The sequence below is a fragment of the Porites lutea genome, chromosome 6 (genome assembly GCF_958299795.1).
Source record: "Porites lutea chromosome 6, jaPorLute2.1, whole genome shotgun sequence".
Lineage (NCBI taxonomy): Eukaryota > Metazoa > Cnidaria > Anthozoa > Scleractinia > Poritidae > Porites > Porites lutea.
Genome location: NC_133206.1, coordinates 4,993,829 through 5,107,267, shown reverse-complemented (window position 1 = coordinate 5,107,267; position 113,439 = coordinate 4,993,829). Strand labels below are relative to the sequence as shown.

The following is a 113,439-nucleotide window of genomic DNA, read 5'->3' as shown; positions in this document are numbered from 1 at the left end:
TCATTGGTCTTGTGAATTTTCAGTTCGGCTGTTCGCACTTTCGCTATGTTGACTTTGCTAAACCTTCCGAGTGAGTTCAAAACCGAGTTTAGGACGGGTGTCTGTAAAACGCGGACCGGATACCTGCGGATGGCGGATGCGGATGGGAAAATGCGGATGGAAAAAAAATGCGGATAACAAAAAAAGTAAGAAAGAAAAAAACGAGAAATGCGGATGGCAAAAAAAAATTTAAACAAACAAACAAACGATTAAGGAAAGAAAGATTTCTTTCGAGTCGCTGTCACATGGTTGAACCCTTCACTTACATACAGAACGTGATGCCAATAGTTGACACAGTTATTTTGTACCCTGTAATTCCTTTCATTAATGTCACAGAAATAAGGACGCTCCGTACCTCCTCCTTAAATGCACACATACTTGGTGCACTTCTCCTTTGAGTGTTCAGCTTAAGGCTTGTAGGCAAGGTAAACAGCTCAAAAAATCGGCTAGCAAAGGAGGTGTCTGCAAAACGAGGACTGGATACGTGGCGGATGCGGATGGGAAAATGAGGATAGAAAAAACTGTGAACAATAACAAAAACAAAAAAAAACACAAATTTGGATATATAAATTGTGTCACTAAAACATTCTTAACGAAACAAAACGTGTATAACTTTGTTCGGACAACAAGAACAAAAAAGGACTAACTTTCCTCAAATTAAAAGAAAATTTGAGAAAACAAACTAAATCAAAAAATAGGGTGAACTACGCGAAAAAATCGGCGTGCTTTGCGTCGCCTATTTCACGCTTGCCTCTGCTACATCGCCATGTTTCCTCACAAAGGAGCCTGATTTTCAAAAGGGCTCATAATACAAATCAACTTTCGCTCTGCCTTGACTCTGGTTGACTCTGCCATAGAAGACAGTTCAGAGGGTGATTGCAGACACCTGCAGAAGCCCGTTTTGAGATCAAAAGCTAAGCTACTGTTACACTAGTGGTCTTCTGTTACACAATTTCCTCTCAGTTTTGTGTGAATCGGTCTTGTTTCATGAAGGTTTTTCTACAGAAATTCATTTTCAAGCAATATGCCGCACCCTCAACGGAATCATTTTTCTAGCCTTCGTTCCATTTTCACAGTTTTACGAAAAGCTTCCATCAACATATGAAGAATGCTGATCTGGTGTAGACATAGCTAAAACATTTATATAGTCTTCTTAAGAAGCAGCTTGGTTTTTTTCTGATTTGTGATAATTAAACATCTTTCCATGTAGAAAAAATATGTTTGGTTGCTGCTTCGCAGATAGTCGGGAGCGGGCCAAATAATTCGAATATTATATAAATTATTTTCGATTCCGAATTCTGCCCTTCACGCTTTTAAAAACGAGTTTTAAGTTGCTCGATACAGACGTTCTAAAAACTCACTAAGGATATGTGTTCAAAACTATTTTGCTAGCAGAAAAATTCGAAACAAAAACAAATGAAACAGAAAGTAGCCTTTATTAATGCGTTTCCAAGCGACACTTCTTTGCGGGAGTTTAATTTTGCAGATTATTTTTACACCTTTTCGGGAAATAATTTTTGCGATTTATCAAGAAGTCTGTTTTTTTCTTTTCAATCTGCAGTATATTTTGCAATTTTAAAAATTCGAACTCATTATTCGAGCACTTATAAATTCCCAAAGGGTAGAACTTGTAAAAAATAAATCCACATGATAGGCGGATCAGGCGGAGTTGATTGGCATCTGCCAAATCGGAACGTTCGGCATTTTTCTAATTGATACTGCAATTTTTTCTGTCTTGAGCCGCTCAAACAAATAAGGGCCTCTTCATATGAGCCCGGTTGACCGGGCTGGCCCGGTTTCCGAGATCTCGCCTCACCTCTAAATCCTTTGTAAAATTTTCGATGTGTTCATATGAGAGGGCGGGCTGGCTCGGTTCGCGAGATCTCGGTTTTTCCAACCGAGATCTCGGTAAGCGGGCTGGAAATTTTGCCATATGAACACTTCATCCCGGTTACCGGGATGAACGGCGGGATGAATTCTGGCGGTCCGGATGGCATCGTCTTGCATTGCCTGCTGTATTTTCCACATCATAAGCATCCCATTTAACTGCAGTGATACAGCTTTAAGAGTTACCGATTCTAAGATAGGCCCAAAAGTTAAAATTTTTGTGTTTCGCTATGTTTGCTTTGTTTCCTAAATTTGGCGCCAGAACTCGTACCCAGGATCTTTGACCTTTTCTCATCTCGGAAACCGGGCTGAAATTTCTCATATCAACCCAAAGCAAAATTCATCCCGGTAACCGAGCCAGCCCGGTCAACCGGGCTCATATGAAGAGGCCCTAAGTCTTGATTTGAATGCCCTGAGAATATTCTTTCTGTAAGTTGAGTACACTATATCCAGTGAGAGCAAAGAAATCATGCCTCCCCCTTCTTTTCTTGATAATAATGAAATTCCTAATGAACTAAATGTTAAAAAAAAATAGCGATCACTCCCGAAAGTAAAGACAGACTGCTTCGTGAATTACACCGCTTTAGGATGCTGGTATGGTAATATTCTGCATTCTGACCCGTGATTGCAGGGACCACTGGCTACTTTATTTGGTAAAGAGAAGAATATTAAACGGAGCCAGTGCAAAATAAGCGAACCTTTGCTAGCCGATTTTTTGAGCTGTTTACCTTGCCTACAAGCCTTAAGCTAAACACTCAAAGGAGAAGTGCACCAAGTATGTGTGCATTTAAGGAGGAGGAACGGAGCGTCCTTATTTCTGTGACATTAATGAAAGGAATTACAGGGTACAAAATAACTGTGTCAACTATTGGCATCACGTTCTGTATGTAAGTGAAGGGTTCAACCATGTGACAGCGACTTGAAAGAAAGATTTGTTTCCTTAATTGTTTGTTTTTTTATTTTCTTTTTGCCATCCACATTTCTTGTTTTTTTTCCTTCTTACCTTTTTTGCTATCCGCATTTTTTTTTTTCCATCCGCATTTTTCTATCCGCATGTTCCCATCCGCATCCGCCATCCGCAGGTATCCGGTCCGCGTTTTACAGACACCCGTTTAGGACTTACCAGTTGAAATCTTATCAGGAAACGAGAAAATTAAATCAACAGGAAACCCGATCTTTTAGAAGTAAAAAAGGATTTTCAAGGTCGCAACGGTACGTCATCACTATGGAATTTCTGTTGCTGAGTCACAGACGTTTCCTCCTGGCGAAACGTCCCCAGCGACGAGGAGAAAGGAGAAACGACTTTATTCGCAGGCTAAGTTACAGGTGGCCATCTTGGATTCAAATTGATACTGCTCTCCCAGGTTAAATTCGGAACAAGTACATGCAACGGTAAGCGCTCGATCTCGTAGCTGTTGCGGAAAAATAGGGGATCGTGAATGGTCTCAAGGTGGCAAAAATTTGTCAGTTTAATCTCTGCTTACAGTTATAATAGCCTTCTGCACAGATAACCCTTTGGGCTTCACTGAAAAAACAATGGCCCTTATGTGTGATTACGTCAGACGAGCAAATCTCACCACCAAGCCTCGTTTGTAAGCAAAATTCTTCGCGTTTGCACTCTTTGAGCATGGGTATTCTTTTCAACTGTAGTTCCTTGCGAAATGATATGTAAAACTTCGCACTTTTATATTTTGTAAACGTGACTTGATGGTGAAATTTACTCGTACGACGTAAACATGCATAAGGGCTATTACAGTTAACGCTTGAGGAATGCAGACGGGAAGACCGAAATAAAAGGCGAAAGACAAAGTGAAAGGGGAAGTTGTAGCCTACGAAGCAGGAGCTTGCCAAAAAAAATGGACGCAAGAAAGAACGGGGCGCGCAAAGGGGGTCACGCTCCTTCCCTTCGTGTAATCCGTTCTTTGTTGTACCTATAACTTCCAAGCGCGTCCTTAAACTAGGGAAGTCTCTTGTCCTCCTCGTACTTCTCATATTTGGATTAAGATGCCTACGGAGAAGACTAGTGTAGTCTTCGCTATACTCGGTCGGTTGTCTTGTTAAAATATGCGCAACACAATCCAAATATGAGACACCACAAGAACTTCAGAAACGATTTTTTTATTTGTAGTGATCGCTTTTTTTTTTTTTTTTTTTTCACCATAAAGCATCTTTGTAAGTTGGCCGTAGGGCTTAATCCCACGGTTTGTTTGCTCGACCCTTCTCCTCCAGCTGGAGTTTAGTCCGGTTTTTTAAGAGGCATACACTCCGTGATCTTGCGTCTTTGCCTTACGTACTTTCTTCGACGCAGTTTGAAGCAATGAGGACGGCTCACACGCGCAAAGAAATTCCACTGGCCTCAATGTAAAGTGCGGCAAATTGTTCCGGAAGAAAAGCGTGCCAAATCGGATCTGGTTGCCAAAACGAAGAAAAGTCCCCCTGGAATGTAAAGTTGCGATGCCTCACCCTCGGTATCCGCAGTTTATTCTTGTTAAATAAGTAATGTTGTTATGGTGGTTTAGCGCTGAGGCAGTCCGCACATGTCACAGTTCTCGTGCCCATGTTGATTAATAAAAGTACAATGTTTGCATGTCCAACTCGCACCGCTAGGGGACTGGGACGCATCCATCATGTCCACGTCATGTGAACCATGAGGCTCCGGCGAAGGCGCTAAAAAGCAAACAATCAACAAGAATGATTGAGGGCCAGGTTTCACGTGACTATTGGAGCCGGGCTAAGCTAAAATAGAGGACAATGTTGCTTTCTTGAGCTGTGCCAGCAATCAAGATGTCTATCTTGGGGTTCATAAAACAACCAGTCCTTAAAGCGACTGAAATTTTCCGCGTACGAAACTCACTCACAATGTGAGTGTGAATCCCTTTACGCCTGCGAGAAAACACCACGATACACGTTTCCAGAGAGAAATGCGGCGAGAATTCTCTAGTGTGTGTGATCAAGACGACATCTGAATCGGAAACGAAGTGTGCGGTCGACTACTAATATGTTAATTTTTTCAACAACGAGTTTTGCGTCCAGAAACCTCAGTTCCAGTGTATGGAGCTATAATAACTGACAAAAGTGGTTGACACACTTGTCTAAAAACGAGCGCTTTTATCAACAATTTCAAACAATTCTGTTTCAAAGCCGTATATCCCCCACCCCCGGAATCAATATTGTTTGCAGATGAAGTCAGATTTGAGGGTTTAAAACACAACAATGATTTGTGGGAGGGGTGGGGTGGGGGTACACAGGGGCAGGGGAAAGATATGTCAACTATGCAAAAAAGGGGCCATTCAATGGAAGTGTCTCAACCCTTTGTCCCTCATTGTAGGGCCTATGTTTAGCATAGAAGTCCACTAGTTGTTGCTTACCGTTTGCCGCTTGCATAAGCTGTATCACTGTAGACCACTGCTCACCCTTGCTCCATCGGCGTGCCGCAAAGGAATCCTTATTTTTCACCGCTTCACACAACTCTTCCAGGTGACCCTAGCAAATGGCATAAAGTAACGTTAACTCACACTTTGCAGCGTCGGGTAGACAAGAGGGGCCAAGGTGCAAGGGCATGGCCTAGTGTTGAACTCGAGGGATCCACACCTGCTTTCTTATTTTATTTAATGGGATTGCATGTAACACTAAGTGGAAACAAGGGCGAGGATGTATATAATAATTAGTTATATGAAGCTACTTCTTTTCGTAGAAAACGCTTCGTGTCTAATTAAAATTGTTGCGTGGCAAACCATCCAACTTTTGCATTTCTTGAATGCGCGTACATTGTGGTTTTGTCCCTGCAACATCCTCTCAGTGGTATACGTCCCTGTTACATCTGCGTACTACACGTGATTCTTTCCCGGTACGCGTCCTTATGGGTATACTGGACGTCATTTTGTCGCGGTTACAAGTTTAACTGAAGGTGACTATATGCCCGCTACACGTTCCTGTTAGAAGTGTGTGTGTGTGTGTGTGTGTGTGTGTGTGTGTGTGTTGCACGTGACTTGGCCTCCGCTGCACGTTCTTAACATATGTCCGTGCGCGTACTGTCGTGATTTTGTCCTCGCTTCACGTCCCTGTTACCTATATTAGTCAGGTCTCTTAGTGCAAAATATAGGCCGGATCGTTACAGACGTGACAAAAGTGTCAAATTTGGCACAGAGCTTCCTTAGCACCTACCGATTAATACTGGAGGGGGTGCCCGTTACAAATGGTCCTAATTACAGTTAAAAGGGGGGGTTAACTTTCACCTATAATAGCAGATTGGGTGTCCTGTGGTGAGTACTCTTCTTGTTTGATTTGGCTAAAAAACATTTGTTGCAAATTTTTAAGTTTTTAATTTGGTAATGTTTAGTTGTTGTTACACTATTCAAAATAGTTTTACATGTACATAATACTGACTAGTGCCCAGTCTCCACACAGTAAGTGTGGCCATGTTCATTGTGCGGACTGTGCGGCTATCAGTGTCACTGCTAAGACTTACCAGTGATAATATCATTACATATCAATTTAAACAGATCACAAAGCCAGCTTTCAAAGATGTCATACAATAACATAAGACTCAAATGTATCACATCCTAAACGACAGAATCGTAAAGTTTGACATGCCACATGAACGACCTCATGAACCGTAACTGACAACGCGCCCACTTTGTAATTGTGCAGCTAAGATTAGATTATAATTTGCTTCGTTGGTAACCCTGTCCTTGAGATAATGATTAAAACACGTCAACCTCGTCCTCAGGGGGAAAAGGAGGAGCAAGGGTGGCACAGTTGGTTAGTGCGCAGCCTTCGGGGCGAGAGGTCCCGAGTTCGAGCCCGGTGTCAACACCTCCTTATTTCAACTTCTCTTTTTTCTGTGTAGCTTTGGCTAGCTTTAAATACCTTTAAAACGGAGAATTAATGGAGAGAGGGGGGTAAAAGGAGCGCACCGTCGACCTCAAGTTTATCACTTATTATTACTGTCACGAGTTATTGACGTAAAATATGGTCGCTTTACCTCTTTCTACCTTTTTATTAAGCCCTGGGGACGAGGTTGTAAAACATGCCTCTCCAGGAATTTTCAACACTCTTTATTTTTTGCACATTTACATTTAAAAAGAAGTGTATGAAGTCCCTGCATGCCTATACACCTGTAAGCGGCTCATTCACTTCAGAGCCCTTGGACCAGAGTGTTATAGGTACGTCTACACGATCTTTCAAAAAAAAGGAAGGTCGTCGCGTGCGTTACAATTTACAAACAAACTAACTTCAGAAGAGCTGAAATTTACAGGAACAAGGCCTCTTTTAGCCAACCAATGATGCATCATTTATGAAAATGAATGTAATTTGTTTGATGCAATTAGGCGAATACCCCGTGGTTACGAAATCTTACGATCATGGATTCCTCAAGAGCAATTCAGTTACCAGCTTTTCACAAAATGATGCTTTGGAAAATTACCTAAAATACTAAAGAGGAAGGGTCAACAATAATTATGGCCTGGTCCCGTATAATAATGGAGTGGTCATGATAAAGAAGCCCACAGCCCCAACTCTGACCACTCAAACAGATTTTTGACAGATTACATACTGCAAAACTTTGCATTGCCACACCAGGAGCCTAGAAATCGGCTCCTGGTCACACCTTGTTTTTATTGCTGAATATCATTCTAAAGAGCTTTACGAAATATTTTGTTAGTAGGGGTGTTTTGAACATGATTGATATTTAGAGATGGTGACAAAAACGAACACAGAAATAGTCACAAAACAAGACGCATGAGACAACCGCAATCTAATATTCGTTTTACACCGATATAATGGCTTCTTTGGCTGCTATGCTGACGTTCTTGAAGATGGCCGGTAGTATCACAACTAGTCCCGGGTTAGGTATACCGTTTATTACCAGTTTCACGGTTCCTGAGACTTAGGGCCTGTTAACATAAAGGTGGGGGACCCCAGGTAGGTGAGGTAACCTGCTTAGGTGGGGTAAAAAAATAACCCTCCTTTACATGCAATCTTGCAACCCCGCCATCCTGGGGTGCAGTTTCTCAAGATTATATGAATGGTCGCTAACCATGTAAACAAGAAAAATGCTGGCAAACCACGTCTACGCTCAATTGCTGCTCTTGCTGCAACCTTCAGTGTTGTGGCTTTCTATTGTTACCTTTAATAATTATGTGAAGCCACCCAGCGCCAAAGTGAATTTTGCGCGATTTTGATGTATCTCGAATCCGACCCCGACTAGCCTGGGTTTCCTCACCTTGAAACGTTGACATGGCAAAATTTGACCTCAGCTGAGAGGGTTACCTGGTGTGACAAACCGGGCTACCCATCTTGAAGGGTGACCCCACCTATCATGTAAACGTGATCAAATTAAAATGAGAGATTATATGGACAGGCGGGTTACCCCACCTAAGTGGGTTACCATTCCTACCTGGGGTCCCCTTCCTTCATGTAAACAGGCCCTAAAAGTTAGCCCGGCCCCCTTTCTACAGCTTCAGTAGTTCAACTATTCACTATTTATCATTTGAGTCAATCTTGTACCACTTGAGTCTCACTTTTACGACTTGATAAGCTATTATTATTTTTGGACATGAGTGCTTCAGTGCCAAATGTAGAGGCTTCATGATAAACTGTGCTGTTTTTCTACAGCTTCAGCAGTTTAACTATTCACTATTTATCATTTGAGTCAATCTTGTACCACTTGAGTCTCACTTTTACGACTTGATAAGCTATTATTATTTTTGGACATGAGTGCTTCAGTGCCAAATGTAGAGGCTTCATGATAAACTGTGCTGTTTTTTGAAGCTTGGGCTAACTTGTTTCTTTTTTTCGTTTATGAGACCAGATTCTTTTTTGTTTGTTTTTGCTTTGTAAAGCTAAGACAAACTGCGGAAATTGTAAATGATATGACTTGTGCCACGGTGCTTGCTTCTCTGTCAAAACATGCACTTGCGTCCAGCAGATAACTGGATAAAGAGAGACTGAAAGGCATCCAGGCCTATGTTAAGCTGAAAAATTAATTACCTCCCTAGGAAAGAACTATTTTGGGTTCTGTCATTTCGTTATTTGCTCTTCATGAATAGCTGTCATAAATCCCTGATAATATGTGATACAACAGACTCTTTGACAATTTCTTTTTTCTGAAATTTTGTTTGCTTTCTTCAGCTTAAAGTGACATGTAACGACAAGTAATACTTGATAAATGAGGCTTAAGCCACACAATAAGGCCTCCTCTAATTGAAATACATTAGAAAAGGAGAAGAGACCCCAGAAGCTGAGTACTTGCAAGTTATGAAGCAAAGACGCGGCCATCTTAGAAATGACTTATGAAAATGTGGGCGGACTGTGGACTTGCTTTAAGGGCACAGTAATAATCAACTTAATTACACAATCAATAAGCAAAAATGGATGGGAATGCCAGATGTTCGAGTGAAATTGTTGTTTACGACCTGAGAATAGAATTCAGAGTGATTTAAGGTATTAAATAACAATTTTCAATGAAAACACCACAGGGACCCCAGCAGGTGAAATTCGCAATAATTAAAATCTGTTTAGCACGCTTCCGTGGCATATTTGCATTGGGCACCCCCTCTAATATTCATGGTACTGCAATAAGCTATCGCTGTGCAAAGTTTGGTGCTTTTGTCAACTCTGTAACGATCCTGACCCTAAGAGACCTGACTATATCCCTGAATGCACTGCAGACGACTTAGTCAATTATTTTGTTCCTACAACAATTCTCCGCAACATGACCCCCGCGTCTCTCTCGACATTAAAGGCGTGAATTTTTCTCCAGTCACAAACGTGCACAAAACAATACGCCCTACGGGCTAGCTGTACTTACTTTTAAAGGAAGCATATCACAAGTTGCCAAGAAAACCAAAAGATGAAAATTAGACATGGCTGTAAGGAACTGATCTGGAGAAAACTGGTTTAAGTATCTCACTAATGCGTTAAAATCCTGTACAGGAAAAAAATCTTTAAATCAATAGTCGTTAATCAAACAACCACAACACCGAAAAACATAGACCATAGTGAGATTCCCCGTGTGAAAGATATTGGCAGGAATAATAAATAGGGACTGGATTTAAAATGTCAAATTTGCATAAAATATAAACCATTCAACCAGAAATAACAAAGAACTGCCTTACCTGAAGTTCTCCCATACTTGAACGGTTTTCTAAGGGAAACGGTTCTCCTTCACTTTGGTTGGTGAACGTGAACTGTGATTCGACAGGAAAAGCGGCTGGAACCTGTCCCAAACAAGGTGAATCATTACAGTCATAACAAATACTTAGTCCAATCAACTTAGTTGCTAAAACTACACTCGAGTATTTCACTACCCACACAGCATCAGATTTCTTTTGAAAGTAATCTCATTTACTATCGCCAACACTGTGGTCACTCCGTCAGTCACCACGGATGCACGCAATAATCCAAACAAACGATCAAAATTTTAAGTAACTGTGTTCGACAAAGAAGAACGCACTACTATTGCAGATTAGAGTGAGAATTGTGTATGAGACAACCGCCGTTGATTGAACGGACATTATGACATCATCAGCGACTTACCACAGGACCAAACAACAGGACAGTGAGCCCGGAATCGAGATCGATTCAATGCACTACGTAATCTTTGATTATTACTACTATAAAGATTGTAGCCGGCTGCCAATTGCAGGCCAAACGCGAGCGAGATCACGACTAATTGACTTGTAATTACGATGAAGAGTAATGCTAGATTTCACAGCCAATTACAATGCGTGGAAGTACGAAACCTTGGCAACCACGAAATAAGTTTCGGTGCCTAATAGTGAGCTCCTTCGGATTTACTAACGAATCAAACAACCTATACCACTATAAAGATTATACTTAAGCTCTAGTTTTATTTCAAAATTAAATAACCAGACACCTGTAGTATGCAAGTGTCCACCATAGGGTGTTGGAAGCAAGTGTCTCAACAACGCCAGCTTTTGAAGTTAGAAAATTTAACTAAAACATGGCTATGTTCAAAACGACATGTATACCCAACAGCACCCACCTGAACTAACACATACTCGATCGGCATAGGTCGCGCAAGTAGTGTTACTTCATTACCGTAAGAATCAGCAGTCTGGAAACACAAATAAAGAATTATTAGCGTAGAAAGCAGCACTCTCCTAGGAGATTCTACCAACCGATATATCTAACCTTGTAGAAAACATCCGGGACATACTGATCACTTGAGGATTCCCGTATGTAGCCTAAGCCTGGTTCATCAATTGTAGGTACGAGGCACTCATCACGCACTAATGCCATACACTGGTTAGAAACTTGAAACCCGTCAAATCCAACTTGATTGTCCATGTTACCTGGATAGGAAGATAGTAGTACCATTTATACGAGAGAAAAATAGCAGCTGTCTTTCTACGCCATTCATACGGAATGGTGTTCGCGTCCTATGTAAGGGTAGATTTCCACTGTCGCTTAACGTTTTTTACGTGCGATCCTTCCATACATTGCCTCTATTTTACTTACGCGCGTAAAATTCACCTGCTTACGCAAGTAAAAATTATGCGACGCTGGAATGATGATCAAAGCTTTAGCTAAAACGCAATGGAAAGTTAGTAAAAGGAAAAAAATAATATAAAAGCAGCTATTTTGTGCCGTCGCTAACGTTTCCGTATTCCAGACGAATTATCAGAAATAACGACGTAAACTGCAAACGGCAACCATCTTGAAAAACTGATTAAATTTATGATATTGTAGTGAAACTCTAGTGACGTAAGGTTCCTTAACCGCTAACAGAATAAAGTACAACATACTGCAAGAATAGCAACCCTTTGGACTCTAAGAAGAGAACAACTACGAAGAAGAGATTTTCTCAATACTAAGTAGTGCGCGCGCAAGAACCAGCGTCATTTTGGCGGGAAAACGTGATAGTCGTCGTCATTCTATCACGAGCAGTTTAGCGAGAATGTCGCAGTGGCGGATATAGAGAATACTTCATGGAAAGTGCTGGCGTACGGTATTTACGCACGAGTTGTTGACGTATCAGAAATCGAACGAGTGAGCGCAGCGAACGAGTAAGATTTCTGATACAAAAACGAGTGCGTAAATATCGTACAAAGCACTTTCCATGTGGTATTGTGTTTATTATATACATACCGAGACATTCATCATTTTGGCGGCCTTTTTATTTTAAATCTTTCAAAAATGCTTATTTGCCGCTACACACTTGCCGAAAAATGACAAAGAAAACGAAGTATCAGCTTTTTAGTACAAACGTTTGTTAAAAACATAAATGACGGTAAGGATATGAGGTAATCCAAGAACTATAAGTAATCTTAACTGTTTGTTGTCAATGCACAATTGAAAATGAGTAAATTTAAGTAAAATGGCCGGTTTCAATATAAGCTTAAGCTTAAATGAAAGGCAAAGTAGCTCCGACAAAAAGCACAACAAAAGCTTACGTCTCGTTCTGTTTTTCCCTTTCCGCTGTTGTTTCGCCGGCTCTCTACCGTTTTCTTTATCGACAGTGAAACAAACGAAACTATTCCACTCCATTTCCGAAATGTTTTTCACTTTTTTAGCGAAAAACTCTTTGAGTAAAATTTTTCTCGTTGAATGTGTGCGAAGCGGCGCTGCAAACTGCAATAAGAGGCGGGAATTTTGGCGCGAAACTCACACACCTCTGTGGCCTCTGATTGGACGTATCATTTTTCTCACACGTGAAAAAACATCGTTCGCGATTCTGATTGGACGTATCATTTTTTTCACGTGTGAAAACCATCGTTCGCTCCTCTGATTGGCTAGAACTAATTTGCGTACGAAAATTTACGACATAGCTTTTTGGTGAGTATTTCTCAGTATGTATATAATAAAAAAGGTTTCAAATGTCAGAAGTTTTATTATTTTGTGATCGTGAGGGGGCTTAACCCCCTCCAGTAAAAATAACCGCACTGTTCTGGTGAAAAAAGGTACAATGAACCTTTCCGGGATGTCAATTTTTTGAGAATACCCGAAAAACTTTAAGTTAAATCTCGTCCTCAAATCTTAGTAAAGGTCTCTAGTTACAGACCTGATACAACAACTGTGGTAAACTTGGACCCAAACTTTCCACTCGAAGACAATATACAAGGTGATGGATAAAGGTTCTGCAGGTGACCGGCTAAGATGCATTCCTCGGCAGTGAGAAAGAAAGTGTTAATGTCTCTCAGATGTTTTACGGTTCCTTTCCTGACATCATCTGCCACGAGGTCTGTGAATATCCAACCTACCCTCTGCAGACCCAAGTCTGCAGCTAGTTTGTCGATTACTTCTTCATTAGGGTCTGATAAGAGTTTTATGCTGTCTGGAGTACCTTCCTGAAAAATCAAAATTTGGCACTTTTTTTTACATAGAAAGCAATATAGCTTGTTCGCTGCCTCGTTCTTAGGCGACCTAAGTGTCTGGTAGAAAACGAGACTGCGAGCATTAAGAGATATCGCGCAAAGGACCATGGGAACATTAAGCGTGTTTCGGACTCCAAAGATGGTAATGCGAAGCGATTCTGAAAACTGATACGAAAAACACGCGAAGGCTGGGGAGAGAGAAATTCTTTTCTGCCGCAACCACCTTTTCCAACATCACACGCGTTCTATTTTCCCCTGAGCTTGTTTTCGTGACGTCCCTAAAAGGCTAAGAGTATCATTATTTTTCTTACCACCCACACTAAACTAACCTAAGATACGACATCTCATCAGCTCTTTTCATAGAGTGATTAAACTGTTAAAATGTTTCATTTGTGTTTAAAACATCAACTAAATGTAAGACTGAATGACTAGGGAGGGCTTAAAACAGAACAGCTGTTTCGTGGCGACTTTGCCTCAAAAACTAAATTGTTCCAAATAAACTTTACTTTGGCCCAAAGCAAAAATTACTGAGTGCTTATTCTAACACTAAAAGCCTTGTCTCCAAAAGTAATCAGAAATGGGACTTACCTGAGGGGGCTCATAGATGGCAGCCACAGATGCTCTTATTCCAAGAGGGACATCTTTGTGATGCTCATAACGCCCATAAAGAAATCCTAGCCTCTAAAAATGGTGAAATGCAATATATTAAAATTAGGCTTCTTTTTCGTCTTGTAGAAGTGTGGATTAATAATATTGATAAACACGGAAGGATAACAGTCGTACCTGATTTCCTGTTTTCCTCCAGTAATTCAGAAATGGTTCCACAATAAAAGGATTTTCAAACAAGATGTTGTCTACATGTCTGTATGTCTGCAAGTAGATCAGAACAATGCTAAGCTGTTTCTCAAATAACACAAACAGTTCTTCCCGGAATTATCACCCCCAGTCCTCAGATTGAGTTGGTGACCCAAATTGCATGACATGACCCATATCTGTAGCTCAACTTTGTGAAATGTTGTGAGAATAGTTGAAGAGAAGTAATCTAAATGGCTGCCCAACTGTGGCAATCCAATCTGGAGACACAAACGAAATCTCAAGGCTTAATACTAGAGAAACCAGGGTGAAAGAGAATATTATAAAGAAAATTTAGCATAAATAATATCTTGTGCAAACATTTCATGATTTCACTGAAACTTAAAAAAGACCATCAACAAGGTCTAATAAAATAACTACAGCTTAGAGCATCTATACTGCCAAATAGAACAGACGTCATCAAATTGGTAACTTTCTCTGCAATTTTAGTTGCCATGGTGACCAAAACAGTCACAGCTTGGAACACTGCTCTGGACCCTTCTGTTTTTATCCCTATGCTTTTTTTGCTTGATTGTTTTCTTTCTATTGTCTATCTCATGATATTTCTCTGCAGCATTGGCTTACACTATTTACCTGTCTCTTCAATGTGATAGCACTTGGTTGACACTTGGTACAAATTCCACCAGGCCATGGTGGGTGTTCTGTGCAACCAGGTTTAATTCTACAGCTTGTGTCTTCCAGCACAGTAAACTTTCCTCTGTTGGAAGAAAGTCAAATTAGAACCCAACTCTTTTACAATACAGAAGCCCATTAATTTGGTGCTGAATTATTTTGCTTATTAAAAGTTGCATTGTTCAGGTAAAAGCTGCATTGTTCAGCAGGTTTAGCAATTGGCTAACATGAAAAATCAGGATTTGCTTCAAAATAACTTTATTTTTTGTTGATGATCATGCCAAACTATGTATCCTCTGTAGCAATTAGGTACAGGGTAAAGTCTGCATACTAGCCAAGTGGCACAGCAGGCTGTAGCGTATCCTGTTTTCTATCCCATGAAGCGACCTGGAATTTTTCTACACCCCCCATCCCTCCTCCACCAGTACCCATTTATACACTGAGCCTTGGTTATTCAACCTTTGAATAGCACTATCCCTCTGATAAATTGCTATCCAGTAGCTATAAAGTAGTAGGAGAACCAATAATACTGCATTATCTACTGGACAGAGGGTTTTCAGTGGATAGTGCTATCCACCATTCTTTTGAACAACAGGGGCCAATGTGGAGAGAGACAAGGTACTGCAAAGTTTCTCATCGCAGGAAACAATGTGAGGGCAAGGCTTGAACCGAGACTTTCAGATCTGAATTTGAAGGTGTTAAACCCTCAGCCATCATGCCTTTTAGTAATGGAAATGGAGCATTTGCTGAAAGGGAAGGGGGAAAGAAGCAAGAGAACGAGGAAGGAGAATGAACAAGTGCAACCTGAGTGTAGGCCATCCCCAGTATTCCTCCTCTACTTTTACATGTTACCTCTGCCATGAAGGACATTATAAACCAGACATTTCCAGCAGAATCGTTTAAAAACTCTTACATTCTTCCTTTGGTTATATACCAGGGGTTATTCCACAGCATTATTTCTTTTAATAACACTGAAATAAATGTTGGACAGAGGCTAAATAATTCTAACTTGCCAATATTTTCATATAAGTAACAAATGAGACAAAGGAAGTACCCACCTCTCTGTGCCTTGTCCCAACTTCTTGAGAAAGGCATGGAATGACATATGTTTGATTGGAGGTTGATGGTTCTTCAGATACTCTTCATCATAAGGCTGTAGGAAGATAAAGTGGTCGTCAGGCCATCAGTTAGATTTCACAATTACTGACCTTAGCATTTTGTCTCCAATAAACCCTACCTCAAGCGGTACACAGTGAATACACTTGCTGTTTGGATTGTGATGACACCTGTAAAAATTAATCAGTGAGTTATGAGGTACATGTACACTGGTAACTTTTTAGTTTGTATAAAATCATTATGAGTGAAGAGTGAAATATGCATGATAGCTCTAGTAATGACAAAAAGTCCCATGATCCTCTTTACACTACGGAATTAGTTATGGGCCTGTCCATTTTAAGATGAACATGTCTAAACCAAGCAACAGCAGACAAACTATGAATATAAGCTGAAAGCCACCATAATGGTAAGCAGGCTTGACAACGAAAAATTGCCCAGTGTGTGTTCATCGTCACCTTATTGTGGAATTGATGCTAACTAAATAGAAGAAGACTGTGAAACAACAGATGTAAAATAATATTTACTTACAGTTGGGGATCTCGCCCTCTGTGAATCAGGCCATCCTGCTTTGAGAGAAATATATCAATTTCATCTTCTTTGACACTAGAAGATGCTATGGGAGCAGCAGTTGTAGAAGTAGACAAAGGAAAAGAAGAAGCTTCTGATGTATCATTAACTGTTGCAGAAATCTCTTGGGAGAGAAAAAGCATATCTCCATGCCTAATAAAAAGAAAGAAAAGCAATGAGGCTACTTGACTTGGCACTATATGAATGAAACCATTGTTCATTGACATACTTAACACCAAATGAATTAAGTGTCTTCCGTGTTGAGTTCTTTATTTCTCCTGTTTTATTTCTTTCTTTATACAATGTCCAACCACCTCTGGGAAGAGAAAGTTCTTTTGAAATCTAAGGAAACAATAAACATGAAAATCTTCAAAATTATAGTTAATTAGAAGAACATTATCATACATGCATACTGAAAAAGTATACACTGTCCCTGCACAACAACAACAACAACAACTTTTATTTAAATCCGGTTGAAATTAAAGCTAATGCACTTGACCCTCACGTAGCAAAAGAAGAATCAGGAAAGAGGTATTTCTTAAAGTCTCGAGCATTTTAAGGCAGGTTGGAATTAAACTGTACTTAACAGAGGGATAGGCTGCCTGGCAGGGTTTAAACAAAAAATTTTTGCAATGTCGTTAACAAACAGAAGCTAGTGAAACATTAAAGTTTTTTACACCTTTTTGGGTCTTCCTTGATCAAAAAAAAGGTTTAGCAGGGTCTTGGTTATGAACATGTTGTAAATTAGCAGAGTGTAAGAGTATTCGAAAAGTTACAGAGTTACTCTTCCTTGTAAGCCAGGTAGGGTTCCTGCTCCTCATTATACAGTGAAACCTCTATTAAGCAGACACTAAGCTGGGTTCCGAAATTAACATCTTACATTCCCCTTTATAACGAACCCCTATTCAGCAGACACCTCTATTAAGCAGATGTGGACACTAAAATAGATTGTATTTGGCTAATTTCTATTGTTAAAAACCTCCATTAAGCAGACACTGGACTGAATTGACAATTGTAGTATTGGATTACATCCTTGAAATACGTACTGTAGTCAATTAATAAAGATAAATCAACACATTTAAGTGCCAATAAACTGTAGATTAGACTGATATCCGGCCGTATGATTGTCATTCATGATCAAAGTTCACCTAAAAGTCTTGCCCAAAATACAGCACTTCATGGTCAACTTTATCGCAGTACAGAGGAACCACTGAATGTTAATCTTGAACAACATTGCACAATAATTATTTTTACAACCTCTATTAAGCAAGCGGACACTTGGGAAGGTCCCAGAGGTGTCCGCTTAATAGAGGTTTCACTGTATACGCAAATTGTACTACTGTAACTTTATGTATCCTTGGGGCAAATAAACATTGATTGATTGATTCACATGGTCTTGTTATTGGCATTTACCAAAAACAACTAAAAGTAATCAGTATGCAAAGAGAGGAGTGTTTGCTAGCACGGGGCTAGAGGATTTTGCTATTGGGCTGGTGAATTTTGTTTTAGAAAATTCAAATTACAGGAGAACTGAAATCAATCCTGCTCATCAAAAAAATGAGGACTGGTTAAATTAGGCTCTTGGGCTAGTACATGCTAGCTACGGCAAGCTGTAAAACTGACTTTTCTTTGCAGCCCTTGTAATGTTATTGGATGTCTTGATGTATCCAACATCATTATTAAGAAGGACAAAACGTTAAGTGTCAAAGTGTGTGTCATGAATGCCATCTACAGGTAACGAATTCAAGATTCAAATCTCAACTCTTTTTATAACTTTGACACCCAGCATTTTTTTCTTTCATTCTTGACGATTGATGTTGGACGCATCAAAACATCAATAAAATAAATTCTAATTATTCTTGTTGATTGATTGGTTGAATGATTTATCATTAAGAAAAACTGCTGAGTAAGCATGCTGACTAGGCATTAATTTCTTTTCTTTTTCTTTTTTTAAAAAATACTAAGGACCTTTATTTTTCAATCTTTTTTAACATTGTGCATTCTATTGAGTGACTTTACTTGACTTAAAGAGACTGATAAAATACAATCAGCCTCTTATCCATTGTCTTAAAATTCTTTTGTCATAGATCTGTAACAATTTATTAAGATATACCTATTTAATTTTCATTCAAGAGTGAAGAAAAACGACTCTAAATTGTACAAGAAACTTTTTTCCCTCAATTATATTTCCATCCAAGCCCCCTTCAAGTCCTTACACGCTTTCCATCCTACGTCATTTTCAATTACGAAAGTGTTAATTTTTGTTAAGTTAAACTCTTCCCACATCTCTCCATAACAGCTTCGTTGATTAATTTTCGTTTGCTATTTAGAGAGGTAGCGAGAAACGGCCGTGCTTAACGCGTTCCAACATGGGCAATTGTTGTAATGTGGTACGTTGAACTACCGGCAGTTGCCACTAAAAAAATTGTAACGCGCTGAAGCTAAGAGAAGAACTGTCAATAAAACTTTAAAATATAAACGACAACTCAGGTGTTACTTAACTAATCAACTGATCACTAAATAACAGGCGATTACGGACATTCTGAGCACCTTTGAAAGAAACGAGGAGATACTTTCAGTGGTAGAGCACTTGATTCTCTTGGTACCCTCGCGGGATTGAACACGCACGATCTGTTAAGAACAATTAGCGGCAAAAGTTAAAATAACTCCATTTTTTAAGAATGACGATAACATCTCACTTAAAAATTTGTAATTACTTACAATTTGAGACATGTCTTTTTCTTCAGGAAGTATTTTTAATTCAGTTTCTCCGTACTTTCATTTCTGTCGCCATTTTAATGGCGTGTAACCCGGTGATGTAATTTGATGCGGAAGACTGGGCTTGTCTTGCTCCGACAGACTGGGGTGAGTTTAGAGTCAACAGAACCGCCATTTTCAAAAAGTTGTTTCTTCGGGCAAGATAAAAATGGTTGATCTAAACTACGATTTTAGCATGAATCGACTCCAGAATCGGCTGGCAACGTTCAAAGATTGGCCCTTTACTGAAGAGACAGGCTCATCATGTACTGCAGAGAAGGTACTACCTTTAAATAGGAGAGGAGAAAACAAATTTTCCTTTAGAGCTTTTAAAAATAAGTTTCTAAAAATGTTGTGTTTGACCCATCTTATTTAATAGTTGGCTTAGATTATGAAATATAACCTTAACTCCCAGTTTATTAACCTGCGACTGGCGACTCGCACAAGTGAACTTCCTCGCAGGCTATCAGTTCATTAGAAATTCAAAATTTGATATTCTTTTGTTTCTTCTTTGACGCTCTGTAAACACTCTAAATTCGAGATTTCTTATTTTAAGAAAAAAATTTAAAACAAATCATAGAATAAGATTTTGTTCTCGTAAACTACCTGTTTAAATTACAGAAAAGAGAGTTCTTATCCTATGATTTGTTTTAAATTTTCTCGTAAAATAAGAACAGGTTGTCTTAAATTGAGAGACTCGAAGCAATCTCGAATTTAGAAATTTCCATTTGTTTATCAGATGGCTGAAGCGGGATTTTTCCATTCTCCTAATGACCGTGATGCGGACATTGCACGCTGTTTTGTGTGCTTCAAAGAGCTGGAAGGATGGGAGCCTGAGGATAATCCTATGTATGTATTTAGTTAACCATGCATTTCAGGTACATGTACCTTTAATACACTTACAAGTCAAATTTCTAATACACAGAACCGACAACACTAACATACACTTTTTTGTTTTAGGGAGGAGCACAAATCTCATTCACCTAAATGTGAATTTCTCCTGTTAAACAAGAAAGAGGAAGATTGGACAGTTGAGGACTTCTTGGAACTGGAAACCAAAAGACAAATAAACAGAATGGTAAGACTGTACATACTAACATACTATCAAAGCAATAGATAAGTACCTGCTGTAGGTATATCCCTTCTCAGGTTAAACCAAAATTTCCTTTGTCTCATATGAATAACAAAATAGTAGGGCTTGGAAACAAAGGAAATTCTGAATCAAACTAGGATGAATAAAGGCTTAACCTGCAGAGCAGATTTTACCTAAAAGATACATCTACCCCAATACAAACTATCACATATTCCCAGTCCCTGGGCAATTTGTTATAAAAGGGTTCCAACTTTCATAGTTTTGTCTTATTCAAAAGTATTTCTCTAGTCTCCTTTTTTTTTTTTTTAAAACAAAAACATGTTAATGATCCCCTCTTAAAAATTTATTGATATACAGTGGAAGCTCTCATCAGCAGACAACCCTCAGGACATAAAAAAGGGGCTGAAACTGGTTGCCCCTTACAGGAAAAATACAGAGTTAATTGTATGGGTTTTAGTGAGGGCGGCAGAGAGTAGAACTATCCACTTACAAGAGTTTCTGTCAAGAGAGCTACCACTGCAATTCTTATCACTGTTTTTTTTTATCTTATTTCAGCATAAGATCATTGAGCTGAAGACAAAGGAGTACAAAGAACTAGCAGAGCATGTCAAAACTGAAATGGAAAAACTTGTTTAACCGTTTAAACTGTAAAATAGCTCATTGTATCGTTTAATGTAAGCAATGAGTGAGTGATATAAACATACTCTATTGAGTCTTTTAAGTTTAATGTATGTTTATTCAGAGTAAAGATCAAGACATACAACACAAAAAAAGCCTCAGAAGACATTATCATTTTCTTTTCTTTTGTTCTTTCTTTTTTTCTTGTGTTTGTGTCCTGTCAACATTCCTGAAATTAATTATCATGGTGTTAAAAGCTTCTGACAGAATGGGTTTTAAAAAAGCTGATTTGCAAATAGAAGTAAATGACTAAAAAATGATGGGTGTAAACTAAGGTCACAGTTTAATTTTTTTTTTCGAAGACAAAGCGTCAAATATATGAATTCAAGAAGAATTAGCTGGCTTTGAATTCCAATTCTTGGCTTGTAACCACATGACAAGGCAGTGATGTTGGTGGTGTGTTGGTGGTCAATACAATAGAATTTTTCTCAAATAATTTACATGAAAATAGGGTTTAGTTCCCAGAGGAAAGAAATACTTCTGTTCTTGATCACCAACATGGCTGCTGTGACGTAACGTGCAAACCAACAATACAAATCTTTAAATTTCCCTCCAGCTTGCCCTGATTACCCATGGTGCAACTATGAGCGTAAACTCCTCTATTCTGAAGTCTGTTCTTTGAATTGCTGCCAACTATATCCCAGCATTTATGTTTCTTAGCCTGAGTATCAGGCGTTTCTGGGGGAAAAGGGGAAAGATGGAAGCGAAATAGGGAGAGAGCTCGTCTCCCCTATCCCCTATCCCCTTAGGAAGGCCTGATACTCAGGCTAATGTTTCTCAGATAGCCATCCAGTCACTTCAGAATGGTACCCAGTGCTCCAATAACAACAGGAACTATTATGATTATGATTATGATTATGATTATGATTATGATTATTATTTTTTTTGGATGTGGCCCATAAAGAATTCAACTACAACAAAATTTGACTATTTTGACAAATCCCAGGTGGATGTGCTGCCTGATAAGGTTTCACTTTTGCCCTTGTTGTCATTGTGTTAATGCCCAGCTATACGAAAAATGAATCATCTGTTAAAATTGAACATTACCTTTGTGTATTAGAAAGGGAATTAAGGAAAATTTGTGAGTATTTCCATTGAATAAAAAGTCTTTTGTTTTTCCCGTGAATTGGGTCTCATTTTTTAGTTTTCATTTGTCTCATCCTTAATTTGGAGCAGGATTGAAGACTGTGGGTGAGACACACCTATCAAAAATTTACAGGAGTCCTCTGGCCCCTCAAACCCTGGGTGGACTGTGACAAACCATGGGAATTTACTTTATTTGTGTTCCTTTCACTGCTGCCAGGTTCGGATCAGTATTGAACAAAAGAATATCTAGGTAAAAACAAAATGTGTATTGCTCCAACGATCAGATCAACTTCAACTCATTAAACAACGCAGCCATGAAGGTTTTGTCAGTCACTTAGTGTAGCCGATTTTGTTCAGTCCACCTCCCATCACCACATCCAACCCTCACTCCTAGCAACCAGACATGTACAGGAGCCTGTGGTTATAGGCTCCATGAACCCAGCAGTCAGCCCCCCAGGGGAGGGGGAGTGGTTGGGTTAATTTTTGCTGGGTATGTGCTGCTGGCCTCTCAGACCCCCTACCCCATTATAGTCTATTCTGTGGCCAATATTAGACCCCATCCTAGTCATCGTTTGGGCAAACATGTAATTTTCAGGATCCCAACTTACGCACTTTCTATTTTTAGGAATTGACCCATTTTTAAGATTGAATGAAGAGCACTTTACTTTTTTGCTAACCATAAATATGAAGAACTGTCTTACCCCAAAAAATCCCAAAATGTGCGACCCCATTCTAGTACCGTAAAACTCCAAAAATACGCCCAGGGGTTTATTTTTTTCAAAGGCCCTTTTTGAGGGGCTTATTTTTGGAGGGGTTTATATTTGGAGGGACTTTAATATCTATAGAGGGAAATTTGCGTTTCCAAATCCATTGGGCTTACCTTATAGGTGGAAGGAAATTTACCATTTTTGCTTTGTTCTACTTTGTATTTTAGGGCAATTTACCAAATACAAGTCCTCTGGCGGCTTATATTTCGAGGGGCAATTTAATGGAGGGTTTTTTGCGAAACGAATTTGGGAGGCTAATATTGGGAGGAGCTTATACATGGAGGGGCTTTTTGGAATTTGAAAATGCGACCAAACGGCACATCCCCATTAGCCTCTTATCAGGAAGGTTCTCGCCTCCCCAGCAGTCAGCAAGAAAATAACAATCTTGTACCCAGATCTCTTAGCTTGAGATCAGTATATGGTCATTTTGTGCAGGCGTAACATGAAGAAGTAACCACATCCGAGGGGTCGGCGGGGGTCGGCAAAGATGGAGTAAAAGATGGCGGCTTTTCCGGTGTGGGTTGGTGGATTGTCTGTAGATGTAAAAGAACATATACTTCATAACTTTTTTCACAGATTTGGACCTATAAAAAATATATTTATACTTAAAGATGCCTTAGGCAAATCGAAACAGTGTGGTTTTGTTAATTTTATGTCCCAAGAAGCCGCCGAAACTGCAGCAAAGGAAATGGACGGATGCAAGGTTTTAGGACGGGCAATAAAGACGAAAGGACCCCGAGAACTTTTAGCTACAGGAAAAAGTACAACCTTCGTGCCCATAAAAGCTGAAGATTCCGAGAAAAGGGACTGTAAAGCGCTTGTAGACTGTGTTTTTTACGTGGAAAAACGCGAGTGCTGTCCGAAAACCAGTGAGGTTAGTTAACCAGTGATGTTATGTTCAATGAAGCTTATCAGTTGAGCAGTTGAGTTGCAAAAAGCAGTACTCGCATTTACTTTTAGTACTTGTTCTTGCAGTGTTATATGCCCTTTTTGTCCCATTTATATTGTAGAAGAGTTTCATTTGCGTAGAAGGGTGTTGCATGTATGTCAATTCTGGAAATGTTGTATTTTTGTCCCTAGTGTCCCTTCCGGCACTGCTTCGCGGCTAGTCAAACTGATGTTGTGTGTGAAAAATGGATTCAGAAGCAGTGTACGGATGTGTTTTGCCCTCAAAGACATCCTAAACTCTTCAAACAACAGCCAGGTATTTGGAACCACTCTTTTTCTGTAATCTGCAATGACAAGAAGTTCTTCGCCCAGACAAATTTTAGGGTCATGTCATCACCAAATGCACTGTTGCAATACCATTGCAATAGAATTGTGGCCGTTTTGTCCAAAAGTCTATTCGCCAGAAGTTATTCTGTCCCTGCTGTAAGTCGATTCACCTGATGACACACAGCATTCTACATCATGGCTTATCAGGGATGTTTTTAGTTTAGGTTGGATTCTATTACTGCGGTTGCTCAAAAGGATTATCGATCTCAATAATCACATCTGAGATACTGAAACTGACTGTACATAAAAGCTGAAATCTACGTGTACCTCAGTGATCGCACTGATGGCTGAAGCGACTTACGTCCGGGTGAAACAAGTTCAGGAGAATCATCTTTCAGGCAAAATGACCTGTTACATGTACCTTGCAATACACCTTAATTTGTACACCGCAACCTGCAGATTGCTATCAGGTGTAATACACGGATAGCTAAAGTTGCACAAAGCTGTGTGAAATATTATTGTCTTTCTTTAAGCCATGTTAAGATTATACACCGGTGCGCATGATTTGTGGGTAGATAAAATTATGGTAGAGTGGCATGCAAGTGATGTACCATTACATTTTCTAGATTCATTACTGATTTTTCTTCATATTATGTAGCAGATAATGTCGCTAAAGTGATTCCTGCAAGATGTCCATCTCACAATGCCTTCAAGTGTACTGGTGAATGTGGATTTGATGGATGTAACACACACTTTATGGAACAAGATGCTTTGCAGGAGCATATAAACAGAGGGAGAGAGAAAAAGATTTCCCTTACATCATCTTGTGCACAGGTATCACGAACACAATGCTTGGTTTTGTATTATTATTATTATTATTATTTTATTCTAATTTATAAAATGTATTCATCTCCAAACAGCATTTATCAGTTCAATCACTGCTCTCTTTTCATATCTACAGGTGTATTTTTTCCTAAAGTAAACCAAACTAGAAGAAGAAGAAGTACTCAGACTTTTTTTCTAAATCAACCAAGCAGAAATACAATGTAGAAGTACTCACAAAATACTCCACATTTTATGGGCACTTTTTGCTATAATTTCACTGTGGTATTTACACATAACACCTTGTTTTGAACAGGAAGTTTGTTTCCTCTGCATATTTTTTTATATACCTTTGACAAAGTATTGATGTATTCTTGTTCGCACATACACAGTAAAATAATTGACTAAGGCCTAAGAATATGCATTGTTCAATTTAAGTTAGAAGGAACTGAAATAAAAACAGCATTAAACTGGAACCATAGCAAATCAATCACTTATTTACTGATAGAAGGAGAGAATGCATTAGTGAATGATCCTTCTCAAACTCATTAATAATTCATTAAGAAAATACAAAGGAAATTAATGTTTAATGAGTGTTTGGAAATCGGATGAAACACTGCTTAGTATTTGCATCCTTAATTTCTCCTTCAAAAATGATTTTGTTTGAGAAGAAATATCAAACATTCGACACAGTGTTTCATCACCAGATGAAACACCTCGAAGTTCGTCAAAAATACTCCGCTGCGCGTCGTATTTTCAACTCTCTTCTCGGTGTTTCATCTGGTGACGATGAAACACTGCATCTCATGTTTGATATATTACATCAAACTTTACTGGAAACTAAGCTCCAAGCAACTGTAAATGGTCTTTATTCCTTCATTTCAGTGTAAAGCCATCTTCTTCAGTGAACAGGAAAGACTGCAGCATACGTGTCTGAGCTCTCCAACAGAATCCTTGCCAGCCAGTCATGGTGGACTTTTCTCTGTTCCCCTCAACTTTTTTCAATCTTCAACAGCAAGTAAGAATGGCACAGTATTGCTCACAAGTACTTCTCCTCAGAATCTCATCAGACCTCAGTATTTTCATGGCAGGAATCCAGGTATATCCACTGTGAATCATGTCTCACAGTGTTCTAGTGAGTTATGCGACTGTTCTAGGAATCAAACAGAAAGCACCGGAAGAAGCAGGACTGGCTCTTTTTGTGTTTGCTCATCTTGTGGGAAAAGCTATGAAAACTCTGGAGATTCATTGAGTGGGTTTGATCTCTCTGTTGATTCTGCTGCCATGGGAGGCCATAGGTGTCCAAATTCTCCTTCAGTCAGAGGACTTGTCAATGACTTAGAAGGTATGTATGTCAGTTCCACTCTGCCCTCCTCCCCCAAATGTAGCTTCTTAGGACGTGTGACAAATTTTGTCTTCAATTTGTTATTTGCAATGCAAAAAGAAAGCATAATCGTGGGCCAGAATTTCCCTTTTTTTACAAGATTAATGACATTTTTAATGTAAATCATTTTCTCCATAAAGTGGGATGTCATGTCATCAATCTCCTTTTCTCGGTAGCAAGCTAAGAATTCTGGTGTTTTGTTGTTGTTTGTTTGCTTTCGTTTTTTATGTTTTCTGTTTCCCATACAAACCTAATAAACCAAACATTATGCAACTTACAAAGTGTGTATAGTGCCCAAATACCAATAGTAAGGAGGAGGTTTTTGTTCATTGTTTGTCCCTTATAGTAGACAATGTACATTGTACTATTTCAGTCTTACGTTATGAAGGCAATGGCACATTTCAGTGCAGTAAGAAGGTTGTTTTTTTTGTATGCAGCTTTAGGTATCATGACCTCAGTGACAGGTTCACCATCCCAGGGTTCTGTAGTGTCAGAGACTGAACCTATAGGAGTATTCTGGGATATAGAAAACTGCCCTGTACCCCGTGGCAAGTCTGCCTCAGCTGTTGTCCAGAAAATAAGGAAGGAGTTCTTTACTGGAAAGAGAGAGGTTGAATTCATGTGTGTCTGTGATATTAGCAAGGAGAAGAAAGAAGTCATTGAAGAACTAAACAAAGCACAGGTAAGCCTCACTTAATAATTCCTGAAGGACTGGAGGGGGTTGCAGAAAATGTGACAGTCATCAAACTGTTGGCTTGTGTTTGCATGATTTTTTTTCATATTTTAATAGTTCAATATTGATCAGATGGCCAGACTACATGTACAGTCTTAGGCAATTCTTTGTTATCTGTTAATTTAATGACATTTGGCTTACAGACCCATGGTTTCTACATTGTAAGGCATTACAGATTTTTTAACAACTGCATACAGTGTACACATAGCAAAATTTGAAAGTTGGGTGTGGGGGCAATAATTTAATACTAATGTCTTTAAGTCCACCAAAGGCAACTTTGAAAAATGTTGACCTTGCAACACTGGTGAGAGTGCACTGAAACTTCTGCTGCAGACTTTGTTGTAAACTTGCTTAAACTGCATTATGTAACTGCATGAAAATCATGGTTTTGAAGTTTACTGGAAAAATTAGAAGGTACAAATCACTTGCAAAAAAATCCACATGTTTCTTATAAAATAATGTTGTAGTTCATTTTTTATCTCAGGTAATTTTTATTTTTCTTTTGTTTTTGGGTGTGGTTATATATGCTAATGATGTTGAAACAAAACAAAAATAAAAAATTACCTGAGATGAAAAATTAACTGCAGCAAAATAATAATAAATGCTTTTTTTAATCATATGCACAATTGAAAATTCTCACATGGATAATTGTGCAATAGAATTTAAGAAATTATTATTAATAATAATTATTATAATTAATCTTTACAATAATAATCTTTATCAGAATTTATGATTAACATCACTATTGCTACAGGTAATCTCTGACAGAATTATCCAGCTGCTAGCTACATGTACGTGTATTTAATGTAGTGAAATAATTATTTCACTTTCGTTCATTGTGGTTGGTTGCATTATGTTCCCCAACCATTCTATGTTGCTTTCATTCACATGTTAATTTACTCTTTTGTACTTTTTTTGTAGGTAACTGTAGTTCATATAAATGCCACCTCAAAGAATGCTGCCGATGATAAATTACGTCAAAGCTTGAGACGGTTTGCACAATCCTACCCTCCACCAGCCACAGTCATCCTGGTGTCTGGAGACATAAACTTTGCTGCTGAACTGTCAGATTTACGTCATCGGCACAATCTCGAAGTAATTTGTCTTCACAATGCCCAAGCCCAACCTGCTTTATTAGCTTGTGCCCAAAAAGTGAAAAGATTTGATCATTTCATTGCCGATTTGCCTGTTGTCTTTCCCCCAAAGGTGAGTTGTGTTTTCCTTAACTAATATTATTCCCACTCTATTAATAACATATAAAGGAAAAACAACATGAAAATCCATCACCTCTGTGAAGTTGGTTATGATATCAGGTACTGACTGCCTTGAATATTTCTTCACCTCATTTTTACATGTAGCATAGAAGTTTTATTAATGACTTGACATGGTGTTTATTCAGATTTCCAATTAATACTTTGAGTTTGGTTGTTAAATTACTGTCATTGATTGAAATGTGACTGTGTTGTTTCTTAAACCCACTTCTCCTTGCCTGGATCTACATGTAATGTCTTCCTTAAGTTTTATTCCCTTATTTTGCACTCCATATCGCCTACAGTGCATAACATCTGCAGTATCGAAGGTGGCAGCGACTTTCACATGTCACCTGAATAAATGATCAAAGTGAGCTGTAGAACATTATGTTATAGTAGCATATTGTATATCATATGGTATAACAGTGATGTCTGCTTCTTAGCATAATAAATACACTTTAGTAATAGGAGTGAGTGGAGTCCAGTTCAGTCTGTAATCATACAGTGTACAAGTGATTATAAAAACTGGATGATCTTGTAGCAGGGGTCGGATTTGTTTAATCACAAGTATGATTGCAGACTAAATTGGGCAATGGGAAGTTCTGTTACCAATTAATCATAACTACAACAAAGATTATGATATTGTAAGTTGCTTTTTTTAAAATTAAATTAAAAGATATTCAGGGAACATTTTGCTAGAAGTGAAGAACTAAACCATTCAGGTGTGTACGATGGTGCATACTATCTGGAAAATTTATTACTTATGCATGGCATATACTGTCCTACAACAACACTATCCCATTAATGCTGAAAGCAGACAGTTGATATCCAATTAGATTTGAGAATTTTGTTATACATGTAGGTATAATTACAATATTTTTTTTGGACTTCAGAACCCAGATGAAAGTGGCTTATCATCAGAGCTACTTGTTCTGAATCTTCCCATCGGAAAAGATGTTACCCAAGTCAAAAACAGGCTGAAAAAGCTGTCTGACAACTGTGGTGGCAAAGTAGTCAGTATCTCTGGAAGAACTTCAGTGTTAAGGTTCCCAAATCCTGCTAGTGCTGCCAGGTAAAAATTTTCATCATCCTCTACTTAAAATCTTGTCAAATACAATCATGTATTTGAAATCTGTACTGTACATCTGTGTTTTCACTTAAAACAATAATTATTAAGATTGATTCACAGTGACTTAGATGACACATCTATTTATTTAAGTAATGGTTTTCTAATTTTGAGTCAAAACATACAGATGCAAAATAATGGATTGATTTTTATTGGTATGTCTGCTAGGTACATGTAAAGGGCGGGGGGGAATGGTAGGAGGATGAGCAGTAAAAAAAAGAGGCACAAAAGTCACTTTATTTAATTCCTTAAAGCAACCTTTTAAATTTTGCCGTAGAAAGCTGTATTTTTGCAGCCACCAGGAATAAAAGCTAGCAATGTGTTCAACTTGTACATTTTTTTTATTAATTATCAATTTTGCAGGGCAAGAAGAAGAATGGACAAAGAGGATGTCTTCGGCTCAACAATCCAGGTTGTTTATTCCACTACAAGTCAAGGTAGTCCACAAAAAGGCAAAAAATCCCAGGCAGTAGATAGCACTGAGAGCTCAACAATGTCACCAAAACCTTCACCTCTCCAGAAAGATCGGAGAAGTTCTAATGCAATGTTGGATGATTTCGTTATTGATAACAGTTCAACAAACAGGAAAAGTACAAAGCCTGAGGATAAAATTAATGCAAAACCTTCAGATGATAGCCCTGAATCCAGTGACAGCACAGAAGAAAATGGTCCTTCTCCTTCATTATCCACAGGCCCTCAGTTTATTAGCCATCAGACAATGTTCAGTAATGGATCTGTAACTGGAATATGGCCACATCCTATTTATCAGAACTTTATGAACCTTCCTGCCCAGGGCCCAGGATTTCCTGGTATAACCCCTCTAGCACCTCCTGTAGTGGGTGCTCCACACCTTGCTGCTTCATGGCTGGCTAGTCTACATAATTTCACTGTTTTGGATCAGCAGCGAGGAGGAATAGATTTACTCGTCACAAACCTTGATGAGACTGTAAGCAAAAAGGAGTTGAAGAAAAAACTGGCATCAGTATTTCGAGAACATTGTAAGGTATGGTGTATGTTGTTAATGACAGATATTTTGGTTAAACTCTTTTTGTCCTTGGTAAGATTTACCAAACCAAAGGCGTCACTACCACGTTAAACAACAGTGTTTCTTTCAAATTCTTTCTTTTATTAGTGAAGCAATTGAAATCTGTGGAACTAAAATTATGATTTGTTGTTTTATGCTCCCTCCAGGTTTATTCTGTCATACTTCACAGTGGGGAAGGCATTCCTCTGAGGGCATTTGTCAAAGTGCCAAAACTATCTGATGCTCACCTTGCCATACTTAAAGTGCACCAGAAGAAAATCTTCAACACTCATGTAACTGTCAATATTGCTACTGAAAAAGAAAAGGATCTTTGTTTCTTACACTGTGAAGTCACTTCCATTCTTAAAGAAGCCCCTCTTCACTTTTTGCCTTTAAACAAATTCCTTAATGACTACTATGAGAAGTGTTCCCATGCATTTGACATGAGTTCCATTGGACTTATTCATGACCTAGTTGTGATAATGGGTAAGCCTGGCAATCAGGCGATAAGTCTGATAACACGAGCTATTGGCACTGTGAAAGTATCCGTCAAACCTGAGCAGTTTGCAAGTGATGTTCATGCTCTTCTGAAATCCTCCGAGGGAGCGATACCATTGGTTAGCTTTGCAGCAACGTACTGGCTTCAGTTTGATAAGATGATTGAGTTGAGTGACAGTGGAGATACCTTAGCTGATGTCCTGTGTAATGTTCCAAATGTCAAGATCACAGATTCATTGATGGTGTCTTGGGCGAAACAAGCTATCAGGAATGGTATGCACTCTGTGCAATTCATGTACTGTGGAGTCAAACAAATTTGTTTTTTGAATCCCAATATGGCTCTTAATAATAGTCTTTTTGTTTTTTGTTGTTTTGTGTTTGTTTCTTGTTTTTCCATTTCTCATTCTCACCGTAAAATTATTTTACTATCCAATTTTATTCCCAGGGTTTGTACCACTTCTTTAATTCTTTAAAATCCCTGAAAATTTCAAATTCTCATCCAGAACCCTAAAAAAGACCTTAAAATTTCAATTTTTTCCTTGTGTTTGATGAATGTGGAAAAAAGTTCTTGACAATCCTGCTTTGTTTTTCAACAGGCGGTAATGTTAGCAAACTTCTGGAATTGAGTAAGGAATTACAAGAGTTGTTACTGATTCAGGACGAGTTCAGACTACCACTCTGTGCAGTTCTCTCTGAATACCAGTCATGGTTTGCCAAGAAAACTCCATTTGATCCTGTTATTTATGGATTCACCTCTGTTGTGTCTCTTCTGGAAGCTTTACCATCTGTAGTAGAGGTATGTACCAGTAGAAACGTGCTTTTACTGAGTATAAACATGCTGATCCCAAGCTACAGTGTACAGGCATCTGTTTTAGCCTTAAGGTCTCTGCCAGAGTTGTCCTAAAATGTTACTGATATTTTCAGGTAAGAATTCAAGGTTCTGAGAGATGGCTTTCCCTGACCCAACGTATGAAAATCGATGCCTTTGAGAAGAACCTGAAAATACTACTTGAAAGTCAGCCTGATAGACTAATTGCCTTAGGAAACTTTGTGTCAACATATATGAAGTTCTTCGGTCAAAAGTGCAAGATTGCTACTTTTGGATTCTCTAAGTTGACCGATTTAATTGAAGCTGTACCAAATGTGGCAAAGGTAGGAATAGAGTCTAAATATAATTACCGTAAACTGCTGTTTCATGTCTTATAAGCAGCATTTTATGGTATTTTAGTACTGGAATGAAGCTGCCTGCATCAAAAACAAGTGTCTAGTGTCTTAAAACGCTTAACTGCTGCTTCCGGCTTTGTTCCTCATCTGAGGTAAGGTTCCGCCTTCTCCTTTACCATCCCCATTGTCTTAAACAAGACGTTGCAAACACACAGCTTCTGTTCTGTACAAAAGTGCACAATGGGCTTGATTTAACTTTGTCGACGTGTTTTTAAGGGTTCTAAAACAACTAGTTAAAGGAGCACAAGTCAAAATAACCGTCTGAAACAGCTTTAGCTACAGAAGTGCAAATGGTTGGAATCATTTACCATCTCAAATTAAGAACATCCATTCCTTGTGTTGTGTTGTCACGGTAGACGTGAATTATTTGTCATAAAGGTTGTATTAGTATATGATATTTTCTAAACGTATCTTACCACCCTTTGACAGATCCATGGAACCGGAGATCAGAGATTCATCTCATTAGTGGAAAAAGGTACCATATTTATTTTAATCCTTGTCACTGACTTTGAACTCAGAACTCTTTGCCTAAAGCACGGCTGGCTCAGTGCTTAGAGCACCAGTCTGCTTTGTGAGAGGTCAGGCCTCGAATCCAGGGCCAGATCAGTTCTCAGTGTCTTAAAATAACTGAAGAAACTTGTACTGATTTTGCTTTAGAAATGGATAGACCCTCGCTTGGCCCGGATGGCCGTGTAGGAAAAAAAAGAAGAAATTCGAGTTGCTAGGATTAGCTCAGTCGGTTAGTGCAAGGCCTTCTGTCCGAGAAGTTTCGAGTTCGATTCTTAGCTGTAACCTTAAATCCTTGTTTCGTCGTCTTTCCTTTTCGTGAAGTTTTAAGTACATGTAGCTTTAAATACCCGTATAACGGAGTACTGATTACGAAAGGGCGGTAAAACTAGCGCGCCGTCGGCCTCAGGTTTGTCACTGTAATGTGTACTGTTACGAGTTACCGATGTAAGATAAGGACCTTTACTTTTAATTGTGGTCCTGTCCCCTTGCAAGGCACTTATAAACGGTCTCCTTAATTAGCATTACATGCATTCATGCAGTTCATTGAAAAAGAGTCTTTATTTTTGTTTTATCTGCCCTATATTTGTTTTTGCTAAGGAAAGGGAGATTTAACATGCGTTGGAAGTGGGTGTTTTTTTGTTTTTGTTTTTTTTTTTCAGCGGAAGAACCTATGTTATGGTACTTCTTCACTGAACCGACATTTGTATTTGTTCAATTGAATTTAACAGGCAAGAGTAGCAAGACAGAGAAGCGCACTGAAAAACAAAACCTTGCTAAAGAACTGAAAGAGTTATTGTCCAGCATTGACGGTCACCGGCTTCCTGTTGCCACTGTGCTTGCTCGATACTACCAACACTTTGGTCGCTTGCTGAAGATCAGTGATTATGGTGCAAGGTGTATTGAAGAGCTTGTTGAGGATTTACCTTCATTACAGGTACGGATCTTTGTGGCAACATAGACCCTATTCGCGCGAAATACGCCATCTTTTGCGGTAGGTACTGAAAGACAGTCAAGATTAGACTTGGAATCGTTTTGAAAACAGTGCAAGGTGCATTGGAGACCTTGTTGAGGATCTACCTTCATCACAGCTAAGGATCTTTGCTGCAACATGGCTTATGATGTTTCAGTAATCAACTAGACTGCGAGCAGTCTCTCTTTTTCTTCAGATTTAGTGAAAGCAGTGTACGCGCGCGGAAGGGGCAAAGCCGCGAGACGCGCGAAACGCGGGCGGCAGCGTGCCTCTCCCGTCTCGCGCCTTTAGTCACGCGCGAGGTCATTTGCGTGTCTCGCGCGTTTTGTTCAAAGGACTAAGAAAAAAAAAGAGGCTGCTCGTAGTCTAGTAATCAACATACGTGTACATTTTGAATGAAGCCACAGTTGGAAGATTTCGATCTTTTGATTTGAAAGTGGAATTTTGATTCCAATAATGCACTTTATTTAAAGACTAGTGAAAATCATTCCTAAATAATAAGCGCAACGCGCCAATCAAAAGCATATCAACACTTTACTCGCGACAGTCTGCTTAACTTGAAAGTTTTGCGGCCAAACATGTTGTGTTGTGTTGTGTTGTGTTGTGTTGGTAAGACAACTTTTTTCGTCACGTGCCCATGCTTCCAGGGTAGTGTACTTCAAGAATATTTGAAAAAGATGTGTTTTCAGTCTTTGAAACAGGCGGCTTGGAAGAACAAATTCGAGTATTTCCAACAGGAGTCGAACCTGCTACCTTCTGGCCCCAGTTGTTTAAAAGGTTGACAGCAATATCCGCTGGTGAAATCACTATCCAGCGGATAAGTGTTAGGGAAACCAATTGCGCTATCCAGTGGATATAGAGGATATTACATGGCCGCTTGGAGATACGAAATTTTGTATTTCTAAGCGGCCATGTAATGTTCTATTTATTATATAAACACCAATGAAATACCAAACCATTTCACTTTAATAGTTTTTTGGTGTGAAAGGCACGATTTATCATGTAGCCATAGCACCGGTGATATTTTCACATGTGAAGATAACATGTTATTTTCATATGTGAAGATATCAAGTTTTCGCGCGAAAGCGCACGTGGTATTTCATTGGTGTTTATATAATAAAGAGATTTATCCGATGGATAGTGCTATCCACCTTTTGAACAACTGGTAACTGGTTACTAGTCAGACCAGATGCTTTACCAGACTACCAATAAGCTAATAGTATCATACATGTGCTTGAAAGTAAGTCCAATAACCTTTTGGGCGTGCCTTATTTTCAGGTCACAGAGATATGTGGTGAAAAATTCCTCGTGATTCCTCCAAAAGTCACTCTGCAGTCTTTACGCAAAGATGTGGTAGAACTGTTGGAATTGCAAGAGGGCAAATTTCTACTCATTTCACGCCTTGCAGCCACTTTTCGTAAACATCATGGCCGTAAATTTCCTCTTGGCCAGGCGAAGCTCGAGGACTTTATTAAGAGTTTAGAGGGAATTGCAAAGGTACATGTAGTTAATGAATTTTGGTGCATATTTTCCTTAGTAAAATCGATTTTTGAGGCTTGAAGCCTGTGTTAGGGATAAGTAAACGAAGTGCCAATTTTCCTTTCGTAAATGTCGACGCCAGTTTTTAGAGACAGAGAGTATTTTTAGTTTTTCAATGAAAGTCTGAACTATTAAAGAAGAGGACATTTACCACCAAGAATTAAGTATGAAAATTGCAAGGATTTAACCCTACACATGCAGTAATCCATAATCGGTGTTGCCCTAGTCCTTTCCCTCTCTCTCAAGTGGACCAAGATATCGTTATTTCTAAGGCCGTTTTATCGACAATATATTATCTTTTTTTCTTTATTGTAACATCTCCTGTGACTAAATTAGGCTTGATAGCTCTTGATTACCAACGAGGGCAGCAAAGTGAGCCGAGGAAAAATTCATTTCTCCCATCTCTCTCTCTCTCTCAATGTGCAGAGAAACTGTAAATGGTTCATTTTTATTGTTTGTCTGTGTGGCCATTTTGTTTTCCTTTTCGTTTGTACTGTTTTTGTAATTTGGTTTGTTTGCTTAGTTTATTTTTAAATCTCACTCAGTCTATATCTTTTAGGTTAGGGGATCCGGCAATGATAGAATTCTTCTCCTACCCTTGTCTACAGCTAAAGGTAAATTCCAGGGGATCTCATACGTTTCTCGGAAACTGCCCACCTACCCCTCCCCTAAGCCAACATCAACACTTACTTCTCTCTTAAGGCAAAATGTTGGCTTAGCGGTGGAGGGGGTGGGGATTAGTTGGGCAGTTTCCCAGAAACGTTTAATCAGCAATCCGTTCCAGGCAGAACACCTACTTTAAAAGTGTGATTTCAACTCCGGGAAAGTTGACTATTACGTCTCTTGGTATTAAAAAGGTAACTTATTGAAGCTGAAGGCCTACAGAAAAGTTAGTGAACAAGAGAAACTTGCCATCTTTTTTATTTTACCCCATACTTACAATTTGGAGGGAAAAATTGAAATGAATACGCCATTTCCTTGAATCTGCAGCATGTTTTCTGCAAAAGGTTGGACGAGTCTAAACCTAAAATTTGAGGGTTCAAATGAAAACTACATGTAGTCGGCAAACTAACCGAAGTTGCTTTCCTTATTCTTAGAAAAACGAACCCTTGAATTACAGCCACTTGCGGAGAAGATCACAACACTGTTGATGAAATACCCAGGATCCAGAGTTGCAAAATTTGCTTTTCCTGAAATCTTCTTACGGGAATATGATCACGTGTTGAAGCCCAAAGACTGGGGTTACTCCAACATGGATGTCCTCATACGTGCTCTTGGAGATGTCATTGAGGTTAGAAAAAATCTCTTTTCGCCTTTATTTATACTTAAGGGACTGTGTCATGGCAAGTTTCATATTCTTTTATCACGGCTGAGCTGAAATTATAACTAAAACTTTTATTTGGGTTTCACACTTCTCTATTGAAACTGCTCTAATAAAGATTCAGAGTCCCTAATGTTGATTAAAAATTGAATTAAAATTAAATTAATTTTATTTAAGCTCGATAGCGTGAGGAGTGGTTGCCCAATCTCCCGAGCCCGGGGCTCATGTATTAAACGCTCGAGCATTCCTGGGGTGCTTACCATTTGACAGAAAAATCCGGTTGGGGTGTCCAAAGCATAATGGTAAGCGATTTATTAGTTTACCGCAGAAGTGCCACATCCGTTACGGTTTGAATCCAAAAAAGGGGCGAATTTGTGTTGCGTGAGTCTGGAGCCGAGAAGGAACCGAGAAATTGGTAAATGGTAAGCAACATTCCGTTTGGTTCGTACCAACCGGAATTAATGGACTACCTCAAAACGTACTCCTCAATTTTCGGTTGGAATTTCCGAAAAGTGACCTTACCAATTACCTTCCATTCGGAATTTCCGAATTTTTTTTTCAAATGGTAAGCACCCCGGATCGAATTGGAATTTAGAAATGTTGGTTTTTGCGGAGAGGGGAAAACCGGAGTACCCGGAGAAAAACCTCTCGGAGCAGAGAAGAGAACCAACAACAAACTCAACCCACATATGACGTCGAGTCCGGGAATCGAACCCGGGCCACATTGGTGGAAGGCGAGTGCTCTCACCACTGCGCCATTCCTGCTCCCCTAATTAATTTCTTTCGTTTTTTGTAAGGTTTTGTTGAATTGGTTATTTTTACAAAGTCTTACTTACAGCAAACAAGGTATACACAATTACGGTAAAGTAACGTTCACGAGCAAGGAAAAGAAAAAGAATTAGCTGTAAAAATGAGTCATGTGGGAATGTTATAGTATCTGTGGAGCCTTGTTACTGTTTTCGTTTGGTGCATTGTATTTTAATGATCAAGGAAGGATCGTGAAACACAGCCAAATCAACAACTGACTCTTACTGGAATAAAGCAATTCAGTTCGATTGCTTTAGCGAACAGAGACAAACGCACGCTACTTTTGACTGGTTTATCGAACTTATTGGCAAAGTGAACAGATATTAGCGATGAAGCAGCGCGCAAAGAAAGTAGTGTCCGACAACCCGGGGCTAGTGGATTTTGATATCGGGCTAGTTAATTCTGTTTTTATCTTGCCCGACGGGCAAGGGGTTTTTTTTTTTTGAGGAATTCGAATAACAGAAGAACTGTGAAATCAATTCTGCTCGTCAAAAAGCTTTTGGGGCTAGCGGAAATGACGTTTGGGCTAGTAACTGCTAGCTTCAGCTTGCCCGAAGGGCAAGCTGTAAAAATGATTTTCTTTGTACGCTGTGAAGTTTGACTTCATTCGCTTTTCAACATTCTGATTAGTCATTGGCAAAGGTAGGACTATAGTCTTGTGTTGGGAGGCAACAAGCAAACTTGTTTTTATCCTTTAACTACTTGGGGATGACACAAAACGCCATACATTTTTGTTAAGTTGGAAAATCGCATTTATTTTGCACCCTATATTATGACTGACCATGGTCACGCGTGAAATCTTGTTTTCACAGGTTCAAGGTGCAGGCAACATGGCCGCCGTTTGCGTAAAACAAGAAGAACTTTTAAACGTGTTTTCACTTCGTGTGATAAACGTGCTGACTGGGCAAGCCGATAACAGTATTCCTTTGTCAAAATTTACTTCTGCTTATGAACAACTTTACGGTCAGAAGCTTTGTGTTCAGAACTTTGGCTGTGCCTCCCTGGATGATTTGTTGTCTGTAGTGTCTCCTGTTGCAAAGGTTGGCAAAATATTTAATCGAAATCTTTATTAACCTGCGTCTGGTTGTATTTCCCATGTCCTCTATGTGTTTGCTTTTACGGTTTCATTTTTGTTCATGTTTGGCTTATACTGCTAGATCTTGCACAATCACTACGTTACTGAACTCACTCTCTAAGGCCACTTACCCCAAGTCAAAACTGGCCGGACAGTTCGATAATTTTGAAAATTAATTGGCTTTCTTCGAGGTTCCGCAGAAAAAATCCTCACTGTCGTGCACTCCATTTTAGAGTACATAGATCTTGCTATAGATAGTTTAACGGATTAATAGTTAAATTCTCCTAACGACTAGACAGGTCTGGGCGGCCTGTTCTGACGAATGGTAGGCGCCTTTAAGACACATAGGGCCGGTTATTTAAACGAAGTATAACTTAGGCCGCGGTTCAACAGATCTCTTTCTTAGTGTTAGAACTACCTTGTAAACGAAGCAAACGTTAGAAACTGTTCAATTAAAACTTCATTTAAAGCGAAAAGTCTTTTGCCGGCACAAAGAAAAACAGCACTACCAATAAGTATTGATTCATGGAAAGAAACAATGTGTGGCTAACCTGTTTATACTTTTCGTCTGTTAACAGGTTTACAGTAAAGACAGCAAACTTCGCTTAACGCCGTTACAGACTTTTGCAATTGAGACAAGAGATCTCCTGAGACATCTTGGTGGATGTGTCTCACTAAACCGGTTTGCCCCCAACTTTCAGCAGTTGTACGGTCGTCCTTGCAAGGCTGGGGATTATGGCTTTAATCGTATATCAGAGGTTATCGACGCCATGTCAAACGTGGCTGAGATACGCGGGAAAGGCGCCGAAAAAATGGTTGTCCTGGTTGATGGAGACAATGTTTCTTTATATGGCGTCGAAGGTAATGCTTTTCTTCAGTTATAAATCACAAATGAATTGAAGGTTGTATCTGAGTGAGATCTCTTTTCTGCACACTCATGCAGACTGGTCATCCTCACCTTCTTTGTACAAATGTACCGCAACCTTCATCGAATTGTAAGGACTTGTAGTACAATTACGGATAAGAAACTAATGAGTGGAATTCCGTTTGAATCCCGGGCAAACCTAACGCCATTCAACCTTTTTTCTCATCTCAGTAACTAAGAGTTTTCACCATCAATTTCTGCTTCTCCTGAGTATTTTTCGATCTCTAGCCTGCGTAGCGAGCGGGATTGTTATTTTGCGTGAGCAAAGTTTTGGCAGAGGAGCTGCGAAGCCCTGCGCAAAAACACTGAATTCCGCCAGCTACGCAGGCTATTCAATCTAGCGAATGGCCTGTTTTGAGATATGTCATAAAATGATTATACTGAGTGTATGAATTTTGCCACCATGTGAATAGAATTAATGGTCCTCGAATCGATGTTTTTAACTGAAGCAGCTGCAAGGAAACTATAGTGACCACCAGTAGACACGCGACTTTTTTGAAACCGCTATTGATTGATTAATTGATTTACTTTACATTTCTTTTTTATTACATTTTTTGCCTTTGTTAGGAACAGAGAGACAGCAAAGCGGAGTAGAAAGTGCTCTGTCTCAGTCCCAGAAATATGATACCAGAAACTCTGGCACGGCATCGCCCGCTGTTGTAGAAGAAGGTGGGTTTTTAAAAGACTCTTCCCAGTGTCAACATGTCTCCAGAGTTTTGCAAGAGTTTCTTGGTGTACAGCTGTGAGTCCCTTTCGCAAAACCTGCTTCGCGGATAAAAAAAAAAGCTTTAGAGAGAGCTCGCGTTTGCAGTTTTAATGCTGTTATGTCTGTTGTGCACTTGCGATTTTAACGTCTTGCCGTCTCATATAAGAATGAAACGTAACCTGTGTTGTCAAAGAAAGTAAAGCGTGATTTCTTACATGGAAGAAAAAATTTCAACGCACAAGATGTCGCTTATTTGTCTGACGCGTTAAGGTACGCTTCACCTTCATGTCATTTAGCACGTAGATTACTATAGCGTCGACGAGAAAATGAAGCGTGACTTCTTGCATCAAGAAAACAGTACTTTGTATCTGGCCTTCAGAATTATTGCTTTTCTTACTTAGTGCTATAGTTTCGGAAACTGTAGACAACTGTAAACACCAAAAGTGAAGATTAGCCGGCAATGCAGGCGCTTTCTTCGGGCGCGCGAATATTTTCGCCCGCGAAAACGCCATGATGAAACTCCCGAAGAGAGGAGGAAATGGGGCGAATCAAAGGGAGCGGAGAGGGGGCGGGGAGAGAGAAGAGAAAACGAAGAAGAAAAGCATTTTTTTCTCCCCTCCCCCTAACCCTAACCTCTCCCCTTTCCTTTTTTCGCCCCCGCACCTACCCTAAGAGTTACTATTTCAACTCTCCCCAATCTTCCTCAGTCATAAAATCAAAGACGGCGGCTACAACAATACGAACATGAACAAGCTTTCGCCCACCCAAAACACGCCCGCACTGCAGGCTAAGTGAAGATTTGTTCGGCCTCATTCTAAAAGGAAACGTTCTCATTGCATTCTGTTTTTTGCAGATGATGAAATTGTGGTCACCATCGACGACAAAGATGGAGAAGGTAGGGTGGGATAATTATATGAATATCTCACAACTTGTTCTGGCTTGTTCTTTTACTTATGCCGAAGTTATAAACCGCTTCATGAGAGTAATATCAAGTTTAAGTATAACAACATCAATTAAACAGAGAAAAATAGGTAATAGATATTAACTAATCTATACCATAATGAGTGAGAGATATAATGTATCTAAGTGCCGCAAAAACCTGTTCCCAAGCTTCGCGTATGCACGAGTTGTGTGTAAATGTTAAAACATGGCGTTCAATGTTCGTAATAACGATCCTGCGCCTGTCGTCCGTAATAGCGGGTGTCCGTGATGATGTCGTAAGGAAAGTTAGAACAGGAATTTGTTTCGCCGTGAATGTCCTTTTAGTTTGGTTCGTATTAGTGTGTTTTCGGAATGACGAGGTTTCTAGTTTGTCCAGCCAAATTTCTGGGCCGCAATGGAAATTACAGGGTGTTACGCTATAATATTATTGTTATGTATTTATTTTATCATCTTATTTGATTCAGATTTGATTGTTCTTGATGGTGAACCTTCATCCGGGACATTTACTGACCAGACACTGGCAGATGATTGGTTGATGGCGCCCGTGCCAGAATCCCTACCAGAACCTGACTTGCAGCCTGCCATTCCCGAGCCTCCTCCTGTTGGGGATCTTATATCCTTCACTGAGTTTGACATGGATGTGCTGTTTGAAGCCATAGATAACATGGGTCTGCCTAATGAGCTCAGTACTGGTCCAACAGGTGACTTGACAGAGCTTTTGGCAGAGTCTAACCAGCTCTCTGGTGAATACAACGGCTCTAAGTCACCATCGAAAATCCCTTTACCTAACCGATGCCCTGCACTGGAATCCGACTTGAAGGATCTGGAGTTGCCCTATTCACCTACTGGTTATGGAGATGATGTTGCACCTGTGAGGCCAGCGCCTGTAAAACCTGGAGTAATGCTGCACGCTGAAGTTGAAGCAGACATCCTGGCCTACAGCCATTCAGAACCTGTGTTGCCAAGGAAACTTGCAGCGACATTCACAGGAGTAGCCGCTAACAAGCCTCTTGCTCAAGGCAAGAGCTCTGATGAAGAGGAAAAGAAAGTGCGAGCTAAAAAGTCTACCGCTCCTAAAGTCAAGTTGGCAGCTAATTTTAGCAAGACGCCAAGCAAGCAGAGTTTGTCGTGAGGAAATGGTTTGTTCAAGTGCCAGAAAGTGCAAAATTGTTATCGCTTTTCCATAGTTGTTCTACCTTGTTTTGTGTTTTTCTTGTCGTTTTTGTTTCTGATCGGTAAGAATGAAGGTGCACGCTTTCCGATACTTGGCTTGTATGCTTCTTAATTGAGAGCGTGTTACTGGCCGAGTCCATTGCTGAGATGCAGATATACACTAACTTGTTTCAGTTTAAACCCTTTCGCTAAAAAGGGTTACTTGTTGTCCCATAGCAGCATCGGTTTGATTGCTCGTCATAGACCTGCAGATTCGATCGTCAGAAATACACTGCTGCTTTTAACACCTGCGCCTCAGCTCTGGTTATGTTTAAAAAGAATTTATGTTTGTGGTACTGGGCCCGGTTACTCGAAAGATGGTTAAGTTTAACCCAGGATTGAGCCAAATTTCAAACACGCTTTTCTCGTCTCAGAACATGCAACTCGAGGTTGCAAAATACTATTGAGCCTTTACTACGAGATACAGTTATGATAACACAAAATGTTACCCTAAGCAATGCGTAGGAATGTAAAATACCGAAACGGAACAAAATTTTAATCCTGGATTAACGCTAATCGACCTTTCAGGAACCGGGCCCTGAGTAGTAACTTCGAGTAACTTACTTCATTCTCAAGGAAACTATTGGTTAAAAAAAGTTAGGTAAGGAGGAAATTACAAGTAGTATTATTTATAAGGTAAGGAGGAACCAGCATTGACTAACTGATCATTGATTCAAAATGCACTGATAAGTTCATGGTTTCTCTTTTATAATTTTGTGTGACTTTGATTCCACTTCATTATTTCACTGCCTTTTCAAGAGTCACGATCCTCAAGAACTTATACTTCGATTTTTACCCCAAGGAAGAGCTACTATTATGCGTAAACAATTCGCAATTTAAGCTAATGACACCAAAAGATTAAAGAGACGCCTTCTCAAATATCCAGATCAGCGATTGTAGCTACGTTATCTCATGACGCGAAATTCATTGTGGTACATAAGCCACGCCTGCTTCTATGTGCTGTTGTCTTTATTTTCGTCGCCTTTTGCTTGGCTATACTTGCAGAAAATGGTGACCAGATCATTTTTCTTTCAAGCCTGTCCATTTTTTTCCGAGGCAGGCAATTCCTTCAATGCGATTGGACGACCCCGAACGGCTCATTGACGTCATCAGTGGCTTAGTTCCAGTCCTTTCTGCAGTAATGAAGGAAGGTAATGTGTTTATGTTTGTAAACTGTGTTTTAGTGTCGTATCGAGGCAGGCGTGGCATTTTGTATTTCATTTCAGTGGCGAATCTCGGCTGCTCTTGTTGTTTACAATTTCGCGGATAGTGAAGGAATTCTCAATTCTTACTTTAGGAAAGATTTCGTATGAAATTCTTAGTGGGTTATAAAATGTATTTATCTATCGTGATAATCTTAATGTGCCACTGAAGGGAAATTGTTGTAAGGAAAAGATATGCTTAGTCTTTGGTTGGAAACATTTTCTTTTTATCGGCTGTGCTCCTAGTTTTTAGAAGATGCTCATCGATTGGTCTGATTCGTACAGCATGAAACGAAGACGTTTGCACAGATGGACAAGTCAGTAGACAAGAAATGTGCACGTAATGTTGATATGATGTCCTCCTTATTGAAAGAAGCGTTTTCTAGCTACCTTATTGGTAGCAAGAAATATATTTGGAAAGCGTCGACGAAAATGAGAGGCATGTTAAAGAGAGGCTAACACTTGCATCGTTGAGGGACATTTTAAGTAAAGAAAATTTTGAGATGACGGTTCACAATGAAATTGAGAATGTATTTCGAAACAGGGCCTATTCAGACGATTCAGAAGCGTATACTTTTTAAAATGAAGAAACGATCCTTTTCCTGTCGCAGTAAACTGAGTGAGGATATCGATGAGACCGGTAGATTGTACTCCGCTCCGTCACAGAATGTGTCTATACCAGTCGTGGAGACATTCATGTACCCATGAGTCTGCAGAAGATTTACCTCTTAAGGTGTTGGAAATGGAAATTAATGGAAAATACGAGAGAGGACAGAGAATATTTGTTATCAGAAGGGGAGTTTATTATTTTAAACTTAAAAGATAGTGAACAGAAATCACAACACATGCACAGAGGAAAGTTACGCTGTTGTTTCTGAGCGTTTTAGCTCATTCAATTGGCTTTAGACTTCCGTCACTTTTTATTGCAGTTTTTGCTAGATAAACAGAAAGACGAAGCCCTGCGTGTGTGAATGCTCAAGACTTTTTTTCTACGTTGCGTAACTTATATTTAGCAACAGATAGTGAAGAGTATACTTTTCTTTCATATAATTTTGTTTGGCCTCATCCTGTTATGCTTACATGAGTTAAAAGTTGTTGGCGTAAAAAGGGTTTAAGGCTTTAGTAGTTTCTATGTACATGTCAAGCAATCATTCCGCTTTTATGCTTATGCGGGTTTGAAGTTGTTGCCGTAAGAAGGATTTTTTGCAGTGCAGCCGATTACGAGTACGTGTGACGGCACTTTGTTGCAGGTCTTCATATGATCTTGATATGAGGCTAGGAGATTAGACAGTACGCCCAACTGTGGCTCTTTCCAGGTAACAAAGGAAAAGCGAAGAGGGCACAGCATTTTGTTTCGCAGAGTTAAAGCTTTTTTTAATTTTTAAAATATTAACCGCACGTGGATTTTAGCGTCGTCGGATCAGATTAAGTCGATTAATCGTTAATGCCATGCTGTCTTTGCGGAGGATCTCGTCGCTTCTGTGTTACGGCGCCAACAAAAGAGAGCCAGTGAAGAAAAGTAAATGGTAGGAAAAGAGCTGTTCGTGAAACAAGCTCATCAGTAGGATGGATACCTTAGTAACTGATGATGAAATACCAGTTGGCGGAATAAGAGACGCGCTGTCAATTCAGTTGAATGTGGTGAACGGAGGAATTGCTGGGCGTATCACTGAAGAGCAACGTTTATAAAATAAAACAGTTGTATTACAAATCGTCAGCAGATTAAATATAAGATATTTGACGGCCGTATTACTAATGCATTAAACCGGAATGTAGGCAAAAGCATCATCTTCGTGGGATAATGCACACCTTTATCAGATTGGAGAATGGTGTTACGTACTATAAGGAAACGCCTTTCTAACTATTGCATCTGCGTGGTTGGAGTATTGCAAGTGGTTGTTAAAAAAAAAAAAAAAGAAACATCACGGACTGGAAGAAACACAACTCCTACCCAGGCTCTGACTCCTGTCGTGCTTTTATGCTTTGGCCAAAAATGGATCTGCTTAGACGTCGTGGGGCCGAGCCAACCACTTAAAAATTGGCAAACTGTTTCTTAACTATTTTATCAGCTTGACTGGTGCCCAAAAAAATTGAAAGAAAAGCGGCGCTTCCGTTCACTGTTTTTAAGGGAGAAAACGGACGAAGCCTGATGCATATTAACAAGTAAAGATGAAAGTTCAGGAATAAAGGAGCACATTGCCGAAGGAAGCAAGAAGGACAAAAGCAGAGATGTAAAAAATAAATGTCAAGTGTTTGTATCAGAGTGGGCCAAATATCAGAACTGATACCGTGGAATCATAGAAGAATCTGAATTGAAGGTAACAGGATAAACGCTATCAGGAAGGACAAAAATAAAATGGATTGGATCAGTACTAGATAAAGAATTAAAAGAAAGCACATTAAAAGGTTCCTTAATTAAGAGAGCTGAGGAAGGGAATGAGTTGATCATGATATTATATAGCCGCAAAACAAATAAAAAAAGTGATCTGGCGGGGAAACGAAGAGGTATAAGAAAACAAGCGTTTACAACAAGAGCACGCTGAGACAGCTTGATTTAAACTTGATTTCAATCGTTTTTTTTTTCGCAAGAATGAAAAACGTACAAAACGGACTTCTGTCAGTTAGGTAATTATCTGCGTAATAGGTCTTCCTGGGATGTAGATACCACGTGATAATCAAAGTAAAGTCTCTTCAAGGTAGGTATCTTCAATCGGGGAGAACAGAGTTTGTCAAGAGAGAATGAGGTGATCATTCTCTCTTGAGTTTGTAGGATCGTGACTTACCATCAAATCGACATCAAAGTCTATTTCGTTTCATTCTGTTAGACGCAGAGTTTAGGCAGTGAAGTACACTTGCTTTTTTTTGTCGGTATACTGTCGGCTATCTTAGGAACTTCGCACATTTCAAAGTGAGTTTTGGTTGTTCTTTATAATTATGTAGCTTATGTAACGTGGATCGTAAATCTGTAGAAACAATAATGAAACATCCGTTTCAATTTTCAGTTGGTAGCTACATGTACTGTTGTCTGGTTTGTCACCATATTTATGTTTTCTTTAACATTAATTTTCTATTTCTCTCAAAATCAGTAAGATTTGATCATTCGTCGCAGCAAGGTTTTTTTTCTAGTTATTCTCATTTTTTTTCGTAATTTTCTTTCATAGTGGGGTGTAGATTAATCTTTTGCTAGGTTTACTTAATTTCTCAGCCAACTACTTACTATCTAAGCCTGTCATTGTAGTCCTTGTATTAGCTATTTGCCGATAACAGTATTTTAGCATGCGAAGCTGGTGGGGCTTGCGAGAGAGTGGTTTAGTTAATTTTTATTTTTATTTTTGGCGACAGCGGCGGAGCTGCGAGATTAGGGAGCTTAAGCAACAACGACGGTGGCGGCTACGGAAACGTCACTTAAAAACGGAATTCGCGCTGCTTTTTTGGCTTTATCGCGCTTTTTCCATTTTCTTCAATTCGTCAAATGTTGGCGAATTTTTTTAGGAGTTAAATTTTAAAGGACTGTATAAAAGTTCAGGAAAAGGGAAAGAGGGCTGTTGTCTTGTGTTCACGTAGTCGTGCAACGACGGCAAAGAAATGCACAAAATAGCGTGATGCACGTGCAGAGTTGTTGTTTTGCTAATCAAATCTATTGCTTTTTTGCCGTTCTCGTTGCCGTCGCCGTCGTCGTCGTCGTTGCCTCCGCTCCGCCCTGTTGACAGGTCAGGTTGAAGTTCTTCCGCGCGCTTCGCCCCTCGCTTCGCATGGCGGCTCAGCTAGAAAGCACCTCGGGCATAACAGTTCAGCCAGCTGTGCCGGTTAGTGTATTTACTCGAAAGACCCGCCCTAAATAGGCATCACGTTCTCCATGCTACAGAGTGGGGAAATTAGGGAGTTTAAGTAACAACGACGGCGACGGCTCAGAAAACGTCAGTTTAAAAGCGTGTTCGCGCTGCTTCACTGCTTCACTGCTTCGCTGCTTCACTGCGACAATAAATGTCCCGTTACCCACATTTTGAGCTTGCCATCTTTGTCCTCGTCCGTGTTTGGTTTTTATTCTCCCATCTTATAACAAGTGTCGCTGTAGAAAGCCGAATGTTGTAACAGTAAAAGAAAGGAGTATTTTGCTGGAAAATGAGACAATGAAAGATCATAAATAAAAGTCTGGCGGGAAAAGCGGAACGATCCGCTCTTCCCAAACTCCTTCGCTGTTAACGCCTTGGGTTATTAGGGAGCAACAACGACGGCGACGGCTCCGAAAACGTCAGTTTAAAAGCGTGTTCGCGCTGCTTCAAACTTAATCGCGCTTGTTCCATCTTGTTCAGTTCCTCAAACGTTGGCGAATTTTTTAGGAGTTGAATTTTAAAGGACTGGATCAAAGTTCCGGAAAACAAAAAGAGGGTCGTTGTCTGTGTTCCCGTCCTCCATAAAACGTGAAATTAGGAAATTTCACGTCGTAGTCGTGCAACGACGGCAAGGAAATGCACAAAAAAGCGTGATGCAGGTGCAAAGTTGTTGTTTTGCCGATCTAAGCCTATTGCTTTTTTGCCGTTCTCGTTGCCGTCGCCGTCGCCGTCGTCCTTGCTTAAGCTGACATGTACTGATACGGGTGATATCAGAGCATCGCTGTTAGTGTAGTCACTTAATTGGATCTGGAAAGGAGCGTAACTGAACTTTTTAAACAAGAAAAGACCCCTATAACGTCCGTCTCGTGCTATTTTCATCATTGTAAAGAAATAAAGATTAAGTACAACTGTGTTATCCGCAAATAATAAATTTCAAATAAGCGCTGCGGCTTTCTTTTAAGTAAATACGACAGGCTTTCTTCGTCTAAATGCATCTTCAGGAACTCAAGAAAAATATCCCCTGAAATATCGGCATGTATGGCAAATAACCACTTAAAAAGTTTAGTTTTCTTTTCTTTTGTTATAAACGGTAACAATATTAAAATGTGACAACACAGCTAAATAATGATTCGGAAAGCGTTATCTGGATCGGTTTTTTTTTTTGGGGGGGGGGTTGTTTTTTTGTAACAATGTAATTTCGTTCTCATCTTTAATAAAGTTTATCTTTGAGAATAAATCTACGACATCATTTTGTAAAAGACGTTCATAGGAGTTCAAATACCTCTAACAAGTAGCTTACTGGACTGTTGGGGTTTGTAATTTCGTTATCTTGGTCTACCTTACCGTAATTGATCGATTAGCCGCTTTTTGTCTTATTTTTTGTTACCATATTTTGCTTATTGGCTGGATTCTATACTGCTTCCCCTCATCACAGTTTCACGAGGTGTTGCGGTAAACTTATTTCTACGGAACCCCCTAAGGGCCAGGCAATTGTCGACTTGTCCACTTTTCAAGTCAAGATTTCAAGTTGTCGAGATGTGCAGGTCAAGATGTCGACATGTTGAATTGTCGAGTTGTTGACTTGTTTAAAAAGAACGCTGACACTGCAGACTCAAGTTAAGGAAAGAGTGAATCGGTAAGTTCATGTGAGAATGCAATGTCTGGGCGATTATCGGAGGCGAAACGAAAAGTGGAGGCCAAGTATATATTCAAGGATATACAGTTTAATTATTCAAGAAGATTACATGAGCGTCAGGCCTGATGTCAACTGATTTTAAAATCGTACAATGACATCAGGATATATACGCCACTTACACATTTCCCATAATGCACCTTATTTGCCCCCCAAAATTTGGCATAACCTCTGTTTTTTTATTTCTCCTTGGAATTACAGCCGTCCCACGAGAAATTGAACCTTGATTTTCCCATACATTTTCTGTAATAATTCTACAGAATCAAAATTACAGAAAATGTATGGAAAAATTGAGGTTTTCTAAAAACTGATTACGGATGTCTTTGCACTCCAGATTTAGTGTATTGTTTCTTTGAACTCGTAAGTTACTCGTTTTAAAGAGAAAGCATCAAAGATATGAATTCAGGAGAATTAGCTGGCTTTGAATTCCAATACAAATCTTCGAATAGTCCCGCCATCTTGCCCTGATTACCCATGATTCAACTATGAGCGTGAACTCCTCTATTCAACATATCGACGTCTTGTACTACACATCTCGACATCTTGAAATCTCGACAACTTAAAATCTTGCCTTCAAAAAAGTGGACAACTAGACAGGTCGACACCTTTCATGGCCCTCAGTAGGCTCCGTCCGTCCTTCGCTTCTCATTTCCAGTTCCGTGGCTCTCTCGCTCACTTTTGCCGCAGAAACCATAAAAAATATACCGCTCGCGCTTCGCGCTCGTGAAAAAATTTGAGCTCGACTTGTCGGCTAGCCTCCCCGCAGACGTCCTTTGGGTTCGTTCGTCACGCATTCATTTCTCCTCCACGAAGAGGGAAGATGAACGCGTGACGAACGATCCCCAAAGGACGTCTGCGGGGAGGTCACTTGTAGGCAAGTAGGGCGAGATAAAGAATCTGCGTGGAGACCATTACTGGGATTATGGCGGCTGCAAAGTTATTTTTGTTGTCATGTTTAGTGGCGGTTGTTGGATACTTTACCTACAGGGAGCTGCAAGTTAGCACGCTCGGTCTGGTTAAGAAAATTCATATACCAGCCAAGCGGTCTGATGTGTTCCAGAAATTGTTCGACGATCCTGAATTTTACGTTAAAATCCATCCATTATGGTACGTATTTTCACAATCGCGAGGTATCTTTCGATAGCTTTCGAGTAATTGTGCCCAGTGGCTTTCAAAAGCCACGGTGCAGGTGCGAGTTTGACAGAAGAACAAAATTTCAGTGACCCGAATTTGAAATGCGTGACCGCACACGTTATACCTTCGAAGAATTTTTGCTAGGCAACCTGTTAAGTGTTATGGTTTTTTTAATGTGAAAACTGTGGGCTTTAATTATTGCTTAATTGATTCCCTAAACAATTTTACTCTACGTTGTATTGCAGCACTGGTGTTAGCAACATTGTCAGATTCAAAGACAATGAAGGACGAAGAGTTGTTCAGTTTGATATCCACGAGAAGGCAGTACTATTTGGATTCTATGACACTGGCAACATTACATTTCAAATTACGACTAAGGAGAAAGAGAAGAACACTGCTACCCAAACTACAGCCTCTTTGATTAATGGAATGTTTCAAATCAATCAAGAATTCCACATGACGGATTCTGAAGGTGGAACTCTGCTGGAAGACCATGCATCATATACAGCACCTCGTATTCTCGCAAGAATTGCTCTGAGAGAAGCACAATCAGCACACTCTGCTATACTTGAAAATACTAGAGAACAATTCATGGAGCTTTCACTCCAGCCTAGTAGTAAATCGATTAAGAACAAAGGGCATTATAATTTTTAAGTTACCCGGGATAAAATTCCCATAACGCATACTAAAGTACACTCAATAAAAAAATTTGAATAAAACAGCAGAAACAAAATGAATTGTCAATTCCATTGTAGTTGGCTTTGAATGACGTCATCGATTAAAATGGTTTGTTGTCAAATGGTGGTCATGATTCGTGATGGCGTCGGTAAAGTTCATCGTGGTTGCGTGTTTGGTGGCTATTCTCGGCTATTTTATTCACAAGGAACTGCAAATGGAAACTTTCTCTTTTACACTAACCAAGCACATACCAGCAAAGCGCTTTGATGTTTACCGAAAGTTTTTTGATGAACCAGAATTTTGGTTGAAAGTGCACCCCAACTGGTAAGCAAAATTAAACGTCAGGGACAGGGTTTGTGTGACGTAACTCCTGAACTTGAACCCCAACCCCTAATCCTGAACTAAAACCTTCAGTCTGGTGGCAGCCTTAAAGGCACCTGCAAATTATACGCAGTCATCTTCTGTTAATTTGTCTTATGTACCATGATGTGCATAATTTACGCCTATATAAAAATGTAAACAAGTCTTTGAAACGAAATGTCGACGGTAGTTTAAGTTTGATTCCCGCTTAAAAAAAGCTTTTGTGAGGGTTTTTATTCTGGGCATTGAGCTTTTCATTTCTTGCTTACAACGGGAAAGCAAAGCATAACATACGTAAAAACTTCTGCTAACTTTACGGCTATAAAGCGAATCGTGCGTGCCATTTGGCATGGAGGAAAAACGTTACCAACGGCCATCAGCCGGTCACACGATGGTTTCGATGTTTTTAGTTTTGTGAACAGATCTTAAATCGAAATATAAAAGTATCAAATATAATCTCTACTGCACTTAATTCTAAGGCTTTTCATTTCAAATTGTTTTGCATCTGCAATGAAGTTGTCTTTTTGGCGTGACTAATCTCAGCATTTAATCGGTCAAGCTATGTTTTCACAATAAATTTAAAGTAACAAAGTTTTTATATCATAAGTTAGAGCGAAATTACTGAACGTTACTTTTAAGGCATTTCAGTTTAAAATAATGTCGAGCACTGTTCTTTTGTTATTTGCGTAGGATTATTCCAACGCTACTGCACCAATCATTTTGAGCCCCCCCACCCCTCATTGGTGAATACCCGGGGCAAACCGGGGGTTTTCACCTCGTTTTCACTCAGTTTAGGTTTCCCGGTAGTCGGGGAATACACCTTTTTGTTCACGGCTTCGCTATACAATGCGGGGGCTGAGTGGGGGTTTGGCGGGGATTTCACTCGTGGTTCGTGACCTCTTTTAGAAGAATGGGTTCAGGTTGCATGTTCACCATACTGCGCATGTGGCAAACCAAATGCATGAGGAAGGATGCACGTTCAAGTGGTTCCCCATTACTCGTGCGTGAGGATGGCAGAGGAATAAAAGTGAATACCCCGGGTATGCCCCAGTTGGGGGGAGGGTGGAGGGGAGGTTCAAATGACTGATGCATTACATGCTGTTTTATTTCCAAGGGAAATACAACCCTATGCTAACTGACTACTACAGGTTTCGTTCTGACCGCGTTTTTAGGGAGCCAGTAAGGAAGACGTTTCAGAGCGAAGCAGGTCAGCCGGAAGTGAAGAATTTTCCCTTTTAATATGCCTTGACGTTACCAAATTTGAATTCTTAAAGTGGCTATGTCACCCCTGGCACATGCGAAAGCCGATGAAAACAAACTTGAAAAACTCAACCCGACTTTTTCGAGTTCTGTCGGAGATTTTGGAAGGCTGTTTTTATCTAAGACGATTTGCCTGAAAATTCGGTCAAAATCACGCCCCAAGGTTGACAAAAAGGCCACTTCCAGTTGACGTTCATCGCTCAAAAAAGACGTTGTTTAAGCTCCCTCTTCTATTTTAGTGTGGGCATAACCAACATCATTAGATCACAAGACAAAGATGGACGAAAAACAGTTCAGTTTGACTTACATGAGGAGGTGCCTGGCCCTTTTTTTGGATACCCAAGCAAGGTTCATGTTGAAGTAACCATGACTGTGAAAGAAATACAAGAAAATGAAGCTACCCACATGTCAACCACCCAGTTTAGCGGATGGTTTCAATTTGATCAAGAATTTCGCTTCTCTGATGCTAAAGAAGGTGGAATGATGCTTGAAGAGCGCTGTCAGTGTATATCTGCCAAGACTGCTATAAGATATATCGCACCTATAGCACTCGCCCAGCACAAAGACATTATGGAAAACACCAGAAAATATTTCATAGAAGTTGAAACAAAGAACTCCTAAGAAATTTTGTATCGTGATTCACTTTTCTCTGACAGTTTCTTTTAGCTCGACTTGTAGGCAAGTCTAGTGTTGTACAACAGTTTTAAACGCTTAATCCTCTCTTCAGCCGAAGATAGTATCAAAGTACGCATTTTCTCACTAAAAATATCAGTTGCAACAAAATAAATGTCTAATAATGAATAATAATAAATGTCTTTACTGCGCATTAGATAAAAATACATATCCAATGTTACAGAATAAAAAGATTAAAAGTTCAGCTAAATTACAATAGAATAAAAAGATTAAAAAATGCGAAAAACTAGTTACACATGTCTGACATAAAATATCATATAAGATTGTATTTAAAAATAAATCTATTTACAAATGTGTTTTATAACGTTCGGTGTTTATCTTGGGCCTTTAAAAGCTTTACGTCTAAGATTGTAGGTTAGATCGTTCTTTTCTTGCGGTAAGCACACCTTCAGAGGGTGGTTATCATGCTGTTTAGCTTTTTGAAAGATCACTTTATCTTGTTTTTGTAGTAATGATCTAATATTTAACTGAGAACAAACATTGAGTCATCATGTTTGTAAAGATTTTTCGAAAATGGGTGAGTTAAGTGTTATCTTGTAGAATTTTTAGCTATAGATGTTTCCAGCTTCTTCGGTATACCCTAAGAAAACAGCCGACATTTCGCAACAGCATCACCGAGTTTCCCGCGAAATAATGCCTGCCGGTGAGGTCGCGAAATGCCGGCTATTTTCCGTGTCAAGCGCCTCAAGTCTCCCTGCCTCACCCCACGAGCATGTTTTTCTTGTCAAAGAAAACTTGCAGAAACACAATCGGTTCGCCAGCTATGCGGAATCAGTGTGAATCTCCCGAGTATATTAAACGTCAAATTCAAACTGAATCCTCGATGCGATCATTTAGTTAGAAGTTTTTTCGCAGCTAATTTATTTGCCAGGTACTGTAGCTGTTTGCCCATTTATCGAACAGGTGAACAAAAAAATGTGTTTGCACAATTTAGTCAAGGTAAATGTTGCTTTTGTAGACTTTAAGTCCCTTCGTCAGATAAGCTTACTCCTCTCGCTTACAAAAACCTAAAAAGCTCCCTCAGGCTCACTTTAACTCGTGAGGTCGACTGATGGGAAGACTAGTGCTATTGCAGTCCTCGTTTAGTTTGTCACTTCTGTCAATGCAAGGGCCCTTACAAACATAGATCGCCCGAAAGGCCGAAAAAAATTTTTTAAGGACCAAGCCCCCCATATGTCAGGGTCTGGATGACCGCCCCCACCACACCCCTCCCCCTCCTTATCAGAAGGTCTGGATCTGCCACTGGCAGTAAAAGTACACTGCGACAATAAATGTCCCGTTACCCACATTTTGAGCTTGCCATCTTTGTCCTCGTCCGTGTTTGGTTTTTATTCTCCCATCTTATAACAAGTGTCGCTGTAGAAAGCCGAATGTTGTAACAGTAAAAGAAAGGAGTATTTTGCTGGAAAATGAGACAATGTGAATGCCTTGAGCTCCAGCCTAACCTGAGATCACAAATAAAATTCTGGCGGGAAAAGCGTAACGATCCGCTCTTCCCAAACCATTTGGCTGTTAACGCCTTGGGTTATTAGGGAGCTTAAGCAACAACGACGGCGACGGCTCCGAAAACGTCAGTTTAAAAGCGTGTTCGCGCTGCTTCAAACTTAATCACGCTTGTTCCATCTCGTTCAATTCGTCAAACGTGGGCGAATTTTTTAGGAGTTGAATTTTAAAGGACTGGATCAAAGTTCCGGAAAACAAAAAGAGGGTCGTTGTCTGTGTTCCCGTCCTCCATAAAACGTGAAATTAGGAAATTTTACGTCGTAGTCGTGCAACGACTGCAAAGAAATGCACAAAAAAGCGTGATGCACGTGCAAAGTTGTTGTTTTGCCAATAAAACCTGTTGCTTTTTTGCCGTTCTCGTTGCCGTCGCCGTCGTCCTTGCTTAAGCTGACATGTACTGATACGGGTGATATCAGAGCATCGCTGTTAGTGTAGTCTCTTATTGATCTGGAAAGGAGCATAACTGAACTTTTTAACAAGGAAAAAATCCCTATAACGTTCTTCTCGTGCTATTTTCATCATTGTAAAGAAATAAAGATTAAGCACAACTGTGTTATCCGCAAATAATAAATTTCTAATAAGCACTGCAGCGTTCTTTTAAGTAAGTACGACAGGCTTGCTTCGTCTAAATACATCTTTAGTAACTCAAGAAAAATATCCGCTGTAATATCGGCATGTATGGCAAATAACCACTTAAAAAGTTTAGTTTTCTTTTATTTTCTTATAAACGGTAACAATATTGAAACGTGTCAACACAGCTAAATAATGACTTGGAAAGCGTTATCTTGATCGGTTTTTTTTTTGGTTTTTTTTTTTTTTGTAGCAATGTAATTTCGTTCTCATCTTTAATAAAGTTTATCTGGAGAATAAATTTACTGCATCATTTTGTAAAAGACGTTCATCGGAGTTAAAAATACCTCTAACAAGTAGCGTACTGGACTGTTGGGGTTTGTAATTTCGTTATCTTGGTCTACCTTACCGTAAATGATCGATTAAGCGCCGCTACTCGAATAAGCGCCGCGGTGATAATTTTGGTGTTTACAAATTTCAAGTGTTTTTGGTGATTACAAATTTTTAAGTCAAGATTTCAAGTTGTCGGGATCTCAAGATGTCGAGATGTGCAGTTCAAGATGACGACATGTTGAATTGTCGAGTTGTTGACTTGTTAAAAAAGAACGCTGATACTACAGGCTCAAATTAAGGGAAGAGTGTACCGGTAAGTTCATGTGAGAATGCAATGTCTGTGCGATTATCGGAGGCGAAACGAAGAGTGGAGGCCAAGTATATATTCAAGGATATACAGTTTAATGATTCAAGAAGATTACATGAGCAAGGCCTGGTGTCATCTGATTAATCGTACAATCACATCAGGATATATACGCCGCTTACGCATTTCCCATAATGCACCTTATTTGCCCCCCAAAATTTTGCATAACCTTTGTTTGTATAGGTAATAGCGTGATTTGTAGTGACATTTGGCAGAAATATCACGAGTGGTATTTGAGGGTCTCAATGGGGTTAACCGATAGGCGTAAAACGGTCAAAAATTTAGTCGATAGCCGTAAAAATTGAAAAAATTTAACCGTTAGCCGTAAATAGGATAAAAAAGAGTTAACCGTAAAAGAAAGTGTCCCCTAAATTTGCTACTTTTAAGGAAGGTACTAAACTCACTTATGGTTGCGTTTTTTATCTCCCGGCTAGTGTGACTCCGTACGCACGTTAGGCGAAGCGCCTTTTAGGTGTTAACCAAGAACGAGGCTCCATTTCCGGCGCTCTCTCGAGGAACAAATTTTTTCCATAGCGAAAGTGTGGCTTCTTGCTGGGGATTAATATTTGCAATTTTCAGGAGGTAGTGCCCTCGAAACACTAGTGAAACAACACGCAGAGATGTCACTGTTTGTAAGACACGTTGCCGATAGACAACATTTCCCTGTTTTTCTCTGACGCTAAGGTAGACATTGCCAAGCTTAGTCCCTGTGTTAGAAATTATTGCGTCATTGTGGCGGGAAAACTCGTCACGTGATCTGAAAACTGAGCTTTTGCACGAGAGTCTTAGAACTGTGTAGTCGTTCGGAGTCGTGGAGCTGATCAAGTGTGTAGATTGAGTGTAGATCATCGAAATTTTTACGCGAATTGATGTCGATGAATCCTTTAAGTGTAGAACAGAGTACAGAATTCTAAAATATGAACATGTGAAGAAATATGCTTTAATGGAGTGAAGAATTAAAACTACAGAGAACTGATTATATATACAACATTTGGTTACACCCTGTACGGCGTTTTCGCACGCAATCTAGGTCAAGGCATTTCGGTGGCGAACTCGCTCCGACCACGTGACCCGAAACGCATTAGCCGCGCGGAATAATGGGGCCTACGGACAAGGCAACGGCAGACAATCGTTCCGTACAGTCCTTCGCTATCATTAAAAACACTGGACATGGGAATTTTGTTATTGGCCGTTTTCACACTAGAGCTAGAAATGGATCATCCGTCTCAGACTAGCCTGTGTACAGTCGCGTCCTCCCCACAGACACCCCTTCTCCGATTTTTTCTGAGAGGAGGGGGCGGCTGTACACAGGCTATCTGTAACGGATAATCCCGTCTTCAAAAGTCAGGCGGATCGTTCATTCAAAATTAAAACTGTTCCATTTTTGAAATTAAGACGTATTACCTATCTGACGCGAATCATCAAACGGATAACCCGTCTCACACGAATAGCTTATTTCATCCCGAGATGATCCGAAGACCCTTATTTTGATTTAAAGATACAAAAAAATACAGGTTGATTAATATTTAACTTTTTGAAACAAAAGAAGTTAATTTTTAACCTTTTCGTTAACCGTAACTGAAAAAAATTAACCGATAGCCGTAAAAGAGCCAAAATTTTAGCCGATAACCGTAAAAGGCACCACCCCATTGAGACCTTCGTATTTATGCCAAATTTCACGTACAAATCATGCTATTATTTGTTTATACTACTACCCGCAAAAAGTTTGTAATTTTCACATGTAGGTATTTCAAATTAAGCTGAAATACCACTGCTCTAAGCCAATCAAATTGCAGACATGTAATCCCAAGAGAAATTGAACCTTGATTTTCCCATACATTTTCTGTAATAATTCTACAGTATCAAAATTGCAGAAAATGTATGGAAAAATTGAGGTTTTCTAAAAACTGATCACGGATGTCTTTGCACTCCAAATCAAATATATGAATTCAGGAAGAATTAGCTGGCTCTGAATTCCAATACAAATCTTCGAATAGTCCCGCCATCTTACCCTGATTACCCATGATGCAACTATGAGCGTGAACTCCTCTATTCAACATCTCGACTTCCTGTACTACACATCTCCACATCTTGAAATCTCGACAACTTGAAATCTTGACTTGCAAAGAGTGGACAACTAGACAAGTCGACACCTTGCATGGCCCTCAGTAGGCTCCGTGTTTATCATCACGCGGCGAGATAGACATTCTCGGAGTGCTACGCTTCTCATTTCCGTTTCCGTAGTTCTCTCGCTCGCTTTTGCCGCTCGACTTGTAGGCTAGCCTCTCCGCAGACGTCCTTTGGGGTTCGTTCGTCACGCATACATTTCTCCCCCACGAAGAGGGAAGATGAATGCATAACGAACGATCCCCAAAGGACGTCTGCGGGGAGGCTACCTGTGGGCGAGGTAAAGAATCAGCGTGGAGACTGGACGCCGTCTCCCACGGCCTCCTGGAGACCATTATTGATTATGGCGGATGCCAAGTTATTTTTAATGTCATGTTTAGTGGCGGTTGTTGGATACTTTACCTACAAGGAGCTGCAAGTTAGCACGCTCGGTTTGGTTAAGGAAATTCATTTACCAGCCAAGCAGTCTGATGTGTTCCAGAAATTGTTCGACGATCCTGAATTTTACGTTAAAATCCATCGATTATGGTACGTATTTTTGAGGACTCTTTCTCACAATCGCGAGGTATCTTTCGATATCTTTCGAGTACTTGTGCCCAGTGGCTTTCAAAAGCCACGGTGCAGGTGCGAGTTTGATAGAAGAACAAAATTTCAGTGACCCGAATTTGAAATGCGTGGCAACCTGTTAAGTGTTATGGTTTTTTTAATGTGTAAACTGTGGGCTTTAATTATTGCTTATATAATTGATTCCCTAAACTTCTATACTTTACCTTGTATTGCCGCACTGGTGTTAGCAACATTGTCAGATTCAAAGACAATGAAGGACGAAGAGTTGTTCAGTTTGATATCCACGAGAAGGCAGTACTATTTGGATTCTATGACACTGGCAACATAACATTTCAAGTTACGACTAAGGAGAAAGAGAGGAACACTGCTACCCAAACTACAGCTTCTTTGATTAATGGAATGTTGCAAATCAATCAAGAATTCCCCATGTCGGATTCTGAAGGGGGAACTCTGCTGGAAGACCATGCATCATATACAGCACCTCGTATTCTTGCAAGAATTGCTTTAAGCGAAGCACATTCAGCACACTCTGCTATACTTGAAAATACTAGACAACAATTCATGGAGCTTTCACTCAAGCCTAGTAGTAAATAGATTAAGAACAAAGGGCATTATAATTTTTCAGTTATCCAGGATAAAATTCCCATAACGCATACTAAAGTACACTCAATAAAAAAATTTGAATAAAACCGCAGAAACAAAATGAATTGTCAATTCCATTGTAGTTGGCTTTGAATGACGTCATCGATAAAATGGTTTGTTGTCAAATGGTGGTCTTGATTCGTGATGGCGTCGGTAAAGTTCATCGTGGTTGCGTGTTTGGTGGCTATTCTCGGCTATTTCATTCACAGGGAACTGCAAATGGAAACTTTCGCTTTTAAATTAACCAAGCACATACCGGCAAAGCGCTCTGATGTTTACCGAAAGTTTTTTGATGAACCAGAATTTTGGTCGAAGGTCCACCCCAACTGGTAAGCAAAATTAAACCCCAGGACAGGGTTTGTGTGACGTAACTCCTGAACTTGAACCCCAAACCCTAAACCTTAACTAAAACCGTCAGTCTGGTGGCAGCCTCAAAGATCGTAGTCATCTTCTATTAATTTTTCTAATGTACCGTGATGTGCATAATTTACGCCTACATAAAAGTGTAAACAAGTCTTTGAAATGAAATCTTAGCGTTAGTTTAAGTTTGGTTCCCGCATAAAAAAGAGCTTTTGTGAGAGTTTTTATTCTGGGCATTAAGGTTTTCATTTCTCGCTTACAACGGGAAAGCAGTATTAAGCATAATATACGTAAAAACGTCTGCTAACTTTAAACTAAGCGATTGGCATGGGGAGGAAACGTTACCAATACCCATCAGCCGCTCACACGATGGTTTCGATGTTTTTAGTTTTGTGAACAGATCTTAAATCGAAATATAAGGGTATCAAATATAATATCCACTGCATTTAATTCTAAGGCTTTTCATTTCAAATTATTGCGCATCTACGATGAAATTGTCTGTTGCGTGACTAAAAATCTCATCATTCAATAGGTCACGCGATGTTTTCACAATAAATTTAAGTAAGAAAGTTTTTATATCATAAGTTAGAGCAAAATTACTTAACTTTACTTTTAAGGCACTTCAGTTTAAAATAATGTCGAGCTCTTACATGTCCTTTCGTGATTTGAGCTAATTATGCACCAATCATTTGATTAGTTCCCCCCCCTCACCACCCCACCCCACCCCATTGGGGGATACCACGGACAAACCGGAAGTTTTCCTCTCATTTTCACTCAATTTAGGTTCCCCGGTAGTCGAGGAATACACCTTTCTTCACGGCTTTGCTATACAATGCGGGGGCTGAGCGGGGGTTTGGCGGGGATTTCACTCGTGGTTTGCGACCTCTTTTAGAAGAATGGGTTCAAGTTGCATGTTCACCATACTGCCCATGTAGCAAACCGAATGCATGATAAGTCCGGTGTGGGTGCGACGGTAACGAAGGATGCTCGTTCAAGTGCGTGGGGATGGCAGAGGACACAGTTCCACCAGGAAAATGGTTATTCACTTACAGAAAATTGTTTATCATACATTATTAAGGAGGGGAAGTTCACTCTAAATTTTTTGCCCGCAAGGCGGGGCTTTCACTGCATTTCACTGACAGCAAAAGTGAATGCCCCGGGTATCCCCAGTTGGGGGTGGGGGGAGTTCAAATAATTGGTGCATTACATGCTGTTTTATTTCCAAGGGAAATACAACTTTATGCTCACTGTCATCTACAGGTTTCGTTTTGACCGTGTCTTATGGGAGCTAAGAAAAGATGTTTTTCAGCGACGCATGTCAGCCGGAAGTGAAGGGTATTCCCCTTTAATATGCCTTGACGCTACCAAATTTTTATTTTTAAAGGGGCTATGTCACCCCTGGCACATGCGCGAGCCAATGAAAACAAACTTTAAAAAGTCAACCCGACTTTTTCAAGTTCTGTTGGAGATTTTGGAAGGCTGTTTTTATCTGAGACGATTTGCCTGAAAATTTGGTCAAAATCACGCCCCAAGATTGCAAAATTGCCACTTCCACTTAGCGTCGCTCAAAAAAAGCGTTGTTTAAGCTCCCTCTTCTATTTTAGTGTGGGTATAACCAACATCATTAGATCGCAAGACAAGGAAGGACGAAAAACAGTTCAGTTTAACTTGCATGAGGAGGTGCCAGGCCCCTTTTTTGGATACCCCAGCAAGGTCCATGCTGAAGTACCCATGACTGTGAAAGAAATACAAGAAAATGAAGCTACCCACATGTCAACCACCCAGTTTCACGGTTGGCTTCAATTCGATCAAGAGTTTCGTTTCTCCGATGCAAAAGAAGGTGGAATGATACTGGAAGAGCGCTGTCAGTATACATCAGCCAAGATTGCTATAAGATATATCGCACCTATAGCACTCGCCCAGCACAAAGACATTATGGAAAACACCAGAAAATATTTCATGGAAGTTGAAACAAAGAACTCCTAAGAAATTTTGTATCGTGATTCACTTTTCTCTGACAGTTTCTTTTAGCTCGACTTGTAGGCAAGTCTAGTGTTGTACAACAGTTTTAAACGCTTAATCCTCTCTTCAGCCGAAGATAATATCAAAGTACGCATTCTCTCACTAAAAATATCAGTTGTTATAAAAGAACAAACATTGAGTCATCATGTTTGTAAAGATTTTTCAAAAATGGGTGAGTAAAGTGTTATCTTGTTTAATTTTTAGCTATAGATGTTTTCAGCTTCTTCGGTACCCTGAGAAAACAGCCGACATTTCGCAACAGCATCACCGGGTTTCCCGCAACCTCGTCCCCAGGGTGCTTTCCTCCAGAGCCAGGGAAAAGCGCCCTGGGGACGAGGTTGGGTTTCCCGCGAAATGAAGCCTGTGATGGGGTCGCAAGAGGTCAGTTATTTTCCGTGTCAAGCGCCTCAAGTCTCCCTGCCTCACCCTACGAGCATGTTTTTCTTGTCAAAGAAAACTTGTAGAAACACAATCTTTTCGCTAGCTACGCGATATCAGTGTGAATCTCATAGGGCGCAAAATTCAGTTAAAATAGGCATTTTGTTCAGGACTTGAAACGACAGCGGTTGCGACAGCTTTACAGAACTTTTCGCGATTTGAGTAAATCCGTCGGAAAACTTTCATGGCGGTGGTGTGCCGAGTATATCGAACCGTCAAATTCAAACTGAATCCCCGATGCGATCATTTAGTTAGAACTTTTTTCGCAGCAAATTTATTTGCCAGGTACTGTAGCTATTTGCCCATTTATCCAGCAACAGGTGCATAAAAAAAAAATGTGTTTGCACAATTTAGTCCCGGCAAAGGTTGCTTTTGTAGACTTTAAGTCCGTTCGTCAGATAAGCTTGCTCCTCTTGCTTACAAAAACCTAAAAAGCTCGCTCCGCTCACTTTAACTCGTGAGGTCGACTTGTGGAAAGACTAGTGCTATTGCAGTCCTCGTTTAGTTTGTCACTTCTGTCAATGTAAGGGCCCTTACAAACCTAGATCGCCCGAAGGGCCGAAAAAATTTTTTTAAGACCAAGCCCCCCTTATCTCAGGGTCTGGATGACCGCCCCCACCACCCCCCTCCCCCTCCTTATCAGAAGGTCTGGATCCGCCATTGACAGTAAAAGTACACTGCGACAATAAATGTCCCGTTACCCACATTTTGAGCTTGCCATCTTTGTCCTCGTCCGTGTTTGGCTTTTATTTTCCCATCTTATAACGAGTGTCCCTGTAGAAAGCCGGATGTTGTAACAGTAAAAGAAAGGAGTATTTTGCTGGAAAATGAGACAATGTGAATGCCTTGACATAAATAAAATTCTGGCTGGAAAAGCGAAACGATCCGCTCTTCCCAAACCCCTTGGATTGTTCTTTTTGCCAGTTGTCACGTGGTCTATATATTGCCTCATAGATTCGTCATGGCGTCGGTAAAGTTCGTTGTGGGGTCGTGTTCTGCGGTTGTTCTGGGTTATTTTACTTACAGGGAACTGCAAGTTGACACGCTCGACTTTACACTAACCAAGCACATCTCAGCAAAACGATCTGATGTTTATCGGAAGTTTTGTTATGAACCAGAATTTTGGTTGAAAGTCCACCCGAATTGGTAAGCGAACCGGGGTTATATTTTTATTCGATGTAGGTGATGTTGTTTCGGGGAGTATATTTATAAACATGATTTTCGCATATAACAGATCTTAGATCGAAATATAGAAGCAGCTTAAATCTCTTCACAACAAAACGAAATGATTTCTCTAAGCTTTTTAAACAGCAAACTTGCCCTTAGCGTGACTTCTCATAACATTAGGTCACGCGATTTTTTCAATGAAAAACATTACAATCAAACAATTAAGATGCGCTTTCAGAAAAAAGTGATTACGACAACTGATATTACAAGTTACAAGTGCTATATATTACACGAGTGAAAAGCTAATAATTAAAAAATACAATTTATCCTAAAAGAAGCATTACTTATTAAGACCTTTTCATGTCTTTTGGTGATATTCTACAGATTAGGCGAGAGCTATACATACTGCTTTCTAAGGGACAATATAACTCCATGCAGTATCAGTCATTCACAAGTTATGTTCTGTTTGTTTACCTCTTAATTTTAGCGTTGGCGTGACTAACATTATCAGATCGCAAGACAAAGATGGACGTAAAACAGTTCAGTTTGACATGCACGAAGAGATGCGCGTGTTAGGAATCTCCAGCAAGTTTGAAATTCAACTGACTGTGAAGGAACTCCAAGAAAATGTAGCTACCCACATGTCAGGGAGCCTTTTTAAAGGCTGGTTTCAATTTAATCAAGGATTTCGTTTCACTGATGCTAAAGAAGGTGGAATAATGCTTGAGGATCGTTGTCAATATACAGCTCCCAGGTTTTTTGCAAGATATATCAGAGGTGTAGGTCTCACCCAACACACTGCAATTACTGAAAATACCAGAAAATATTTCATGGAAGTTGAGAAACAGAACTATTAAATGACAGACTTCACTTAGACAAATCATCCGTACTTACTTTTAACATATTCAACTTTTTCAGAAAAAAGACTGATCCATCATTCAGTATTAAATGTTCCTTCGCATGAGCAGCTCAGCGGATTTCAGTACTCCAATCATACGCATAAAGTTATAGAAAGTAAACTGAGGGAATTAAATTTAATTCTTGTTTCGTCACTGTTCTAATTGTTTAAATATGACAGAAGTTCGTTTTCAAAATGAGCCGCCGGTGTGTGTCACTGCTGTTTGATTCCTTTCACTTAAGGTGGCTGAACACAGTTTTGCGGGCGGTCAGCGGTGACTCGCGTGACCGTAAGTGTTTTAACTTAGACAAACAAACATGGCGGCGAAAAAGCAATGGTACACAGATGACGATTTCTCAAAATCTACTCATCAAGATTTTGTGATATTTGGCAGAATTTTTACTTTTATCGTATTTTAAATAATGAGAACTTTAAAATGGAATTTGAACAGACGATTTTTGTGACACATTTAATAATTATAGTACAATTGTATTATTGATTATCTGAAAACCCCTCTGTTAAAATTTGGTCAAATAAGTTTCAAATGATAATGATTAATTATAGTAAGCTGTGTGTAAGTTTATAGGAAAATCTAATGAGTGAATTTTCCGTAAACTGAGCAGAAGTGAAATTTTAAGGTTGTATTCAATCGTTCATGTTGCCATGGAAACTACGAAAATGTCAAATTTTACCTGTCAATCAAAATCTTTCATCAATATATTTTCCACTTGCCAAGTTTCAGCTTGTGAGCTGCAACCCTTCTCTTGCCATGATTTAGCAAATGACATATACTCAGAAACTGCCAAAACTGTGTTCAGTCACCTTAAGACAATATGGAAATTTAACGGCATGTTCAAAAATCTCTATTCCGGAGAAAGTCTTTGAAACGATACGTTTTCAGAGACCGATTTCACCTAATGCTTGTGGATAAAAAACAAATCTGAAAATGAAAAAAAAAATCAATTTTCGAAACTAAAATGGATAAAAACTTCATTTCCTCAATACTCGCGCGTTTTTCTTGTCAAATTAAACAATATTCGATATCAGCTCTATTCTTTATTAAACTGAATACATGTAGTGTTAAAGAGAAATGATACATTGGTATTTTATGAAATGTGTTGATTAAAATGCTTTTCAATTGATGATATGGAATAAAAACAAGAGAGGTAGGGGGAGTACGAATAGAAGGGAACAAAATTGTTAGCCATGACCCAAGCAGTCCTTAGTGAATAGCCCGGGGGAGTACTCAATATATCCCTGGGTGGGGAGGTGCGGCGCGGCCCCTCATACCCTGACCCCGTTTAAGACAAATATCGCTGATTTTCCTACCCAGTTTAAGACAGAATTCCGATTTTTGATACCCTGTTTAAGACATTTAACCCGAAACCATACCCTGTGTATCAATGCCAAAGTCAACGAAAGTCAATATTAATTAACATTAGAGCATGTAAAAATTTTGCTGTTTATCTGTTTAAGACAAAAATTGATAAATCGATACCCTGATTAAGACAAAAAGTGATAAATTCGATACCCTGTTTAAGACAAAAATCCCGAAAAACATACCCTGGCTGGCCGCACGTCCCCATTAAGCCCTTATAAGGGAGTACCCCTCGGGGTGAATAGACTACTTTTATAAAAACACAGAGGGGCCCTGGTTATTTAAACTGAGTTTAGCCATTGTTTAACAAAACAGCGTTCTAAGCTATTTTAAGTTTTCTTAACGTTTTTATCCGAACACTTTTTATCGCGAGCAGGTTCATGAAACCATATAGCGTAGACTACAATCTTGGACAAAATAAATGGAAAACCTAGACCCCCCCTCCTTCCCCCCCTTCCAATCAAGGATTGGAAAATGGCTCGTTTTTGCCCTTCGCGCGGCTTCATCCCTGATTTGGGGGGGATGGGGGTTTGCTGTTCCATTTTATTTTGTCCAAGATTGTAGAAAAGCGTTTTTCTTCTTAAAATAACCCACTTAGGTAGAGATCTGTACGCCCAAAGATTTCTTAAACCGCGGCCTAATTAACTGAAGTAAGACTGTTAAATAATCGACCGACAGAGTCTCCGAGTCATTTGCATGCGCACGTGGTTTACATCTCTAAATAAAAATTAAAAAGGGTAACACTGGGTAACACTTTTTATCAAGTCTTCTAACCAAGAAAATCGATTAGCCGTATGAAGATTTCTAACTCAAAAAGATCCTTTGATCGCAATTGTCTTACCCAAAAGAAGGGCTCTGCATCTCAACATCGCTATATATCGAGGAAAAACTAAGTAGACTCTGGACTACCGTTAGACAAAATCTTTCACGCCTTGCGCTTTTTCTTAGTCCTTTATAATACACAACCAAATAATCAATCAAGAAGTTGAATCCCTTGATATCTTGAGGGTGGAGCCGTGTAGTTTCTTCTAAAAGACTAAAACCTTTTCCCCGCCTCATTAAAAACGGCTGAGGTGCTGAAAGAAAGATAAAACAAAAAAGGGGGAAAACGTCTCCGGACAAGTTACAGACGGGATAGTGGGCAAGGATGCAAGGCTAGGATTTCGAAGACCTAGGGACATATAAAATTGTAGGGAAGGTGACCGGTCAGTATGATGAATTACAAGTAAATCAACAATTATATTACCGATCCTAACGGAAAAAAAGTTTTTGTCTTCTTTTCAGATAAAATTTAGGATTTTTATTACCGATCCAGGAGTGCACAAGATCGAGCACTCAAGTTTCAGTTTTCTCTAACTACGTCATGTATGTGCTTATAAAGTGTATCGTGCATTTTAAAATGGCGGATCATTCAGCTGATCCTTCAACAGTGATAAAGCAAGCTAGGTAAACAAGAACTTCTCCATTTAAGCCTGGATTTTCGTGTACTTCAAGATCTCTAAAATTATATGGGGTATTCTTTTTATCCTCAGGCTTTTACAGGAACCAGAGTTCAAGGACTTCTGCACCAAAGTTCTGGGAATTTTACAAAGTCGTGATCGTGGTTTCGAGTGTACAAATGTTTTAAGGCGATTGTTTTTGTTATTAGCAGCAACAAGACAGAGAAGAAGGTATGTTGCCTTAGGTGAATGATACACGGTTTAATAGCGTAGAAGAAAAGAACCAGACCAGCATTATTGTTACGTGAGTGTAATCACCATGCATGTATTTTGATCAGCTGCCCTGATCGTGAACTGTCCGTCCGGCCTTGGAATCTATTGCTGTGCAACAGATGTAACAAAGAAATTAAGGAAAATGTTTGGTCGAAAAGAAGTTCGCTAATGATGTATCAAACTAGAAAACCAGTTGTACCTGATTTCATCCCCCTGAGAAGGGACTTCCCCTTACTCCTCGCTCCCTGAGACCAGTCAAGGCCCCTGCTACAAATACCTGATATCTTTTCCAATCAGGACATTTCACTTTCTACTCTCACCCCCCCCCCCCACCCCCCCACCACCACTACCACCACCACCACCACCAAGGTATGGTAGGTTTTTTAATAGGTGGTTCACATTTTTCCTCAGAGAGCTCGACAATATCTGACTCTTCAAACAAGTTTTTCGAAGGGCCTTAACAAAAAAAAAGATGGTTAACCCTAACCCTAACCCTCCCCACCCACCACCACCAAGGTATGGTAGGTTTCTTAACAGGTGGTTCAAATTTTTCCTCAGAGAAGGGCTCTGACAAAAACATATGGCTTTGGATAATTTCCAACCATCTTAACGAGGGTAGGGGCATGGGTGCAGGTAAAAACTGGAACATCCTCTCGTGAAGGCCATTCCTTTAGCGAGCCACAGGAAATTAAAGGGGCCTTCATATAGAGTAGGACTCTCCTGAGCAGAGCAAAGATCAGACCAGATGTTCCCACCCTGAAATGGATATTTCTTTCCAAAGGCTACAATCTGAGTGTAGTTATTAAGCCTTCCAAACTAGTATTTTTAGGAGAGTCGTAATTTAATCCCTCCTTGGGCAAATGATGGGAACATTTATGACACCCCTAAAATTACCTGTGTAGAAGGCAGGGTTATAACTAAGATTGCAAGATACTGGGTAAATATAACAAATAGGCAGGGATTTATAAACAGCTAGGGCTTTATTTTGGTTCCATTTTTCTTCTATTTTCCAATGAAAGTAGCCGGGGGGCACATGAATTCATAGTAGCTGGGGGAAATCCCTGGCACCCGGCTCTTAATGACAGCCCTGAGAAGGCTTCCATGATCAATTCAGTGCTAAAACAGCAACAAAACCAACAACACACATTCAATTTATGCACTCATTTCTATGATGTAATTAATTAGTTACTCTTTCCATTTATGCCAGTTTACCAACTCAATTGGTTGATGAACTGAAAAATGTTGCCAGTGAACCTGAGCAAGGCTCTAAAAGGTTGCGTCTTCTGTGTGCTGCCATCTTACGTGAGATAACTCCCACCAGCCAGCTTGTTATTGCAAGTTTGGATCCACCCATAGAACAGAGGTGTATTCCAATAATCCTACCGCTATCTTGGGTACAGGTAGGTGTGGTTGTGCTTTTGCTTTTAATAAACTGGTGTTTTGATCTTTGCCATTTTATTCACAGCATCACTTGAATGTTTTACAGAGGTGTTGTTCTTTGATAGATTTGGAAGTGTTCATCTCTTTTTTTTGTTGTTGTTTCCTTTATTTAAGCAAAGCAAGGCACTGTATTGTGTGTCTCCACCCAGGTTAATTTTGCAGGTGGAATTTGCTCTCATAAAGTGAAACATGTTAGTTTCAACTTTATTTTGTAATTTGTATGTACCAGGTAATTAAAATAAATCACACACTTAATGAAGTTTTCAGGAGTAACAACAAGCAAATCCATATGAACCGATTCGAGGTCATGTAGCACTGTGTGACTTCACTTTTTTGGTTGCATGGTGGCACAGTGCTTATGCATGCATCAATCCTTCAGCGTTCACAAATCCATGGAGCATAGGAAGCCAAAAATTGTGTGCTACATAATGGTTGCGTGGTCAAACATTGCACCACTTTGGTCTTTTATTTATTTATTTATTTTATTTATTTTCAGGGTCAAGATAGAGGCTACTGGTCAAAGCATGCCCCACAACTTGTTCAGTACGTAATATTAGTCTGTAATTATGATTATATACATGTACTAAATAGGCCTGTGTTTCTGAGTTGCCACACTTAAGCCTTTGTTCCATAGCCATTGATATGCAAATGATTTCATTCCCATGCAAATAAAACTCATTTTCAGAACAAAAGTTTGGCTTTTCATCATCGGAATTTAGGAATTATCATTATTTTGAAATTCATTCATTTTCTACATTTCTCTTTAGTCTACTCATTCATGTATGTATTATGTTAAATATTATACACATAATTATGATTACCGTAATGATTATACCAGCCATTTGTTTGGCAATTATTTCAATGTAAAAATATAGAGTAAGGTAATTTAATGAATCTCTAGGTCTGCATTATGTATAGTATGGTCTGTACAGTCTTTTTGTTTCTGATTATGTCTTCCTATAAAAGACCTAAGGATAATTTGGTTCTTCAGGTGGTTGACGAAACCTGGGGTTCCTCTGGAGCTACAGACACTATCACTTGGGTCTTTGCAGTTGCTGATGCATGTGGATGATAACATAATATCACAAGGTATTTAAACCTTCCATGGTTTTTGCAACTTTTACGTGGGACCAGTAAGTGGCTGGTACATCCCTTCAAATTAGTAAAGATACCAAGTTTGAATGTGATTTGTTGAAAACTAACAAAGATATAACTCCCCAAAAAAGTTTCTCAACTTTGTGGAACAAAATCTTCACTCATTTCTAATTTGGTGGCTTTTAACTTGGTAGGTTTCCTAATTTTAAGGCGTTCTTTCCAGCAGTGTCAATGGAAATTTGGTAACTGGTTTTCATCAACCATGGAAGGGTCTATTGATGTCACATCAGTTACTTGGGTTTATGAAAGGCAGCTTTGCTCAATGCAATGAAATCATGTAAATACTGTGCTGTCATGATAAGGATTTACAGGGTTTGAGCTAGGATTTGATCACTGGGGAACAATTTGTCCCCTTGGCTAAAATTTTGGGGGACATTTTCATTTTTAGGGGGACAGAAATTTGTACACTTTGGCTGATGCAAAGGGGTTTGTCTTGTTAGCAGGGCTTCTGATAGGTCTCGGAAGAAAAAGTCAAATTTCGCGGGATTTGTAGGGACAAATTCGCGGAAAAATCGGCCGATTTCGCGGGAGTTGTTGGGGCAAACTTCACCGAAAAGCAATCGGTAAAAAACGGCCGATTTTGTGGTTATTTTCAAGGCAGATTAAGCTAGAAATCGATCGGTTTTGTGCTGATCAGACCAGCCTTTTTAACGTTTTTCTAACAGAGGTCATCATTTGCTCTTTCAACAACAATACGCTCCAGAAATGAACCAATGGCAAAGCCTTTAACATCATGGCTAGTGCCCAGTTTTTCGCAACATAATCTGTTTGCACCTTTCAATGACGAAGTTCCGAGATAAATTTGCAAGTTTACGGCAAGTAAATAGAGTACTAAAGTGATGACGTCATAAAAATGAAATTTCTGAAATTTTGGGATTTGTCAGGATATTCTGAAAGAACAATGTCCAAGAGGACTACTTGCCAAAAATGAGCATTTGAGGGCAAATTGTCTCTGAGATCGTAGCCCAGTTATACTCAGAAAACTCCATACAAACCCTTCTAATTTTTTTTTGGGTCGACCCAAAAAAAATTTAGCAAGTACGCCTCTTGGACATTGTTCTTTCAGAATATCCTGACAAATCCCATAATTTCAGAAATTTCATTTTTATGACGTCACACTTTAGTACTCTATAGCCCCTATAGCTGAAATAAGTTTCAAATAGGTTGTACAGACATGTATTTGAAAAGATTTCTACCGAATTTCGTGGTATTTTTCGTGTTTTTTGTGAACTTCGCGGCTCCGCGACCGCGCGAAGAATCAGAAGCCCTGTATTAGATTTCCGACAAAAATAGCAGTAGAGCGTGACTGAAACGTAACTTTGGAATGAACTTTATAGGTGCGATAAAATATACCTTCCACATTCTGTTTCAGCTTGCAATTTCTGTACTGAGATAAATCTCTTCGTGTGTGCTTCCTTTCGAGTTTTTTCCCTAAATTTTGAAGGGGACAAATTGTCCCCTTGGCCGTTTTTTAAAGGGACAATTGCAATAGACCTTGTCACGGTTTTCGACGCCATCTTGACGAGTAGGTAAACGCGTGAGAAATTACAGTGTTTGTATGAGAATCTAATGTCGAATAATTTCCGTGGAACAGCTGTTCTGAAAAAAATATGATTTGTAAACTAAAGCTTCACTCCTAAGTATTCTCCTGAAAAAATTTGAGGGCGTTACATGCACTAGAAGACCTAGAACCACTTTTTAAAATTTTCTATACATTTGTCTGTAAGAAAGTCCCGGGAAAATTACAGACAAATATATGGAAAATCTAAAGCAAGCCTCTGGAGAAATTTAAGCACAGGTACGCCCCAAATTTTTTTAGGACAATCCTTTGCCTTGTAGCTTTAGTTTACAATTGATATTTTTTTCAGAACAGCCGTTTTACGGAAATTATTCGACATTAGATTCTCATACAAACACTGTAATTTCTCAAGCATTTGCCTACTCGTCAAGATGGCGTTGAAAACCGTGACAAGGTCTATCGCAGTGCGGGATTGGCGCAATGGCACGGCCTGGCTCAAACCCTGGATTTATTTTCTTACAGTGTAACTACCATTAGCAGCATGGAGCCCTTGCCATGGCTATATACTCTCAAGAAATCCTCACTAAAATTCCATCCAATGTTGCACAGTTAATTCAGATAGCCCTAATTCAATAATATTACAGAAACATTATTTTGCACCAAATGATCTTTGTGTAGATGATGCTGGTGGAGTTAGTCGGCAGATGGCTAACTGGCTAAAAAATGCAAGCACCGTGTCAGCACCCAATCCTCATCAAAGGCAGTTATTTGGAGGAGGGAAGAGTAAGGGGGTAAGGAGCTAAGTCTCTTTACTTTAGAAAACTATAAACTATAATTATTGCACTTATCCTGCGAGCAAGCAGCTTTCCAGGGTGCTCTGGCGGCGGGGCGGGAGAAGGAAGGGGAGCTTGCAACTACATCTCTGGAATTTGAATTCGACCTCCAATCCCCCCCTGGCTCCCTGTAAGAGAGCTGTCAGATTTCCGCCAATCAGCCCGAAGTGAAAACAGGTGTGCACTTAAACTTGCCAAGGGTTATGACATCATTACTAATGTAATCTCAAATCCCAGAGACGCAGTTGCGAGCTCTCTTTCCTTTTCCCGCCTGGCCACCAGAGTGCCCCTGCTTTAAATCAGGCTGTTGCAGACTGTGAATACTGACTTCTGATTGGATAAAATTATGTGGAAGTCTCTCCATATAATATATGAGTTACATCACTTGCTGTAATTAAAGAAGGTTGCATGGGTGCAACCGACATGCTCAGATGTAATTGCAAAAAGTAGAACTACTCTCTACTTTCTGCAACAATTTTTCACTTAACTACACTGTATGTTTGTTGCAATTCAGATTTGATTCTGAGGTGGCAAAATGCTTAGCATTGCTTTTCAACTCATTCTGCAGGAATGTTGCAAAACAATTTGGACAGTTTTGTCGCCTCTTTTATCATACCTTTAGTTAAACTTGGGACTGGCAAGAAACAATCTGTTCTAGTGATCAGAGTAAGACTTATACCTAAGACTCCCAGATTGCGAGTCCATTGATGTGCCAGCCACTGGGAAATGCCGTGCAGGTCCAATTTAAAGGTTCATATAGAATTGTTTCCATAGTAGTGTTGCCTGGTAGACTATTGCTGACAGTTTAAAGGTACTAGACACATCCTTATTTACAAAAAATCTGAGGTAATTGCAATTAAAATTGGCTAAGTTTTCTACATTAATTGAATAATATAAATGTCTTGATTAGAGTTTTAAACATCCCATTCCATAGTCTGATCAAATGTCAGAAGTTGTAGTCTAAAATTCAATGCTCTTTATGCATGTGCCAAAAATACAGATTTGAATAATTTTCATACTAGCAGTAGTAGCAATGACTCATAATTACAGGTATGCAGCATTCAGATATAGGTAATCAATTTGGCTATGCCTCTCCTTGTTTGACTGTAAAATATTTCCTTAAATCTACACTTACCGAAAAATACTAGGTATTCTCATTCCAGAACAATAATCTCTGCCAGTGCAACCATTTCAAGCCACTAATCACATCATCCTAAACTTGTAAAGTTGCTGTATCTGTGTTGGGTCACACTGAGATTTGCAGCTATGTATGCACTACACAGTATAAGTAGTGTGTGATTACCAGTACCTGTTAGTTAATAATAATGTTTTTTTTCTTACAGTACCAGCTGGTTGCCGAAGTAGATGGAACGTCATCAAGATATTTCTTCACTGTTTTAAGTATTGGTAAGTGACCTGGCATGGATATGTGAATCTTGACTATTAAATTTTTCAAGCTGTTTTACTTACTAATTATTAATTTCAAGTTTGATATTCAGGAGGACTTGGTTGGCTTCAAGAGGTGGGTGATACATTTTCACTGATTATTCTCCCTTGTTTTATTTCACAGCCCAGTACTTTTTTCCCGATCAAGTTTTGAACATCCACAGCTTTTCCATGCTCAGATCTTGGCTCCAACACCTTTCATTTACAAGTATAACAGCAGCATCTTCTTCACCAAGAAGTCCCCATTCACCACTGATTTTTACAAGTCCCTCAAATACAGGTTCTGCAGAGAATCTTAGCCAATCCACTCATTTATCTGATTCATCTTCTCATGACATCCAGTCAAGCATGGATAATGTTTCCATTGGGTCACAATCATCTGCAGGGTTTACTGTCCCTGTTTTGCGTTCTTCTCCACAAGTGATAGGCAACCAGTCTTCGTCCCAATCTCCATATTTAGGAAGATCACCTGACAAATCTGATAAGGAATCATTGTCCAGTGACAGTGAGTCCAGGCCAGAGACTCCACTGAGTTTTCCTCTTGATGCTGAGGAGACTGGAGCCAAGATTAAGTCACTGAAAATGCCAAAGAGTCAGAGAAGTCATTCTATGTTAAGTTTCTCTAAACTGTTTCCATCAAGCCTACATGGTACGAAAACTGGGCAACAGGAGCTGAAGGAGAGAGCTTGTGAGTACTGCTTGAGACTGCTGGAACAAAGCGAAAGAAGTAAGTTTGCATGGCATGTGAAACAGTTCAGACTTTCCTCAAAGCTAAGCTGAAATCTTTACCAACAATAAAAGTAAAACCCAACAAATCGCAGTGTATGTATTTTATTATCCCTCAGGCTCCTTGTGACAGGATCAACTAATGCTCTCTTATTAATTTACACAATGTTGTTAAAATAAAATTTCAGTCTTAGGGTGGCTTTTGTAGCTAGTTATGCATGCAGGTTTGTTTGAACAATAAAATAATAATTCAAGGGACAAGGAGATGTTACAGGTTAAAATCAAATTCAGGTTAAAATTTTTTAACCTATGTTGATTCTCAAATTCCAACAGCTGTATGTCTACTAGCCCTAATTATTCATGAATTAGGCTTAGGTTAAGTATATACACACAGCTTTTAAGTCATCTGATAGGCCTTTAAAACATCTTTTTTACATTTATTGTAACTAACCAGTCATCCTCAAATGCACAAGTCTTTATATTAATGGTGTCATTTTTTCACAGAACCAAGTAAACAACAAGATGCCATCTTAATTGAGGCTGTAAGTTTTTAAACATAAACAATTAATATTTGACATTGTTTTACATTGCTATGGTGTTCAGGGTGCAAAGAAAGTCATTTTTACAGCTTGCCATTCGGCCAAACTGAAGCTAGCATATACTAGCCCAAATGTCATTTCAACTAGCCCAAAAAACTTTTTGATGACCGGAATTGATTTTGCAGTTCTTCTGTAAGTTGAATTCCTCAAAAAACATCACTTCCCCATCGGGCAAGTTAAGAACATAATTCACTAGCCCGATAGCAAAATCCACTAGCCCTAGATTATCGGACACTACTTTCTTTGCACTCTGGGTGTTGAGGCAACAACAGCTAAACAAGATTGTTATTTTGTAAGAGGCTCCCTTTTTATCCTTAATAATTAATGAACAGTGGATGCTGTAGATTCTGTAAGAGCTACAATCACTTTGCTTCCCTCTATTGTCATCAATGCCGATTTTGATTTTTTTAAAAAATGTTTCTAATCAGGATTTATTTTTTCAGTGTCTTGTTGAAGCTATCTACATCTTGGACACTCTGTGCTCCACAGACAAGTCCTTAGTACCTAAACTTATTGAGATTATCAGGAGAATGTACGCTCGAGTCACCTCTGACATCAGTAAATGGAAGCGGGTCCTAATCCCTCTAGTTCAATTTTTCCTCAATCATGGTGAGTATATTGTAGAACATTGGCTTTTGCTTCAGTTATATTATTTTGCCAGTTTATTTGGTTTGGAGCTAAACATTTTCTTGCTTGTTCTCAAAGAAAATCATCAACCCTGGCCATGGGCGACAGCTACCTGTAAGATGCATCAGTCCCTTGATTTTAGTTTATTAACTTAGTTGCTGAGCTAGCCATATACTTAGTACATTTACTAAGTCATGTATAATGCTAAATACATAGTTAAATTTCCAGTGCTCTCTTTCCAACACCTCTATGTTTTTGACAGTTCTGTTCGTCCTAAAGATACAAAACTTCATACAGTTGTAAATGTGCAATATGGAAGTTGTAGGGAAAAACAGAGCGGGGTTAACTGCTTCTGGTAAAAACCATTCTCAGGTTAAACCAGTATTCACAATAATTTTATTCAGAGTTTTCTTTGTTTCTTGGCCCTAATTATCTATACAAGACAAAGGAAATTCTGGTTTAACCTGAAAACGATTTTTAGCAGCAATGTGGACACCTCTGATGCAGACACTTTACTTGGTTCTATCTAAAGCTTGATCATGAGATGCACTGAGGTCGCTTGATTAAACTCCCTTTACAATGAGTGACCTTGGAACATCTGAAAATCAGGCTATTCTGTCAGAAAATTTGACGGTCGTTAGAGTTGTATGCTTTCTTGGGACTCTCTGACTTTGAGTCAGATCCATATAATAATAATAATAATAATAATAATAATAATAATAATAATAATAATAATAATAATAATAATAATAATTATTATTATTATTATTATTATTATTATAATTATAATAATTATAATAATAATAATTTATATAGCGCTATTTAGCTACTCTTTCATAGTGCTTTACATTGATTATGTATGGAATATATCCTTCAATGCCCAAGAATTGCATAACCCTTATGATTCCTTCTTCTTCAGTAATGCTGTTTAAGATCCTCATGAACAGAACTGCAGTAGTGTATACATTCATATTAAAAAAACGTAACTTTGAGAAGAATGTTTTTCCGTCAGTGTCACAGGCAGTTCGGAAAAAAAAACCGAGTGCTCCCGTGTCGAACCTATGGCTTTCTAATTACTAGTCCAGATGCTCTACCACTGAGCCACAGGAGACTTGTGGGAGCTAAGGCCACTAAACTAGATTCATGTGACAAACATCCTGCATACTTCTAGGACTAGAATGTCTAACTTTGTCTTGCTCTTCCCTGATCCCCCGTGTACTTACCTTAAAAAGTATGACTTTGAACATGTTAGTCTGACGATATTTTCTCCACATTAGCTTGTAACAGAGTTTTCCATAGATTACTGATCATTAATTCATTGATTTGCAGGTGAAACAGTTATGTCCGACCCTGAACCTGCCTGTAAGACATTGCTTGGTCCTGTGCTGGGTTCATATTATTCTAAGTATGTAATTGTTTATTTTTTTTGTCACTTGTCATTTCGCAAATCTAGCTATTAGCTTTCAAAGTTGGCTAACCTGTATTTAAAGAATAATAGTAATTGTGTGGCCAGGAGATTTTTTGCATGTAGTTATGTAGCAATCATCGAGAGAAAGCTTTGCTTCGCCTATGGAAGATCAGTTCAAAATCTTTCACTGTAAAACAGAAAGATCTGTTTTAGCCCTAAAAATAGGGCCGTTTCGGTGCGTAAAATACAGTCCTATATTTGAGTCTAATTTGGCTCCCTTACATCAGGGCCAATAAAGTGCAATTACCTAGGGCTGATTTGGTCCCAAGCGCTGAAATAGGCCTTTAGCATTGGCTGGCCTTTTGATTGAGCTGTGTTGGCCTTAATTCTGCTCAAATGGCTCCAGAAGGGGCTGCATCAGACTTTGGCCTGCAGCGTCGCTGAATTGGCACTTTGGGGCTGAAACAGATCTTTTTAATTTTTAGTGTATCTTGCATGATCGGGGTTTCCCGCGTTTGTCCCGCAAATCAGATAAAAAGTCCGTTGTGTATTTATTCCTTTTTATATTTATTTAATCTCGGTTTAACGAACTTGGCGATCTTGGCCATCTTGACCACCCTTGGTCACATTCATCTTTCCGTTCTCAAAAAAATACATGTATTGGTGTGTTAAAGAGCAGTTTTTATTGCGACATCGATACTTCGGTGCTGAACCTTCGCGTGGCTCGGATGATCACGTACAAAAGGCCGTCCCTTTCTTCAGAAGAAGACACAAAAGCAGTGTCCTCATTTAGTAATTTCATGTTAGAAACATTGACACTTAAATAAGGTTGTTTTTTCTCTCTTTACAGCACTTCCCTTGCTTTTGATATTATTTTCTTTTGTGTGGAAAACTTGGAGAAACTATGCTTTTCAACTACTATTCTTTCAAAATACTATCCAAATTTGTTAAAGGTGAGTATTGCATGCATCTGATACAAAATAGTTCACCAGTTTCCTAGTGAATCTTAAAATGTGGCCATTCAAGTATACATGTACTGAGAAGGACCAATAAAAGTTAATTTACTCCAAAATATCTGTTACTATTTATTCATTAAAACCCATGATTTCAATCCGTTTTAATCTTCTCCGAGTTTGTTCATCCGCACCTACATTTGTCTTAGCTGTGTTATTTAGGACTTCTTTTAATTTTTTCAGCGATTATTTTTTATGTTTCACTCAATTTGGTGGCAGTCGCTACTGTTAGAATTTTGTTAAAATCGATGACATAGCTCCTTTAAATGTGAATTTTGTACGTAGTTAACTCGACTCACCTAATACAGACTGCATCTTAGTATTGCACGCTCACTGGCCTTTATAAAATTGGTTTCTGCTTGTAATCAATCCGTTTTTTGAATACATGGATACCTCTGGACATTTGTTTTCTGTTTAATGTGCTTTCAGATACTAGCGTGGCATCCACGGACGTACGTCAAAGAATTTATGGACATGTTACCCACCATGTTGAACAAAGACACTGTGATAGAGGTATTACATTGTGTTCAGTTTTTCTATCAACACCATCACTACCCTGCAAGCAGTGGTTTCTCCAGGCCGGACGCTACGCTATTAAAGAAGGGAGAAAAAACCACTGTGAGCAACCCTTTGCTTTTCCATATAGCATGCGCGTCCACGTGACACCTACGCTAAAACGTCAAATGACAGCACTTCCTCAAGACTTTCCCAAAACCCGTTTCCGGTTTCTTCTGACTAGGTGGTCATTGAGATGTGTTTATTTCAGCAGGCTGTCAAATGGCTGTCAAACTTACTTCCACGAACCATTTGTTCGCGCCAACATCAAACAAAATCTTCTGCAGACGGAACAAGTCGATTCGCGACTTACGTCGCTGGCGCTCACGCAGTAGACTTCTGGCAAGTCTACACTTCCTCTCGTTTCGCAGGATTTAAGTCAGGGACTTTAAGATCCAACGACGCGACGGCAACGAGAACGTCAAAAAGACTTGTAGGTTTAATAAGCAAACAACCACTTTGCTCGTGCATCACGCTTTTTTGTGCATTTCTTAGCCGTCACAAGTAGTGACAAAATATTCTCTCTCTTTCTGAATTTGGATGTGGTCCCTAGGAATTCAACTCCAGTTTGGTTCGCGTACATTTGACAAAGTACGTGGGTAGGAATAATCACGATAAAGACTGATCGACAGAGCGCAAATTCGCAGCAGGCTCGACTTAACGCAGCAATTATCGGCGTGAGTAAATTCGCGAAAGCCTTAAACAACTTTTACCTGTTCAAAGTCAATTTATTCGTCCATGGCGCTGGACAGCGGCTCGATCAAAGAAGGAACGCAGTGGGTTCTCTTGCTTCGTAGCGAAGCGTACGGGCTGGAGAAACCACTGCTCTCAGGGTACATCATCACATACAAACAGCAAAATTTCTGTGTTCAGTGGAGCAGAACTATAAAGAACAGTTAACCGTCGAACAACGTCCGACTTAAATTTGCCAACGTCAGACGAAATCTAACTCTTCCTTCTTCCTTGTTCTGCTCCGTGCAAGAGAAAAGAAGGGAAAACGAACTAGGGAATTTACAAGCGTGAATTACGTCTGATTTTGACTCTGCTGGGGGTTATAAGAACTCCAAATCTCTCAAGTTCTCCGCTAGCTCCTTACAGTGTGACAGACTCCTTACAACAGAGTAAACGTGTTTAGGAAAACATTGTTCCAATGCGTGCTTTCTGACGTAAAGGAAATAAAACTGAATAAAGCTTTGTGCGCCCAATCAAAAAACGGATATTCTTTAACCATGTAATAAAATTTGGCAATGCTAAAATTAAGAAACAACAAGAAGTCCTTGAATATAACTAAAAATTCCTGTTCACGGATAAAGTGAGATTTTCCATTTGTCACTTTTGAGGTGTTACTTCCCTTTGTATGCGTTAACTCTAAACAGGCGAATGTTCGAATGCACTTCTTAAACTCAGTAATTTTTTACAAATCGCAACCTTCGGTCAGCTTTTTTTCGCTCCATTTGGTAAATAAATATTCAGGTGGGCAATAGTAAGTTAGTGCGAACCATGTAAGCAATTACTCGAAATTACCGCTAATATTCGGCCTGGGCCCAGTTGTTCGAAGGCCGATTAGCGCTAACCCGAGGTTAAATTTTAAGCCGGGTTTCTTTGCCTTTTATTCGAAAGCATTTTCTCGGATAATTTTCTCTACTCCTTTAAGATCATCCAGTCATCATATTGTAGATAAAGAGAATTTAACCGAATATGCTTTTTAAGCTTTCAAGTCTGAATTGAAGTTTTGCACTAATCCTGGGTTATCTTAACCCAGCTTTGAACAACTCGGCCCTGATCTCAGGTTACTAGCAAACTAGCGCGCGGAATCGAATTTATGAGCCGCGAGCTGTTCTATGCATGACGCCACAAACCAAACAGAAAATCGTCATAGACGATTTGCTAGAGAAAAGACAGCTCTCCTCAGATGGTTTGAGACGGTTAGCGTCAAAGATGGAAGTACAGAGATTTGTTTTGAGTTGTTTCTTCCAAGTGACTGTTATCGCCATGTTGTTTCGTTGTGTTGCGTTAAGTGTTGTGAAAGCAGTGGAAAGCATGGCGAGAAAGATTCAACAGGAGTGTGATGTATTTGGCGAGTATCACGCAGACAAAAATTCACCCGTATGGGACGAAGGACGTCTATTTGAAGGATTTATAAAAGGAAAGGACTATATTGTGTGTGTCCAGAGCAGGAAGAAAAACAACCACTTTCCTCTTCCAGTGAAGACCTGGAAAGGATTTTCGATGATTTCCGCTTCCCTGTCATATGAAGAGTGTTCTCCAAAAAACATTTTTCTTGAAAGTCAACTATCTGCTTATTCAAATACAAGAAGTGAACGGAAAAGTCGTGACTTCGCCCCGCTTGGTGCCTGTGAGAAAGATTTATGTCAGCAAATAACCAAAGACCGTATGACAGACCTGAAGAAATCTGGACCGTTAAGCGGAAAGGAAGTTCACTGCAAAAATACGGTTAAAGAAATTACACCAGTCAGCGCAAGTAAAAGAAATCACGCCGATACTGCCAATGCGTCCGTGGGAAATGGGCTAGTTAACCCAACTGTAAAGATGCGACGGTATGCAAAGGTTGCAGAACGCAAACAGGGTAAGGTATCAGAAAGATGGAGTTCACGGAAAGATGCCCGCCGCCGCAAGAAAAAGAAGTTTAGAAAACAACGACAATTGGATGCAAATGTCGAAAGGCGGAGTCTGCAGTCATCAGAAGCGAAAATAAAGCCTGTTTCATCCAGCTCTTTTGGACTGTCAAAGAAGAGGAAAGCTGTTCAGCAAGAGCCAGTTAATGTTAAAAAGATGATGAGCGGTAAACGTCCCCTTCCGTTCGCTTTTGTAAACGAACATTCATTTGAAGAGACAATGAACCACAAGCAGGAAATGTTATTGGCTGCATATTCTCTTGCCGAACTCGCGTCTCTCTTGGAGCAACTCTCAATTGCCAAATCTACAGATCTTGCTGATTGTGGTGCGGAACCGTCCAGAGTACAAGAGGAGTCAGTTAGTGATGTTTCTGATTACACGGATTCAGATACTGATGATGATGATGATGACACTTACGATGCTGAATATGATTTGTTTCCCGATTTGTTCACCGAACTGAAGAGTTTGCCTGTATCAGCTGAGGAGGCTGGCGATGTTTTTGATTACACGGATTCAGATTCTGATGATGATCCTTACGACGCTGAATATGATGTGTTCCCCGAACTGAAGAGTTTGCCTGAGCAAGTTTTGAGGATCATGCAGATGTTGCCGTAGAACATTCTCTTAAAGTTGTTGGTGATATCTGAACCTTCTTTTAAGAAAAAAAAAAATGAAACGAAGTGTATCGTGTTAATTGTAGTGTCTTCTTTCAGCAATACCCTATCATCGATTTTTATACTTTTAAGTTAGAAGTTAAGCCTGTCATTGATCATACAACGGACACTAGTTACGTTCGGTCTAGTTTTGACTCACCTTTTTTTGAGCTAACCCAAGTATTCGTAACACGAGACTGTTAAGAATTGTACAGAGAGAATGGGGGTAGTAAGTATAAAGTAGTTAAATGGCTTTCTTATAGGAAATAAAGTTTTGAGCCTTACTAGCACGATTAGTCCGATTTATTTCGTTTATTTATAAAACACATATGCATGAAGAGCTGCGTGCAAAGTTGACAGTGAGGGGTTGCACTTGCACTAGCTGCCGAGCCGTGGACCAGATAGCCTTAAAAAACAGTCGGGAACATTTTGCGACCCCATCACTAGTTTCCCCGCGAAGCTCCGCGAAATGACTTCTGAGGAACGAATGTAGAAATTTTATACTGATGAAGTGTCACTACGCAAATCTGGGCTGGGCTTCTGATTGGTTGGTCGTGGCGACCAATCAGAAGCACTACCCAGATCTGGATAGTCATCTGACACATCATCAGCATGGAATTTCAGCAGTCGTTCCTCAGACGTCATTTCGCGGGGAAACCAATTGTGGCGTCGTGAAATCAGTGTCGGATGTTTTCTGAGGCTATGGACCAGACTCTTCACAATTGACGTAGATTGCCGGCATGAACGCGGCATCAGTGAGCGACGCAAACCTATAGACAACACGCGTTTCCCGGGATTGGAGAATGCTGAAGGCTTTGACTGGGTCTAGTTTAAATTATGCTTCGTATTTTTGAGTTCTAAATGTGTTGTAGTAACTTTGGGTTGGTTTTTCATCACCCAAGGAAAAAAAAATAAAATCGTTGTTTTTTGTTTGTGTCTTTTAGATGTTTCATACCCTACTTGACCTGCCGTGCCTGGCGGCAGCTTTGTGCACTTCATGGGCTGTTAAAGGTGAGGTCGAGGTAAAATCAAAACAGAAGGAATTTCCGTAGTACTTTAAAATCATTTTCCTTAAACATTAATAAATAACATTTTTTCAAAAATATCTGTCGTAAAAAAGCTTCTGGTACCATTTGTTTGTAAGGGAACAACGCTGTCTAACGCTATTCGCCGGATAAATCTCTATCCAGTGGATAACGCAATCGATTTTCCTAATATTTATTCAAAGTATCCGGTGGATAGCTCTATTTAACTTTTGAACAACTGAAGCTTGGCCCTAGTTGTTCAAAACAAAAAGTGGTAACGCTATCCACTAGAGAATGAGAAGCAAATGTTAACGTTGAGTTAGGGGAGGTTAGGTGGGCAGTTTCCAAGAAACTTAAACTGATCCGAAATCTCTATCCAGCAGATCTGAGCGCAATTGGTTTCCTCAATAAGTTATCTGCTGGGTAGTGAATTATCTGGTAGATAGCGCTTTCAAACATTTCAACATCCGGGGAGTTGTACTTTTAGGTTCGATGTTCTCTAAAGGTACAGTAAAGCTAGTCTGCTACACAGCCGTTTTTAGTGTCGTCACGCAATGCTCCTCCCCACTGGGGAGGAGCGTTGCGTGACGACACTAAAAACGGCTGTGTAGCAGACTGCGGTAAAGGTAAAGAGGGCAACAGGAAATTTGGTGCAACTTGTTTTGCAAAATTGCTGCAAAACGATTTGAATGGCGCTGTTGCGCGTTTTCCACCCACGTTTAAAGACGGAATCCACCAGGAAATTGAGTAATTTTAATTTTCAGTGGACGAACACCTTGTATCAGAATAATTTAAAGAATATTGCAATATTTTTTACATTTTTTCAAGGGCTATAGATGTAATTAGTTATCTGTAATACCACCAAAGAAAATTTCTTATAGGGTCCCGAGAAAATAAATGTCAAATTTCAAAAGAATTGTGAAAACACAAGTAAAATTCTGAAAATTTCACGTGTAAGATGTCATTTCGTGAAATTTGACATTTATTTTCTCGGGCTCCCTTAAGAATTTTTCTTTGGTGTTATTACAGATAACTAATTATATCTTTAGCCCTTGAAAAATGAAAAAGAGAATGCAGTATGCTTTTCATTATTCTGGTACAAGTTTTTTGTCCACTGAAAATTAAAATTACTTAATTTCCTGAAGGATTCCGTTTTAATCTGTCTTGCAACAAATAAGGTCGCAAGGGTTTTTTTTTGTGGTTGGTAACACGCGCAACATCGTTATTTTAACTCGTTTTGCAGCAATGTTGCACTGAAAACAAGCTGCACGTTTTTTGTTGCCCGTTTTACTGTAGCTTAAACGTAATCTTTGTTACCTGATTTTAAATTTCTCGTCACCAGGAAAAACAAGCAGTGGAGACAGGGTGAATTTGGGTCTGCAGTCCTCAGCTGACGCATTTCTGGAGCCAGAATACAGACCTCTGTTCAGCTTTATTATGAGGCCTGAAGCAGGACAGGGGGATACTATAGACAAGTAAGGAATGTCAAACTATTCATCTGACAAAATTCCAAAAGCGCGATAGTAGTAAGCAAACGCGACAGGACGGCAGAAAGAATAGGACGACAAAACGTTTGCGCGTGTGACAAACGTGACAGGGCTGTTACTTAAGAGTTTTGCCATGATCTTTACTTAAAATACTGTTTTAGGGTCCTTAGCGAAAGATCCTTTTTTAACGAAGGTGAAGTTTGAGGGAAATTATTTCAAAAATGATTATGTCACGCTTGTCACACAAGGTTTGCCGTCTTCTTTCTCTCGCCGTCCTTTTGCGTATGTTCACAAGTTACCGCACTAAACCTCACAACGGCTAGACTGCTGTCTCCTATCAGCCAGGCGGATTACATAATTTGTAGACGGATATTTGTCGTTTAAATATCGTCCCGTCCGTCGTGGGAGAGTTATTCAGTTTCTTGTTTAGGGTGTTTTCAGTGCGTAATCCTTTCCACGATAAAAAAGAGAATGAACCAATTGCTTTTACCTCGCGATTATTCTACCATTCAGGAGCTCATCATAGTTTTCACTGCCTGTATTTTCTTAACTGGTAATGTCTTGGCCTTTGTAGAAAACTGTAGTCATTGTATTTCTTTAGGCTGCGAGTAGACACACATGTGCGAATTCGGGGAAAATTTTGGCCTGGGTGCTTTTTCTTTCTCTCTTTTTTTTTGTTGGGGGCGGGGGGGTTGGGGTTGATATCATTTCTTAAGAGTAGTTATTTTGTATGATTTTTCTGTGGTACGAATCTTTTGATGGGCTATCATGCATAGGCTCAAGCAGCAATCTTGCGTTTCTTTACCAAGAAAACTAATTTAATTCGAGATCGTTCTACTATACATTTCATGTTTTCAGACTCCCAACGCTCCATTCTCTATTAGAGGATAGGCTGGAACTCCCTCGTGTTGTCGTGTCTGCACAAATTGCTCCAGTCCTGTTAAAGTAAGTAGTAGCGAGTCACAGTCAATTTCGTTTGGCGCAAATTTCATGCGAATTACTAGTTTGCAGCTGTCATGGGGCTGTGTAGGTTGACAAATAGAAAAGAGTTTTCCTTCTGCTAAGCTCTTAAACTCTCAGGAAATAAACTCTTTTTTACTTTCAAATTCTGTGAAAAAATGTATGGTTTTGTCAGCCAACATGTTTGCCACGTGTTTGCAAACCAAGAATATACTCAAAAGCGTAAATGAACAGTTCACCAAGGACATCTCCTCGTTCCTCATTCTCGTGTCATTTGCAAATTGTTTATATCCACTTTTGAACTTCTGATCAAAGTTTGAGTGAAGTAATATATATATACTATTTTACCTACTTTACTCAGTTTACCGCAAAGTTTTGGCATGATCCGTTTGCTTTCCGTTTCCGGCTCCTTTAGTTACCCAAAAGCGACATGCAGTTGCCACTGTTCCATTTTCCTTTCAGTTCGTAACCCTAGAGCAAGCTCTCGAAGAGGGATTTGGTGAAAAAAATGCTTTCCCTTTTTGATCTTATTCCCCATCCCCGTCCGAGAGGTTAATCACAGACCATTCAGTTCGTTGTTCACCCGGAATCGTTTGCAGGTCAAAACTTCCTTAAACCGAGACTGGCCTTTACCACCACCACCACAACACTGCACACCAGTGCCTCCTTGTTATTTACCTGAATTGAGATAATGTTTTCAACGTAGTCAGCACTTGCTTAGAAGTGAATGAAGCCAGTCGTTACACCCATTACTATCACACTTAACCAATACCATACCGTAAATCCATGCCACCATATGGACTTATTTTTGTCCCGTTTGTTTCAGCGTTATGTTTTCCACCGTTCTTGAAGAAGCCGATGAGGAGACTGTAAGTCGCATGGTACCCGTAATACTGGAGAGAGTAGGACTGCTGTATCCCGTACAACATTACCAACAGGAGATTCACGAGTATGTACAATAGCGGGAGCAAGCTTGTGTTTGCTCCCAACCTTTGTGGCTGTGGGTTCATGACGTCTCAGTAAAAACCCGTATTTAACATCCAATACTTTCTGTCTTAGCCTCACAAGGTTTTAAAAATTGTAGTGTTTCTAAGAAGAATTTAGGTTGATTGGGTTTTAACTCTATCACACATAATGGTGCTGCCAAAGAAAACAATCACTAAAATATTAATATTACTTTGTGGAAAATCCAAAGAAATAACCAGTACTACGCCAACATTCTGCCAAAGACGTTTCATTTGAATGGTAACAGCATAGCATTTCATCCACAGACTCAAAAGTTAGAACTGCATACTAAATAAATAGTACCATGTGAAAGTACTGCTGAAGAGGTTTCAGTGGAATGGTGACACCATAGGATTTCATCCACAGACTCAAAAGTTAGAACTACATACTAAATAAATAGTACCATGTGAAAGTACTGCTGAAGAGGTTTCAGTGGAATGGTGACACCATAGGATTTCATCCACAGACTCAAAAGTTAGAACTACATACTAAATAAATAGTACCATGTGAAAGTACTGCTGAAGAGGATTCATTTGAATGGCCTCACCATAGGATTTCATCTGAAGACTTAAAAGTTGGAGTGTCAGTGATCCTAGGTGTGAACGGGTAAAATAGATTGATCTGTTTGCCGAAGACAAAATGGGTGTCTTCCCTTCTTTAATGATAATTAACTTTTCATTATGTACAATACAATCAAGCTCTGAGCAAACAAACATCCTTATCAATGTCCCCTGAGTTTTAACTGATTCAAACTCGTCTGACTATTGTTTTTTAATTTCCTAATTTTCCAAATTATAAAAGAACATGCATGACGTAAAGGCTCAACCGGGTCACATAAATTGGGGGTCCAAATCCCCAAGTTGTAGCCTATCAGGTTCTTAATTAGTTAGGGTTTAAAACACGGGTTTTATTACGGGTTTTATTGTTTCACTGTGGTGTTGTGTAAAGTGGGTTAAACCTCAAGCTTAACCATAACCTGCGAACAAGCTCTCCAATTATGGCAAAATGAGCCACGAGGGAACATGCGACCTAGCTTACTCGCGTCTCCTTTCGCGCGCGGCTCTCGCGTGAATTCTCGCGACTCTCCCAAATGGAGAGGTTGCTTAACCACCACAGGAAAAAAGCTGTTGGTCAGTTTATTTTTTCTTATTGTTGGAAAAATGTTTGTTGTATTTTTTAGATTATTATCGGAGAGGTTGGTTCAACTTTGTCAGAAATATCCAAACCTGATTGTCAAGTATCAACAAGATATCATGGACTTTATAAGCGGCCTGAAAAACCTAGGACCAAACAAAGAAGACTTTTTTGTTCACTTAGTAAGAAGAATACATTATCTTTTGGACACGTTCAGGTGTTGTAAGGTGTACTATTACTAAGGAAAATCGTGGACGCGTTGTTTTCATTGCATGCTGTGGTGGTAATCAATTCGGCCCGAGTTCCTCGAATGTCTACCGGTTACTGCTAACCTATGCAGCGTTAAAAGTTTGGTTTAGTTTCTTGAACGCGTGTTTAGGCTTAACCCTGTGTTAAAGCAAGCAGCTATCTTTGGAGCAAAAACAGTTCGTTTTATGAATTGAGCTGTTTTAATTAATTTGTAACCGCCTCCGCAACACTACATTTTATTTATTAACTAAACCCTTCATTCATCCATCGAGCAACCCTGTCTGGAGTGCTTACCATTTGTCATTTCGTTTAGAAAGGTCCAGAAATTATTGGCTACCAGTTGACTAAGGTAGACTTGATCATGAGATTTGCCCTGGGCACGTGACCTATATGAGTGCTGGTGGTAGGTCGTGGTACAATGTAACTATAGCCTCGTAATGGAAAAGTGTTGAGTTCAACTCCCTGTTGACGAAATTCATCTGTTCTCGTTTTACACCTAGAGCTTTGGAGTTATGTTTGCTCCACAAAACAAATGTTTTGTTATTCTAATTTCATTCAATTTTCACATTTGTTAAGAACCTAGAGTTATAATGTCGGAAAACAAGGCTCAAACTTGTGTGAATTTCTTGTCTTGCCGGCAGGTTTGGGTCATAGGAGAATATGCGTCCCCTGCACATGACAATGGATGTACAGTTCAAAATATTGTACAGTATTTTGAGGTAAGCTTCTTTTCCTGACCATTTATTTATGTTTCAATCTTTTTCTCTTTCCTTACTTACTTCCACCATTTCCCGTCACATCGAACTGAGAATTTGAAAAAGTACTCAACTTTGACGTACCTTTTAAAGAGTTGCATTTTTCGCTTTCCGCGATCAAAATATTGGCCTTATGTTATTAAAGCTAGGCCTTCTTGTTGCTTGAGCCTTTGGCCAGGATCATGCCCATCCACGCTAACGGGTGGCTCAGTAGTTGCGACGAAAACTGGATCCCACATGAGAAGATGCATTAGCACGTTGGTCAACCTTGCTCATATCCTTGCCTTTAAATTGTTGAGATTAATGAATGTGCTCTTGTTTGAGGAAATATTTGTTTGTTTTATTATTTTTTCTAGGACACGCTTGCTAATAAAATGTTAACTAAAGACCGTTCTCACGCTCGTGGCTAGCCTGCGAGCAAGCTCTCCTATTTAGGCGAGCGAGCGGCGAAGCCGCGAGGGGCAGATTGTTCTCGCGAGGCTTGCTTCGCTCGCCCAAATAGGAGAGCTTCCTCGCAGGCTAGCTCGTGGTCAGCATCTATCGAAATTTGTTGAAATAAAAGAAAGCGTTTAAACGAGAAAAGAGTTTCAATGTTTTGGAACACCAATACGGCCGCCGTGACTTCATGTGGAAACGCTCCTTTGTTTTTGTATTTACTCACATCTCCACCGCGTTTAAAACTTTCTTATGTATTTTAAACTTTTCCCAGGCATTTGAAGCCTTAACTTATGAAGTGGTATTGCAAACTGCGCCAGGAAAGGTAAAGGAAGATTCAATTTACCTTCGTTTTGTTTACCTTGTGTCTCTGTTGTTATAATAAGCCTTGGAGAGCTTTAACAAAAAATATTGTGGCTAATGACCGTTATTGCCTAGATCTTTTCGTCTCACGGGGTTTTCGTTCATCAAATCAACAACAAAGGAATAAAGTACATTTTTTTAGGTTCAACTGCTTACTAGGTTGTTCACTCAACAGTGAGTATCATATCCACTTTCATTTTTGTCATCTTCAGTCCAGATACGATTCATTTCAGATATTCTAAGCAAGGAGGATACTCCATGTAAGCCTTAATGTATAGATAAGCCCTCCTAAGTTATATTTTGTCAACAAAATAGCGAAAACTGAAATTAACGTGATAGGTTTAAACAGCGTAAAAATCCATTTGGAGGGGAGTTTTGGAAATCTTGATGTATTTCTGGTAGAAAGACCTCACAAATTTGGCACCAGATTTTGGGGCTTTTTTCGTGGGAAAACTAAAACGCTTTGATCTCTTTTACCCGTAGTTCACGTGATTCATTTGACATGTAAAGCACACGTGTTCTACCCTTGACTAGTATCCAGATTAGCCCACTTGATAACCGAGGCAGCAACGGTATCGTTTTAAAGGGCAGTAATCCATTTTTGCGCTGCATGAAATTTCAGGTCTCGTTCAGTGGACGACTGGTTTCAGTTTTAATGACAACTTTGGCAAAGGTAAGAGCTGGAAACATAAATTTTCCTCCTAATATCTACATGTAAATGGTGAGGAGAACGTGTTGTCCCCTAACGTGGCTCGTCTAGCTTTATCAGGGAGGTAAGTGTATCTGTAATTAAATGGTGACGAGTGAAATTATTTCCTGAAATCACACGCGTTTTGTTCCAATTCTAATTAAGGCTCGGGAAAATAATCACGATTTGGACAAAACGCAAGTGAAATTATTCGCTAATTTCACGGGTGTGCCATTTGATCGCCTATTAATATCATGGGAGACAAATTACGCTCATAGTTGTGGGATTTTGACATGTTTATTGTATCCGTAAATCGAAAACTCCACTTAAAAATTTATCGTTGCTCAAGAGTTGGCGGCCCATCTCTTTCTTGAATGTACATTACAAAATTGCCACCAAAGCTCTTGCCTTGAAAAAAGTCCACCCAGCAATCATAGGTGACGCACAAACTGGTTATAGTGAAGGAAGTTTTATGGGAGAAAAAATCCGGGTGATATCAGATCTTCCACATTTTACAGCAGAGCAAAATCAAGAAGGCATCGCCCTTTTTATAGACTTCGAAAAAGCTTTTGACAGCTTAGAGTGGGTGTTCATTGTAACTCTTTAGAAACACTTGCCCGTAAGCTAGTCAATTGTGCTGAAATTAACAGTTTCTGGGCAAAGATAATCTCTTGGTGGAATCATCAAAGCGGAGACGGTTACCTTGTAGATGAATTAAACATTCTCTATGATTACAATCCAGAAAACAAAGAAACCCTAATTTCAATTATTTCATTCTCCTGGGAAAGAGGCACGTCTTTACTCAGAGATTCGTACAGAAAACCCCGAACATTGACCCGTTTTTTGACTTTGTTAAAGGCAAGTTAATTGTACATAAATGTATATCTCAATCCAAAGGGCACGGAATTAACAAGTTTCACTCTCTAATTAATTTTCTTTTTGTTACTGGTGCTAGTAGTGTAATTTATTTATTTATATATTTACTGTCTTGTTTTGGAGTACATTGTAATACCTTTTATATCTGCAATAACGTTTTTGAAGCAAAAAATAAACTCCACTTACTGAAACTTTCAGAGCATATGGCGTAAGTTCACCCAGTTTATGAATTGTGGAGGAAATACCTCTTAGATTCCTTTTTTATGTGCTCTTTCGTGTGTTTTAGTTTTCTAAAGCGTCTTTTAAAGTCCTGACTCCTTCATTCAAAACATTTTAAAACTTAGACGCCGTCTTGACTCTGCACCTTCCCTTAGTTTCAAATAGTTCTTGATTAGCTAATTTGATAGGTGATCCGAGATGTTGCCCGAACTGTTATTTACAGAATTAGACACAATTAGACACAAAGATATATATATATATCATAGTTAATCGTTATTGTTCATTTTATCGACTAAGGGCTTGTCCTAAAGAAAGTTCTTATTCGCCAGTCACTCCACTAACTTGGTTTCGATCTGAGATTTAGAGCGTGTTTCATGACTTGCTTCTCTAAAAGATAAAAGACAGGAAAACATTATTAATCAGTGTTCTTCTTATCAGGCAGTAACTGGTAAAATTTACCACCCGCAACCGCTTGAAGGTTAACTAAAATTGTGGGCCGAAAAAAAGTTTTTGGAGACCGCGCCCCTCGCCCCATCTCAAGGTCTGGATCTGGCACTGATAAAGTATACACAACTTTTCTTTTTATGGGCCACGCGTTTTCGAAAAAGAACAGTGAATACAGAATAAAATTATTGGATCAAATTCGTTTTAAATTGTTGTGTAAAGATATCAACGGCCGATTTGCGTAAAATAGGTCTAAAAAATGAGTGAATGACGTTTCAAAGAACTTTGCTCCTCTTAGGGTGAGGCCATGTCTCTCACTCCACTCTCCCACCCCGTCCCCCTCCCCCCTTAGGAAATTGCACCTCTGGGGCATATTTTTTGCCTTACCGGCCATGAATGTTCCCTTACTTGCTGAGCTAAAATTTAGGGAGAACACTGTATTAATAGATCTTTCTCATTCCAACTCGCCTTTCTGCCTTTCCTCTTTACAAGCCTCTCCTTCACAGTGACCTTGTATTTTGTATTGTAGCGAACTCCATATTAAGCCCAAACATTGGGTTTTATCTACTGATGTGCAAGCAACGAAACGAAAGCTTTGGCATCTCTGCACTGTGCTGGGCCAATTGACTTATCATTTCATTTAATAAAACCTGTATTTCGCCTCCCAAACGACCACTTTTATCAACTCAGAAAAAATATGTTTCTACTTACCGCAACTTTTGAAAATCCAATGTCACATTATCTCCAACCAGCATAAAAGGTGCCCACTGCTCCACATCAGAGAATCCGTTTTCTCTCATCCACTTCATGGCTTGGTGAAGAGATTCACTGGCACTTTCTCCACGAACAAGGTGTTCGTAGAAACGACCCATGAACTGTTTTGTTGCTTCGTCTTGTATGGCCCACAGTGCCACCAACACTGAACGTGCACCAGATCCTAAAAACGCGCGAGCAATTCCAACCACCCCCTCCGTTTTGATCTGTCCTTGTGCACTGTGACAACAGCTAAGGACTACCAATCTGGCTCGCAGCCGAATTTTTGAGATGTCTGCCATGGTCAACAAGTAGTCTTCTTCTTCAGGTTTTCTATCAATGAAGGGTGGAGGAGCAAGAACAATTTCTCCTCGTTCCGCATCACCATGGGCAGCGAAATGTATGAGACTTACTGAATGTATGCTTTGGAGTATCGTCTCCTTTGTTGCTTGCTCTCCTAGAAGGGGTTGTATATCCAGCAAATCTCCGACCATCTCTGCTTCCTCGCTTGCAAAAGGCAGCCTTGATACGTGCTGAAGATTTCCCTTGTACAACACCTCACCAACCTCAGGATCCCCCACTATCAGTGCACCAGTCTGACTGTGATAGTCTGCTGGACTGTCCTGAATGAGCTTGAGAGTCGCCAAAGAGGGAACGATTCGAATCCTGCAAGACTCTGATAAATACTTTCCTCTTTCGTCCTTTAACGCTGCAAATGGAACTCGGAAGAACAAGCGATCAGGGACAATGATGATTTCAGGTTTATCAAGAAAGTCGGCTACAGGAGCGATGATCATTCTGTAGCCATCTGCAAGAGTAAGGATGGGCTGCTGTTCGTCTTCATCCTCTTCTACAGGGCGGCACCCCGTGAGGCTATTTCCTTGAGATGACTTGCGCGTCTGCTCGGAGCGAACATTTGAAGGAAGCCAGGATCGATCCTCGCACTGACCTGGAGCTAAGCAATGTACCTCTCTGAATTTTTCGGTGTAAAAAATGTCAGACACTCTGCTTTCTGACCCAGCGAAACAGAATTTCACGATTGTTGATCGCAAAAGTAATTCTTTGTCTGCTTTGATAACAAACAGGTTGATAAATTTTTCAAAGTATGAAATGTAAAGGCAAGCACAGTTATTTTGTGTTTTCATGATCTTTTCAATACCAGCCGGCGCCTGTGCCTGTGTATGGACCGATATTTCGTTTTCTATTGAGTACTGGCTTGACATTAGGTCTGCCAGGGCTCTTGCTCGTCCAATCTCCTCCGCGTAAAGACTCTCACGAGGATTCCCCCTAAAGCAAAGCACAAGACTGATAATTCGATAAAGAAAACCAACCTTGTCAAAATACGATATCTTGAATTGTTCATGATCTTTCAGAAAACGTCGAATTACCTCTCCCTTACTAATGCAAGCAAAGAGATGAGATTTAGCTTCAGGCATGTTACCAGCATTCATCAAACAAAGTGAAATAAGCAAGTGAAGTAGCGGCTCTCTTTTTATTTCCCCTGTCTCTCTGTGCAATGCGAGCGCTCTTTCAAGACAGTCTTTAGCCTTCACAAATTCACCGAGTGAAAGAAAAAGTCTTCCTTGGCGTACACGCCATGCAGCTTCTGTTCCCTTGCTGGCAATTTTATCTGCAATTGCAACTGTTTTTTCGTAATATTCTTTAGCTTTTACATACTCACAGAGAGAGTAAGAGTTTTTCTCCAGATTTCTATAGCATGCAGCTTCTGTTTCCTTGTCGCCAATTTTTTTTGCGATAACAAGTGCCTTTTCTTGATATTCTTTAGCCTTAACATATTCACCGAGAGTCTGAAATATACTTCCAAGCCTTAAAAAGCATGTAGCTTTTGTTTTCCAGTCGCCAATTTTTTCTGCGATTTCAAGTGTTTTCTCTTGATATTCTTTAGCCCTGACGTATTCACCAACAGACACGAAGATACTTCCTAGGTTTGCATAGCATATAGCCTCTGTTTTCTTGTCGCCAATGGTTTTGGCGATTGCAAGTGATTTTTCTTGATATTCTTTAGCCTCGACGTATTCACCAACATTCTCAAAGATACTTCCTAGGTTTGCATAGCATGCAGCCTCTGTTTTCCTGTCGCTATTTTTTTCTGCGATTGCAAGTGCTTTTTCTTGATATTCTTTAGCCTTGACGTATTCACCAACATACTCAAAGATACTTCCTAGGTTTGCATAGCATGCAGCCTCTGTTTTCCTGTCGCTAATTTTTTCTGCGATTGCAAGTGCTTTTTCGTAATATTCATTAGCCCTGAAATATTCTCCAAGGGACTGAAAGATATTTCCTAGGTCTAAATAGCATTCGGCTTTTGTTTTCCTGTCGCCAACTTTTTCTGCAATTGCGAGTGTTTTTTCTTGATATTCTTTAGCTTTGGCATACTCACAGAGAGAGAAAGAGATTCTTCCTAGGTTTCCATAGCATGCAGCTTTTTCTTTCCAATTGCCATTCTTTTCTACGACTACAAGTGCTTTTTCTTGATATTCTTTAGCGTTGACGTATTCACCAACATACTCAAAGATACTTCCTAGGTTTGCATAGCATGCAGCCTCTGTTTTCCTGTCGCTAATTTTTTCTGCGATTGCAAGTGCTTTTTCGTAATATTCATTAGCCCTGAAATATTCTCCAAGGGACTGAAAGATATTTCCTAGGTCTAAATAGCATTCGGCTTTTGTTTTCCTGTCGCCAACTTTTTCTGCAATTGCGAGTGTTTTTTCTTGATATTCTTTAGCTTTGGCATACTCACAGAGAGAGAAAGAGATTCTTCCTAGGTTTCCTTAGCATGCAGCTTTTTCTTTCCAATTGCCATTCTTTTCTACGACTACAAGTGCTTTTTCTTGATATTCTTTAGCCTTGACATATTCTCCAAAGGACGCAAACGTACGTACGAGGTTTCCATAGCATGTGACCTCTGTTTCTCTGTTGCCATTTTCCTGTGCGATTGCAAGCGCTTTTTCGTGATACTCTGTAGCCTTGGCACATACACCCAGACACTGAAAGATGTTTCCTAAGTTTATGTAGCAAAGTCCTTCCATTTCTTTGTTCCCAGTTTGTGTCGCGATGCTTAGTGCTTTGGTGTAAAGCTCTGTTGCTTCATTATAATCGCACTGGTGTCTATATAATTGGGCCACAAAAATGGTCATTTCTCCTTCTAAATCTCTCTGGCCAGTGTTTCGAGAAGCGGCAATAATCTTTCTGCCAATTTCGATTGCATTGCTGTGTTCCTTAGTGTGTTTGTACCCCAGAAACATTTGTATATGAATCATCATCTTGCACCGAATGACAAACTCCTTTTCACTTTCCAGTAACTTGTGGTTAACAAGAAACAAATTTTCCTTACATAATTCGATGGCGTTTTGAACACGATTTGTTCTTAAAAGGTACGACGAAACACGATATGCAATCTTGATGGCCTGGACAAATTCTTCTTTGCTGTACATGACAGTCTTTTTAGAGCTAAGAAGGACGAGAAAAAACATAAACAACGAGAAAATTCAGAAATGTGGCAGTCATGAATAAAGATTTCTTTGTTTTAATTTTAAACCTTTCTTCAAACTCTTTCGCTAACTCAAAGTTGTAAATGATTATCAGCGTTAAATTGTCATCTCTCTTCTTTTTGTGGATTTGCAGAGTGTCAAAGCGAAAATATACAAAGGCCTTTTAGTTGCGAGTCTCCATATACTACGGTTCAGTTGCACGTCGTTTCCATGGCGTTAAGAGCACACCGGTAAGATTGCTAAGAGAAGTGCATCCAGAATTCCTATTTTGTTAGTCTTTTTTTCCGTATTTTTTTCGCTTGCGTTTTCCTGTAGTCCTAGAAATTTGTGTCGCGCTTGCCTTTTCAGCACGATTGGCTTACGGTGAAACAGAGTAATAAACTTGTGAGTCAAGTGAAGTAGTGTTCGCCAGTTCATTAGTGGCTTCACTATGTTTGCTAGCTTTTCGTCGTGAAATTAATAATGGGACCACTGAGTACTGATTACTGAGAAACTAAACCGTTTTATTTCGAAGAATTCAATAAAATCAATACTTCACATTTAAAAAAGCTGGTGAACAAGCTAAGCAAAGGCAGTACGTTCATCTCTCAGTTATTCTAAGAACCCGAGTATTGGCCCGGCCCCAGAGATTGAACTTGCGACTTCCCGCTCAGAAGTCAAGCGCTCTACCGAATGAGGTAGTCCTATGACGATCCAGTTTTTCTGTAGTCTGTTGCTGTTTTTTATCACACGGTCACAAGAAAACGAACACAAGCCGATAAACATAATAAAGAGAAAAATAAACTGTACTTACCAGGTCGTCTTTTTACGTTACTTAGAAAACTGAATTTACCGTTGAAACTTCCCTTAATATACCAACATAGTGAAAATACTTTCAAGAGGTCATCCTTTATTTCTTGATATTGAACGAGCTGAAACGTGCTATTGTTACGTTTTCTCTCTAAGGTACACAGTCACGTTTGAACGAAAATAAACCATGATGAAAACTCTAATCTGAGTACGCATACACTGGAATCCCTATATGGTAGGGTGAAATTAAAGTATTTGCTTGAGAATGGGATATTTTTCAGTTTTGGTTCAAGCAATCGAAGGTTTGAAAACCACAAGATTCTACTGTTTTAGTTCTGACGTTTAACTTATCGAAACCACTTGCTGCGCTAAGGTTAAATGGTACAGGATATGCTAGAAAATAGCCTCATCTTGTGCACGGCCATGGCCTCCTTGATGTTATGGTAAATAGTTATTGATTATGCCCTCTTTACGCAAAAATACCTTCATGTCCCCTTTTTTGGTTCAAGCTCATTTTATGCCTTTAGAATCTAAAATTTTGCTCCAACTACCGGTAATATATTTGCTTGGTGTATTTTTTTGTTTCGATCGGGTTTAGTTTCAGCTGCCTTCCGGGTTTCCATGAGGCAAACAAGGTTAAACAAACAGGCGAAAGAAAACTGGTGCTCTTAAACTTCGAAACTGGAAATATGATGGGTTAGGTTTGCAAGACATGAAGGCATAAAGGGCAGCAAGGAAGGTTCTCCACACCTGTCTCTTCTGGGCCAGCTTCCTCTTGAAGCCCATTACATCCCATTCCGGTTGTTTTGGTTCCTTCTTTTGCTGTTTCCGTAACAAAAGACTTTCTACGGGACTGGAATGTTAGCCCAGTACCCAACCCTCAACCTTAGAGGGCTGGTGGATCACTTTTCGTCTGACCTCTATACCTTTCGACTTGTCCGGGTGGCCCTGCCAGGATCTAAGCTCCCACTGGCACAGCTCTCCGGGTCACTGAGGTACACAAGCCCCCTGACCACAACAAAGTAATGATCCCCCAGGGAGGTCTAGGTTTGGGTCGACGATATATTACAAATTGCATTGTGTGTGGATATTAGTGACAAAATACAATGACATTCATTAAATTGTCGACCCAAACCGTCACCTCGTTTCATTGTCGCTTCACTGGAGCTGAATACGGGAAAGGTCTATTTGTTATGACCAGGGTTATGTTGACATCGTAGTTGTTATAGCAATGTATGAGGTCGTGATTATTTTACTTGTTCTTCGTTTACTCTAGACATTTGGCGGTTTGGATTGGTTAGTTTTCGATATATTTGTGACAATAATAATAATAAACAAATAATAATAATAATGATATGATACTCTTTATTATGTATAAAGAAGTTAACATGGAAGAGTAACAAAAACTAGTAAAAGAGTGGCCATATCTAAAATAACAATTAAGAGCTAATGCTATGACTAACCAATATATACAAGAAAATCCAGCTATAAAATGATAAAAATTCCTGCTGCTTTCTCATGATATTTCTATAATTATTCTTTCATTCTCCTACGGTTACTGAATTTCTATGTCCTAAGCTTAAGCAGTTCCAGATTTGGCAGGTTAATCAAGAAACATTCATCCTAAACTATCTCGATACAGCTTTCATGATTTTTTTTTCCAACTCTGAGAGCGTCTTGGCGACTACTGGAGAAAAAAACTCCGAAAAAAAATTCAAAGCTTTTTAAATACTAGTGCAAGGGTAAGAAGGTACCACAACTTGGTTTTGATTAGTTCTTGATTAGCTAGTTTGATAGGTGATCTAAGAGTTTGCCATAACTGATAATTATAAAATTAGACACAAAAATATATTTATCATAGTTAACTGTTAGTGTAATCACTTTATCGACTGAAGGTTTGTCCCAAAGAAAGTTTATATTCGCCAGTCACTCTGTTGACTTGGTTTCTATCGGAGATTTCGCGTGTGTTTCATCGCTTGCTTCTCTGAAAGATAAAAAACAGAAGAACATTAATAATCGTCGACCTTTCTTATTTGAACACGCCTTTCTGTCTTTCCGTTTTCAAGCCTCTCCTTCACAGTGAACTTGTATTTTGTATTTCAGCGAACTCCATATTAAGCTCAAAAATTTGGTTTTATCTACTGAGCTAAGAACAACGAAGCGGAAGCTTTGAAATCTCTGTACTGTGCTGGGTCAATTGACTTATCTATCAAATCAGTTAATAAACCCGTATTTCACTCCCCAACCGACTCAACACCTCAGTTTCTGTATAATCTAACCCCTTTATCCATATTTAGCGGACACCCTGGATACTCTTGATGAGCCGGGACTCGACCATTTTTGTCTCAAACCCAAGATTTCAATAAGTTTCTACTAACCTTAACTTATGAAAATCCAATGTCACGTTATCTCCAACCAGCATGAAAGGTGCCCATTGCTGCACCTTGGAGAATCCGTTTTCTCTCATCCACTTCATGGCCTGGTGAAGAGATTCACTAGCACTTTCACCATCTACAAGGTGTTCGTAGAAACGACTCATGAACTGCTTTGTTGCTTCGTCTTGTATGGCCCACAGTGCCACCAACACTGAGCGTGCACCGGATCCTAAAAACGCCCGAGCAATTCCAACCACTCCCTCTGTTCTGATTTGTCCTTTTGCACTGTGACAACAGCTAAGGACTACCAGTTTGGCTCGCAGCCGAATTTGTGAGATGTCCGCCATGGTCAACAAGTAGTCTTCTTCTTGAGATTTCCTACCAATGCTGGGTGGAGGAGCAAGAACAATTTCTCCTCTTTCCGCATCACCATGCGCAGCGAAATGTATGAGACTTACTGAACGCATACTTTGGAGAACCGTCTCCTTTGTGGCTTGCTTTCCTAACAGAGGTTTGGTACCTAGCAGTTCTCCAACCATCTCTGCTTCCTCACTTGCAAAAGGCAGCCTCGATACCGGCTGAAGATTTCCCTTGTACAACACCTTACCAACCTCAGGATCCCCCACTATCAGTGCACCAGTCTGACTGTGATAGTCTGCTGGACTGTCCTGAATGATCTTGAGAGTCGACAAAGAGGGAACGATTCGAATTCTGAAGGACTCTGATAAATACTTTCCTCTTTCGTCCTTTAACGCTGCGAATGGAACTTTGAAAAACAAGCGATCGGGAACAATGATCAGTTCGGTTTTATCAAGCAAGTCAGTGACTGGAGTGATGATCATTTTGTAGCCATCTGCAAGAGTTGGGATGGGCTGCTGTTCGTGTTCATCCTCCTCTACAAGGCGGCACCCTGTGAGGCTATGTCCTTGAGATGACTTGCGCGTCTGCTCGGGGGCAACATTTGAAGGAAACCAGGATCGATCTTCGCACTGCTCTGGAGCTAAACAAAGTGTCTCTCTAAAGACTTCAGTGCCAAAAACGTCAGCCACTTTGCTTTCTGGTCCATTACCAGCAAAACAGTCATTTACATTCATTTTCCGGATAAATAATTGGTTGTGTGCCTTAATAACCCACAATTTTAAAAATTTCTCGAAGTACGAAATGTAAAGGAAGGCACAATTGTGTTCTCTCTTCACTATCCTTTCAATACCAACCCATTGTTCTGGACTGGATAGTATTTCTAATTTTGAAGGGTACTGGGCAGTCATTAAGTCTGCCAGGGCTCTGCCTCGTCCAATCTCCTCTATGTGAAGACCTAGGTTTGGGTGTCCCGCAAGGCAAATCAAATGACTGATCTTTCGGAAGTATCTTCCGAACCTGTCAAGAATCGATATCTTGAATTGGTCGTGATCTTTCAGGAAACCTCGAAGAAACTCTCCCGCACAAAGGCAAGCAAAGAAATGTGTTTCAGCTTTAGGTATGTTGCCGGCTTCAATCATGCAAAGCGAAATAAGCAAGTGAAGTTCTATCTCTTTTTCCACTTTTCCAGCCTCTGCACAAATTACGATCGCTCTTTCAAGACAGTCTTTAGCCTTAGCACACTCACTGACATTGCGAAAGGCCATACCTAAGTCTTCATAGAACGCGGCCTCTATATTCTTGTCGCCAATTTTTTCTGCGATTGCAAGTGCTTTTTGGTAATATTCTGTCGCCTGTACATGTTCACCGCGGCACTCAAAGACTCTTCCTATGTTTCCATAGCATGCAGCCTTTATTTTCATGTCGCCAATTTTTTCTGCGATTGCAAGTGCTTTTTCTTGATATTCTATAGCCTTGACATATTCACTGATGGACTGAAAGCTGCTTCCTAGATTTCCATAGTAATGGGCTTCTGTGTTGTCGGCTGCAAGTCCTTTTTCGTGATACTCTTTAGCCTTGACATGTTTACCAAGAGACTCAAAGACTATTCCCAGGTTTCCGTAGCATTCAGCTTTTGTTCTCTCGTCGCCAATTTCTTCGGCGATTGCAAGTGCTTTTTCGTAACATTCCATGGCCTTGATATGTTCACCTATAGAACGAATGCTGTTTCCGAGGTTTTGATAGCATTTGGCTTTTGTTTCCTTGTCGCCAATTTTTTCTGCGGTTACAAGTGCTTTTTGTTGGTATTCTTTAGCCTTTGCTTTTTCTCCGAGAGACAGGAAGTCTCCTACTAGTATTTCATAGTATGCGACCTCTCTTTCCTTGTCGCCAATTTCCTCTGCGATTGCAAGTGCTTTTTCGTGGTATTCTATAGACTTGACATATACACCTAAAGACTGAAAAATACTTCCTAGCTTTACATAGCATTCGCGTTCCAACCTTTTTTCTTTAGTTTCTATCGCGATTCTTATTGCTTTTGTGCAAAGCTCAATTGCTCCATTATAATTATACTTGTTTAATCTGTATAATCGCGCCAGGAGAAATGCTACTTCTTCTTCTAATACTCTCTGGCTAGGACCTCTATAAATTATGAGACGCTTTTTGTCAAGTTTTATTGCATGCCTATTATCCTCCGTAAGCTTCATAGGCTCGCACATCGCAAGCATTTGTAGATATGTTGCTATCTTGTACCAACTGGTAAACTCCTTCATATTTTCCATTGTCTTGTCTTAACAAGAAATAAATTTTCCTTACATAACTTGACGGCTTTTTGAACACGATTTGTGATTAGAAGGTACGTCGAGACAAGAACTGCGATCGTGACAGCCTGGGCAGTTCCTCTGTGCTTTAAATGACGGTCTTCTTTAGAGCTAAAAAGAAAGAAGATTGGTTTTTGTTTGCTATCATTTAGCCTGTGTACGTCCGCCTCCTTCTCTCAAACAAAATCGGGGTGAGAAGGAAAACTTGTACATCTAATTCGAAACCACAAAAGGACGAAATAAATGGAAAAATAGACTGTACTTACCAGGTCACCTTTTTAAGCTAAATTGAATTTACGGTTGAAACGTTCCTTAATATACTGGCATAGTGAAAACGTTTTCAACAGGTCATAAGTTATTTCTAAATATTCAACAGGCTGAAACTTGCTATTAATACCTTTTCTCAATGAGGTAGTCGCATTTGAAAGAAAATAAGGTATGATGAAAAATCTCATCTGAGAAAGCATACATTAGCATCTCTATATGTTGGGGAAAAATGGGGGAAATTATTGTGTTTGATTGACAATAGAATTTTCTTCAGTTTTGGTTCAAATGGCAATCGGTAGTTTGAAACCCGGAAGATTCTACTGTTTTGGTTCTGACGTTTAACTTATGGAAAACACTGCTGAGCTTAAGATACGGTTTAGGAAATGGTATCATATAACCTCGCTTCGTGCTCTGCTAAAGCCTTATTGGCGTTTTGGTGAATAGTTTTTAAATATATCCACCCAATAGGACTTGCAATAGGACTGTCATATTCTCTACCATGTTAAAGCTCATATTACGGCCTCAGAACGCAAAATCTAGCTTCATGTATTTGCCTCCTGTAATTTTAGTTTCGTGAAGGCTTTTAGTTTCAGAACTGCCACCCAGGAACAAGTTTAAACAAACGAGCGAAACAAGAATTGTTCTTAAAAAGTTCGAACCTGAAATGAGAAGATGAGTAGGTTTTGCAAGGTGCAAGGTTACTATAGAGATAATGACGACAGAGGTTTTAGGGAATAATTTGGGGATTTCATATGACCTGTTGGTAAACTTAGGAAAATGTCTTCACCATTCGAAACACAACCTGATAACGTCTTACACTGAGGGACTCGACGATTAGTAACGTGATTAACGACCTCGCCAGCTAAAAGGGAACGAAAGGAAAAGCCTGTGAGGTTATTAAACTTATTAAACAAAAAGGACTAATTTTCTACTTTTAGCCATAGTATTGGTAGAAATAAGAAAAATATCAGCCTGCTGGAGGAGTTCACGTAAAATTTCTCTGATATCTGTTGCCTCAGCGGACAACAGACCTGAGGGAACGTTCAAAGGGAAGGCTAAGGAGAATCATGGGAAAAAACTCTTCAAAAATCAGTTGACATAATTTTGTATGGTTAAGCAGTAATGATATAAAAGGGAATTTCAAGCGAAATTGTGATATTTTGTACGTTAAACATTCTGCGTAACTATTGCTATTTTGCTCTTTCTTGTAGCTTGCTTCAAGATGTCAGGATGTTATTCAAAGAGCTATTCTGTGCTTGAGTAAAGTTGTGCGGCAGAAACCAGTAAGTTATTTGTTTTATTTGTGTAAGTGAAGATTTATTTACTTACAGTTTTATTAATTTGACCACAAAATTGATCCTTACAAATCAATGTGGCATTTATGTGGGCATGAGCTCGCGACGGTAATTCTTCTTCTTTCTTCCTTGTAGGAGCTTCTTTCTGACCCAGAGTGTTATCCAGATTTACTGATGCGAGCTCAGGAATTAATAAACCTCCTTAAACTTCCCAAGTAAGATCTTTTTACTCTGCAGTGCACCCCTTGTATAACAAAGTGCCCAAGCCTGGAAATATTTGGTAGATATATTATTGTCTAGGGTCCTTTCCATAAATTTTACCGTAACATTCGGAGACTACGCGAGAGGATGGGTCAGTGTTTTGTTGACTTACGGCGGGAAATCCTGTGTTACTGTTTAGGGGACGAATTCGTCATGTTCTAAACGAGTGAAAAACTGGGTTCAAAATACGACCACAAAGCTTCTTCGGATCGTTTGGAGGGGCAGCATGAAAGTCAACAAACATAGCGCACTGGTGCTGTGTTTCAAACTGCAATGCTAGTTTCAGAAATGCAATAAATCTTCACTATTACAGAATTCCTTAAGACGTTGATGTACCAAGGATGTCTTCTTAACAGGTGGCTTGCAAGTTTTTGCTGTCCCCCCTGCCTGCACCAGTAAAAGAAGTGATCCTACTGACTAAACAGTTATATAGCGTCATTCGACGCACCGCCAACCCAATCTCGCGCCCAGCCTCAAAATGGATATCAAATCCTCATAAGTCCATGGATACTTTTTGTTCAACCGAGCACCTTGTTATTAGTGAACTTACGCAGCCGGATGAGAGATGAAAGAAGACAGCAAACCTTGTGAGACAAGTGTGACAATAAGTTCTCTAAAACGCATCTTCCTTTAACCAGTTCTTTTTAAAAGACCAGAAGTGTGTCACACACAAGCGTTTTGCCGTCCTTTTCTTTCTGCCGTCCTGTTGCGTAAACTCACTTTTGTATCAGCTTTACTAGGCACAGACCAGGGGTGGGTACGAACGGGACTCACGAGGTACCTTCCTTACCCATCCCCACAGCCCATGAGACAGTACGGGTGGTCACTGTCAGGGATTGTTACGTCTCTAGTGTTTTTACGTCCCACAAGAGTCAGGTCATAAAACCTCTGTGCGATAGACCCTACGGTTTTTCTCTCTTATTCCAGAAGACTTGAATGTCTAATCATTGGCAGATGCAAAACAAAGGCTATGCATCCATACTTGTCCCTCGCAGTCATTTTAAGCTTCTGAATGCCAATTCGGCTGGGATTTGGACGCAGGCCAACCGCTCCGAACTGTGATACCCAACCAATTGAACTAAACATCTACAGTTAGCGGTTTTGAATGGCTTCGGTACACCACGGTTTGACAGTACCTTAACAAGGATGATGTAATATGAGAATTAGTTCTGAAAGCGTTTTACCCTGCTGTGACACTTTTTTTAAAAAAAACAAATTCCCTATGACATTTTATAATGCCGTGGTTCTTGTTGTCAAGGATCGCTTAATATCACGTTTTTCACTTTTTGTAATTCTCTCTGTCCAGTGTGGCACCTGTGATACTCAGCCCGGATTCCGAAGTTTATAGCGGAAGGTAAATGAATGTTATTGTAGTAGAACCATTCCAACAATGGTTGTTTCTGGATTCTTTCCAGTTTTCTTGGTCCGCTTCACCGACATCTGGTTCATCGTCAGTCCGCTTATACAATGAATTTTTCGAAACCTTTTCTTCTTGTTCTTGAGCAACTACAACTGACGACAAAATAAATTGAGGCAATTTGTCCTACAGGACCTTTTTGACGTTTTGCGACTTCAAAAGCGGAAAATACATATACGGGCTACAGGCAGCCCATTTGAGCTACCTGTAGGAAACATCGTAAACCCAGCTTTGAATGGAGGTTTGAATGGGTGTGGATTGTTTTGTTCTCCGAGATTACCCCATTTGAGGACAGTGTCGCAACAAGTTTGTCGCCTATTGTAGTCTCCTTGGCAGCCGTTCTTTGTTTTGTCGCGTCCCCAAGCACCCAATCCTCCACTAAGCGATGCAGTTAAGAAATGAAAATTAAAAGAACATTTTCACGATCCGAGGTGTGTAGAAAAGCTTAGAGATAGGCGGTTTGTTTTATCAATATTTAACGACGGACTGTTGTTTCTTATTCTAGATGGCACAAAGACAGCAACTCGTCTTTACCTCTGTTGCTTCGTACATGTGACACAATTCTTGCTTCATAATTCACGGACTCATCTTTGTCGGGTCTTACCTCGAAGCTTGTTTGGTCGGTGATTTGTTCACTTTTGTTGACATGCAGTGGATATCACCAAGTCACTTCTGTTTCTCCTCTACAGTCGAAGTGAGGTGGAGATATTTTCACGCTTACAATGCAACGAACGTCTCAATAGTAAAACCTCGCAAATGACGCAAATGACTTTCTTCACCTTAATTACTGTAAAGTGTATGGAACATATCGTCAATAACATACCACCTTTCGTAACGCAGGTACTTCTTTATTTCAGGGCTTCACTTAATCTTAATCTCGATCTTAATCTAACCTACACTTGATTAAAATTTGTCGAGGAAAATAATGATGGATACTTCCAACAATCAAACTATGTGCCAAGTTTAGGGCTAAAACCATTGTTAAATCCGCGCACAATCAACGAGGCTCGTAGTTGGGTCAAAAAGGATCGTGAACAGTCGAAATTGATGAAAATATGTCGAACAATCTGTCAAAACGACTGCTACAGGGACCGATTAAGTAACGTTAAAATATTTGCGTTTCGATATTTTCAAGTGTCAAATTCCAGCCTTCTTCAGATTAGTGAGGACAAATTACGATTTGCAGAAATCTACATATAAATTTCTGTAAATCCCTGATTTGTCCTGATAAACCTGGTGAAAACTGGTACATGTATTGATCAGTCGAAATATCGTAACTTGACAAGTCTTTTTACGTTATTTGATTAGTCCTTGCAGTATTAATTTAAGCCACAGTTTGTACGTGTCTCTCTTACTAGTATAATTGAGGTGCAAGGACGTAATCTCCACCAGCTTTAAAAATGAAAGTAATCAAATTGAATTAAGTTAGAAACAGAATGCAATAATCAGAACTTTATTTTGTATATACAATATAATTAAGTGCAAAAGATATATATAAGAAAGTATGTGAAATATTTGTATTTTGTCCGCTTCACCGTACTCTTTTCATGTATTTTGTTGTTGACGTTGCCAAAAGGAGTGATGGAAAATGCCTTTTTAAATAAATTGACCTACCTAACCTCCACGTTTTTCTCCAATTATACCTTGTAAGTCAAAATAGACAAGCTTATACATACTGCAATAATATGTAATTTACATCTGAAGATATTAATGTATTGTATACCTTTTTCAAATAATGGCATATTTCGAAACAGTACCTTTAGGAACAACAACACAAAATAAACCAGAGTAAACATAAAAAGATGACTAAAAAAGTTGATTAAGTTGAGAACTTGGTCTTTCATGGCCTTTAGCTCTTTTAGGCGTTGAGAGCGGCGAGATGTATTCTCGTTTTTACAGGTAAATTTTTTTTCGCACCCAGATTTTCAACATTGGTCAGAGCATTGGTTGACGATTTCTGAACAGTAATTTAATGAAGCCTATTTACCATGCCTTTGTCACGTAACTTTTTTCAAGTGAGTCAGGTGACCGTTCCTGTGGTGTCCCAAACCCTTTTTTGGGAGGTGGCTTGGGTGATGGGGGCTTAACTTGGGCGCATTCCCCCGTGGCAGGGCTTCAAGAATAACAGCAACTGTTAAGAAAATGAGGTAGATGATCAAAAGAATGCATCCCCCACGCTTGTCTAAGTACCAGTTGTTTAGATGTATGACGATCAACGTCACTAAAACCGTTCCAAAAAGACACAACGATGTGTAAACTATGTGACCACTGTGGATTAAGACCACGCTGCCTGGGTGAACAACTGTCGCGGCCAGAAACCATGGCAATCCTAGACAAAGGATGTCAAATATGTTACTACCCACACAGTTGGCGAGTGCCATGTCACCCATTCCATGTTTGGCGACAACCAGACTCGCCATTGCATCCGGGACACTCGATCCAGCAGCCAGAAGCGTCAATCCCATGATACACTCAGGAATGTCAAACGTCTCGCCTATTACTGAAACTGTCCATACTAACACGTAAGAAATGATGGCCATCCATATTATTGACACTACAAATGTGACTGGATACCAACTCTCCCATCCTTTTTTACGGCAGTCTGGCATCGTAATGAAAAAAATTGCGTGGATCGGCAGCATAATGATCCAGATAACAAGTCTACACGAGCTTTTGGGAATCTCCAACGGGGATTTTGCAGAAAAACCGTGAACTTGTGACGGCGGGCTTTCTAGCGCATGGCTTTCTTTCGTCTTGTTATGACCAGCTGTATCAGGGTTTTCTTCAATATCTTGTTCAGATTTTGCCGTTGTGTTGTCATCTCCTAAATTTTTGCTATCATTTTCCCCGGGGTCGTCCATCTGAACCATTTCAAATCCCTTGCGAATCTCACAAAATCGTTGGCAACATTTTTCAAACAAACCTTCCAGTTTTTTGTTGTAGCACATAATGAGGATATACCCACAATACAAGAAGGGAAAAACAGCTGCTTCATACCAGTGGACAGTATTATCTTCAATTGCAATCAGCAGTGCTATTAGATGAACAGTGTAGGCAAGGGAGTCTCTGAGTAGAGGCCACGTGTGAAGTGCTATGGCCATTCCAGAACACAATCCACAGATCGCTGATATAAAAAGAATATTAAACATAGTCGAGCCAATTATAGTACCCAGGCCTATGTCCCCTTCACCCATGAACACCGACGCAATGGCGATAAACAGAGTGGGCATGGAACTACCGGCTGCCATAAATGTTGCGCCCGCGACGTCTGTCGGGATACGAAGCCTGCCGAAGATAAGAAAAAGAGTTTAATATCGGGGTAAACTGCTACTATTTATCAGGCCACTTTTGTGGCTGAAATGAGGCACTAAGATCCATTTTGATGAAGCATATAACGGGACCAAATCTCAAGGATCACAGACAAAAGATTGATTTCCAGGTTCCTATCACCCTGGCAAGGCATTCTTTTGTCCAATACACAGTTTAGGACAAGCTCCACTGCAAAATCTTTTTTTTTTTTTGCAATGGCTGCCGACAACACCCCCTTTCCTTATGGCAATCCTAGGTTGAGTGACATGAAGTTTCTTCCGCAACGCAAGGCGAGGAGATGCAGTTGGCAGGGTGCAATTAAGTGAACGATGTAAGACATGGCAATCACAGTTATTATTCTGAAGGTACTGAACTACTGACAATGGTGTATCTCCGAAAAACACGCCGTTGAAAGTCAAGCTGAGTCGTGTGCATTTTGTCAATTCCAAAGCCTTAAATAACCAACTATTTTGTTTGGCCACGGCAGTGAATTCTTTGACAATTAAAGGACCTATGTAACGCCATTTGCTATCCTTTTAAAAAGCTGAAACTTTTTTGGCATCAATCGAATTCACCCTTTGAAACAATAATGGTCCAGTTTTGTTATTTAAAACTTAATTTAGGCATCAAAACTGTTTCCTGTCGTCTGTTGCAGCGGATGGACAGGATGAACATGGATTGAAACTTGAAAAAGTTGGGCCATCCTTAGTAAGTTTTAATGCGATGCCTGCAAAAATCGCCAAAAGCAAACATTTATTATTGTTAGTGCTCCTAATGAAATTTTTCATATCGTTTTCATACCGCTATAGTAGCATTTTGTGTATGGGTAAAGGCACTTAGTAATGACCCAGCCTCCTCCTCAGGCGCTTTGTTTTTCGCATGGTAGAGGCGAGCGCGAAACGCGAGTGACTGATGAAAAACCGCAAGGTACCATGGGAAGGGTACAGACGGCAGGTGAAGCCCGTCGTCTCCGTCCTGCCTTCCTTTACGCGCACATTTTCATTGAGAGAGAGACGTCTGGGTACGAGGCAGGTAATCACCTCAGAATTTTCCTAAACTGCAGCAATATCCACGTGACATAACCCCTTTAAGACTTACCTTTTGCAAATCTTCTCGAGAGATGCGCAGAAATAATGATCACACAAGATTGCTAATGCACCAAAGCAATACAGGCAAATAAGACCGTGTATCACTATTGCACCTTCCCGTCTCTGCTGCAATGAAAAGATTGTTTGATACTGAAGAACTTCAATGATCGCATGGCTGCTGCAGTTGAAGAAATGGCGCTTCCTGTGATGAAGTACACTTATTCTCCTGGGAAACTTTTGTGTCATCTTGGAGTCTTTTAATTTATCATCCAGTTCCTTCAAATGACGCCTGTATCGTGAATACGTTTAAAAGAAATCTTTTTTAAAATAGTATAAGGAAATCCCAGAGAGAAATGGTAGCGCACGCTACTTAGTACTGACTTAGTTTATGGGTAGGAATTTTAGTTGATAACGCCAAGTTTGCGTACCTTTCTGTTTCTCTATGAGACAAGGCAGTGGGTCTATAGGCATTATAACCTTTCACCGAAACTGGGGTGAAAAGCCCTAGATCCAACTGACGTCATTAATGAAAATTAAGTTGGCAATAACTGACACTCTACTGCAAGAAAAAAATGCCAAACAGCTTTTATTTGAATGGCCCGCTTCATAAAGCTACCATGCCCATGTGTATATATAGTCACTAGAAATCTTCACGCATTTCTCCCAGGCCACTCTAATTTCACCGACTCCAAATAAGCATAAAAATACAGCTCTCAACAACAAGGCAAAACTTCTATAAAAGTAGCAATACCGAGAAAAAGTAAATACATTACAAGGAAAATAACGCCCAGTTTTTCATCAAGTTTCCATTTGTTTAAGACTATCAACAATATTGTGCATAAAATGCTCGCTATTAAAATCCCACTGGTGAAAAATATATTCTCGCTTTGAATATAAACCGCGGTGTTGGGAGAAATAATAGTAGTTTTGATCAGCCAAGTTATGCCAAGGCACAACATATCAAACACGTTACTTCCAATGCAATTGGAAACTGCCATATCGCCTCTTCCTAATTTGGCTACTACTAAGCTCGCAATGGCGTCTGGGAGACTGCTGCCTGCAGCGAGAAACGTCATGCCCAAGACGCACTCTGGGATATTATAAGTGTATCCAACCAGGGATACCATCCACACCAGAACATAAGACAGACCGCCCATCCATATCGCCGACGAAGTAAATGTCAGGAGATAGAACTTTTGCCATTTCTTCTTACGACAGTCTGGGATAGTGAAAAAGAACAAAATTATAGAGGGAAGAGTGAAAATCCACAAAGCCTTGGAAAAGACTGAACCTTTAGGCAGCTTCAACCGATTTTCAGTCTCTTCAGATTCATGCAGATTTTCAGTACTTTCATTTATATCCTGAACTTCTTCGTATTCTATTTCTATTCTTTTGCTTTCTTTCTCTTCCTTTTTCTTCGTTATTTTTTCTTTCATTTCCTGAGCCCACTCTTCCAGAGAATCATTGAAGTACATCACGATAATGTACAATGTATAAGCAACGAAAAGCGCCACGCTTTCGTACCAGTGGATTTTTCGGTCGTATAGCGAGAACATAAGAATCAGCACGCTTAAGATATACATGATAGAATCCCTAAAGATTGGGTACCAGGTAAGATGCATCGTCACGCCAGCCCCGATTCCACACAAGGCGATAATGAACAGCGTGTTAAATATCGTGGAGCCCACAATAGTCCCAAGACCGATGTCTCCCTCAGTAAAAAACGTCGATATTATGGAGATGAACAGTGTCGGAGCTGAACTTCCAACCGCCATGAAAGTTGCGCCAGCCACGTCTGGCTTTAGCTTCAAGCATTTCGTGATGCGAGTTAGCGATGAAACAAAATAGTCATCACAAACCACCGTAAGAGCGCAGAAGATGTGGAGGCAGATCAAAAAATGAAATGCTACTCCTCCGTAATATCTCTGCTCTTGTGTGAATAGATCCGGTGGGAATTCTTCGATTCTCGGCGGCTTGCAGGCTCTGATTTTGCAGTTTTCGTTGGCCACAAGGGACAATCGATTATCGCTGAAGTACTCGGGATCCATGTTTGAATATTACCACCGGTTAGAACCCAAAACTGAACGGATCATGTTATATGGTCATTCAGCTGCGGAACCGTTATAGCTGACGGTCTCTTCAGTCAGTAACCTTCAGTTGTCATTCTTGAATCTTTCGGCTTGGTTAGGTCCACTTCGATCTTTTGCCCTTCCTTCATTTACAAAATTACGCCCCACTTGGAAATAATTATAGTTTCGATGACATTACAGGTAGATATACCTATAGAGGTCAAAGTATGCACCGTCTATCAAATATAGCCGTAATTCGAACTGAAACGATGTTCTTTCACTTCACTTGAGGAGAAACAGGAAATAGACTTCTACGAAGCAAATTTGAATTAAGTACCTAGATTACAGTGAATAATTTTCACACCAAACCATGCATTCTCCAAAGATGACCAATCGACCAATTTACAGGTGGTAGAACTGGTAAGTTGACATTTTTTGGTGGCTCTGCGCTTGTTATCTCTTCACATTCAATGCCTACACTCTCATTTAAACACCTTCTTTCAGATTTGTGCTAAGTTAAGTCAAGCCTAGTAGATATGAGATAGTTCATTTCCATTTATTATCAAGAAAAAAAGTGTGTCAACAACAAAAAAAATGTCAAGGACGTCTTTCTTTGATTCTACGCACCACTGACTTCTAACTTTTCAAAGTTTGCCAGAGTGAAAAATTGACAGATGTTTTTTGTTGTAAGTTGAATCAGAACATGTCTAAGACTAAACAGGTCACACTACGTGTTAAAAAGCGTTTATAGAAGGAGATTCAGAAGATGAAAGATCGTACATTTTTTTTTGTTCCAACCTTGTCTTCAAGGTGTTTATTCGGCAAATCCTCCAGGTGGCTGGTATGTAAATCGTAACATGCCATCAGAACCCATTGTAACTAAACATAGTTAACTGTGAGGAGTACCCGTTTATCTAATAATAATCCATTTAGGAATAGTTCTTAAGGTCAATGATCATCTTAAATCGCGGTTTAAGGCTCTGTTTGAGTAACGGACCAAATGTCATCACCTTATGTGGTATGAGTACACTTTTTTTTTAACAAGTTACCTTCAGGACAAAATGCTTGTGGGCCTATTTAGGTAAAATATAATATCGTATACGCCCCTTGCTAGTTGAGGCCATGGGATGTGAAAACAAGGCCACGGTGGAGAGATTGTTCGAAAAATTAACAGGTGTCAGACAAGAGAAGCTGCACTATCCGCCTTGTAACTGATCACCAACTGATGGGTATTATCATAGTTATAAGAGGAGACTGGTTATGAAAAGCGGCAAACATCAATGATAAAAACAACAGTGCTGCAGTTTATGTTGGAAGCACCCTGAAAGTGCACAATCCTTTGTTTTCTGTTGGCAAATTGTTACGGAATAAATTAATGCAACGTTTTTATTGGTCAATACAATCAAAATGATAGGAATTCTTTTGAACGTTGTGCACTTTCAGGTCCACAAAAACATATAACAAAGGAGTCTCACGGGTTTCATGACCATTCCACTCAATTAACTATGGTATTAGCTTCTGTGAAAGAGCTACACTAAGGGGCTTATCTCTGAAATTCTAACCCGTCGCTCAGTGAGTTTCCAAACCTTTCGTGGACGAAAAACAGATTTGCCCAAATTTTCTCCTTGCAAATACGTCGCAGACATGTGAGGAGTAATTCTGACGCAAGGATATTAAACGCAACATTTGCATACCAAAAACACGGGGTTGTAAATCTGGAGGCAAATGTAGCGTTGACTATAAGTTGGCCCAGATTTACTCCTCATTTATTGCATTTTTGCTACATATCTGCCGAGAGCAAATTTGAGCAAATCCATTTTTCCGTCCAGTGATATTCAATACAGTGAAGATAGCGCTACTGTTGCCGCTCGATATTGTGACTTTTTTTATGGATTCCAATCCAAGATATTTTAAAGTCAAAGTCGTGAATTTATGAGGGTGTCATTTCTCCTTCTTTGAAATCACGTGACTCCGCCTCCAAAACAATTTAAATTTTTGACTAGTTCATCGTAACACAAAACTCAAAAAAGGTTCCAAAATGTTTGTAAAGTAGCGGCCTACATTGGTAAAAAAAAAAAGATATATGAAAACCTCTGGCAAAGGTAAAAAGCGCTGTAGCATTGATCAATAGTATTCTTGGTTTTTGTTCCTGTTTGCGGACATATTGTCTGCCACCAATCGTTTAAATTACCCTTTTTTCCAAGGATGATGGCCGTTAGGCAGACCGTTCCAACATTCCTATGAACAAAGACAGAAACCAGCTCAAGGAGACCCTTCCTCGGTTTCTTCAATTTTTGACATGGACAGATATTGGGAAAATCCGCTGACTGGAGAGAGCACCTTG

At 39.6% G+C, this 113,439-nt stretch overlaps 10 protein-coding genes and 1 pseudogene across 13 annotated transcripts; 6 read left to right on the top strand and 5 right to left on the bottom strand.

Moving 5' to 3' along the window:
• Window positions 1-4,057: 4,057 nt before the first annotated feature.
• Window positions 4,058-19,262, bottom strand: LOC140941044 (nuclear protein localization protein 4 homolog). 4 transcript variants are annotated; one of them, XM_073389996.1, is made up of 16 exons: window positions 19,155-19,262; window positions 18,984-19,064; window positions 16,663-16,775; window positions 16,395-16,586; window positions 15,988-16,036; window positions 15,809-15,903; window positions 14,712-14,835; window positions 14,049-14,135; window positions 13,854-13,946; window positions 12,953-13,238; window positions 11,083-11,243; window positions 10,934-11,005; window positions 10,044-10,145; window positions 9,737-9,853; window positions 5,295-5,409; window positions 4,063-4,593 (listed from the first exon to the last, which is right to left on the bottom strand). In XM_073389996.1, exons 1-16 carry the CDS (start codon window positions 19,164-19,166, stop codon window positions 4,442-4,444), a joined length of 1,851 nt encoding a protein of 616 aa, XP_073246097.1. In that variant the 5' UTR covers window positions 19,167-19,262; the 3' UTR covers window positions 4,063-4,441. The 4 variants fall into 4 exon arrangements, with proteins under 4 accessions (XP_073246100.1, XP_073246099.1, XP_073246098.1 ...); XM_073389998.1 differs by lacking the exon at window positions 9,737-9,853 and having other exon boundaries at window positions 4,059-4,593; XM_073389997.1 differs by lacking the exon at window positions 10,934-11,005 and having other exon boundaries at window positions 4,062-4,593.
• Window positions 19,263-19,321: 59 nt separating this feature from the next.
• LOC140941792 (baculoviral IAP repeat-containing protein 5-like) lies at window positions 19,322-20,954 on the top strand. Its single transcript, XM_073390805.1, has 4 exons — window positions 19,322-19,470; window positions 19,930-20,039; window positions 20,151-20,268; window positions 20,839-20,954. The coding sequence occupies exons 1-4, from the start codon at window positions 19,360-19,362 to the stop codon at window positions 20,917-20,919; spliced, it is 420 nt and encodes a 139-aa protein (XP_073246906.1). The 5' UTR covers window positions 19,322-19,359; the 3' UTR covers window positions 20,920-20,954.
• A 2,340-nt stretch (window positions 20,955-23,294) lies between these two features.
• On the top strand, window positions 23,295-42,128 carry LOC140941157 (meiosis regulator and mRNA stability factor 1-like). The gene is made up of 21 exons (XM_073390135.1): window positions 23,295-23,688; window positions 23,895-24,018; window positions 24,691-24,863; window positions 25,737-26,196; window positions 26,673-26,917; window positions 27,890-28,174; window positions 29,112-29,290; window positions 29,708-30,347; window positions 30,536-31,139; window positions 31,463-31,662; window positions 31,791-32,018; window positions 32,520-32,565; window positions 33,329-33,534; window positions 34,849-35,067; window positions 35,669-35,723; window positions 36,207-36,400; window positions 38,050-38,277; window positions 38,891-39,173; window positions 39,805-39,906; window positions 40,797-40,838; window positions 41,350-42,128. The coding sequence occupies exons 1-21, from the start codon at window positions 23,314-23,316 to the stop codon at window positions 42,015-42,017; spliced, it is 5,556 nt and encodes a 1,851-aa protein (XP_073246236.1). The 5' UTR covers window positions 23,295-23,313; the 3' UTR covers window positions 42,018-42,128.
• A 7,533-nt stretch (window positions 42,129-49,661) lies between these two features.
• LOC140940954 (uncharacterized) lies at window positions 49,662-50,613 on the top strand. Its single transcript, XM_073389916.1, has 2 exons — window positions 49,662-49,932; window positions 50,205-50,613. Exons 1-2 carry the CDS (start codon window positions 49,748-49,750, stop codon window positions 50,611-50,613), a joined length of 594 nt encoding a protein of 197 aa, XP_073246017.1. The 5' UTR covers window positions 49,662-49,747.
• Window positions 50,614-50,749: 136 nt separating this feature from the next.
• Window positions 50,750-53,051, top strand: LOC140941410 (uncharacterized). Its single transcript, XM_073390410.1, has 2 exons — window positions 50,750-50,961; window positions 52,497-53,051. The coding sequence occupies exons 1-2, from the start codon at window positions 50,777-50,779 to the stop codon at window positions 52,876-52,878; spliced, it is 567 nt and encodes a 188-aa protein (XP_073246511.1). The 5' UTR covers window positions 50,750-50,776; the 3' UTR covers window positions 52,879-53,051.
• A 9,783-nt stretch (window positions 53,052-62,834) lies between these two features.
• On the top strand, window positions 62,835-63,998 carry LOC140941358 (uncharacterized). The gene is made up of 2 exons (XM_073390347.1): window positions 62,835-63,022; window positions 63,531-63,998. Exons 1-2 carry the CDS (start codon window positions 62,838-62,840, stop codon window positions 63,898-63,900), a joined length of 555 nt encoding a protein of 184 aa, XP_073246448.1. The 5' UTR covers window positions 62,835-62,837; the 3' UTR covers window positions 63,901-63,998.
• Window positions 63,999-66,717: 2,719 nt separating this feature from the next.
• On the top strand, window positions 66,718-106,053 carry LOC140941000 (AP-5 complex subunit zeta-1-like). The gene is made up of 25 exons (XM_073389953.1): window positions 66,718-66,765; window positions 66,852-66,989; window positions 68,239-68,431; window positions 68,968-69,014; window positions 69,463-69,560; window positions 71,824-71,936; window positions 73,322-73,385; window positions 73,549-74,151; window positions 74,655-74,692; window positions 75,193-75,358; window positions 76,706-76,781; window positions 77,635-77,737; window positions 78,227-78,310; window positions 82,587-82,653; window positions 84,010-84,142; window positions 85,013-85,099; window positions 85,941-86,063; window positions 87,300-87,435; window positions 88,144-88,221; window positions 88,967-89,017; window positions 89,678-89,728; window positions 102,868-102,939; window positions 103,087-103,166; window positions 104,519-104,566; window positions 105,135-106,053. The coding sequence occupies exons 1-25, from the start codon at window positions 66,719-66,721 to the stop codon at window positions 105,202-105,204; spliced, it is 2,766 nt and encodes a 921-aa protein (XP_073246054.1). The 5' UTR covers window position 66,718; the 3' UTR covers window positions 105,205-106,053.
• LOC140940602 (uncharacterized) lies at window positions 91,990-95,490 on the bottom strand. Its single transcript, XM_073389599.1, has 2 exons — window positions 94,857-95,490; window positions 91,990-94,745 (listed from the first exon to the last, which is right to left on the bottom strand). The coding sequence occupies exons 1-2, from the start codon at window positions 95,488-95,490 to the stop codon at window positions 91,990-91,992; spliced, it is 3,390 nt and encodes a 1,129-aa protein (XP_073245700.1).
• LOC140941105 (tetratricopeptide repeat protein 28-like) lies at window positions 97,494-99,668 on the bottom strand. Its single transcript, XM_073390068.1, has 2 exons — window positions 98,715-99,668; window positions 97,494-98,320 (listed from the first exon to the last, which is right to left on the bottom strand). Exons 1-2 carry the CDS (start codon window positions 99,551-99,553, stop codon window positions 98,263-98,265), a joined length of 897 nt encoding a protein of 298 aa, XP_073246169.1. The 5' UTR covers window positions 99,554-99,668; the 3' UTR covers window positions 97,494-98,262.
• A 427-nt stretch (window positions 106,054-106,480) lies between the features above and the next one.
• Window positions 106,481-109,551, bottom strand: LOC140941633 (sodium/potassium/calcium exchanger 5-like). The gene is made up of 2 exons (XM_073390654.1): window positions 109,037-109,551; window positions 106,481-107,914 (listed from the first exon to the last, which is right to left on the bottom strand). The coding sequence occupies exons 1-2, from the start codon at window positions 109,270-109,272 to the stop codon at window positions 106,627-106,629; spliced, it is 1,524 nt and encodes a 507-aa protein (XP_073246755.1). The 5' UTR covers window positions 109,273-109,551; the 3' UTR covers window positions 106,481-106,626.
• A 153-nt stretch (window positions 109,552-109,704) lies between these two features.
• On the bottom strand, window positions 109,705-111,447 carry LOC140942259 (sodium/potassium/calcium exchanger 5 pseudogene; annotated as a pseudogene).
• Window positions 111,448-113,439: the final 1,992 nt, after the last annotated feature.

Coding starts and splice junctions, on each gene's coding strand:
- LOC140941105 (XM_073390068.1), bottom strand. CDS start 99,553: ATGATCATCACTCCAGTCACTGACTTGCTTGATAAAACCGAACTGATC. Junction 98,321..98,714: donor TTGGATTTTCATAAGTTAAG/GTTAGTAGAAAC, acceptor TTTATCTTTCAG/AGAAGCAAGCGATGAAACAC.
- LOC140941358 (XM_073390347.1), top strand. CDS start 62,838: ATGGCGTCGGTAAAGTTCGTTGTGGGGTCGTGTTCTGCGGTTGTTCTG. Junction 63,023..63,530: donor TTGAAAGTCCACCCGAATTG/GTAAGCGAACCG, acceptor TCTTAATTTTAG/CGTTGGCGTGACTAACATTA.
- LOC140941044 (XM_073389996.1), bottom strand. Junction 16,776..18,983: donor TCTCCTCGTTTCTTTCAAAG/GTGCTCAGAATG, acceptor TTGTTTCCTTAG/ATTTCAAAAGAACTTTCTCT. Junction 14,136..14,711: donor CTATCACATTGAAGAGACAG/GTAAATAGTGTA, acceptor ATCTACTTGCAG/ACATACAGACATGTAGACAA.
- LOC140941157 (XM_073390135.1), top strand. CDS start 23,314: ATGGCGGCTTTTCCGGTGTGGGTTGGTGGATTGTCTGTAGATGTAAAA. Junction 31,663..31,790: donor CTTTACCATCTGTAGTAGAG/GTATGTACCAGT, acceptor TGATATTTTCAG/GTAAGAATTCAAGGTTCTGA. Junction 39,907..40,796: donor GCCCGCTGTTGTAGAAGAAG/GTGGGTTTTTAA, acceptor TGTTTTTTGCAG/ATGATGAAATTGTGGTCACC.
- LOC140941633 (XM_073390654.1), bottom strand. CDS start 109,272: ATGACACAAAAGTTTCCCAGGAGAATAAGTGTACTTCATCACAGGAAG. Junction 107,915..109,036: donor CTCGAGAAGATTTGCAAAAG/GTAAGTCTTAAA, acceptor TATCTTCGGCAG/GCTTCGTATCCCGACAGACG.
- LOC140940954 (XM_073389916.1), top strand. CDS start 49,748: ATGGCGGCTGCAAAGTTATTTTTGTTGTCATGTTTAGTGGCGGTTGTT. Junction 49,933..50,204: donor GTTAAAATCCATCCATTATG/GTACGTATTTTC, acceptor GTTGTATTGCAG/CACTGGTGTTAGCAACATTG.
- LOC140941000 (XM_073389953.1), top strand. CDS start 66,719: ATGGCGGATCATTCAGCTGATCCTTCAACAGTGATAAAGCAAGCTAG. Junction 66,990..68,238: donor GCAACAAGACAGAGAAGAAG/GTATGTTGCCTT, acceptor CATTTATGCCAG/TTTACCAACTCAATTGGTTG. Junction 88,222..88,966: donor ATATTGTACAGTATTTTGAG/GTAAGCTTCTTT, acceptor AACTTTTCCCAG/GCATTTGAAGCCTTAACTTA.
- LOC140941410 (XM_073390410.1), top strand. CDS start 50,777: ATGGCGTCGGTAAAGTTCATCGTGGTTGCGTGTTTGGTGGCTATTCTC. Junction 50,962..52,496: donor TTGAAAGTGCACCCCAACTG/GTAAGCAAAATT, acceptor CTTCTATTTTAG/TGTGGGCATAACCAACATCA.
- LOC140941792 (XM_073390805.1), top strand. CDS start 19,360: ATGGTTGATCTAAACTACGATTTTAGCATGAATCGACTCCAGAATCGG. Junction 20,040..20,150: donor GAGCCTGAGGATAATCCTAT/GTATGTATTTAG, acceptor TTTTTGTTTTAG/GGAGGAGCACAAATCTCATT. Junction 20,269..20,838: donor AAAGACAAATAAACAGAATG/GTAAGACTGTAC, acceptor ATCTTATTTCAG/CATAAGATCATTGAGCTGAA.
- LOC140940602 (XM_073389599.1), bottom strand. CDS start 95,490: ATGTACAGCAAAGAAGAATTTGTCCAGGCCATCAAGATTGCATATCGT. Junction 94,746..94,856: donor TGTAGTCGTAGAAAAGAATG/GCAATTGGAAAG, acceptor TCGCAATTGCAG/AAAAAGTTGGCGACAGGAAA.